This window comes from Brassica rapa, chromosome A09 (assembly GCF_000309985.2).
Source record: "Brassica rapa cultivar Chiifu-401-42 chromosome A09, CAAS_Brap_v3.01, whole genome shotgun sequence".
NCBI classification, from domain to species: domain Eukaryota; kingdom Viridiplantae; phylum Streptophyta; class Magnoliopsida; order Brassicales; family Brassicaceae; genus Brassica; species Brassica rapa.
Window position 1 is genome coordinate 19,031,292 of NC_024803.2, and position 140,094 is coordinate 19,171,385.

The following is a 140,094-nucleotide window of genomic DNA, read 5'->3' on the forward strand; positions in this document are numbered from 1 at the left end:
CAAAGCATGCCTTGTACGAGGGAGGAGACTTTGTGCTTAACCATGAAGATATAAGCTTCTGTTTAAACACGACATCACACCCAGGTTTGGGCATTTGAGTATTATCCGGTTTAGTTCATTTTTTCTAATATTTTTATTCAAAAATGGAAGAATTATTCATGTATAAATAAATTTTGGTCGGTTTCAGTTCAATTCTTTTAGGTTTTAGTTTAGTTGGATAGAAAAACTAAGAATCGGGCAAAACTTGGAATTTTTCAAGTTCAGTACAAATTTAAAATAATATTTGGATAATTTAATTAAAATATTGGATAATTCAGATTGTTTGTATAAAATATTGTGTAACTTTTTTATTTTGCATAAAAATATTAAAGTAATTTTGGATAAATTAATTTTCCAATAACTTAAGTTTTCAAATATTTATAGATATTTTCAAATATAAAAATTTGGTTTCTAAATTATATTTAATACTCTCTCTATTTCAAAAAGATCCATATTTTAGAAAAAAATGTTTCAAAAATATATACTCCCTCTGTACCATTTTAAGTGATGTTTAAGGTTTTTACACAAAAATTAAGAAAATACAAATTTCTATGCAATTTATCTTGGTTACATAAAATTGCATTAAATAAAATCAGTCTAACCAATAAGAAAAACATGTAGTATTTTGTAATTGGTTACAAATTTCAATGGACATTAAATTTTATCTAGAAATGTGAGAACATCACTTATTATGAAACAAAATAAAAATACTTAAACACCACTTAAAATGGTACGGAGGGAGTATACATTTTCAATGCCTAAATTAATTGCAAATTGTAAACTTCAGAAAACATAATGGTGTTTATAAAAAATTTATTGGTTAAAAGTTGTGGGAAATAATTGATAACGGAAAATAATGCATATGTAACTAAAATTTGACATGTTTTTAATAAATGTGAAAAAACTAAAACATACATCTTTCTAAAACATATGGAGTATATTTTATTATTTCAAAACTAAATATACATATCATTTTTAGGTATCTACTCTATTAAAATAGAGTCCTAAATTTATCTATCATTAATGTTGTCATTTAAGTTTTGGACTGTTTTAAGTTTGTTAGAAAGCTGCTTAATTTATGGACCATTTTAAGATTGTTACAATCTAATTATTATATAACACACTGTTATTACTAGGCCTGCGATTTCGGTTTTCCGAAACCGAACCGAACCGATTTTTCGGAAAGTAATTCCGATAATAACCGATAAATTTATCGGTTCGGTTCGGTTCGGAAATCGGTTTTTTCGGAATCATGGAATTTCCGAAATTAACCGATTCTATTTGTAAATGTGAATGAAAATCGGTTAATTCGGTTAATTACGGTTATTTCGGTTAATTTCAATTTCGGAAAAACCGGTTAATTTGTTAAAAATCGGTTAATATGTTAAAATCGGTTATTGGGTAATTTTGGTTCGTCTGTTCAATTCGGTTAATCGGTTAATCTGTTAAAATTTCGGAAAATTAGTCAAACACACAAGAAATTTCATTGTTAAAACTTCAAACCAAATACATCCATTTCCCAAACATCTACAATAGTTCATAAAACATTAAAACCTATTGAATCTAACTCTCTTTGCACGAACACACACATTCAAAAAGGCAAAGAGTTATAAATTCAAGTGGTGGTTTTACCAAAAATAGAGAAAGGGAAACAGGAAAGCTTAAGTCCAAAAACAGAGAACAAGAGCCAAAAAAGGACAGGTCCAACCCTTTTCTGTCCAGTCTCTTCTTCTTCGTTGAAGTAATCATTGTACAACATATCTTCTGCTAGAAGCTTCTCAAACGCAACCCTAAACTTCAACGCAGCACACAGCATCAGATATGTTGAGTTCCACCTTGTAGTACAGTCCAAAGACAAGCTTCCTCTACTAACTTTTCCTGTGAGGACCCTCAACTGAAACGATTGTAGCCGTGGACCAGATGATCTCACATACTTGACTGCGTTCCTGATAGCCACCACACTTTCTTTTACCTCAGCTAAACGTCCCTCACTATCAAGTTTAATATGTGGGCACAGCAGCGCATATGCATCAACGCCCCATTCCTAACTAAAGAATCTGCTCCTACTTGCTTAAATGCTTCCATAAACAGTCGTAGTGCCTTATCATTTCCCTTGGCGTTGTCTACTGTCACTGTGAACACTTTCTTGAGTCCCCAATCTTCAAGACAGTGACTGAGATGTTCAGTTATCGTTTCTCCTTTATGGTCTGTCACTGGTTTAAAGCTAATAATCCTCTTCTGCATAATCCAGTTTCTGTCAATCCAGTGAGCTGTCACAACCATGTAGCTGCAAGAGGTTGTAGGAGCAACCCATATATCTGTGGTTAGAGAGACTCTCTTCTGCTCAGAACTGAACAAGTGCTTCAACGCTTCTTTCTCTTTCAAGAACATCCCAAAAATGTCCTCTGTTGCTGTTCTCCTACAATGAACCGTTTACATAGGCAACACGTTCTTACAGAAACGCCTAAACCCTTCAGATTCCACAAAAGCAAACGGTAACTCATTCAACACAATCATCTCATTGACAGATCTCCTAAACAGGGTACCATCATACTTCACTGCAGTCACTACACCACTACTATCACCACCTAGGATTGTCTGACCCCCACTAGACTTAAAGAGTTCATGCAACTTACAGCGAGATATGTGATTTTTCATGGCACTTGTTCCACTCTTCTTAGAGTCGCAGCCTATATCTTGACCACAATATCGACAGTTAGCTATGCTCGGGTCATCTTCCCTCTGAATAAAGTGTTGCCACACTTCTGCTCTGTGAACTTGTTTCTTCTTTGTAGGTGGAGGCAGTTCGGTACATGATCTCTCTGAAGCCGGCCTTTTCTTTCCACCAGCTTGAGATTCATGTCCTTCTTCAGGTTGATCATCATCAATGTTATCTTCATAAGCAGACATCTACATCAGGGAAAAAAAATTAACAATGAGATACAAAATCAAACCATCATTCAACATTCAACACAAAATTAAGACCATGTTCTACAAAATCGACAGATACTTAAATCAAACCATTATTCAACACTAATCATAAAACTCATATCGATTTTGACTTTAATCCCTAAATGCTAAATATTTCAAAATCGATCTGAAACAGAAACCTAATCTACAAAATCAACAGACAATCCGTGGTAATAGATAGAGAGAAAGTGAGATCGAAAATACCTTAAGTGAAATTCCCCTGAATCCCAAAATCAAAATACAAACCCTAATCCTTCCAACCCAAATCATAAACAGAAAGAAGATGAAGATTGAAGCAGAACTAACCTTTTTAATCGATCGGTTTGAGAGAAATGGATTTGAGTTTAAAGATTAGATAGAGTCATAGAGAGGTTATGTTTTCGATCTGCTTAGTAAAAGGTTAACCGATCATTAAGCTTAAGAGAAGTATTTATACCTAGGTTTAATGATTCTCGGGTTTCCGATCGGTTACTCTTAACCGAACCGAACCGAGGGAATAACCGAACTATATATAAATCTCTGCCGAACGGTTTCCTCCCCGTAACCGAACAATAACCAAAATGTCAAAACATCGGTTCGGTTCGGTTCGGACCGTTCGGTTCGGTTCGGAATCGTAGGCCTAGTTATTACAAATGGAACATGACAACTTCCATTAAACCAACATTTAATCTATTAAAAGTAAACCAATATATTGACACGATTTAATTTAATTCTGGATATACTCTATTATAAGTATAACAAACGAATTATGTTCTATGTAATCTATTAATGTAAACCGACTGTATATATATAATTATATTAGCAATACAATAACTTTCATTTGGACCTCTTTTACTAAAGATGATACTTTGCTTTAAGTTGATTTATAAGTTTCTTCGACATAATATTATCACACAAAGAATATGTATGTGTTTGGTTCCTCTTTTCTTGAGTAGATAGATCTGATACGATCTCTTTTTACACCTTATTTTCGTGCAATATGTTCATTTGCTCTAACTTGATTGAATCTTTGTTATATTTAGAGATACCTGCCATTATGAACACACTATGTCGTTAAATAAACTTCAATCATATATAAACTTCAATCACATAATTTCATAAGTGCCAAACTTAAGAATATAGCTTTTGCAAAATTTCTTTTTTGAAATACAGAATAAGTTAGAAATTACATGTATTTTTAATTATTTCAAATTCGTATATCTAATCTATTAATTTAGAGTCCTACTTTATCTACTATTAACAAATCATAGTAGAACCACTTAAAGCATTAGTTAATATGACATATTTGATTATTTACATTAATAATAAACTAACTATAAATTTGTTTTTTTTTAATTATAACAAAATCTGCTGAGAAAGAATCTAACAAAATCTTACTGAAAAATTTAAATATTTTTGTAAAATAACATATTAATTAATTTCGTAATTAGTAATATAATATTGTTATAAATCAATGTTAACTAAAATTTTATTATAAAACAAGAAAAGAAAAATTGTATAATATTCTTTATAAATTCTATAATTATATTCTGTGTTATATAAAAATAGAAGTGCTAAATGAATTAAATATGACCAAAATTCTATTAAATAGGTAAATTAACAAAAAAAATTTATACAAAAATAAATTTAATAAAATACGTGAAACTTTTATATCTACAATTATATATTATCTTTTTATTTATTTTGAAACTCTCAACAATATATTATTTAAAATGTTTATATAAAAATATAATAGTATATAATAACCTTTAGTTCATATACTATTTAAAAAAACATGTTATTAGAAAACTATTAAATTTTAGTAATTCATTTAAAATATTAATTAAAAATCAAATTTTAATTATATTTTTTTTAATTATAAAGAAATATGTTAAGAAAAAATAGAAAATATTACCAAAAATTCAAATATTTTTTATAAGATAATGTAGAGACGTAGTAACAAAAACAAATTCAAAATTCATGTAATCTTCCAAACTGAAAAATAGTTGTGTAATTTTTAAAGTTTTCTTGACAAAATACAACATTTTGAAAATAAATATTCAAACACAAAATGATATATTTCAAATTTAAAAAAAGATAAAATCATAGATAATAAAGAATAACTTTTTGAAATGCACCAAGAAAAAACAAGGGAAAATTTGGATAAATGCATTCAAATAAGAATATAATTTGAAAACTACACTCTTATTTAAGTTTTTGGAAAAATACACTTATATATATATATTAAATTACTAAATTGCCCAATCTTAATATTTCTAAAAATCTAATATATTGTTAGGGGACATGAAGACCTACAAAATCCGCCTACCACCCATTTTCTCTTTGGAGTTTAATTCGAAGAAATGGCAACGTTATGTAGATTTTTGGGCTATGCGTTTCTAGTTGATGAGTAACCAGTGAAAATGAACCTAGCGTTATCTGATTTGAAGAGGAAGATGGTGAGGGAACGATGAAGTGCTGCACATGCATCACTACTGAAGAAGGATCATAGAGACCTTGCAAGACGGGTTTAAAGAAATAAGTGATGGCAAGTTCTTATCTTCCGTTGCATAGGCAAGGGTGTGTCTCAGTCCGAAGCTTGGTGTTTAGCTTTAAAACTTGCAAAATTTCGGACAGTTTTAGCTTTGGTCGCTTCCCTTTCAAGAGTTTCAGTTTGTTTAGCTGCTGGATACTCTCGTTTTTGGTATGGTCTCACTCTCGTTCAAATTTGTTGATATTTGGAGTGTCTTGGCGGCTTCCATCTAGCTACGCGAAGATGGGCGTATCCGGAAGTGTGTGTGATGAAGTAGTAATCTTGCTTGCTGGGTTATGAAATCCTCGTGTTCCGGTTCTGAGATTTATATATTAGTTTCGAATTAATATCTTAATTATTGAAATATTTTGGGTAAAAAGGTAATTCATAATCAAGAAAGTGTAATTTTAAAAAAGTAAAATAGAAAATGCAATTATCAAATTTCAAATCCTAAATAGGGTATTTTGCAAATTATCCCAAAAAACAAACTATATATGTTGTAAAATTTAAAGAAATCTAATATTTTGATATCTTAATTAAAAATAAAAAGAAAACTCAATATCATAACATCCAAAATATCATATATCAATAAAATTTACTAAAATAATGTGTCATATGCTACTATGTATAAAATCTACTAAAATAATAGGGCTATATTATTTAAACAAAATAGCATTTTTCTTTATAAATCCTGCTAAATACTAAAATAATATGTGTTAAAGTATATTTTTCAAACACAACATGCAAATATAAATTATCTTAAACATATTTTTTTCTATAATATAAATAAATAAAATTTTAAAATGTATTATAGCAAAATGTATAAATTAAAGAAAAAACGTATTTTAAAAGAGATTATCTATTTGATTATTTTATATTATTATTATTGGAACTAACTCGAAAATATATTAGTAAGTAATAAAATTTAATAACAAAGTAAAATTTATGAAACAAATCACTATATGTTAATAATGCCGAATAAGAAATATAAAAATAAAATTATGAGTTACACAATATGTAATAATAAATTGAAATTTATATTTTTTTTTGTCAGCAAACAAAGCAGACTCAATGAAATTTATATATTTAAAACATTTTTAATAATATCAAATATATTTATAAAATAAAAAATTATATGTCAGGTTAAAATCTAGTTTTGATTATATTTTGGATATACGAGTACCGATTTATCTCTTAGTTCTTTCGAGTATTTTAAATCCAAAGATAGGAAAGAACTGATTAGATATTTATGATTATTCAGGTCAGTTTGATGTGATTTTTTTGGTTCAAATAATAACTGTCATTGGTTGTAATGAATTTCTGCAAATAAATTTTGGTCGGTTTCAGTTCAATTCTTTTAGGTTTTAGTTTAGTTGGATAGAAAAACTAAGAATCGGGCAAAACTTGGAATTTTTCAAGTTCAGCACAAATTTAAAATAATGTTTGGATAATTTAATTAAAATATTGGATAATTCAGATTGTTTGTATAAAATATTGTGTAACTTTTTTATTTTGCATAAAAAATATTAAAGTAATGTTGGATAAATTAATTTTCTAATAACTTAAGTTTTCAAATATTTTTAGATATTATCAAATATAAAAATTTGGTTTCTAAATTATATTTAATACTTCCTCTGTTTCAAAAAGATCCATATTTTAGAAAAAAGATGTTTCAAAAAGATATACTCTCTTTGTACCATTTTAAGTGGTGTTTAAGGTTTTTACCCAAAAATTAAGAAAATAAAAATTTCTATGTAATTTATTTTGGTTTCATAAAATTGCATTAAATAAAATCAGTCTAACCAATAAGAAAAACATGTAGTATTTTGTAACTGGTTACAAATTTTAATTGACATTAAATTTTATCTAGAAATGTGAGAACATCACTTATTATGAAACAAAATAAAAATGCTTAAACACCACTTAAAATGGTACGGATGAAGTATGTTTTACATTTTCAATGCATAAATTAATTACAAAGTGTAAACTTAAAAAAACATAATGGTGTTTATAAAAAATTTATTGGTTAAAAGTTGTGGGGAATAGTTGATAATAGAAAATATTGCATAGATAACTAAAATTTGATATGTTTTCTTAGTAAATGTGAAAAAACTAAAACATACATATTTCTGAAACAGATGGAGTATATTTTATTTTTTCAAAACTAAATATACATATCATTTTTAGGTATTTTGATTTGGATATACCGATTTATCACTTAATTCAGTTAGAGTATTTTAAATCCAAAGATAGAAAAGAACTGATTAGATATTTATGATCATTCAGGTCAGTTCCATGTGATTGTTTTGGTTCAAATAATAACTGTCATTCATTGGTTGTAATGAATTTCTGCAAATAAATTTTGTTAGCTCCAAATATTAGTTAAAAATTAAAGAATATCAAGTAAGTTTATCTAAATTTATTTAACATTTAGACCAAAAAGAAAAGTTTTATCTAACCCAGTTTTATACGGGTAAGGCTGTATTTAGGTTTGGTAACGAAAAAAAAACAGATAATTCCAATAAACATTGATCCTAATTCGTTGACAAAAGAAAACGTTCGTCGTTATTCAAGCCAACCAAAGTCAACGAGCGAGCAAAATGTGTAGATGCGGTCAATCTCTTTCACAATGCCACGTGTCATAATCTTAGATGCTTAACACTTTTGCCACGTCAGCAAATAGCAACTCTCAATCTCGTTGTTTGTTGTCGTGGTCAACTTGGATCAGAAAGAAATACAAAAGCACCAGTCGAGCCGAAACGAACCAAATAGGTAGGAAGAAGAAGAAGAAGAAAAAAAAAAAAAACCAATCTCGATGGTGTCTCCGCTTCGTCAAGTTATACAGTACCTTTTCTCATTTTAAAATCTTTGTTTTTTTCCTTTAGTTTTCTTCGTTCTTTGATTGTTGTGTGAAGACGGTTTTGGTGAGTGTGTTTTCATTTTGTAGGGCATTTATCAGTCGTAGACGGCGTAAGAAAATGGCGAGCGGTGGTGGTACCAGTAGCAAGGAGAAGAAAGGTTTCTCCGTAAACCGTAAAGATTACAAGCTTATGGAAGAAGTTGGAAATGGTGCTAGTGCTGTCGTCCATCTTGCAATTTATCTTCCTACTAAAGAAGTCATCGCCATCAAGTGTTTGGATCTCGATCGCTGCAACACCAATCTGGTTCCTTTCTTAAACCCATCAAGTGTTCTGTTTTTTTTATCAAGTTTTTATTTAGGGTTATTAGTTTTCGATGATGGTTTTAATCTCAAATTAATGTATTTGTTTTCGGTAGGATGATATAAGGAGGGAGGCTCAGACCATGAGTTTGATAGACCATCCGAACGTGATAAAGTCGTATTGTTCGTTTGCGGTTGAGCATAAGCTCTGGGTCGTCATGCCTTTCATGGCTCAGGGTTCGTGCTTTCACCTTATGAAGGCAGCATATCCTGATGGATTTGAAGAGCCTGCTATATGTTGTATCCTTAAAGAAACGCTTAAAGCTCTTGATTATCTTCATAGACTCGGCCATATCCATCGAGATGTTAAGTCTGGGAACATACTACTTGATGATACTGGAGAGATTAAGCTAGGCGATTTTGGTGTCTCTGCGTGCCTTTTTGAAAACGGCGATAGGCAACGTTCAAGAAACACATTTGTTGGTACTCCATGCTGGTTGGTTATTATTGTCGGTTTTCTTCAATCCGGTATTATTAAGCTTCACACTTTGCTCTCTACTCGACCATTTATCATTTCTGTTTGTAGGATGGCACCGGAAATCATGCAGCCAGGAAGTGGATACGATTCCAAGTAAGTCCTTATGCTTCTCTGCCTGGTCCCTTTGTAGATAGTGTTGTGATTGGTTGGTTTGGTCTTCTGTACCTTCATTACAGGGCTGATATTTGGTCTTTTGGAATAACTGCGCTGGAGTTGGCTCATGGTCATGCACCTTTCTCTAAATATCCACCCATGAAGGTATTCAATACTTTTCATATTTGTACTTAAGACTTGAGAGCAGATCTTATTCATTTTCTTCCCTTGTAACAGGTACTCTTAATGACGATTCAAAATGCTCCCCCTGGCCTTGATTATGACCGTGATAAGAAGTTTTCAAAGGTACTTTGTGTTAGATTCTTATGTTTATTTTCCGTTTGCAAGACTTGTTCTTAACTAAAACATGTTCAGCTGTGCCCCAGTCTTTTAGAGAAATGGTAGCGTTATGTCTGGTGAAAGATCAAACAAAAAGGCCAACCGCTGAAAAGTTGTTAAAACACTCGTTTTTCAAGAATGCAAAGTCTCCAGAGATTTGTGTGAAAAAGTTATTTGCTGATTTGCCACCTCTCTGGACACGTGTTAAAGATCTTCAGGTTTGCCTTGCTTTTATCTCTTCTCCGAGCTTGCTGTACTCCTCATGTTTTGCTCGAATTCATAAGAGTCGTTGTATGACAGGATAAGGATGCTGAGCTTGCTTTGAAAGGACTTGACCAGGAAGCTATATCAAAGGTTTTGAAATTGTGACTTAAGACTCGAAATTGCACAAATGCTTATTAAAAGGTACCTTTCATGTCAGAGTGAATACCAAAGAGGAGTAAGTACTTGGAACTTCAATATTGAAGATTTGAAAGAACAAGCAGCTTCGGTAAGCTATTATGCTTTCATAATAAACCATTGGTTGCCATCAAATAATCCTGTGGTTACATTCTTTACCTGTTTATTTTTTTGTGTGTGCAACAGCTAGATGATGATGACATCTTAGAAGAGGGTATGGAAGAAGATGATTTTTTTGATAATAAGGCCAGTAACAGAGGACAAGTGCCATCAGAAGACATGAACGGAAAGGAAAAAGTTTCAGATTCTTTCAGTTTAACTGCTTCGCCTGTTGAACCAGCAACGCCAAGTCCAAAGCACGGTGTCCCACAGGCCAAGGCTAAGCCATTGAGAGTCCAGGCTCATGAGAGTGGACCACAGAAAGGCCATGTTTATGCAAGGTTTGCCATTAGCTAATTGTTGTGTTTAGAGATGATTGGATTACAATATTCCACACATCATGTCTACTTTATCTACGCAGGCCGGCTGCATCATCCCGTGTAGAACCTAGCTTTACCGGAGCATTGAGTCTTCCAAAGCGTGCTTCAGAAAACAGTTTCTCAGCTCCTAGCAAATCTTCTGGAGGTGAGCAAGTACATTTGCTGCAATGCAGCTTATTATTGTTTTTTTTATTTGTTGCTTAGAGTGGTGTGTTCTCTCTCTCTCTTGATTAGGATTCCGTGATTCTCTGGCTGACAAGTCAAAGGCTAATGTGGTTCAAACCAAAGGAAGATTCTCAGTAACATCAGAGTACTTAGATCTTGCAAGGGTGGGTTTTATGATCTTTTCCTACTTTAAGATGACTCTCCTTGCCTGAGCTTATTCATACTCCTTTAATCTGTAGGCACGCCCTTTGAGAAAATCTACCAGTGTTGGTTTACTCGAATCTAAAATGGTTAGTTTTTGCTAACGCATTTAGTTGGTTTGCTTTCTGTCTCCTAATCTTACCATTCTTTTTGTTTTTCTTCCGGCAACAGCCCATCAAGGAGTTAATTAGTCGTCCTGCGTCTCCTTCGCCTCCTTCGTCTCCTCCGTTCATCATGCCTCAACTTCAAAATCTGGTCCTTCAAACTTCAAAACAACAGGTGTGAGGAAAAAAAAAACACATTTGCATTGAGACATGAGTTTCTAGTACAGCTCTCAAGTTTTGTTTTTGTCTTAATGTAATTTCAGGAACTTATTATTAATCTACTGAAAAACTTACAAGTTACTGAAGCAACAGATGGTAAGATAGAGACACTTCAAATCTTTTTGTTTTGCTGTAGTGAAGAAGTATGGCTACAGAGTTTAACTCTCCTCCTCTGTTATAGGCTCTCAAAATGGAAAGTTGCCACTTATGCCTGGAGGATCTGACATCAATGGAACTGTGAGTAGATTTGTCAACTTTTTTCTTGGAATTATTGACTTGATTTCTTCACGTAGACCTCTTATGCAGTCCATAATCACAGGTTGTTGAACCAATATCTTCAGAGAGAGAAAGGCTACTGCTTAACAAGATATCTGAGCTTCAGTCTAGGTTCTTCTTCTTCTGTCAATCAAATCTTTCTTTATAGAGATCAATGTGGTGTAGTATTATCTAATTGCTTTATAAAAATTCAATTTTCTTTTAGGATGAAAGAGGTGACTGAAGAACTTGACGAAGAAAAGTCAAAACACGCACAAGTATGTTAACACTCTTTATCTAAAAAATAAATCCTTTTAAACGTCACATTATCCTAATCGCTTAACCGTGATGATCATATCTTGTGTTTGTCAACAGCTGCAGCAACAATTGAAAACACTGCTGAGTTACGCAGAAGCTTATGCAGAAGAGTAAAAGTATGTTTTTGTACACTAAAACACAGAGGGGGACAGATTTGGTTTTGTTTTATGTGAAGAAGCAGACATCGGCCATTTGTTTCTCACCGATGTCTGGAACTTTTGTTTTTATTTTTTGTGCTGTAAATGAAACTTATTACATTTGTATTGTATCCACCAGATTCTTTTACTAATAATTACATGTGAGTGATTCATAAACACATTTGTTCTAAGAGAAAAGCTCAAAACTTGGTTGCTACCATTTCAATTTTTCTTTTCTTTTTTTTTTTTTCCTGTAACAGCCATTTCAATTAGTTTGCTCTTTTTAGTAGCAGACTTAAGATTCATATTCTTATATATTAATTCTTGAAATGTCTTAAATCTTTATGTACAAGTAAAATTATTTTTCTAAGATAAGTATGTATTCTTAAAGAGAACCCGTCCATCTGAATTTTCAAATTTTAATCTAATTTTGAATTTAGTAACTATATATATATATGTAGAGCATAACTATAAAATCGACTTTATATCATTGTTAAAATCTAATAATCACATGAATACAAAATGAAATTTTTTAAAATAATATAAAACTGTCATGAAAACTAATTTAGTTAGATAGATATTAAAAAAATAATATGAAATTTTATGATTTTGTAAAGAAATTTGCAATTTTTTTAAAACTTGAATTTGACAAAATCGGGTTTTAATATTGAATCGGGTCATCGATTTAAGAGAATTTAACCAGTTTTGACTGAGTTTACCAGTTTTGACTGAGTTTACCAGTTTAATTCAAATCCATTTTAGCACAACCCAGTACCAGTTAGAAAAGAGAGTCAAGCTCCGACCAGCCGGTCCGGTCTAGTTTTCAAAACAGTGGTCTAAAGGATTGTAAAATTATTTGTTCACATAATAATATACAAACCATAAACGGATATTATTGCATCAATTGTTTTTTGCTTTCTTTGTTTTCCTTGAGTTTGATTTGCGTTTGTTCACGACAATCCCTTATATATTAAAAATAAGCATTGTAATACATGCATTCACACTATAATAGACACGTGGTAGTCTCACAATGATTTGATAATAAGTATGCTAACGCGTTCAAACTATATTCATAAATGAGTTCACACTATGTACTTTGTGTTTTTTTAATATAAAACTCACATACATGGTTCCAATAAAACTCTGAATTTTTTTTGTTCGAATAAAAATAGATAACGAATCAAAATCCAAACTATATATATTATTATTATTATTTACGGATAAAGTTGAGCAAAATATTCATAAATTTTGATTTGATTCGTTATCTTTTTTGATTTGAACCAAAAAATCTGGATTTCCGTAACTCTACGAAACAAATCAAATACTAAAATACAATATCCAAAAAAGAAGCAAATCATAAATACAAATATTTTTAGGAACATATATCTAATTTGATATGTTATATGAATATATATATACATATATGTAAAGAATTATATATATACGTTATATATATTATACTTTAACTATATCAGTTTTAAAATATTTTTATGAATTAAATTTATTATATTAGGTACTAGAATTTAAAAAGTTAAATAATGTTTTATTTTTGTAATACAATGTTATTATTAAAAGTTTCAATTATTTTTAAAAATTTATTTTATTTACGGATCAAATCGGATATTCTTTAAAATTCTAAAATATTTCGGATATCCGAGTCACCGAATATCTAGGTGGCTAAAGATCGAATCAACACGAATGCTTTCAAATACGCAGATATTCGATATGTGCCTAACCCTACTTACGGATACAATTTATTTTCTTTATATGAAAAATTGACTAATGTCAAGGCCTTTTTTATTTTAAATTAATTTTAATTCTATTTTTCATGTATTATTTTGAACAAAAATGTCATTTAATATTAATTAACAATATCGTTATATATTTGTTAACTATTTTTATATACTTTTTACATACATATACATGTGCACCTTGATGTGAGCACTTTATAACTAAGTATTAACCACAACTGAAGTATCTAATTTTTTTGAAAGTTGAAATATTTTTTCTTAATGCTTCTTTCACTACCGACCAAATTGTAGTGAAATAATTTTTCTTAATTATTTTGTTTTCTTTTTCTTAAACTATTATCTGTTTAGAAACTATAATATGAAACTATTGGTTCAACATGACGACTATCTAAAAATTATAACATGAAAATAACCAAATAATATTAATTTTTGGTTTTACCGAAAAAACCAAAAAAAACAAACATGTTAATCGAATAAAATAAAATGAATATTAATTTAAAATAATAATTATATTTTAGAAGATTTAAAACCAAAAAAAAACTTAAAACCGAACCAGTATCCAGATTAAACAGATTTAATATTTTTTATTAAAAATAACGAAACTAATAATCACATCCCGCGCAAGGCGCGCGGGTTATTACCTAGTATAACATTATAATGGAAACAATATTGCATAAAATAAAAGCTACAGATCTCACTTCATCTACATTCAACTCCTTTAGCTAAATCTAATGTTGTCAAGCCTTCAAGAATCAAATCACTTGTGGTTCCAGGTATCTTCTTCTTAGACCGCCTCCAGCGCACGAAATACACAACCATGTACACAGCAATAATGATCAATACGGAGACCGCACTAGTAGAGAAAGACCACACTGTATCTGGAGATATAACCGACATTGAAACCAAGTAAGAAACATATAAGGGCACTGCAATCCACATGAACCACACATAGACTTCACCAGCTGGTAACAAACAGAACGCCATGAAATCTGCTCCAACGAAAGCCATACTATTCACATTCCGGAGAACATAGAAATATTTATGATTCATCATTATAGTACCAACACTCTTCTTGCTTTCCTCAGCTGCATTTTCTTGGTATACACTGCCTGGTGGCCTGCAAAGCTGTTTGATAAGTAGTTGTGATTATTAGTGCGGCTATCACTAGAAGCGCAGCTCGTGTTCCTTCTGATGTCTGGTTCCTGTACCGTGCTGTCCGTGTGAACCAATGCTCTGTGAAACCAATCGGAGTTCTCAAGACTTCCGACACTTTCTTGGGTTTTGGCAGAGAGTTTCCGGTCTTACCTCCTGATTTTCTAACAATGTTTTCGATGTTTCTGTTCGTTTGATGTTCCCCCTGGTTCTGTAAGATATCTGGAGCTGTTAAACCGATCCGGTTATGACTGTTTAGGTTAACCGCATGACATTTTACCAACAGCTTCACTGCTTTGAATCTGTTGTGATATGCTGCTAGGTGCAAGGCTGTGTTACCGTCTTGGTCACGTTTGTTTTAAAAATTGCATCTCTAGCGATTCAGCGTCTGCTTGACGCAGACTCTGAACCCATCCTAAGAGCAGTTCAAGCTCTTCGTACCTGTCGTTTAAAACCGCGATGTGTAGAGCGGTTTCACCGTTGACGTTAGCATCTCTAATGCAACCAGGACAAGCTAAGAGAAACTCTGTCATGAGATCAGTCTCTCCTCTTCCCACTACTTGATGAAACGGCGTCGTGCCTTTATCCAAAAAACAAACTATTTCATCATTTCATAGTGAGGCCAAAAGAAGGAAAATAAAAATGAAATCAAGTAAAATGGTTGGGAAAGAGTATTATGAGTCAGATATTTGGTTAGTAATAAATACAGAATAGAGATATACGCACCTTCTCTTCCTGGAAGGCGAACAAGGTTAGGATCTACCTTGAGTAAACTTAGAACCAACCGTGTTTGACCTTCTTCTATTGCAAGATGCAATGGACTTAAACCATATGTGTTAAGTTTTCTAGCAAATGATGGCTTTAGATTCATAATCTCCATGGCTAAAGGAAGGTTCCCAGAAGCAGAAGCTACATGAAGAGGAGTGTTGATGAACGGTACTGCATCAATGCTTTCAAGAATGTGTGGATTCTCATGGATAACCTCATACAATTCATCGAGATTTGAGTTACTATCAATCTTGGATCCATTGGAGAAGTGTCAAGAACAAGAAGAAGAAGAAAGAAGAAATGAAAAAATGTGGATTACTTTGATAATTTATGGATTTTTATCGTATGAACAAGTATACAATATGAATATGTGAAATCGTATAAAGAAGTAATTTGTGTTGTCTCATTAGAATAGCATAAGCTCCCTATTTATTCAAATAGAATGTCCTAAGATGATAAGGAGTAGGACTAGTTACATCATTATCCTAAGATATATAGGATTTATCCCTAATAATATGATCCATCGTTTGTTTAATGGAATGGGTTTGATTTGACTTTGGCTTAAGCCAATAAAAGACAAACACTACATGAACTCAGAAAGAGACTACAAAAGTCAGTAGTGTTTGGCAGAGTGTTATCGGTTTATATGCCCATCTTGAAGCCTAATATATAAGGGCTTACTGTGACAGTGGCTTTGAAACTCCAACGAAATCACTGTCACCGGATTTGGCTTATAGGCTTTAGCAACAAGCTGTTGAATTGTTCTTAGGAAATTCCCTGGATTTCATCTCCTTCGTTTTTCCTTGCTGGCCTACTTAAATCCTTAGTTTGGAATAAAGTTGCCCGGTTTGGATTAATTTTTATTACTGGAAGAATCTTTCCAAAAGAAGAACCTATTCATATCGATGCTTGGATCTCTGCTGATGAAATCCTTCTATTCAGTAGAGCTTCTGGAGGTCTGTAAGACAGAGTGAGAATCTGATGCTTTTTTGCCATTAAGCACATGCTGAAAAGGGAATGGATCATGGCAAAAAAAAAAAAAAAAGGAATGGTACAATAGTTTTTTTTGGCTAAGAAACCGGAGAGAAGATACTCGAACCGACTGAGATGGTGAAAAATAAAAGTTGCAGTGGAAGATTGGTCAAAGAAAAAACAAAAGTTATGTTTGGTAATTGAAGAATAATAAAGATAGAGATCTCTACCGAATGAAAATCAATGAAAAGAATTCTCAAATAGCAGAAAATAAAACAATTTTTGCTCTAGAATTATACATAACTTATTCTTTTATAAATTAACATATATTAAAGAAATCTAAGTATGTCATAGTAATAACTATATAATTAATTACATAAATTTTAAAATAAAAAAATTATATTTTAAAAACTGTAAATAATAAATGATACAATATATATATATATATATATATTATATTTGAGTTTAGGATTTACTGATCATGGTTTAAGGTATAACTAGGTGTTTTGCCCGTACACGCGGGCTTAATCATTTTACAAATATTTATTAGATTAACTTTTTTTTAGTTTTTTTTATTAATTTAAAAATAACTTATTATTTATGTTTTCAAAAAAGTAAATCAAACATCAAATTATATATATATATATATGACGAAACAATTAATTAAATTATATATTGTAAATAATTAAAATATATATTATAAAATTTTTAAAAGAAAACAGTCACATATTAAAAATATTGTAAAAAATATCTTTACACAAATTTAGTTGATTAATATTTAATTATGAATTGTTTATATGTTATTATCCTAACTTTTAAAATTGAAAAAAAAATTAAGATAACAACACAATATATAAGAATTATCTTATTTTAAAAAATCGAATATTATAAAATAAAATTCGTTTTTAATTATGTAATTAATTATATATAAAATTCATTAAGGGTTTTAAATTTTATAATTAAAAATATGTTTTAAGATAACAACAAAATATATAAGAATTATCTTTTTTAAAATTAATAATAATATTATTAATAGAAATTCGTTTTTTATTATATAGTTAATTATATATAAATTCATTAAGGGTAATATAGATATTAACCGCTCTAACTTTTAATGTGAGAGCTCTATTGCTAAAATTTACTTCGCAAATAATAGTATAGAGATTTAGGGGTGAGATTGTAGTTAGAGTTTCTGATTTATATTTAGTCTTTTTATTTAATGTGATATTTTGAGATTTTTTCTGCTAATTTCGTTAGAAGTTTATAAAAAAATCTATTTATGGAATTTTTCCAATATCATTTTAAAATTATTATCTTATTATGAGACATTCTATATTTTAATATGGTGATAATATGTTTGTTGCTATTAAATGATAACTTAGGTGAAACGTAGTTCGACTTTCTACAAATATGTCTATGTATCCTTTTCATTGTTTTTGAGTTATTTTCTTTGTTAAACCCATGATATTTTGCTTAAGTAATATTTTATGACGAATTCTAAATAAAACTACAAGGATTCCAAAATTTATAATAAAATGTCAAATCTCATGATTACAAAATCTAATTATATTTATGCAATAACAACATTATTTTGTAATTGTGAGGTGGTCAAAATTTACAAAACATCCTATAACTCTAAAACTATCATAAAATGTTACCTCTCAAACTTTAAACATACAAAAAAATTCAACTTTAAAACAAAGATGGGAGTCATGGGACAAATTTCAATTGTTAGTAAACTTATGCCAAGAAGAGTAGCAAAATCAGTAAGACAAACTATAACATGCGTATACATTAACATGCAAAATTCAATTATTCAACCAAAGAAAATAAGAAATCGTTAATTGTGGGTATTGATACATTTTTATAATTCTTATCCGCAGCGTAGCGCAGATATTTTCCTAGTTGTTCAACAAAATTGAATGTGTGAGAGAAGTCCTACAAGTGGAGTCAGACTTGCGAAGCGAAAGAGTCAACCTAACATGTCTTATGGAAGTAGAAAAATTTAATAAAGAGACGTGATTATGAAAGACTAATATGTTTGCAAATTTAAAATTCATGGTTTGATGGAATTGTAGGGTAAAAATACTAAAAAAGTTTATGTAGCTTTGAGTCTTGGTTTACAAGAGAAGAAAGAGAAAGACAAATAGTACGATCATTGAGAACCCTGAAAAATATGTTGTGAGCCACTACAATTGTAAAATTACAGTTCTAGAGATGTTTGTTTTGTTTGGACTTATTAAGGATAAATATTTTGTGTGTGTGTGTGTATATATCGTTTTCTTATATGTAGCAATCTTAACCGGACTTTAAAAGAAAAAATGGTAACCGGACTTCATCATTTGTATATTTGCTTGTGTCTCAATTCTGATTTAAAAAAAAACAGAATTAACGTATGCGATTCTACTGTGACCGGATATTTAATAGTGTTTATATATAATAGTGTTTCCCTCACTCTTAAGCCATCCACGTCAGAAATTCAGTGATTCTGGACGCGCCACGTGTCCTCCAAAAGTGGTATGCTGCGTTTCATTAATAGAGTTGTGCACGTGTCCTTCTAATCTGGGCTTCGTGTTTACTTTGGTCTTCTGTGCAATTCGTTTGGGTTTATTATCATATATGGCCTTTTGTTGTCTCCACCTTAGATGAAGCGCCACGTTTCAGTTAAACCGTGTTCTTCTTCGTTGCCTCTCCAGAACTTGTGTCGGTTAGGTCTTCGTAATAGCTCTTTCATTTTCTTCCTCAGAGACAAAAACATACCTGTTACGAATAATTATCTTAAAACTCTCCATTAATCTCTCACACATGATTCCTATTCAATGCTATTTCTGGAAAGGTACGATTTCCTTATTAGAATATCATCCTCTCATTCTTCTAAGCTAACCAGTAAACTACCACTGTAAGATATGGCTAAAGTTTCAGTCTTTCTCTCCGATCTGCAGACGGGCCGCTACTCCTCCACTGTTTAAGTCCGGTTGCTCCATTTATGGGAGGCCAGGAATGTCCACCGTGGTGGAGAGCTCATGGGAGTAGTGGATATGCTCCTTCTTGGTTCTCAGGTATCTTATTTAACTCGGCCTTTTGTTCATGAACAGCATTCTTTCACAATTTTTTTACTATTTGAAAAAACGAAGAAAATAATATAAGAGAAAACCAAAATTTATTTTATATATGACAATATTAGTTTGTTTTGTTATTTATATTGTTTGAGGAATAAGTTTAAAGATGTCGGATCGTATAAGGAATATTTCAAAATATTTATTTGCTAGTATTGTGAATATATAAATTTAAATCGTTGGAGGAAAACTAAGATGTGTGTTAACAACCTAATTAAAAATATTATTTTTGGTTAAATAAGTTAAGATCAAGAGACATTAATATTTGTTACTACAAATAATATCACTTAATAAGAAATATCACTAATAATCACCTCATTTAAATTTTTACCATAATTTTTTTGACATCAATTCTTACCATAAATAAGAGGAGAATTTAGTGGTTTTGTTATATATAAATTCATTCGGCTTAAGGATAATGTAGGGATATTAATTATATTATATAGTACTTTTAAATTTTTTAACCAACAAGTAAGTTGGGTTCAACTTTATGCTTATGTTTTAATTGTATTGATTTTCAAGTGATATTAGAATATATGTTGGATATGAATCTCCATTGATATTTAAGAATCTAGATTCATCTCCCAAGATTATAAGTACGATTCGATCTACATGCTAAAATTGAATTAGTATTTCCAAGATAAGAGAGAAAATTATGCTAGATGTTAAATTTATTTGTCCATTTAAAAGCTTATCAATTATAATGAGAATTGTGTATTTCAAGAGGTTAAGCATGACAGGTCTAAGCTCAAAGACAATGCCTCAACTTGCTGATTCTATACATGCTGCAGTTACCCGCATCGTCTAATCTAGTGATTCTGTTCTTTGTTGTTTCATAAGAAATTGGGTTAAAACATATTTCTTGGTTTACATTTCACAAAGACTCATACGATTTTCTTGTTTTTCTTCGTGTTTGTGATTCTATACGTTTTTCTCGTAATATTTCTTGATGGAATTGTAAGCTCAAGAACTTGGAGCTTGATAGGTTGCTGCTGTGGTGGAGTTTTGGTTCGTGTACATGTGTTACACATGGAGAGTAATGTGTGACACATGCTTCGGAGAATAAAAAAGAAACGTCAAGATGCGATGATGTGTGATATTTCCATATGCTTGGTTGACGAAATAAGCATTAAAGGTATGTTATTAAATCACAAATTGGAATATTTGGTGATGCTAAAATATAAGAAATATTATATTAGATAATAGGAAAATATTATTTAATATATATGGTGGCTTTACCTAAAATTAGGGTTAGAGCTTTCATGTTGTAATTCTCAGAGAGAAACACAAAGGGTTTTGGGGTTTCATATCTGAGTGAATTAGTAGACTTGATCAACAGGTGTTGAGTCAAGTAAGTTGAGTTTGTTAGAAATCGATCCGTGTCGAGTTGTGTAATTCGGATCAAACAAATCTGTAAGAGATTGTGTAAAGGATTTCTAATAAAAGATATACGAGTTCTTGGAATTACTTTGTGCCTTGTGTTTTCGCTGTATCTCGATTTTACAATTGGTATCAGAGCGGGACATCTAAACGAAGAAGAGTTCTTCGAACCAAGGTGAGATCCTGAGAAGAGAATATGGCGATTTTGGCAAATAATATGTTATTGCTGAATGATGTGAATTATGGGTACTGGAAAGTGAGAATGAGAGCAAACTTACGTGGAGCTGATGAAGATATCTGGACAGTTGTTCAATCTGGATGGGAAGAACCGTGTGTGATGCAAGAAGATGGCTTGAAGACACTTAAACCGAAGACAAAGTAGACTGCAACAAAGAAAAAACTTTCAAGGTTTAATGCGAAAGCACTGGATACAATCTTCAGTTCTGTAGATGGAAAGCAATTTGAGCTTATACAGGGATGTGAATCAGCTAAGGAGGCTTGGGATATACTACAAAATGCTTTTGAGGGTACTGCGAAAGTTAGGAGGATAAGATTGGATTTGCTTGCATCACAGTTTGAAGACACAAGGATGACTGATGATGAGAAGATAGGAGATTTCAGTGCAAAGCTTAGCTCCATAGCCAATGAATCACAAGTTTTAGGTAAAAAATACGAAGATGCAAAATTGGTGAAGAAGTTTTTGCGATGTTTGCCTACTAAGTTTGCAGCACATAAAGCAGCAATAAACTTGACGATGAACACTGATGAACTCAAGTTTGCTGAGGTAGTAGGGATATTAAAGGCTGAGGAGATGGAACTGGAATCTAAGTTTTCAAAGCCTGCTCAAGACTCTACAGTTACAGTTGATGAAGACATCCAAAGAGCTCAAAAACTTGAAGAATCTATTCACCTGATGATTCAGAAACTTGAAGAAACCATGAATCTCTTGTATAAGATGTCCAACGACAGACTGTCTAGAGAAGAAGAAAAAAATAAAATGCAGGGAGCGGTGTGTTTTAACTGTCATGGTATTGGACATGTCAAAACAGATTGTCCATCATTCAAGAGAAACAAAATCAAGTGCAATGGATGTAATGGTTATGGGCACATAAAATCAGATTGTGTGAACACACAAAAAGATGAAGATGAGGAGAATTTGGAATGATAAAAAACCAGAAAGAAAAGAAGATGCTCTAAATTTCGTGGCTCTTCATAGAGCTATGGGGTCTGAAAAAGACATCATTAAAGGTGAATTTCGTGCGTCGTGTGTGTCACACACCAACTCCGATGTGTCACATAGTGATGCAGAAAGTGATATAGATGTGGATCTTCTAGCTGAGTATCAGGTTCTGTTTGGTCAATTTGCTAAACTCAGTGAAGAAAATATTCAGCTGATCAAAGATACAACAATGCTGAAAGCAAAAGTGAACATTCTAGAGTTGGAAACCAACAATAAATCTTAGACTGGAGTGTCAAAAGAAGAGGAGTCTGATCCACATAGTTCACAGAAGAAAACCTCTAAGCAGGCATACAATCATAAGAGTATGGAGACTAAATATGATCAGACGAAACACCTATTGAATGAGGAACGCGAGAAAAGTCAGCTGCTGTAAAGAGAACTCAGTAAAAATTACAAAAAGTTAAGGATGCTGAACAGAGGATCTGAAAGTTTAGATCATATATTATCAGTTGGACAACCTCCAAAGGTGAATTGGGGCTTAGGATACAAGGGTGCTGCTCCAAAATATCAAGCTATTCCAGTTGATGTTATCAAGTTTGTAAAAGGTATTCCAACTAATCCTGAAAGTAGCTCGAAAGCTGAGAAAAGACATACATCTGCACCTGTGAAAAAAGAACCTAATGCTCAGACAAAACTACACTCTCCAAAGCCTGCAATAACTAGGAGGAATGGTTGTTTGTTTTGTGGGAATCATGGTCATAAGGTTGATTTATGTTATTCTCGAAGACACCAGATTAAGCGAGCTTGGAGGATGAACCTTTGTTATGTGGAACCTAGAAGGTATGGATATGTATGGATAGCTAAGAAGGATCTGTATCCCAAGTTTACGAAAGGTGTCTCACACGAGCATACCAATGTGTCATACATTCGAATGGTTGATCAATATACTGAACTTGAAGAACCAGTTCGATGGCGTAGACGGAGTTGAGGGTTTTGATGGTCCAACAAGTATCATGAAGTTTTTCACAGAGTTTTCCACTTAAGCAGGGGAAATGGTACTTGATTCAGGGGGAGTTTAAGTTAATACTTTGATGGGATGTATGATGCATATTGTGCTTAGAGGTTATTGAGCTTGAGTTGTAAAACTCAGTGAAAAAGGGGGAGAATGTAAGCTCAAGAACTTGGAGCTTGATAGGTTGCTGCTGTGGTGGAGTTTTGGTTCGTGTACATGTGTTACACATGGAGAGTAATGTGTGACACATGCTACGGAGAATAAAAAGGAAACGTCAAGATGCGATGATGTGTGATATTTCCACATGCTTGGTTGACGAAATAAGCATTAAAGGAATGTTATTAGATCACAAATTGGAATATTTGGTGATGCTAAAATATATGAAATATTATATTAGATAATAGGAAAATATTATTTAATATATATGGTGGCTTTACCTAAAATTAGGGTTAGAGCTTTCATGTTGTAATTCTCAGAGAGAAACACAAAGGGTTTTGAGGTTTCATAGCTGAGTGAATTGGTAGACTTGATCAACAGGTGTTGAGTCAAGTAAGTTGAGTTTGTTAGAAATTGATCCGTGTCGAGTTGTGTAATTCGGATCAAACAAATCTGTAAGAGATTAATTGTGTAAAGGATTTCTTATAAAAAATATACGAGTTCTTGGAATTATTTTGTGCCTTGTGTTTTCGCTGTATCTCGATTTTACAGGAATTGTAGGGTAAGAATACTATGAAACTTTTTGGTAAAAATACTAAGAAAATTTATGTAGTTTTGAGTCTTGGTCTACCAGAGAAAAAGAGAAAGACAAAGAGTATGATCACTGAGAACCCTGAAAAATATGTTGGAAGCCACTCCAATTGTAAAACTACAGTTTCTAAATTTAATATCAAAATAACACTTTAACAATTTGACTCGCATGTGACCCACGTTGCGAAATCAGTACATGAAAACCCTAGTTTCGATCCCCATGTGTTTCCAAAATCAGCAATTGTACAACACAGTCCGACACATGGGGCATGTGTTTTTCTGTTGAAGCCAATCCGAGAGACAACGTTCATGGAAGACATGAGAACAGTTCATCAGTGTGGCGGAACCATGTATCGAAGAAGAACCATAGAGATTGTCGAGACAAATCGAACACGGCGACTCTGTTTCCATATTCGTCAAACTCTCATGCTCCTCTCTATCTATCTTCCCTAGCACAACCAACTTCGATAGCACAGCTCTCAAAAACAATCCCTCGTCTGGAGGAGGATCATACATGGCCACAACCCTCTCGTAAGTGATTTCGATGGAGAAGGTCAAGCTAAATCCATTACGTCCAAAACCTAACTCCTCCGCTTCCGATGAGATATCCGCGGCCAAATCTTCGCATAACCAATGGTGGCCAGGAGCAAGATTATCTCGGAGAAGCTCTTGGATGTAACTGTTGCTTAAACTAGAGAGATTGAAATCGATAAGAACTGGTGGGGAGAGCAAAACGAACCGGCCGGTTAGCGTTCACTGACGGGTGGTAAGGTTTTCAAGAACCTCGTGAAAGCAAGTGTTGATCATGATGCGGACATTGTTTGATGTGTATCCTACCGAGGGGGGGACTCTCCTTCTGTCGATACTAACTTCAACTTGTGGAACATTCATGCTTGACGACATAACGCTTAAAGAGAGAATTGATTTTCTAAGCAATTGTGAAATTGTGATTAGTGTATATACATCCCTTATATACTAAAGCGCAAGTCGCCTGGCGAATCAGGTATTGACATGTGGAATTTTTTTAAAAAACAATTAAAAAAATTTAACACTTGCAAAATTTTTTAAATCAATTATTTTTTTTCCTATATTTCAGCAATTCAAATATTCAACTACCTATATTCCTAATTTTTCTCAAAAACCCATCCCACGTTACTCATATATTTTGAAACTGTTTTCTTTTTCTTTTTGGTATAAAACTGTTTCTTCATCTCTAATATAAATTAAATTACTTTCTTCTCTCCATTGTATCTACAAAGCATCGTGGTTTCAAAGGTGAGACTCTAAGTTTTGACACATGGTGATCAAGGTTAATGTTCTCTAAATTGTACTCAGGGCTAAACTTTACATAGAACAAACAATCAGTGCATTTTTTTTTTGGTTTAAAAACATGGGAAATTACCTAAAATGACACATATTTTACTTGTAATGACTAAACTAATGCATATTATTTTATAATTACCAGAATAACTTTCACTGAAGGTCAAAATACACAAATACCCTTGAAATCTTTTTTAAGGTGCTGTCATTTTACATTATTTTCGAAAAATTAGAAGCATTATATCTAAAACAGACCTAAAAAATATTGTTCCTCTCTCGCGTCTCTCCGTTTCGTCTGATACTTTTTTTCTGGCGGCGGTGCTCTTACCTGTGCTGTGAGAAGTCTTCTATGAGTCCTCTTTACTTTTAATCGACTTCTGTAGTTTTAAGGTCTTCGGATGTACTGGAAGGTGATGGAACTTCTCTCAATGGTGATATGGTGTGGTTGAGCGACGGTTGGTTTCTGCCTTGTTACCAGTGAGGTCGAGTTCGTCGTCAGGGCGTGATCTATCCGCCTGTGGACGATGGTGAATCTAACTGTCCGGTGGGGTTTGAGTCCGGCTCGGTGGTTCCACGTCCAGCGGGGCCTCTGTTTTCATCACTTAGTTGAATTTGTCTTTGATTGGCATATCCTGCATCAGTGTTGAAGATCTGGGTGCAGGGACCAGTCGCTTGTTGCAGTTCTAGTCCTTTCTCAGATTGGGTTTCTTAGTTTTATGTGTTCTGCAAATTTAGTATATTTGCATTAACAGTTTCAGTTATTTTAGTCATGATAGTAACTCACTTTGATCAAAAAAAAGATGGTAACTCACTTATTCATTATGTGTTCTACAATTCTAATGTAGAAACAGTTTTCCTTAATCGACTTATAAGGTACACTAATTGTGGTTCTTGTGCTAATATCTTGTTCTTTCTCAGTTCACTTCTGGCTTTTCATATTTTTGGTTTCTTTTAGAAAAAGAATGTTGTCGGCATTGCTAAGTTAGATGTCGTCTCCTAAAATGTGGAAGAAAAGTGAGAATCAGTTCAGGGTGCAAAGACAGAAGAACATACCGCAAGATCTGAACCTCGGAGACTGTGGGTTTATACACTTTGAAGTATATTGACTGTTTAACGGTTTGAACGACGATATTATTCCAGTTGTACATCTGAAGATGGCTGTAGAAATCTATGAGGAGGTTCCTTAAGTTTGCTAAGTAGTATGCATGTTGTTTTAAAAACTGCTTATGTAGTTTTTTTGTTGTTTTTTTTGTATTGGATGTACAAGTATTCCAGTACGCGAGCTGATGTTCTTTAGTCGGATTATTGTATATGCCAACCGGGAGTGTTGTTACTCCCGCTCTTATAATTTCATCAAGAATCTCACACAGATTTTTTTATTTACTTTGACCCTAGTAACACTATTTATAGAAGCATATTTGTAGTGACAAAATAATCGTGGACTAAGTTAAATCCAGACCTTATGCTACAGGTGATGAAAGAAACTTGGACAATGATACGTGAGACAATTCTAAATGTATACATATACAAAAAAAGACGTCAAACGAAAGAACTTAGAGTTGTTGATACTTCATAATTTGATACCTAATTCTGATCTTAATTAACCTAAACTAAACCAAATTCAAAATTAATGTAAACCCGGTTGAAATTGAACATTAAATTAAGTTTGGCTTATATAAACTCAATTTCTGTCAATAAATCTGCCACAACATAAATTAAAAGCCTGCCACCATATAAAATAAAAAGTCTGCCAACACTTTTAAGTCAGACATATAACTCTGCCATCAGAAAATAAGTCTAACAGAAAAAAATAAGTCGGTACAGAAAAAAATAAATTGGCCACAAAAATCTACTATTTATAACAAATATGCTACTTCAGTCGCTAGACATATCTTTAAAAATCTGTTATCTATTTAAATCGGATAATTAACTCTGTTGTGAAAACAAATCTGACGTTTGTAAGAAAATCTGACACCAATATAACAACAGATTTATTTTTCTATACAGATTTTATAAATAGACTTATTACTCGATAGATTTATTTTTTATAACAAAATAAATCTGCCAACGAAAAATTGGTAAGGACATTTTGGTAATATTTTTCTTTTGTTATAACTATGGGTAGGGACAGTTTCGACCATAAAAATATTCTAATAATTTTCAAAAAATATGAGTCATTCTAGTAATAACACAATTAATTTGTGTCATTTTAGTAAACTTCCCTAAAAACAATCAGTGCATTGTTGCATCGTGTCTACACTCTACAGCACATCATCAAAAAGAAAAAGTAAGTGTTCCATTGTTATATATCTTAAGTTTTCCTGCAACAATAATATAAAGTTCACGTTTTTATGAAGGATTACGTTTTACCCATCCATGTGCAACAAAAATTACGTTCTTTACATATTTTCTATAAATGGAGAGAACAGATGTAAAAAGAGATCATAAAGAGATCATGAATTTGAGTGTAACCAAAGAGCTCTGCTGCAGGTTTATGTTTTTTCTATCAATTTTCTTAGAAAAAGTCTTTTCTTTTTCTCTAATACATAATCCTTTCTCTGTATCTGCAAAATTTAGGTTGAAGATGCCACTGGAATATATTGCTATTTTCCAGCTCAATTAATTTCAAAAACTGGAAATTAGTGTACTTGTCTCTCGGAATTTTGGATAAAAAGGTACACAAATTTTGATTTCTAAAATTATGTTTCGTATGAAGTTGATGAGTGTTTGCGTAAATAGTAGTTTGTTTTCTAAAAATATGTTGTAGACTCATGATAACATTAAATGCTTACAAACATATATGAGCCTATCTATATTTTAGAAAATCAGATATTTTGTAAAACAGTTTTAGCATATTTGCTTCAATATTATATATGGTTCTTATGTGTAAAATACTAATTATTTAAATTTAAAATTATAATAAAATAATTAAAAATATAAGATATTTGGTCTGTGCATAGCACGGAAGTAACACTAGTAAATATATATAGGGTAATTGCACTTGATATACACGATATTAAAATTATTTAGGTGATTGGAAACCTACTGTTTCACTTTCCATATATCCCACAAGTACCCCTATAACCTAGTAATCGACATCATCGTTATGCTATAGGTATGGAAAATATCTCTGACACCCTTCTATTTTTTATTAATAAAATACATATTCGACAGAAAAAAAATGGCGATAGAAAAAGGTGACTCAAGATCTAGGTTTTTAGATGGCGGCGCTCGATTGGATTTGGGGATTCTGCAAGGTTTTTTCAGGGGTTAACAAGGATCTTCATCAGGATCATGTCTCTCTTACATTGCGCGAGGAAAGGAAGCGTTCAGGGGACGGGGAAGAGGATGGAAAACGAATCAAGTAGACCGAGTACGAGCTGGAAAAGGATTCGGCGATTTGCGATTCAATTCCAGATAAGGGCCTCTCTTTGGGATTCTATGGAAATTGAAGGAAAGATCGGATCTTTGGGCGATAATGGGTTTCAGAGCGGAAATGGAATGTTGGAGGCAATCATCATTTGAGCAAGGTATACTGAGAACTTTAAGCTTTCCTATCTTGTTATGGATCAGATATCAGACTTGCAAGGAATTGTAAATGGTATTAGATGTGGCTATGCTGGTTTCATGAGGAAGCTACGTGTTTATAGGAGAGCTTGGGAAAGTAGTATCACGAGAAAATACAGATGATTTGAACTCTACTTGGCTATGGAATTTTAGACATTTGTTTCCTCAATTGCAGGATCCTCGTACATTGTTGAGTTTATGTTTAAACCATACACTGCTGAGTTTCATTGATGATTTGAGCTCTTTGAGCATTTTTAATTTCATTAACGAATGGAATAAATGGTGTTTCTCGTTTTGGTTTCTCGTTTTGGCTACAAAATCTATTTCTTTGGTTTCTTGTTTGACTTTAGACAACTGCTGGTGGAGGTGCGTAGAACTTGAAACTATGCTACTATTTTTCTTATTTCCCTGTTGTCGGGTTATGACCCAGGGTTTAATATTGGTTCTGTTGCTGCTCCTCTTCAAGAGCTTAAGAAAAATGAATAAGATTTTCTACTGGTGTCTTGGTGTTCTATCTTTTTGCTTAGCAAATATTTGGCAAAGTTGTATTTTGTTCATAAGGTTGCAGCCTCTCAAAAAGGTTTCGTTAATGAGAGGGTTTTACTTGAGTTAGTACTGGAAGTGGTTGGAGTGTTTTGACTATAGTTGTGGTAGGGAACAAACTTCTATACATCAGTCCTTCGTAAATGGTTTTCTATGTTTGATTTTTTTTTTAAAGAGGAACCTGGTGTAGTAAGTTACGATCAATGGGTGTCCTTATACCCCTCGAACAAATCATCACTGGAAAAGGAAGCTAAGGATAACATGGTCTTTATGGTCTGGTGGGTTAAAAGTATTGAAGTTGTACAAGCACAAAGTATAGGCTTGAGTGGCCAGCTTGCTCTGTTTACTCGTACGGGTGAGGCAATATTGATTTGCTTCTCTATTTGGTTTGCTTCGTTTCGTTTTGTTTCATGTTATTGTTGTTGGCGCTATCTTTTTATAAGATTAAGAGGTGGAATAAAAATGTTTTTGTTGGTATTTGGTACTGGTGATCATGCATTCTGTTGAGAAATGTGTTTATATGGATTTTTTTTGGTATTAACGAGGCTGTTAAAATGTGTTCCTGTGTGTTTGATTTCGTTCAAATTCTGACATAGTTTCTATATTACAAACTTTCGTCTTATTCATCTAATAAGGAGAATTTTAAGGGCTAAGTGTAAATAAGTAACAATTTATATTATTATGGTTGCTGCATTGTGTGTCAAACACGTGGGAATTTGATCTGTTCGAATTATATGAGACAAAATGTCGTTTTTGTCTGACAAGACATGACATGTGTATCTAAGCTGGATATGCCTACTATAGCTCTTTTGGTTTGCATGAACTCCTAATTAACTTCTCTTTCATGTATTTCCAGCCAAATTGGCCATATATATAAGCGCGTCAATGAAGATATTTTTAAACATGCAACGGTCTCTCTACGCGGAGAACACAAGGGGGTGTTAATGGACTTTATTAGTTACCCTTTAGGCCCAATAAAGATAAGGCCGTTCGTTAAAGTCGGTGTTTATGCAAAAAAGAAAGAAAACCAAGCGGGGCCCGATACTTTCCATATAAGTACTGAATTGCCTCTCAAAATAACCATTCCTTTTCTCTTTGGTCACTCTTTTCTCTCTAAAGCTCTTACTCTCTCTCACGAGACGTCGCCGGAACTCTGTTTTTCGAGGGTTAAACGCTGCCGCGTGGAGCTTACTACGTTCTTAGTTCCCCTTCATCAAGTAAGTATCTCCTTGATTTCTCCGTTCATCACCATTATAAGTAAAACGTAAATCGCTTGATTTTCCCTACACTTATTCTTCTTAATTTCGGATTCAATTGATTTAAGTCTCGTTTTTTTTTGTTCTTTGATTTGAATCTGTATCTACAATCATGTTCTTCACTTTATCCATTATGATGATTTCGCAGCATTTTTCCAGTAATTAATCGTTTTGTTATTTTTTTCTCTGTTCTTCATTTTTTAGGACTTCACCGTGCTTCTAATTCGAGGTTTGTTTATCTTCACACTATTTTAAACTACATTAAGTAGCCTTCCCAAAAAAAGTTCTAAAGTTTCCTTTTTTTTTTCTTTTTATTTATGGAGATTATTGTATTTTTTGATATTTCATAAGTTTGTGTTTCGTCGATTCACTGTCTCCTTCAATCTGCCGTGATATTTGATATTTCTCACTCCATCCGTTATGACTTTGCAGCATTTTTCCAATAATTAATTAATTAATTAATCGTTTTGTTTTTCTCTGTTGGGTTTCGGCGTGCTTCTGTTCGTATCTCTGACTTTAATTTGAGATTTTATTTGATTTTATTTTCTACCCTAACTTCTTTTTTTCTGGGTTGGTGGCGTTCACCAAGTTTAAAATTAAACCTAGTTTCAATCTATGAAACCCTAAAATCTGATGCCTTCATTCTCCCTTTGGAGTCTGTTGTATTTTTTCTGGACACTTCATGAGATTGTGTTTAGTCAATTTATTGTTTCTTTTCAATTTGTGATCAAATCAATGAATGCAAGCTTTTTTGTTTTCTCCCTGATTAATGAAAACTCCAGGGCTTTGCACTTCTTTTCTCAGATAATTTTTTTTTTTCCTCAGATAAGTTGCGGCTGGAATCTAAAAGATGGGAGACTCAAGGAACGGTGATACCTACGTCATTGATGTCATGAAGTTCATCACACGTACAAGAGCCTTGTATGCACACTGGAATGAGCACATTGCAGACCTATGGGGATCTGCGGACGCTCTTGCCGTAGCTACACATCCTGCTACTAATGATCTTCGCTACCTGAAGTCCTCTGCTTTACATATTTGGCTTCTTGGGTATGAGTTTTCTGACACTATAATGGTCTTCGCCTCAAAGCAGATCCATTTCTTGTGTGGCAAGAAAATAGCAACTCTGCTTGAAGTTGTGAAACAACCTGCACATGATGAGTTGGGGATAGATGTTGTCATGCATGCAAAGGCTAAAGGTGATGATGGAAATGGGCAGATGGATGCTGTACTCCGTGCCATCCGTGATGGAAAGGAGTCCCAAGTTGTGGGACACATTGCTCGTGAGGCTCCTGAAGGTAAGCTTCTCGAGACGTGGGCTGCGAGGTTAAAGAATGCTGAGTTTCAGTTTGTTGATATCACTGCGGGGTTGTCTGATCTCTTTGCTGCTAAAGACGGAACAGAGATTATTAATGTGAAGAAAGCAGCGTATCTTGCCTCCAGCGTGATGAAAAATGTTGTTGTTCCAAAACTTGAGAAGGTCATTGATGAGGAGCGAGATGTCACCCACTCTCTGCTGATGCGTCTCACGGAGAAAGCGATACTTGATCCGACGAAAGCCGGTGTGAAGCTGAGGCCAGAGTGTGTTGACATATGCTACCCTCCTATATTTCAAAGTCGAGGCAAGTTTGATCTCAAGCCTAGTGCTGTAAGCAATGATGATCTGCTCGCTTACGATCCAGGGAGCATCATTATATGTGGTGTTGGTGCTCGGTACAATAGTTATTGCTCTAACGTGGCCAGGACATACCTAGTAGATGCAACTAATCTCCAGAGCAAGGCTTATGAAGTTCTTCTCGAGGCACATGAGGCTGCTATTAATGCTATGAGGCCAGGAAGAAAGTTAAGCAGTGTCTATCAAGCTGCACTTTCCGTGGTTGAAAAGGAAGCCCCTGAGTTGGTTGACAAGCTGACTAAATCTGCTGGGACTGGTATCGGTCTTGAGTTCCGAGAGTCTGGATTAAACATCAATGCAAGGAATGATAAAGTGTTGAGACCACAGATGGCGTTTAATGTCTCACTTGGTTTCCAGAACATGGAATGTGAGAGCAAGAAGAAGACATTCTCTCTTTTTCTGGCCGACACTGTTATTGTTAAAGATGAGGATCCTGAGATTTTGACGGGCAAGTGCTCCAAACTTGTTAGAGATGTGAGTTACGACAAAGAAGAGAAGCCCTGCAGGAAGAAGGCAAGGACCAGCGGTCCTGAGAGCTACTTCATCAACAAGACATCTCTCAGATCATATAATAATAATCATGTGGTCTCGAAAGACGAGCTGCGGATGCGGAAGCAGCACCAGGCAGAGCTTGCACGCCGGAAGAATGAAGAAACTGTCAGAAGGCTTGCTGGTGACGACAGCTCCGGTTCTACTGCAAAGACTTCAACTGATTCGGTCGCCTACAAGAACGTTAACGATGTGCCTCAACCTCGTGATTTGATGATGATCCAGGTTGATCAGAAGAAGGAGGCTGTATTGTTACCCATCTATGGTGGCATGGTTCCATTCCATGTGTCGACGATAAGAAGAGTCTCGAACCAGCAGGATAGCATCCGTATTATTTTCAGTGTCCCGGGTACAACTTTGAAAAACCAGGGTGCTATATACCTTAAAGAGGTTTCGTTCCGGTCCAAGGATTCAAAGCGTAGCAGTGAAGTGGTTCAGGCGATTAAGACCCTTAGACGGCAAGTCAATGCCCGAGAGTCTGAAAGAATTGAAAGGGGAACACTGGTGAACCAGGAGAAGCTTCAGCTTGCAGGAAACAAGTTCAGACCCCTCAGGCTGTCTGGTCTGTGGATCCGCCCGCAGTTTAGTGGTCGGAAGAGGGTTCCTGGGGCACTCGAAGCTCATGCCAATGGTTTCAGATACTCAACGACTAGGCCTAATGAGAGGGTAGATGTCCTGTTTGCAAACGTAAAACATGCGTTTCTCCAGCCGGCTGAGAAGGAGATGCTCACGATACTGCATTTCCACTTGCACAACCACATCATGGTGGGAAACAAGAAGACAAAGGACATCCAGTTTTACGTGGAGGTGATGGATGCTGTGCAGTCTCTAGGCGGTGGTGGAAGGAGATCATCATCATCATCGGCCTATGACCCAGACGAGATTCACGAAGAGCAGAGGGAGCGCGATAGGAAAAACAAGATCAACGTGGATTTCAATCATTTCGCAACACGTGTCAGTGCTCTTGAGTTTGAACAACCGTTGAGAGAGCTTGGTTTCTCTGGCGTCACGGACAAGGCACGTGTTTTCATCGTCCCGACATCGAGCTGTTTGGTTATGCTCACCGAAGCCCCGTTTTTGGTGGTTAGTCTGAGTGAGGTTGAGATTGTGAATCTCGAGAGAGTCGTGTTTGGGAACACGAGCTTCGACATGGCCATACTCTTCAAGGACTTCAAGAAAGATGTCCTCAAGATCAACGCAATCGACACAACTTCTCTAGAAGGGATAAAGAAGTGGCTTGACGCTATCGATATTAAGTACTACGAGAGCAAAGCGAATCTCATGTGGAGACCGATCCTCAAGAGAATCACGGATGATCCTCAGGGCTTTATAGACGATGGAGGTTGGGAGTTTTTGAACTTGGAAAGAAGCGATTCAGAACCTGAGGAGTCAGACCAAGGCTATGAGCCACCAGATGCAGAGGATGAGTCTGAGTCTGAGTCTGAGTCGGAGGATGAGGATTCTGAGAGCGAGTCAGAGGACCAAGAAGAAGAAGAAGAAGAAGAAGAAGAGGACTACTGAAGAAGATAAATGTAAGAGACTTGGGGACGATTATCAGTTCGATTCCTAGAAAAAATAATGGACTAGAGTATGTTTAGGTTACAATTGTTTTTTGTAATAATCCTTTTTCTTACATTAATTTATATCATCGTTCACAACTATGATTTAGCAAAGAAGAAATATTACAAATATATTCCACTTCTCTAGAAAACCAATCTTGTCTTCCGACAACTAAAGTAATGTGGTCTTTGTTCTCTAAGGGCAACATTATTGGTTCTACTTAATTTTGTCCTTAGAATAAAATAGTATTATTTTTTACTTAGGGACAAATGCATAAGGACTTTTTTAATTTTGTTGATTATTGGTAGGACAAAAAAAGTCCTTAGCATATTTTATATTATTTATTTTAATGTGTGATTAGATATAAAAGATACATTTTAAATAAAACATAAAAGAGAAGTTTAACATTAAATTAAAAAAAAAATTACAACAAACATTTTATTAAATTCAAAAACTTAAAAATTACATGTTATTTGGAAGATGCCTAAATTTAGTCCAAATATTTTCAATCAAATCATTTTTTAAATTATGATGGGCTTGTCTATTGCGAACGTTTGTTCGACGATCCATTGTATTACCGAGTGGCGAAGGCATATTGACGGAAAATCTTTCCTCTTCACTTTCTTCATATCCAGGAACCACATATTGTGTCCTTTCTGCCCGTTCATCCTCGACAATCATATTATGGAGGATGATACATGCTCTCATAATATTTCCTATTTTGTGTTTATCCCATAAATTAGATGGATTTCTGACGACTGCAAATCTAGCTTGCAGGACTCCAAAGGCACGTTCCACATCTTTCCTAACAGCTTCTTGGGTTTTAGCAAATAATGAATGTTTCTCACTTTGTGGTAGACGGATAGATTGAATAAAAGTCGCCCAGTCAGGATAAATCCCATCAGTGAGATAATAGGCCAAATGGTATGGATGACCATTAACATAGAAGTTGACTTGTGGTGCTATTCCGTTAATAACGTCATCAAAAACAGGTGATCGATCAAGAATATTAAGATCGTTCATAGTACCTGGTGCTCCAAAAAACGCGTGCCATATCCAAAGGTCGTAGTCAGCAACCGCCTCCAGCACAATTGTCGGTTTTCCGGTTCCTCGTGAATACATTCCTTTCCAAGCGGCAGGGCAATTCTTCCACTCCCAATGCATACAGTCGATGCTTCCAACCATTCCCGGAAATCCACGTTGTTCCCCAATATAAAGTAGTCTTTGCAGATCCTCCGGAGTAGGAGATCTAAGGTATTCATCACCAAACAAGTGGATGATCGCGTTGGTAAAATGGTGCAAACATTTTCTAGCTGTGGTTTCACCTAGTCGGACATATTCGTCAACGGTGTCAGCCCCACCACCATACGCCAACTGACGAATAGCTGCGGTACATTTTTGGAGCGCGGTTAGGCTAGACCGACCGGTTGCATCTTCTGAAGGTTTAAAATAATCCACTTCTTGCTCGAGACGATGCACAATACGCAAGAACAATGTCTTGTTCATTCGAAACCGTCTCCGAAAAATATTGTGCGGGAATGTGGGAGTCTCGCTAAAATAATCATTCCAAAGCTGGTCCTGGCCTTCTTCCCGGTTTCTCTCAATAAAGATACGTGTTTTTCGCTCTCTCGGTTTGGGAAGAATATCTGGGATTTCTAAGAAATCTTCAAAAATATTTTCAAATGGATCATCATCATCGTCATTTTGGTTATAATGATAATGTGAAGAAGAAGCCATTTTGAATAAAAAAAGAAGGCAATGTTTTTAATATAAGGTTGGAAGCAGAGGAGTTGTAATTTTCTTTTTAGTATAAGAAGGAAGTAGAGAAGTTATAATTTTAACGAGAATATCCGTCACATTTATAGGTTCATGAAGTTACAATCTTGTGATTGTCCATTGTTTGTCTTGTGAACATTTCAACTACTTTTTAGTTACACAACGTGTTTGCCTCATGACATTTTCAACTACTTTTTAGGTTCACTTCTTCTGAATTTAAAACGTGCATAGGAGTTTCCATAACCATAACATCACCAACCCGAAGTCATTACAAAGAAGTCATTACTAAAAGTTCATTACAAAGAAGTTTTAGTTAGGAGTTTCCATAACCATAACATCACCAACCCGAAGTCATTACAAAGAAGTTCCCCATAACCATAACACATTAGACAAATACGATGATGAGACCTATGAAAATAAAGACCATAACCATAACCGGAACGAAGTAATCTAAGCTACACTTTGATTTATTCTTGGCCAACTCACACACCATGTTCTCTAATCTAACGAGCTTCTGCTCAGTAGCCTGGTCATTGAATAATGTCATAGAATCTACCTTCTCGGCTAACTGAAGTGTGTGTCTATCCCTAGCTCGCATCTCCTCCATTACAGCCTCGTCCCACCATTTCCACACATGACACTCTCCATCGTTTGCATTTCTACATGTGTAGTATCTGCGTCCTGGTTCGATGCTAGACGTTGCTATCTTCGGTTCACTCCCACAGTAGCATATCTGTGGAAATCCGAATTCAACCTCCGGCTGCGGAGGGTACACAAACGCATGGGCTTGGTCACGCTGAATGAGAGCTTCCTGTTGGTGAATGAGAGCTTCGTGTAACTGAGCTTGGTCTTGCTGAATGAGAGATTCCACTTCATTGTACTCACTGTCCGTCTCAGCCCCACCAAACGTCTCATCCTGTGAAGGTTGTGAATAGCTGTAATCAAGACCCATTTGTAATCTGAAAAATACAAAAAATTACAAAATAAAAGTTAGAGATGGACATTCATAGTAGCGAAACATACGGGCAAATAAACATCATACAAGCAAGTAAAGAACAAGTTTGCAAGTAAACATAATAGATTCATTGATAAAGGTTTCAGTACAAAGCAACCGGGAGGGCTAAAGCTTTAAAAACATAAACACCGTTCACATTAAAAACATAAAAACAAACTGACAGAAGACACACAAAGGTTGTAGGAGATATTTCTCTAAATATATTTGGCGAGGAGCTTGATTTTGGCTGCTTCTTCAGCCTCAGTGAGTGGTCCGGTTTTTGCTAGGAGAGTGTCTAAGATGGCTAGCTTCTGGAGTTTTTCTTTCCTATCCAAATCCACCTTCCTCAGTTCAAGGACCGTCGTATAGTAATCAACAGACTTCCCATTTGCATTACGTTTAGCTTTTGCAGCCTTTACACCTTCAGGACGTATCTCTTCTTCACCAACACTTGTGGTTGTAGTTTGGGAATCTGATTCAACGGTTTTCCTCTTAGAACTATCAGGAGCTTTAGTGCTGTTGAGGTTGAGCCATTTCTGCTCAAACCTCAACACACACCACGCATGCTCCAGTGTGAATTTGGACCCCTGGTCCGCGAAGAATATTTCATGGGCCACCTTCAGTACATCGTTCTCATGCTGACCACTAGATATCTGTCTCTCAGCAGCCGCAAATGCACCACAAAACTTGGAAGTGTCATTGCTTATTTTGTGCCACCTCTGCTTGTAGTGGACATGCTCGCTGCTTTCAACACTATCTCCACCAGAAAGAGCTGCGAAGAAATAATCTCCAACTCGCTTCCAGAAAGTGCCTGATTTTTGGTTATTCCCTACAATTGAGTCCTTAGAAGTATTTAACCAGGCACTGATCAGCATCTCGTCCTCGGCTGGGGTCCATTTGTGTCTCCTCCCACGCTCTACGGGTGGATGTGCGGGTGGAGTTGGAGCCTCACCCTGTTGAGAACTGAATTGAGGGATCTGTGAAGATCCAGAAGGAAAACTCTCAAAAGGAGAGTTTCCATCATTAACACTATCGTGTTGACTGTAAAGAAGGCCCGTATAACCAGTAGACTGGCTATACGGAATCCTTGGATCCATAGAAAAAAGAAGATAGAAGTGAAAAGAGAATAGAAAAAGGAATGAGACAGAGTTATACCAGAGAAAAGAGAATAGAAAAAGGAATGAGACAGAGTTATACCAGAGAAAAGAGAAAGAAGAAGATGGACATAGAATCGATATTGTGAAAGGAGGATTAAATAGTAGAAAATGGTAATTAAAACTACCATAATGAGCTAACTACACAAGTACATCTCAGTAACTTCACATTACACAACCATAATTACCTAAGTACAATTGCATTAACTACCAAAGAAACTAGCCTTGCAAAGAAACTACACGCTTTGGTCACAATGAAAACGGTCTCAACACTACCAAGAAAGTGTGGCCTTGCAAACAAACTATATGCTTTAACTAGTATACAATCTAAAAGTTTTGGTCGCAAACCAAACAGAGAAAGAAAACGCAACCATAATTATCTAAGTATACTACCATAATGAGCTAACTACACAAGTACATCTCAGTAACTTCACATTACACAACCATAATTACCTAAGTACAATTGCAATAACTACCAAAGAAACTAGCCTTGCAAAGAAACTACACGCTTTGGTCACAATGAAAACGGTCTCAACACTACCAAGAAAGTGTGGCCTTGCAAACAAACTATATGCTTTAACTAGTATACAATCTAAAACCTTTGGTCGCAAACAAAACAGAGAAAGAAAACACAATCTAAAAGCTTTGGTCGCAAACTACATTACATTCGACCTGAAGAGAAAGAAGTTTACCTTAAACTGTGGAGGAAATGGTTGTTTCTCTTTGATCTCCTTGCTAATACAATCCTGGTGATCGAACCTCACCTCACCTAATAACCTCGCAAACATGTAAACAGACATCTCAGTTTCATGAGATAAACAACAATTAATCAAACATCTCAGTTTCATCGATAACAGAACACATACCCTTTCACACATAAATGATACGAATTCCCTAAATCTATTGCAAAGCAAGCAAATCACGGTCTGAATACATGCAAACCTCATCTAAAGTAGATCGCAAACATAGACCAAATACATGCAAATCATAAGGAAGAAGAACACATACCCTTTCACCTTCGAATCGCAGAGAGATGCCTCGGGAGGAGATCCGTAGAGAGGAGACGATTTGGGAGGAGATTCGTCGAGAGGAGACGACGAGGGAGGAGATCCGTCGACGGAAACTACTTGGGAGGAGATTCGTCGACGGGATAACGGTCACGAAGGAGATGCGCCGTTGTCGGCAAAATCGCCCTTTCGATCGCCGGCAGAGAGAACAAGAGAGAGACGAGAAATGTCGAACAAGAGAGAAACGAGAACAAGAGAGAAAACCGTTCAACCATTCCCTTGCCGACACGTAGCACCTAAGGACAAAAAAAAAATATGTTAGCTAAGGACGAAACGGACGCGTCCCTGCGTTTTTTCTGCAATTTTGATTTAAATAAAATCTTTTAATCCCTAAGGACTTAAGCTAACGACCCCGATAATGTTGCTCTAATGGACTTTTGTTTTTTAATTTAAAAATAGAGTAATTGTATAATTGTGTTAGATTTGTGTTCTATAATAATGAATAGCAAATAAATGAATTATTCTAAGCTTTTTTTTTTTGTTCTAAAATATGAAAAATAGCATAATTGAAATATTTTTACTATAAACTCTATTTTAGAATGATAAATAAAATGGAGTTCTTTGACACATGAACCAATTTAAAGCAGTTTGTAAACTTTCCTTGTGTTGCAATTTAATTTACTTTTTGCTTACTCATCTGTTTGTTATTTTCAATCTCTGTTTCATCAGATTCCACTACACGAATCTGATTATATAATTATTTTGTTATTACAAAACAGTTGTCTCTAACCACCATTTCTGAGGAATATACAAATGAAAATTGTATATAAGATATTTAAATATAACATATAGGATATTTCCCATGTTTATAAAATAATTAATTAATATTTACTTTCATTTTATATGATATTTACCTCATTTATTATTTGTATATGAAAAATAGACAAAACTGTTCCAAATAATAATATATTATTATCCTAATTATACAAGAAATTTAATGTACAAAAGTCTGACAGATTTACTTGTTTATTTTTGGTGTATATTGCGTTGTAGTTTTTTTGAGAAATATATTGGGTTGTAGTTACTTTTGAAGTTGAGCTACAACAGTTTTTGGTTCTAAGTAAGTAAGTAGGTAAATCAAATTAATTTTTAAATGCATTTCGCTTATTTGTTTTCTTAAATTGGAAATATAATGTAAAATTTTATAAAAATTTGTTATATAATTTTTGGAAAATATGAATAATCTATAAATTAAAGTGGTATCAATATATACAATTTTAGTTTGGATCATTTGACAATTTTAATTTTAATTTTAATTTTGATTTTAATCTTTGAATTGGTTATTTATTTTAAAGTCAGTTGTTATATCAATAACTTTATCATTATTCCACATCTAACCCCTGAAAAAATTTAGACTGCGGACCGATGCCAAATTGCCAATTTCCTAGTCAATACAAATTACATGACGTGAATGTCCTAGAACTTAGGCATTAGCATTCGGGGAACCAATCGGATTTCGGTTTAGGTTAGATCGAGTTTTTAGTTTTATGAATTTTAGCCCCATTTGGATATTATAAAAAATTTGTTCGGATCCGGTTCAGGTTAGTCAGATTCGCCTCATATTCAGTAACATTTCCAAAAACCGGTTGAATCCAATATAATTTTGGGTTTGGATCTTAATCGAGTTTTCCTTTCCAAAATATTATATTGTACTTAGTTTCCAAAATATCAATTACAAAATATACTTTTGGGTTTGGATCTTAATCGAGTTTTCGTTTCCAATATATCCAAATAAAACAAAGACCAAAAAAATTTGAAATGAGAAATGAAAAATGCTCTCATCCCGGTTTCTTTTTGGTTATAGTGTAATTTTTGACAAATAAAATTTGAGAGTATAAACAACAAATTAGAGAACAAAACTCAAAACTATATGCAAACATATCATATTAGATAAAATCCGAAGCGGAAAACCGAAGATTGGCATGAGTATTTTATGATATTTTGATTTTTTTTCTTTTTCGTATATCTATTCGGGTTTATTTCGGATATACCCATAAGCCAAAATCCATAAAACAAATCCCATTATGTATTCATGTGGGATTCGATTCGGATTTATTTTTATTGCGTCGGATTCAGCTTGGGTTCTTGGATTCGGTTTATTTGTCCACCCTACTAAAATTCTTCAAGATCTCATCAAAACATAGGTTGATGTTTAAATCTGAATTTCTAAGAAACTGATTATTGACCGAACACTCGGGACTCTTACAATCTCTATAAGAAAAACATAGGCTGATGATTGACAACTGAAACAAAAATCTTTCTTAATCTCTCCAGCGATGGCCGCAATTCCGGTTGCAGCATACAAAGAACAATGCCATTCCATCTTCAGATCTAGTCGTAGCCTGCACATGGAAATGTAATGTGTTCCAAGAAACTGAGCATACGTTCTATTGGATAAGCAGTGGCAGAAGTATGTAGCGTAGCATGACCAAAGTAGATAGAACTTAAAGCTAGTTTTACCTGGAAGAAGACAGCCTCTCTATGCTGACACTTGGCGCAACGCACAGCTTTGGTTCGGGGAAGAGTCGGGTCAGAAGCCACGTCCGTTAGGATCTGAGTTTTTTCACTTACAGAGTGATGAACTTCGTTTCTGTGGACGCAGTAATTATCAGCTATTTCCTGCAAGTTAAAGCACTTGCAACGGTGCCAAAAGATGTGAATCCCTAAATCAAAATAATATTAAGAATTGAAAAGTATGAGAGATAGTACAAAATATGAGAATGAGAGAAAAAATCTTGCCAAATTTTGAGAGACCAATGTGCATTTTGTCAATTTTATGATTAGTCACATAATAAAATTATTTAAAGATAATAATATAATAATATTTGCAAAAAAAAAATCTTCTATAGATACCTTCTCTAAGGTAGGCAAAAATGAACCAAGCTGAACAAGCCGAACCCAAACCTAACCAAAACATACACTCCAACCATTCGGTTAAAAAAATTTCAACTCAAATGGTCCAGTTTAGTTTTAAACTGAACCGAATCAAAAAAACGAAGGGTTAATTTGATTAACTAAATATACTAATAATGTTAATATTTAACATATTTAACTGCCTAACCTAAACAGTTAAACATAGTTTTATATATTTTACTTTAAATAAATATAAAACACAACTAACATAAAATAAAAATATAAACCTCGTACACTATCATTGAAATCAAACTCCTATCTATGATACTTATATTCGGTTCAAAAATAATGATATAAAATTATTTGATTCCATCTTCTACTTTTTATTGTGATATCGTTTTCTCGTATAAATATGAAGAAGTTAATAATTTAGTTTCAAATGATGATTTTAATCTTTTAAAAATTATATTTTCGTAACCAAACTAGAACAAAACTAAAAAATACAACTCGATTGAATTGAACAAACATAAACAAAACCGAATTGCACATAAACCAAACCTAAAACAAACCAAACCAAACCAAACTAACTTCGGTTGGCTTCAGTTAAAATTTTCTTAGATTCAAACAAACCAAACCGAACCAAACTCAACCCGCAACCTGAATCTGAATTTAATCGTAACTAGATTTTGACCCGCACAGGCATGCGGGTGAATTTTTTTTAAAAAATATGATGTTATCTGATTTTTATGTCACTATTTAGGGTTGGGCAAAAAACTCGAACTCGAAGAATTGAACCGATCCCAATCCGAATAAGTAGTACTAAATCCGAACCGGAATTGATTAAATATCCGAATTATTCAAAATTTTGGTATTTGAAGAACTGAAATTTAATCTGATCCGAACCGAAATATTTTGGGTATCCAAAATAGATTTATATACTTATATATATTAATTATTTTTAGATTTTATATATATAAAAACATCCAGAATATATATGATACTTTTAAGTTTTCTTAAATGCTTGAAAATATATACAAATAATCAAACGTAAATATCTTAAATAGTTAAAATATACTCAAAACTCCAAAAATACTTAAATAATTATTAATTCTCTATCCAAATATTTAAACCAAACCTATTTAAATTGATTATCCAAATCTGAACCGATTATCCAAATCCGAACCAAATCCTCAAAGATCTGAAATGAAAACGAAATCCCAAATAGACCCGAAAACGAACCCGAACGCCCACCCCTAATCACTATTATATATATATATATATATCCTATATGTGTCATCATAGGTTACAAAATATGTGTTATCATATAATTAATCGTATTTTATACGTACCATCAAATATGTTTTCTTATAATTAATAATATTTTATACGTACAATCATATAAATAACCACATAAATTATATTTTAAAATTTAATGTGAAATATAAAAACCATAATTTAAGTTGGTGTTTGAAATTGAGATTTGTATTGTATTTTTCTTATATATATTGAAAACATCCTACTATATAAAAAGAGCTAAATCATTGCTTCCTAAGCCTATCCACATGTGCACAAATATTCAGGACCAACCAATATGCCAGGTCATCACGAAGTGGGCTTGCAATTAAAATTTTTTTTTAACAATTCGCAGCCCAGTAGACTCATCTCCTAGCCCACTCCCGAGCCACTCTCTCATAAGCATAATCCCGTGTTCTAAATATCCCGTGTTAAATTTTTTAACACACCCATATCTTAGAAATAGTTTAGAAAATATATTTATATAAATGTTTTTTTCTTGAATAATATTTAATTATAATTTTTTGTATCTTTTTAACTTTTATAATAAAAATATTATTTTCAGATAGCAACAAAATATATATAAGAATTATCTTATTTTTAAATTTTTTTAAAATTTTATTATATTATTTTAGAATCAAATATTTAATACTAATATAACATATAAATTTTATATAAGAAAATTCAACAATTCGCAGCCCATTAGACTCATCTCCTAGCCCACTCCCGAGCCACTTTCTCATAAGCATAATTCCGTGTTCTAAATATCCCGTGTTAAATTTTTTAACACACCCATATCTTAGAAATAGTTTAGAAAATATATTTATATAAATGTTTTTTTTCTTGAATAATATTTAATTATAATTTTTTGTATCTTTTTAACTTTTATAATAAAAATATTGTTTTCAGATAGCAATAAAATATATATAAGAATTATCTTATTTTTAAATTTTTTTAAAATTTTATTATATTATTTTAGAATCAAATATTTAATATTAATATAACATATAAATTTTATATAATAAAATTCGTTTTTAATTATATATAAAATTCATTAAGGGTTTTGTTTTAATTAACACATTAGCGAATCAATTAGAAATTAATAATAAATCAATAACCTATCTAAAAGGCTAAAACCTAATAAAATATGACAAATAAGAAAAACTAACTAAATTTTAATATAAAATAGAAATTTAATATTATTAAAATAAAATTCATTTTTAATATATATATATATAATATTAATTAAGTGTATTTTTTAAATTAATAAATTAGTGACTTAGCTAAAAATAAATAATAAATCAATAATTTAACTAAAACCTAATAAAAACATGACAAATAAGCAAATTTACTAAAATTATGGATAATATAAAATATGATTGATTCTTTAATACAAAATTAAAATAAGAGTTTTGTTAAATAAAACATAAGTTTGCCGTATCGGTGTTACAAAAAAACAATCATTAATAGTGTCGTAGGAATTATGTCTTTTCCATTAGCGAATAAAATTGAAGTAGAGTGTTGGAGGATAGCTCAATGTATAGACGAGATTATGGAGATTGATATGGGAGTTGAGGTAACGGACACAATTGTTCTTCCGTAAATAAACGCTCCTGTTAGACATCATGGATAAATGAAAGAGACATATCTGGACTTGGCTTTGTGTTAATGGATGGTGACTTTCCAATGCTGTTTGGAGCAAGGGCCGATATACACGAACCAAAACACCACTGCAAGCGGAAGCTAAAGGTTTACTATGGACAATGCAAGTGATACTGAAGTTTGGACACAGAGAGATGGTCTTTCAATCGACTGTGAACAACTGGTTATACTCATTCAAAAGGAGGAAGATTAGCTTGCGTTGGACTCGGAGCTCGACGAAATATAGGCTGTATCCAAAGAATTTTCTGAACTTTCTATTGCTTATATTCCTAGATCTTTAAAATTCCGTACGAATAGCCTAGCAAAAGGTGTCCGATCACGCGCATCTCGGTTAGCTTTTGTAAACCCTTTTGCACCAAGTTGGCTAGCCCCACAAGCTAGCATGAGGGTGCCAAAAAAAAGAATAAAATTGAAAGTGAAACTAAATATCCCAATGAACAAATTTATCAGAAGTTCATATTTATGTGGATGTCTATATGGGACAAACAATTTTTTTAGACAATTATAGAATATAGTCACGAAAATTAATCCTAAAATATATAATTTTAAAAAACTATTTAAACAAACCATCAAAATTTTCAATATTACACCAAATAAGAATATAAAGACCAACTATATTCTCTTCGTGTATAATGTGTTGTGGTAAGATTCAAAAAAATTAACTTACTTTACAATAAAGAAAAATTAGATTTTTAATTCCAAATTTACAGTAAAAACATAACATTTTATAAAACTAAACAATTGACATAATAGTACAAAAATATGAAAAAAAATCAAAATACTCTCTGCATGTAGCGCGGACAAGGACCTAGTTTTATAATAGTTATTGGAAAATATGGTAGTAAAAATCAAATTTTGAATATATGTTTATTTTTGAATGATTTTTTGATATAAATTAATTTTAAATTATTATTTTGATTTGAATATATATATCAAGTAATATAGACTCATTACTTTTTAATATAATATAATGGACTTCCAATTTTTTAGTAGCATAAGCCTATTATTTTCTTTTTCTAACTTAATTTTATCCCTGTTTCCAAACAATACTATTTTTTAACTACTATCCATATTACCAAACAATTTCAATGTGTACTTCAACTTTAATAATATAGATGCTCATCTTCACCCTCTACTGGTGGTGCTTTTAGTACCCAAACAATTTTTTCAAAAAAAAAAAGTTTTGGAAAGAAAAATCAAAAAAATTAATGAAATTTAGCTGAAAATATGACAAATAACTACTAGATTAATTCATCTGCGAAGCTAACTCTTTCCATAAATGTATACTTAGAGAACTTTCTGGATAAGCCACACAAAAAGAATGACCTGGTAATCACAATTACGGCAAGCGTAGCGGAGGATCTTTTGCTCCTTGTCCTCCTTTGGATACAAAATGTTATTACTGGAAAATGAAAACCAAACAGAAAGAACAAATCAGTTAAGCGAATTGACAACTTAGACCAAGTAAATTAACTTAAAGAAGATTCATTTAGCATTGTGCTTTTACCATTCGCGACAAAATTTCATAGTATAACTTATATCATGACGTCTGAATCTGTTGAAAACGGTTATTGGAAAGATATACATATATATATATTTTAGGATCTAGAACAATCTCCGATATATCCTTTTTTTTTGGTCAACCAAGAAAATAGGATCTCCGATATATCCATTGTTGGACGGGTCAGACTTCCGAGATATTAGGATCTCCATATTGTTGTGAATCAGTCTCAGAGAAAACCTGGCCGGGTCTTTTGGTTAGATGCAGTGTTTTGAAACCCGACCCGGAACCACGGTTGAACCGGTAAACCCGGTGACCCAGAAAAAATCCGGTTTGGGTTTTGTGTAAAACCCAATATTTAAAAACCCGCTAAAACCCAGTAAACTCGAAATTCGATACCGGTTGAACCAATAAATAACTTTTATTTGATTTTTTTAAGTTTTTAATTATGTTTTTAGATTATGTTTTATATTCTAAATTTTCAATTAAGAAATTATGTGATGATTTAAAAAAAGGATAGTTTTTCCCTTTTCAGTTTTATATTTGTGATTTTTAGATTTTGATAAATATTTTGCTATGTCACCTGAAGAAAATGAAATGAACAATGATAGGAAAGCCAAAATTAGTTGATGTGATTTGGTGTTAGTTTATTTTCGTTTTTGACAATTTATTACAATGATGTTTTACTTTTGGTTTATTTTTTATTTGAAATTTAATTTATTATTCACATTAGACATTTAAATATTTATAAATTTATGTCTTGGGTTTTTTAGATGTCATACCTCTTACCTTGTTAGAGAAAATTTTAAATAGTCTAAACTATTTTTTTTAATATTTTGTATGATAAATGAAAATAAAAATATAAAAACTAAAGTAAAGTATTTTCTAAATATTTTTAAACATAAAATATATACATATCCAAACTATTATTTTATGTTTTGAAAAACATTTACAAAATATTAAACTTTAGTTTCTATATTTTTATTTACATAGATGATATATTATTATATAATCAAATTAATTCATTTATTAATCCGCGGTTCACCCGCGGTCGACCCCGTGATCCAGCAATCCAGTAAGTCATCCGGTTCAGTGTCCGGGTCGGATTTAAAAACATTGGTTAGATGAGATCATTGTTTGAATAACAGTCGTAATATAATAGTTTTTTTTTGTCAAAACATAATATCTAATCTAATAAATTAGAGTCCTATTTGAAAATTACCATGACATACTTTTTTTAGACCTATTGAATATATTGTGACTTATCTATTAATTAGCCTTCCTATTATTTCTATATACTATTAACTAACCTTCCTATTATTTCTACATATCTTTCGATTAGTTTTTATTAAATATACTAGAGATTTTTTCCGCGCTTCGCGCGGATTGTGTCTTATAAATTTATTTTATTTATAATATTATTTGTCGGTTTGTTTCTTTTACATTAATTTTTTGTTTTTCCAATGTGAGTTTTTCTTAATTTAAATTTATATGTTTATAGTTTTTCTTTTTTCTGGTTGTAGATGGAGAATTATATTTTTTATTGATAGTTTTTGAATGTGACATAAACTTTTTGAAATTTTAAAATAATGTTATATATAGTACAATTAACACATTAAAGAAGAGAAACATATTTAAGCACATTTTATACAGGTTTTATATACATAATTTTAAACATTATATATGTATATATTATAAGTTTGAAACATGTAAATGCTTTCTAAAGTTAAATACTTGTTCTGAGTTTACATAACTTATCGAAAGTTTTATTTTTTTTAAATTTAAATCACAGAAAAAAATCAAAAAGTCAGTATAAATGGGTTTTCTTGGGCTTTTAAATCAACACTGAAAATTTACATGAATCATATAACAACAGTTTTATAAACAACTCGATAAAATTTGACCGAGCCAAAGATTTTCACACAATATGTTCTTTCTTCTTCAAATTGCGAAGAGCCTATAGGCACAAGAAAAAAATCATAATTTTTGTTTTCACTTATTTAACATTTTTTTTCCTTTACACACGGAATTTATTACACTGCTATAAGCAATTGAGAACTCTATTCATATAAGATTCACATCTATGCATTTTGACAAAGAAGAATTTTAGCCATCTTTAGTTTCAGAATGAATCAACTTCAGTCATATACACTATATTTTCTCTATGATTCAAATCTTACAATTTTAATATATGTGCAGATTTCCATGTGAAAAAACACGCACGCCATCTATCGTTCAACCTATTACTTTTTCCAAAGTAAACACTATAATCCTCGTTTGGTTAGCTCCACAAACTAATCTCTTTGGATCAGTGTAACCTTTCAGAAAATGATAATCTTAACATCTTACAAAGAAAAAACAACAAATATTGACTTATTTATATGAATATATATTATTTTAAATCATTATAGTGGACGAAGAAAGCACCATAATTTGTACAACAAATTTTTTTAGATTCACTTCATCATATTCACCATTTTACCATTTTAATTACATAATTTTATATGAGCTTCTTCACCTTTCCCGGTTATTTTCTCTTTATTTATAACTACAATATAAAGTTATAAACTATATATATATTATAAATTAATAATTTATTTACTCTTAAAGTAACGATTAAAAATAGAACATAATTCAATATAGATATATGATTCTATTAATAAATTAGCAGTTACAAATTTAAAATTTTTAGAAATATCAAAAGTTTTATATTAGTTAATTATCTTCTAAATGACATTTATTTTTAATTCTTTTTGGATGAGAATATTTTGGCTGAGGTGGATAGCCTCAAAAGCCTTGAATTTAGTCCCTTTTATATAGTAGGATGCACTTTATCTCAACCCATTATTTAGTAAATCAATTTAAACCATGTAAATAAGTATCGTTTGGAAAATCAATAGATACGATCATTGAAGTTTATATTCAACAGTAGACCCAAAAAAAAAAGATTTTTTGTTTAGAGTTCATGGTGATAATATATTTGTGAATCATAAAACATTTTATATTAAAAGTTCGTTTCAAATATACATTATGATATTATCTTATATTTGTACATTATAATGACTTATAGAACATGTTTTATTACAGAATGAGTCACATATACATTATGTTACTTTCGTACTGGAAATTCTACGACATTGTATATGGCATAGTGTATATACAGAGTTTCATTGTATATCAAAATCAAGCTTTAAGAAGTAGTGTATCTATTGGTGAGAAGATTCCACATCGAAAATATGAAAGGGATTTTGAGTAATATATAAGGGACTTGGGTCAATCCACTAATTGCCAATTGGTTTTAAGTTGGAAGCACAAGAAACTTATCATGGTATCAGAGCGGGCCCAATACCATGACCCATTAATCTGGCCCGGACAGTGACCCGATCATCTCATTAGCTGATGGCCCATAGAAGGCTCAGTTCCGCCGAAATCGCTAGAAAATAAAGCATGATTTCAGAGGGGGTATGATGGATTCTGCGAGATTAATGGTTATACGCACCATTATCTCGAGGGAGGGTATTGGAGAGAAGATCCCACATCGGAAATATGAAAGGGACTTGAGTAATATATAAGGGACTTGGGCCAATCCACTAATTGCCAATTGGTTTTAAGTTGGAAGCCCAAGAAACTTATCAGTATCAAAGAAATATTAGGTTGTAACTGTAGAAAATTTACTTTAGAAATTAGTCTGTAGAATTTTTTGATTTAGCTTTAAGGGAAGTAGAAAAGCCTCATTTATAATATAACCTTGAAATATACCAATTTTTAAAACATTTTTAAAATATAAAGACATTTAGTAGCATAAATTAAAATCAGAAAGTAAAAAACAAAAAAATATAGCTACATAAATCAGAATGAACATCCAAAATTTTATATCCCTATTTGGAATCATGCCCTAAACTGAATTTGAAATTTACTGGGTTCTTAACATTGTCATTTGAAACAAACCAATGATCAAAATGACTAAATCCAAACCAAAATAAAAATTCATAAATAACCTAACAGTCACTATTACTATATTCTTGAACTGAAAACCAAAAACTACATTCAAACCGAAACCAAACTGAAAACAAAATACACTCTAGAAGCGAACTGAAACCAAACGTTCATGCCTAAAAATGTTAGTAGACGAATATACATACTAATAAATTTGGCAATAAAAAAATAATTTCGTGCTTCCAAGCTTAACTATCCTAGTAGTTATTGAATTAAAGTTTAACTTTAAAAAGAAATTAATCAATTAGAGCATTTTCAGCTTAAGATTATTCATGAGGTATCTAAGAACATTAATTAAGTTCAAAATATTATATATTTATTGTCGGGTATCTCAAAGTTTTAGAATCAGCCTAGTAGTTGCTGGAAAATATATGCAATCACATTATATATTAATAATTTCGATAACTGAATCGGCTTTATATCTACTGAAAGTCTGAAATAGTCTAACATAAAATTTCCATTAAAAAATTATACATTTTTCATCTTAATTTGTTCATGTATAAGAGATTACAAATTAAATGAAAATATAAATATCACTTTTATGTGTATCTCAAAATGTGCTTTAAGTTTACGCAGCTTACTTCTCTAACATAGCAGCTTACTTCTCAAAAATTTCAGAAACGAAGAATGAGGCACTTATAGGACTCCCATCTGCATAAGAAATCACAACGGTCATATTCTCTATTCATCCATATAAGGCACCGGGGCCAGATGGCTTCTTCACTAGTTTCTTTCAATCCAATTATGACACAGTGGGACCTGCCATGATAAGAGAGATTCAGAACTTCTTCGTACACGGATCACTGCCACAAGCTATTAATTCTACACATATCAGGCTGATTCTTAAAATCTCAAGCCCTAAACTGGTTTTCGAGTACATGCTTATTGCCTTGTGCAATGTGTATTACAAGGTAATTTCAAAATTACTATCTTTACGTTTGAAACCGCTACTACAATGCACTATATCGGAGAATCAGTCAGTTTTATACCAGGCCGTGCGATCTCATATAATGTACTCATTACACATGAGATCCTCCACTATCTCAAGACCACAAAGGCCAAGAAAAGATGCTCCATGACAGTTAAATCTGATATGAGTAAAGCATATGACATATTAGAGTGGAGTTTCATTAAATGTGTCTTATCAACGCTGGGTTTCCATGACACTTTTGTTACCTGGATATTAGAGTGTGTAACAACGGTGTCATCCTCCTTCTTAATCAATGATTCTGTTCTTGGAAAGGTGATCCCACAGAGAGGCATCGGGCAGGGTGATCCTCTCTCGCCATACATATTTATCATGTGCAATGAAGTTTTATCAGGTTTATGTACAAAAGCTCAACAAGATGGAAGACTACCAGAGGTTAAAGTTCCAAAAAACAGTCAGAATTACTGTTTGCAAAACCCATTTATTTTACATTTTTGATTTTATAATTGGCACAAAGTTAATGTTGATTAACTAATAAATAAAAATTGGCACTATTATTATTATGGTAAAATAGTTATTAATGTGATGTATTGTTAAGATAATATAATTAATAAAATTGTTAAACTGAGTGAAATATGGAAAGATAATTAATGTAATTGTATTAATGAAATTATTAAAAAGACATTATACTTCTTTTTTTATACTACTATCCATGTTTCCAAACAATTTTCATTTACACTTTTTATCCATGTTTTCAAACAGTACCAAAAGGTACTTCAGATTTAATATAGGGGTAGGCATCTGGATACCCGTTTGGGTTTGGATCATGTATTTTGAATTTTTGGGTATTTTGGTATAGAGGTGTAGAACCCGTTCGGATATTTTTACATTTCTGGTCGGGTTCGGGTATTTTAAGTTCGGGTTAGGTTGTTTTGAATCGGTTCGGATATTTAGATTATGAAGAAAACAAATTAAATTCTTCATTGTTTAAGTTTTTTGTATTTAAAATACATACTTTTAACTTAACGGTTTTCTAACTTATAATATATTAAACTATTAATAGGTTTGAAGATAAAACTTTAAAAATATAAACACTAATTTAGTTGTTATCTTAAAACTTTGGATGCAACTTTTGTTAGTATAAGAAACATGAGCTTAATATATATTGTAATTGAGTAGCAAATGATGTTGTCTATAATTATATGTATATTATCTACTTTTAAGCCATATGGAGAATCAATTTTAATATTTGAAATAAAATTAGAGAATTAAACTAGAAATAAAGGGTCAAATATTCATATGTTCGGTTATATCGGATATCCATTTGAGTTTAGATACTATCCGTTCTGGTTTGGATATCCAATCTCTCCTAACTCAATACTCGTTCGGGTATTTTGCAACTTCGGTTTGGATTTCGGTTCGGGTTTTCGGATCGAGTTCGGATACGGATTCAGATATCGGATAAAATGTCCACCCCTATTTAATAATATAGATATCAACACAAGTATATATAAAATTTAACTAGGTGTTTTGCCCGCACATACATGCATAATCATCTTACGAATACTTATTATTTTATGTCTTATTAATCTAAAAATAGGCATTATAAAACCCTAATTAGTGAACATGTTGAAGGAAAAAAATTATGGTGAATTCTTTGTTCCTAAAAATTTATACCAGTTATGTTGAAATTTTAGTCAAATTATTGAAAGGTAGATCCCACTTTTTTCTTCTAAATTCCCCATGGAGGAATGAATTTATAAGAAAAAATTTCCCTATTCAATTTTGATAACGAACAAATTGAACAAAAATTCATATTTTTTTTATTTTTTCAATTCCTCAAATGAAATTTTATTTTTTATTTTGTTCATTTTTTTCATTTTTGTAGTGGTCACCAACTAAAGCTATAGTGTTTCACGAATTAAACTTAAACTAGTTTAAAGTAAAAGCAAGAAAATTTGTTATGAACTCAGTCACAAGTTAAATTATTATTTATGATTTTAAATAGTTAAACATCAAATTATTTATATATGTCAAAAAAAAACATTCTTTAAACTATGTACTTATTATTGTGTTAAAAGTTTTAAAACACTCATAAATTAGAAATAGTTTAGAAAATATCTTTATATAAATATTTTTGTTTGACTAATATTTAATTATAAACTGTTTTAAATTTTAGTTTTTAACTTTATAATAAAAAATATTATTTTCAGATAGCAACACAATATATATATATATATAAGAATTCTCTTAATTTTTAAATATATTTTCACAATTTTATTATATTAATTTATAATTAATTATTTAATATAACATTTAAATTTAATATTATGAAAATAAAATGTGTGTTTTATTATATATAAGATTCATTACGGGTTTTGTGAAAATTAATAAATACTAAGTTAAAAACTAATAATAAATGAGTGACCTATATAAAAGCTTAAAATCTAATAAAAAATATGACAAATAAGAAAATAAAAATTTTAATATAACATATAGATTTAAATATTATTAAATTAATTTAGTTTTTATTATATATAAAATTCATTACAGATATTTTATTTAATTAATAAATTAGTGATTCAGCTAAACATTATTAATAAATCAATGACTAAGCTAAAATCTAATAAAACCATCCCAAATAAGCAAAATTGACTAAAATCATGGAAAACATGAAAAATTAACAAAATCAAAATAATTATATATCTAATTACATATTTTATATTTTTTTAAATTAATAAATTAGTGATTCAGCTAAAAATTATTAATAAATAAATGACTAAGCTAAAATCTAATAAAAACATGACAAATAAGCAAAATTGACTAAAATCAAGGAAAACATGACAAATAAGCAAAATCAAAATAGTTATATATCTAATTACATATTTTATAGTTATATTATTTAAATTAATAAATTATGAACTCAATTAAAAACTATTAATAAATTAATGACTCAATTTAAACATAATTAAAACATGACAAATAAACAAAATTATCTAAAATCTTGAAAATCATGATAAATAAGATAAATCACTTTATAAATAATATTATAGATACGAGGTTTTCGAATCTATCCCCAATATGGTAAACTATAACTTGAGATTACGATATTCTTTATCATCACATAAAACACCTGATATTTGGGCCACCGACTTTGCAAATTACTGTACAACTCTAAACGTCACCGACTCTACAAGAACGTGATCCCCAAGGCTAGAGATTAGGGCTTTTCTTTCTATATAAATAAGGCCAAGACATCAGCTTCCTTCATCACTTTCGCTTCCAATAAAACTCTTGCCAATAAAATCTTCGCTCTCTTTAAAATAATAACCATGGCTTCTCGGTTGCTTGGTCCACCAGAGCTCCGAGACTCCAAGCCCCTCCTCCAAAAACCCATCACAGCTTCTGGTCCACGCAACCCATTCATAGACCTGATGGTCGAAAACTTCAACTATTCAATCAAATTGAAGGATCCCTCTTCTCCTCAGAAGGGCCTAACCGAGAATGGAGCGGGCACGTACCTCTCTGCAGGCAATCCTTGCCTCGACTTCTTCTTCCACGTTGTTCCCAGCACGCCCAAGAAATCTCTGGAGGAGCGGCTCCAACTCGCTTGGGACCATGACCCTCTAACAACTCTCAAACTTATATGTAACCTACGTGGAGTCCGTGGTACAGGAAAGTCGGACAAGGAAGGGTTTTACACGGCGGCGCTATGGCTGCATGGTTCCCATCCCAAAACCCTAGCTTGTAACCTAGAGTCTCTCTCCAAGTTTGGCTATTTTAAGGACTTTGCAGAGATTCTTTACCGGATTCTTAAAGGATCCAAGATCCGTGACACCCAGAAGTCTGAACGGATGCAAGGGAAAAGCTGTAGAGGAAGAGGAAGAAGAGTTCATGGTAGCCGCAAAAGGAAGATGGCAGCAACGAGAGAGCTGAGGGTAGCGACGGCAGAGATGAAGAACCAAGCTGATAAAGCTATAGCGAGTATAAACCGTAAGCTGGAGAAGATCTCTATGGGTAAAGAGGCGTTTACAAGATACTCCCACGACGCCGAGTACCGCTTCCTCCACGAACGCGTCTCCGATCTATTTTCAGACCTCCTGAGGAGAGATGTCGAGTTCCTGACGTCCGGCGAGACGAACAAGATCTCTCTAGCAGCTAAATGGTGTCCGTCTATAGACTCTTCCTTTGACAAAGCAACTCTTCTCTGCGAGGGCATCGCTAGAAAGCTCTTCCCGCGTGAGACCTTCCCTGAATACGAAGGCGTCGAGGAAGTCTCACTACGCTGCAGCTCCCGGAGGTTTACATGGGAGCGAAAGCGTGGGGGTCTCTTCCGTACAACCGTGTAGCATCAGTGGCTATGAAGTCGTACAAGGAGATATTCCTGAGCCACGACGAAGAGAGGTTTAAGAAGTATCTGGAAGATGCCAAGTCAGGGAAGACGAAGATAGCAGCCGGAGCTTTGTTGCCACACGAGATAATCGGTGACTTGGAAGGCGGAGACGGTGGACAAGTCGCTGAGCTTCAGTGGAAACGGATGGTTGATGATATGAGGACGAAAGGTTGGTTGACCAACTGCATAGCAATCTCGGACGTTTCGGGATCGATGGAGGGTACTCCCATGGAAGTATCCGTCGCTCTGGGTCTTGTCGTCTCTGAGCTAGCGGAGGAGCCGTGGAGAGGGAAGCTGATTACTTTCAGCGGGACTCCAGAGTTGCATTTGGTGGAAGGAGACGACCTGAGATCCAAGACACAGTTCGTGAGGGACATGGACTGGGGAGCCAACACTGACTTTCAGAAAGTGTTTGATCTGATCTTGAAAGTGGCTGTTGAAGGCACGTTGAAGCCGGAGGAGATGATCAGGAGGGTGTTTGTGTTCAGCGACATGGAGTTTGACGAAGCCTCGTCCTCGTCTCATTCCCGTTATAACAGAAGTGAAACGAGTAGCTGGGAAACTAACTATCAGGTGATCGTGAGCAAGTACAAAGAGAAAGGGTACGGAGGAGTTGTGCCGGAGATAGTGTTTTGGAACCTTAGGGACTCGAAGTCGACGCCGGTTGCGAGAAGCGATAAAGGTGTGGCGTTGGTGAGTGGGTTTTCCAAGAACTTGATCAAAATGTTTTTGGATAATGACGGAGATATTGATCCCATGACCATCATGCACGCTGTTATATCTGGACCAGAGTACAATGAGCTTGTCGTGATCGACTGAAAGATTGAAGTTTGGGTTTTCTTTAATTTTGTATCCAGAAGTTTGTACTTTTTATTATATGTTTTATGGAAAATATATAAGAAAATGCGTTAATACTTTGTTCATCATTTTCTATGCTTTTTTTTAAGCTATTACGAGGTGCTTGTTGGCTTTGTTTTACTATCTAAAGTCGCTTTGTTTTTTTTTCCATTTTATGATTATTGTTTTTATGTATTCTTCTTCAGTTCTTTATTCTTCAAGGTGTTAAAACTCTTTTCACCGAAACTATGGAAAGATTTGGTCTGTTGTGTCATGTGTGTCTGTTAATGTAAACCTCATATGCTTATCAGCTTATGTTTAAAATTAGAAATCTGAACTTGGAAACTTGATTAACGGAGTTTGTTCTTAATCAATGTTTAATGGAAACTTCTTTGGTTCAAGCAACCAGACATCATTCCACTCCTTATCTCTGCAATCTTCACTTCTTTTCACATAGAGACTTTTTGTTCTCAAAGTTGAAACAACTCTGTAATGGAGAAATTAACTATACTTTTAAAAGTTGTGTAGTAAACTCAAAACTTTAGATGATGTTTGTGTGTTCTATTGATCAATTTATCAGTTTTGAGCTATAGTAGATTCTGCATTGCAAATTTTAAACGTTGGTGTTAGTTTGATGGTAATGCAAGGGAACGCAGGAACATGTCAGTGAGAAATTCAGTGGCAGGAGCTTGACAGGCCGAAGAATTCTGCTCCTCTGATCCAATAGCTCATCAGTCAAATTGGTACACTTCAGAATCCTCTGTCTAATGGGCTATATATGGGCTTTACATTCGAAGTATTAAGGCCCATAAGGGTGCTTTGTATTTATGGGCTTTAGGTTTCGAAAAAAAGAAGATACTTTATTTTGAAAATGACAACGGCTAAAAGCTGGAAGATTGGGAGGGAAATCGGAGAAGCCGTGGTGAAGGCGTCTAGTAACCCTAACCGGAGATGGTACGGACCTCACATGGCCGCATCGGTTCGTGCAATCTCTGAACGTATACCGCTTGTCGATTTTGTACTCGAGATCAGAGACGCTCGTGTACGTCTCCTTCTTCATCTCATTGTCTTCTAAGTGTTCGATTAATTGCCTCAGAGAACCAAGCTAAGTTTTTTCTTTTTTCTTTTTTCTTTTTGTAGACACCCTTGTCTTCTGAGTATGAGTTGTTGAGAAAGTTTTCACCTTTTTCTTCAAAACGGATCGTTGTGCTGAACAAGATGGAGCTTGCAGATCCTTTGGAGTTGAAGAAGTGGATGGCTTACTTTCAAGGGAGAAACTTTCTCTCGTATGCAGTTAACTCACATAACAAAGAGTGTGTCAAGAATGTAACTCTCTTTTGATTTCATAATCTTCAGTTCCGTTGTTCTCAATGGCTAAGAGAAACTTAAAAAGAAGACTTTTTTTGTTTTCAGTTTCTCAACTTCTTGCAGAGTCAAGTTAGGGAATTGCACAAATCAGGTCATTCTGGTCATACTACTACAACTATGATGCTTCTTGGGGTTCCTAACGTAGGAAAATCCGCTCTCGCCAATTCTCTTCATCAGATCGGGAGGATTAGTGCTGCAGGTAAGCATATGATCCTCGCTTATCTCTCATATGATCGTCGCTTCTTGATCTAATATTTTCATTTGCAGAGAAAGGGAAGCTAAAGCATACAACAGTTAGTTCACAGCCTGGAGATACTAAAGACATTATGAGCTTGAAGGTTTGTTCCCTTCTTTACTCAGTTTCTTTGTATGCTTATTATGTTCTTGGCTCAGTTTATATGTCCTTGTAAGGCTACTACTTGCCTTCCTGTTTGTTTGAGGTGTGCATGCTGCTACTAGTTTAAATCTGAGGGTTTATTTGCCTCAGATCGGTAGCCATCCTAACGTCTATGTTCTAGACACGCCTGGAGTTTTTCCTCCTAAGCTGCTTGATGCTGAGATATGCTCGAAGTTGGCATTAACAGGTCTGATCAGCACTTAACAAACATGATATCTCGCCTACTAGAAATTTTGATGTATGTTCACTCTAAGAGATAGTATGGAAAACTTACAGGTTTGTTCTTTTTCCCGCAATGTAGGAGCTATTCCGGATGATATAATTGGGGAGACAGAACTAGCACGGTTTTGTCTGACCCTACTAAACTCGAGCAATGAATACAAGAAATGGGCAAAACTGTGCAAATCCCAGGATGTTACAGGAAGTTTATCCAATGAAAGCTCCACTTCTAGTGCCCAACGTAAGAGGCAGTACCCAACAGATCATACACAGGTACCATAACAAGACAAAAGCATTGTTTGGTACTCGGTTGTCTTTCATTTGTGGAATGCATCATTGTTTTATCGATTGCAGGATTTTATAGTTTACGATGTACGGAGGGTTCTGTACGAGACAATTTCAGTATTTAACGGAAACTTAGATGATATCAGCATGGGAGAACTTGTAGAGACGCAATTTGCTGCGTTAAGAACAGTACTTAGGGTTACAGAAGAGGCAAGTGAGTTTGCTGATCTCAGAGTTGCTTCTAAGATATTGAATCTTTATAGAACTGGTAGACTTGGGCATTACACCCTGGAACATGCTTCTTGTTGAGCCAGATCTTAACACGAGCATTTATAAGATTTATGTGATTGTGATGATATATCTTCTTGTTGGTTAGTTGTTATTAACGGTCAAAAGATCGCTCTTGATTGTACTTCCATTCGCAGAAGTTTTCTTTTGTGGGTCCACCTCTTTTTGATCAGAAAGGTTCGGTTTTCGTTATGGCCGTCTCCGTCTGTTATTTGTTTCGTAAAAAGCTGCTTCTGATCATGTGTTACAAAGACTGGTGGACGAACAGAGAGTGGAATCAATTGATTTGGAAGCGAAAGCATGTTCGTTTTGTATGGAAACATCATTAAGATGCCTGAATGTTTACATATGTTTCATCAAGGTTGTATCTTTGATCATCGTTGTATGTGTTCTTGTGCTTTTAAATTTTGTTTTTCTCCTTCTACGTGTTCTTATTGAATTTCTAAAACTCTTTAAGACCGAAAATTATCATTTTGAAAATAGTACCAGAACCTCGAGAAAAATGAAGAACTTTCTTGATATCTTTTCACTTTCTTAGTTCTTAGTTCTTACATACGTTCATATAAATCCTAATTATCTAGGTACATAGGTTAGTTCATAAGAATCAATAAACGAAAAGACAGTTCGTAATGGCTGACTTCTAGGGCGATTGAAAAGACGATTTTACCGTTATTTTTTAGATTCTTTCTGAAGATTTTAGAGCGATTATTCTTCATATCGATCTGATATTGGGGTGGTTTGTACATAATTGTACCCATGATTCCTCTATCTCTGTAGTGGGGAGTTTTCTTCACCATGATGAAACAGTTATCGAAAGTTTTTGGCGAGAGATAGGGCTTTATATATTTTGATAAGTATTCAATTTTGGTCTACAAACTTTTTACTCAAATTCTCTGCACTTATCGATTTGATTGTGCTCTTGCGATCATGGGGGAAAATTTTAGAAGGGCTATTTCAAGATTTGAATCCTAGAATTGATGATGCTCTAGTGGCTTTATCTGCGGCGGTTTGTTCTGAGGTTCGGAGGGTGAACCAGTTCTCGATGATGGGTAGACCTTCTATGCAAACGAAGCAAAACATATGAGCGCTTATGACTTCCTTTCTGAAAATGTGGGGTCTTGCTGGCCTCATCTCAGGGCGTATTGTTGATAGGAGGAAGTTCCAATTTGTGTTCCCCAAGGAGGAGATGCTTTCATAGGTGTTAACAAGGGGTCCTTGAGCCTTTAATGATCAGATGCTGATCATATCTCGATGGAGTGTGGGAATGGATGATCAGGATCTCAATCATATTCCGTTTTGGGTGCATATTATGGGAATTCCATTGGAGTATCTCAACGAACCGGTCATTCGTAACATTGGTGATAGGATGGGAAAGGTCATGTCAGTGGATTTTAATCCAGACGTGAATGCGGCAGTTGAGTTTGTGCATGTGCGTCTCAACTGGAATGTTGAAAAATTCCCTTAAGTTCCAGAGGAACTTTCAGTTCTCTCGTGGAATCAATATGTTGCTGAAGTTTAGGTACGAGCATTTAAGGAAATTTTGTGATCAATGTGGTATGATTACACATGATTCTGGTGAGTGTCTGCCTGTTGTAGGAGACCAGATGGAGAATGATAATGGGGGTGGTGATCCTCATATTGGAGATGATGCTGAAGAAGAAGCTGGTAATCCAGACCCTGTTGACATGGAGGTCCCTATGCAGGGATTCTTCAGAATATCAATTATGTAACCTCTCATTGACATAATCAGTTCCTATCTCAGGCTGGTAAGGAGGTGTTAATAAAATCTGTTCTTCAAGCTAAGCCGGTGTATCCAATGAGTTGCTTTCTTCTTCCAAAAACTACGTGTGATGAAATCAATGCAATCTTATCAGAAATTTGGTGGGGTAAAGGAGATGAAAGAAGGAAAATCTCATGGGTTTCTTGGAATAGGTTATGTCTACTGAAAAAGGAGGGAGGTGTGGATTTCCAAGATTTGTACAGTTTTAATATAGCGTTGCTTGAAAAAAAGCATGGCGGATCTGGAAAAATCCAAACTCTCTTATTAGTACATTATACAAAGGAAGATACCATCATTCGTCGACTTTTTTATAGTCTTCGAATCTTAAGCATGCCTCTTATGGCTATAAGTCTATTCAAGTAGGAAAAGATCTATTTCAACAGGGTCTCTGTAAAATGATTGGTGATGGAAGAAATACCAATGTGTGGCTTGATCATTGGTTACTGATGATCCCTCCTTGTAAAGTAATACATGTTTCTTATAATCAAAACATGAGGGTGGAAGAGTTTATTGATAAAGACACTTGTTCTTGGAATGTGTTGAAACTGGAACAATTGCTGCAGCCATTGAAAGTTGCTTAGGCTCTAAAGATAAATCTATCTAGATTTGCTACTGAATATAAGTTGATTTAGCCATTCACGAAGGATATGAGGTATACAGTCAATTCAGGCTATTGGGCAGCTACTCATTTATACCATGACGGCGATGAAATCATTAGACCTGAAGATTTTTTTGGATATTAAGCGTAACATTTGGAGACTTAATATTCTTCCAAAGATCAAACATTTCTTATGGAGGGTTGTTTCAGGGGCTCTTCCTACTTATTCAAAGTTATGTACGAGGGGAATTAACATTGATCCTACTTGTCACAGATGTTGTCCGGAGGATGAGACAATTAATCATGTCTTGTTTGTGTGTCCTCATTCAACGGCTGTGTGGAGATGCTCGGGTATTCTCCCTTCCTATGTTTTCGTCAAATTTGGAAGATAATTTAACGACATTATTTGGGTTTTTGGAGTCTTTGTCAGAGTATGAGAGTAACATATTGTTTGTGTTTTGGATTCTTTGGGTAATATGGAAGTCAAGAAATGAGTATCTTTTCGACAAGAGGAATGTACATCCTATTGAAGATGTTCATCGTGCTATTGATGCTAATATGGAATGGCATAGAAATGATATTCATACTACTTTACTACCAAGAAGACATCCTGTAAAATCTTATAAATGGGATCCTCCACCAAGAGATTGGGTCAAGTGTAATTTTGATTACAGCTCTAGTTCTGGAAACTCTCAAGCTGATATTGGGTGGATTTTAAGGGATGATAAAGGAAGATTCTTGGGAGCGGGATGTGTTCAAGTACAAAAGATGCAGACATCGCTAGAAGAGGAAGCTTTAGCATTTCTTTTAGTAGCAAATGTGGATTAGGGGTTGGAGAAGGGTATGGTTTGAAAGTGATAATCAGGAGTTATGTACGATTATAAACCAAGTGAAGGATCATGTGGATTTGGGGAATATTTTGTGTGATATTCGTTATTGGATGGAGCTTCTACCAGAAAGTTCGTTGGATTATGTGAATAGGGAAAAGAATCAAGCTGCTGATGCTCTTTCTAAACAAGCTCTGCAACAAAGTAGTTATACTGTTTTTTTTCATATTCCCCCTGTTTGGTTGATTAATTTCTTGTATTATCCTTTTACGATATAGTTTAATAAAGATTTTGTGGTTAAACAATCCTAATTATCTACAAAATGTAACTTCTCTTTATTAATTTTTGTTTTTTTGAATTATTTACTGAATCTATATGTAACTACTCTTTGTTAGGGGGTATTTAATTAGTGATTTAAAATAAATTATTAATGTTTTGTAATCTATCAAATCTTAAAATTTTATAGTTTAAGTTGATGGGATTCTAAAATTTATGCAGAATGCATTGGATTTGGAGTTCAATTATTTATTCATGAGACTTCATAAAAAATAATTTAAAATCAATCCAAAATACAAAATTTTAAATAATCCATATAAGTTGAATAACACTAGATTTTTTTTTTAAATGGATTTACATCATTCATTGAATAACACTAGATTTTAAAATATAATTTATAATCATTATTCGAATAACAATGAATTGTGTTTAGATTTAAACTCTATTAAAATACATGAATGAAACTGTATATTACTGTTACCCTTAAAATATTATTTTTATTGTTCAAAATAAATAAATAAATAACTATTAAGATGACTAGGTCCTCTCGAAAAGTGTGGTGATAGTAGGATTTTGTTGTACTAAACCAATTAAGCAAATAAAGAGTAGTTTAAACCAAATATATTATAGTTCAATCTATAATTATATTCCCCAAATAAAATAATATTTGATTATAAAGTATGGGAATAATGTTTTAATTTTTTTTGTAATAGATTTACTAATTTTATATATATTACCTGCTACATATAATATACATTTAATAGAATTTAACTGTGTCTATTATAGTTACTTAATATTTCCTAAGCAAATGTTTACCATATATTTAACATTTTTTTAATATAAATCTGGGATGGGTTTAATATGTTGTGTTTAGTATTGGAATAGTGTGAGAATATAATAATTCTCTGTTTAGCATAAGTATATTATGATTGGATGTTTACATTTATTATAACTTCTAATTGATAAGAGTAGAAAGAAGCTGGGCAAAATGTATTATCATTATATTATTTACATAACGTATTTCTTTATAAGAATGTGTTATAAACATACAAAAATTCATTATATTATTTACATTACGTGTTTCTTTTGAATGAAATAAAAGAACATTGAACCTTTTGCATTGCTGTCAACCACATAGCAGCCTGTGGAAAACGCATCAGTATCATCCAAGCGATGATACATAAGTTAACCAAAATCATTTTGATGCATGTTCAACTATAGTATATGTCAAACATTTTATGCTTTGTATATGAGTATCGCAACAAATAATCAGAGCAGAATCAAACATAGAAAAAAGCAATAACATGAGTTCAACCAAAAAGAGTTTTTAAAAAAGACATTCAATTGTTGCAAAGAGGAAGTTTAAAATTGAAAAGGAAGAAAGCATAAACGTCTAGAAACCATAAGTACTACCATTTAAATTATTATAGCCACATCCTAGCCACATTTGGCTCGCTTAGGATTCTCTGCTTCATCATTTTCAGCAGCTCTTTTGACCTTCTCAACATTAGAGTCCATGGAAGGATCATCTTCAGCACCTCCATCATCCAAAGTTTTCTGGGCGGCTGTGACAATCACATCTTCCTCCAACTCGCCTTCAACTTCTGGAGCTTCCGACTGGAGCACCTTTGTCACAGTCAAAGTCTGGGTCTTGCCATCCAAATTGTGACTTGATACCTTCACAATGAACTTGCGAGTCTGTCCTATGGTATCAGACAGCGCTTGAGGAACTGGAACCATGTGATCATCTCCTACACTCTCATTGGCCTAACATACATTTAATCAATTGTCACTACACATTTATAAATAACTTGTAAGAATTCAGTTTCAAAAAGACAAAGTTGATCAGGTCTGTGATTACCTCGAAATAGCTCTCAACCAATTCAGCTGCCTTCTTTCCAGTCAACTCTTGACCAGCATCACCAAGGAGAACAAAAAAAGCCTGGTCACTCTCATCGTACACAGAAATATTGGCTAGAAACCTGTGTCATGAGCATATTTATAATGAATACAGAGAAAGGATGAGTATAGGCGAATTTGGTTCACTTACTGTGGAACACCGACAATAGTGCTTTTCCCACACTTCTTACACATAAGGGTGGTAGGCCCTTTGGTTGCCTTAGTGTGGCACACACCGCATCCTATGTAATACCAGCTTGAACCGTGCACAACATCAGCAACTGTCGCTGTATACTCAAACCAAGCAACCTGCAAAATGTTTGAAAATTAAATGAGAAACAAAGTCTATCATAGTTAAAATCTGATCAAATAGTAATAAACTACCTTGGCAGCTGCTTGCTTCATATAGGAAAAGAGTTCGCCTATGGTCACAGTTTCAGTTTTAGTGACAACGTCTGCATCAACTCTGTTCGCGACATCCGAGTTTGAGATCAACCTGAAGATAGTGTCAAAGAATTAGCACTATAATGAAAAATAAGGAAGGATATGTATATACAGTATGCTTACCAATTGAGATACTCTCGGGTTGCTTGGACCTCACTGTCCATAAATACCCGTGATGAAGTCATGGAAGATAGAGTTAGGGCACCTATACCAGTTCCAACGATGTAATACAGATCAAAATTCTTGGCTAAATGAGATGAAGAGGCTACGCTCATCTATAATTTAAGATACCCATGCCATATTAAGTTACTCACAACTAATTCTTCACAGACTTAACAAATGATCAAACCGTTAAACTACAAATCCTATCGATTACAGCTATATCCATCAAAGCTAAACTAACCAGATAAGAATCACTAACCATCCAATGTATCTTCTTAAACAATAAACAAAAGTTATATACAAACCTCCAAAACGTTTCGGGTTCAGCGTGGTCACTAAAATAACTTTTGCAGTTCCTCCAGTTGCTTTTAATTTTTCACAGAAGTCCAAAGCAGCTTTGTCCCATAGGTATAGCTTCATCACGGGGCCACTACAACATCCAGACACGCGTGCTAAGAGAAACAATATATGAAAATGGAAGAAGATATATATTAGCTTACTCATGTGTTTGAACATGAAGCAAAACGCGGCGGTTGAAGCTATCTCGGATTCATCCAGCACGAGACTCTCATGGGGAACCTCACCATTCACAAGTTTGATGTGGCCTACATAGTCTGCAAAAGACACCAATCAAAATCAAGACTTTATATACTATATTCGCAGCAATCACACATATAAGAATGGACAACCCAAAACAAAACTAAAGGTCATCCTATACAAATGGTGATGGTGTAGAATGATGGTGAGAAATTACCATAGAGATCTCCTTTCAAGTCACAGGCAGCCTCGAATTCTTCATATCCATAGAACCGGAAACGGTCATCAGGGAAACACACTGGACTGTTATCCAGAACAGACAGAGCAGATGTCGATGAGAAGGTGAGAGTGACACTCGGCTCAGCTACTCGGTACAGAGTCTTATTCTTAGACCCAAAAAAATTGTTGAGTCTGTAAATGCCACCCGCTTTCATGTGTGGCAAATAAGTATCGATCCTTGCAGATGGGATGAAGCCCTGGATAACAGTTCCCTATTAACAACATTGAAGAGTTATATTAGAAAAGCAGGACAGGAAATCTTTAGAAAGATGACAAATATATTAAAGATACCCATCAGTCGATATAAACTCAGAAAATTCTAACAAATATCGATCGTAAAAGGTAGAGCTAATGATTACAAAATGCGAGACAGTAAAAGAATTAGCTTATGTGGTTAAACTATCAAGCACAAACATTCGATTATAAATTAAATGCATCAATATAGAGTAGGCATAGACATATAAGTTTGAATCTAAAATGATATATTAGCATGTAGTCTAAACAATTTGTTAACTTATAACATAAAAAAAAACTCGATTTATACCTCTTCGTCAATGAGAAGCATCTCGAGTCCGAGAAGAATTTTCTTCAGAACATTCCGAGCTTCCCAAAAGTGGATCAACCGAAACCTAACCTCGCCTTCATGAGGACCGAATTTCACATCTTTGAAGAACATCACTTCCACAACGTTGGCGGAGACAATGGCTTTACCCCTGACGTCAGAAGAAACAGCGGACTTGCCTCTAACGCCGGAGGATACACTTGTCTTTGCCCTTTCAACTGTCGGACCTGCAGAATAAATACGATCGTTTTCATCGTCAGAGAAAACACAAATCATCAGTTTTTTGTAATAATATAACGAAAGACACAGGCTCACTTACCATCAGGTTTCTTCGAGTTAGATACGCCGGTGGAGACGCCGGGAGAGTCACATGTCGTGTCGATGGGCTTGCTCAGACCGGGAGAAGAGGCAGACGCATCGCCTTTGGATTTCTTCGAATGGGGATCGCCAACCGAGAGGCCGGAAGGCTCACTGTGTTTCTTCGAACTCGCATCTCCGGACAACGTAAATTTTCCGGTCGAACTCATCGCGATATCCAAGTTTGATCGAAATAAATCTCGGATTAAGAGTTTTGTAAATGAGATCAGAACGCAAAAGGATTAGAGAATCTATAAATCAGATTAAATATACAAAGGATTTGGGGGACGTATTGATTGATCGTGGATCAGATCGCGAAACGGAAACGAAGAGAGGAAAACAAAAGGTCTCACGATTCGATCTAACTAAACGGGATCTGGAGAAAAGAGAAAGGGAAACGTCGAGCTCTCGCATCTCAGATCTCGACGGCGTGAAGAAGAAGCCATAGCAATAGAGGTGGGCTTGATGGGCCAACACATTAACGTTCTTTCGCTTCAACAAAAAATCGTAGCCCAACATCACATATCCGATATGACGTGTCAAAAAAAGAACTACTGATTGGTTGATTAAACTGTCCGACGTGGACAACGTTTCTGATCAGTATATCGCCCTTTTAATACTTGTTTGATTATTTTTATTGTTTGAATATGAAACTACCCCAGAAATATATTTACAACTTCGTTCAAAAGTGACCAACGTAATTCACAATTAATCACACATAATTAGTTTCCATATATACATAGAAACATAACCTTGTAGCTTCATTCAATTAATCACATACTAGATTCTGACCCGCCCTTTGAAAGGGTGGGTATATGTTTTATTTTAATTTTTATATTGGTAGTTTTTTTTATAATCATAATTGTGTTTTTTTTTGTAATCAAAATCTATGTTATAAAATAATAGAAATTTAAAAGAAAATCTTATAAAGAAACCGACTAATTATATACAGCAATTAGGTACCTGCTGTCAAATTATATTGTGCATCCAGCATGAAAAATATGATTACTTAGCTTTAGTTGTTGTATATATTAGTCGAGCATACATCAGTCATTTATTTATTTTTGCATGCTCAAATAGACTGTTTATTTTACCCAAAAAACATCGACTATTTTTTGTTTTTACAAAACGTCGACTATTATGTGTATGAGAAATGAGTCATTGAAATATTGGAATTTGTTGTATCAACCGATTTTTTATTAAATGTCCTTAATAGATTTGAAATTGATAGAAACTTTGGTTTAGCCAAACCACTTAATTACACATAAAAGATAAGATAAAAGATACAGAGGAGGCACGTGGGGCAAAAATATAGATGCAGTTATATTTTAAGTTGGACATAACTTCCATCAATTGGTCATGTTCCTGTTTTAATAGTATTGATAATTAGTTTCCATAAATATATAAATTATATAAAGTCAAATGTGAGAGATGAACAAACAAATGGGTTGCCATAAACAGTTTACATAAGTATTCACAATTTCACCTATATAACTTCCATTTAAATATACATGACTTCTAAGCTCAAACAAAAGAGACATGGAGCGCATGTGGAGTTTGGCGATCATGACGAAGATAGTTATGTTGGTCATGATGGTTCTAAGACTGCTTACCTTTACAATGCTAGCATCCATGTATCTGGATCTGGTCAAAAAAGGCAACGTTAACTATCCACTTAAAATCTTCAAATTGACGTTGACTATGTGTGAGAACATCTACTCTTTCTTGGGTCTTTGTGTATATTTATGTTTATGGCTTTATATATAGGGAAATTGATAATGTTTATATGGTTCCCCCAATGAATGATGGACTGTTACTGCTGTACATAAATTTAAGACACTAAACATAAATATACACATAGACCAACCAACGTTTTAAGTAGATAGTTGCCTTCTTTGACCAATTACAGATTCACGGATGCTACCATTGTAATGGTAAGCAGTTTTAAAACCATCACCACCATAATTGTATCGTCATGATCACCAAACTTCACATTCTCTCCATGGCTCTCTCATTTCTTTGGGCTTAGAAGTCATGTGTATTCTAATGGAAGTTATATAGGTGAAATTGTGTACACCGTTTTTGGCAACCCATTTGTTTGTGTATTTCTCACATTTGACTCTCTATAATTCATATGTTTATAGAAATTGAAGTATGAATGATTAATTGAACGAAGCAATAACATGGGTAATTTAAGTTATTGATCGGGTAATTTCATATATAAACAAACTAAAAATAATCTTTTATAAGTATAACTGTAATGAAAATTAATAAAGGGTAATTACATATGGATTCAGTAAATAATTCATAATATTACGTCAATTCCGATTTTGTTGTTTTGGTAATATCTATATTGATTCAATAAAGAGAAATGTTGGTCAATATATTCTGTTTTTTTTATTGAGTCAATATAAATATTAACAAAACAGGATTTGCGTAATATTACACGAATTATCTTAATCCATATGTAACTATCCTTTATTAATATTTCTTACAATTACTCTTATAAAAGATTATTTTTATTTTGTTTGTATATGAAATTATCCAAGAAGTACCTTCAAATTGCATATGTTGTAGCTTCAATCAATTAATCACTCATAATTCAGTTTCTATAAACAAGAATTGTAGCTAGTCAAATGCGAGAAATATACAAACAAATAGATTGCCATAAACAGTGTACACCATTTGACCTATATAACTTCCATTGGACCATTGGAATACACATGACATCTAAACCCAAAGAAACGAGAGAGACATGGAGAGCATGTGGATTTTGGTGATCATGACGATGAAACTTATGGTGGTGATGGTTTTAAGACTGCTTACCGTTACAATGGTAGCATCCATGAATCTGTAATTGGTCAAAGAAGGAAACTACCTGGTTAAAACTTTCAAATTGACGTTCTCTAACTATGTGTACCCTCATGTACTCTTGATTGGGTTTATGTGTATATTTATGCTTATGGCTCTGTATATAATGAAATTGATAAAGTTTGTAATTTTTAAATACAAAATGTTGGGGTTACGGAGCCAGACGGAATAAAGCAAATGAAGGTGTATCAAATGCCTTTTCATCATGTAGACTCTTTTCTAGAAAAAAAAAAAAAGAAAGATCAAAAGCCTATTGCAAATTCTTTCAAAATTTTATGCAAAGAGATGTTCAGATGAACAATTTATATGTCACATATCATTGTCTTATTTTACTTGTTTTTGGTTAAAACGCAGGAATTTTGAAGTTATAAATGTTAACTAGAAACGCGAGAATTTTGAAACCATATGACTTGAGTTTAAATAAAACTTGGGAAAATTTGAAACCATAAAGTTTATAGAGTTTAAAATAAAATGCGGGAAATTTGAAATTATAAAATTTATACAATCTATACTATATTAAAAGGGTTATATGAGCTCCATACAGCATGTCCACGTCATCATAAAAAATCAACCAATGAAAAACAAGCTTTTTGCCACGTCACCTCAGCTTATTAGAAAATGAAAAAAAATTGGATTCTTTCTGTGGAGTCATCTTATTTCGTTTTGGCCCATATTGATTGTACTGTTTCAGAACTGATCGGCACTTCCATAGGATATTAGGGCGATCCATATCCTATCAATCAATATATTCTCCACTCTCATCTCTATGGATTCTTTTCAACTCCCTTTTTTTTCTTTTTTTTTTCATTAATTTTAACCCTAAAACGGGGATCTGAAACAGTACAATCGTCCGGTATACCAGAGAAACGTCGGCTCTAGCTTACAAGGCTTCAACCTCAGTCACAAACAAACAATCTAATAGCAGAGAGGATAATGGTATGAGCAAAAGAAAGCTCGAGAAACTGAGTTCCGACCCCGAATTGAACACCAGCAGTCGGCATTCCGGTGGGCCGCCACTTCACGCTGGGGGGTCCACAACCAGCGCAAGATCCGTCGACAGTTCACCATCATGCTTGATCACCTTCGGAGGAGCCCCGCAGCCGCAAAACGCCGGGATCTGAAGACCCGACTCCAAACCCTAACCGCTTCGAGATCGTCCGTATCGCCATCGTCACACAGGTCTGAGAAATCCGCGCACTACCCCCTTCGTCGTTCCGTTGGAGAGAAGAGACCACGCCTGAAAGGAGAGCAACCAGAAGAACTGCCATCCCCTTTGATGGTCCCGTTGTCGGCGGTCTCTCTTCACAATAGCTCTAGATCCCGATGATCAACTTGTGGTACCGGCTTCTACTCCCTCATCCTCAAAACAGAGCGTGTCAGCCAGAAGATCCGACGAACCACAGGACCGTCGAGCTAACATTGAGGCCCGCCACTACAGAGACCTACCCGGATCTCGGAGAAAAAGGAGGAGTGCCTCCAAATAACGCCAAAACGAAACTGTTCCGACAACGTAGAACGAGATCCGAAAGAGAAAGAGGGGTGGGAGACCGCCGACGAACCAAAAAAGTCGCAGGAAAGCTGAAACTATGACAATGAGATCCACCGGAAAGTCTCCAGTCGTCCTGTATTTTAAAGCCATCTCAGCCGAATCAGAACTACTGCTTTCCAGTGCGTCCTGTGACCTATGTTGTTCTCCCATACCAAAAGATCATCATCCACCAGCGTATTGCCTTCCGGTTCGTACTAGGTTCGTAAGTGAATTTTTTTTGTCTTCTTTTTTCCACACGTTTGAAACGCTCCCATCATACAACACATGAATAACAACCACTTCTTATGCAGATAGCTCTGTCACTGTCTGTTTAACTCTGTAGGATGATGCCGGGCAACATTCAGTTGATTTTTTAAAGAGAATTTATGTTCTTTGACACATGCACATGTTGAGTTTAATGAGTTTGGTGGAAGCTCAATGTTAGCAAAGATGAATTCTACTGGACACCGGCAAATTATATTAAAGAACTTGAGGAAACTATGCTTCAGATTAACATAGATGAATTCAAGTTACTTCTCTTTATATCCATTTTCTGGGTAAAATCTGGTTTGAGTTATTGAAAAGTCTTTATACTAATGAGAATTTTGCAGCGTCAGGTTATTTATGTTGTGGTGAGGTTACGAAGGGAATCTCTAAGAGTATCTGTTATAAGGAAGAATCATGTTCCTATAAAAGGGCCGTATTATCTGTTGTAGAGAAGACTTTGGACATGGTATATCAGAAGAGTTCATCCCTTAGCAAGGTAGTTTAGTTACCATGTTCATATCGATTTATTTACAGAATTATGGTTCCCATTTATATTATTGTTTCTGTTTGAAGATCAAGTCGCACGTGTTTGCAACAGCGTAGTTATAACATATACCATCATTGATCCCATTGCTTGGCTTGCAAAGTTAAAGGTGTGCTCTAGATATTTATATAGTAATAGTTGAACTATAAAAACAATGTTAAGACTCATATCTCACTCTAATTATTATTCTTTTGCAGCCCTTATCAATTTTATCTTGAACCACCAACTTTTATTGGAAACACGTACGGTATGTTACAAGCTGCTGATACATTTTATTTGATTTCATTAGTTCACATATTAGGACGAAACAGGCTTGAGATTAACGTACTGTGTGACATGCATCTTTGTGAAACAGCCTGAGAGGCTTTTCTAAAGGAATTAGTTAGGTGTCTGTAGTGAAGCTTTCGCTACAAGTTGTAGCCTACAATTAGGCCTGGAGCTGCTCCAACGGCTCCTGATATGCGAGTTAGACTATCTCAGATAGAGACTGACTTCCTAACCAGGTCGGTTATTTTCCTTTACTGTTTAAACCATCATGGAATCCATTTGGTTATCTTATCATTTTCGTGTGATTCCTTCTTTGCAGAGATTAATGAAGGGTCAAAACAATAAGGATGATTCTAAGGGTTCACGATGATTTTTTTATTTTTTTAAAGTTTTAACTTTTAAAGCGATATGTATTCATTTCTTATGATTACATAATTGAGCTTATAAGGTCTATCATACACTCTGATGCCAAATTACAAATATCATCTGGTTTATGAAAATTAAGCTTACCAGTTTTAGGAAGATACAAGTATTGTTTTATATATGAAAATATTTTTGGGTTCGCACAAAAGTAAGCTCAAAGGTTTTGTTACTCTTTAACATGTTTCTCCCAAGAAACATAGGATCGGAGCTCTTTGCGTTTGCATCATCATGATTTCCTCCCCTCTACCACATGTAATGTTATAGAGAACAATTGAATTAAGTAAAAAAAAAACAAATATAATTTGAAACCAACTAAAATATTATTTATACATCCGTCACGTTTTATATACACATTTCTCTGAAATACTTTTTTGGCATGAATTACTATATTTTCCAGAATAGAAATCGAGAAATACAGTGTTCTTCTCACATAATGACATTATTTTATAAGAAACATAAGCTAATTCTTCAATATAAAATAGTCTTAATAGAAAGACAATCCTCTCACATAATTCTACTTAAGTTTTTGTCACAAAAATAGTCTAAAAAAATGACCAAAATAGCTTTTTTTATTTTGAAAATTTTAATATTTATTTTTCATTATTTTAAATTTGAAACTTATCCCCAAAACTCCACCATTTAACTCTAACTCTAAATCTACATTAATTAATCCTAGGGTAAAAATGTGTGTTTTACCATTTAATAAAACTTATTTTGATCATTTTCTTCATTGAGACCTATTTTGTGATAAAAACTTAAAAACAACTATTTTAGAGAAATTCTCTTAATAGAATATTAAATTTGAACTAATATCTCAATAGTATATTCCGTTAGTAATGTGTTCTACAAATATAAATTTAATATAGTCTTATGTTTTAATATAATAGATATAACTGAAAATTACCTCAAATCAAAAAGCATACTAGAATCAATATAAGGATGTACATGGTACGTAGTAGGAGAGGAATATTTTTAAAAATAAAAACCTACTAATAATTATATCACAATAATAAACAAACTACAAAGACAAGGGCTAAAACAAAAACAAAACAAAACAAAAATATAGCTAAACATATAAAAAGCCTAGAGGAAACACATAAACGAAAAAACGAAAAAAAAAAACTAAAAACCAAAGATAATTAAATACTTAGGAAAAACAACTGAAAACTATGAACCTCCAAAACTGAGAAATTAAAAAAAAAAAGATATTGTAGCCCTAAGACACAATTGAAAAGTATGTAAAAAAAGAAAAGTTTAATGAATTTTTTTTTATCATAGTTTCACATTCGAGTGGTTAACTATATAAGATGAAAAACAAATACTTTCATTATTGCACATTGAATAACGAAAATAAAAATAATTCTGATAACGATCATTAATCCCAAATTATGAAAGATTAGAGATCCATATTACTTGATATCTCTTAAAAAAATCATAGTGCAAGATAATTAGTCATAACTCCAGAAACATTTTTAGCAAAAAAAAACTCCAGAAACATAATTTAAAGTTTCAAATGAAAATTAAGAAAACAAATACAGGAAATAGATACCACGTAGAAAGTCAACAAATATCAACGACTAAGAAAAAATAACACCAAACTCAGTGTGTTAATGATGCAAATCATTTTTTATTTAAAGAATTGTAAGTACATTTTACGATAGCAAAATATGTCGTATAAACTACATTGTGTTAGCAAATCATATTCCAAATTCATAAGAACCAAAGGAAAATATTGAAATTTATAAAACCAGTAAATATTTATAAAGAATATAAATCAAACAAAACAATCCACATAATAGTATAAATGATAAATTAGCAAATTTAAAATATATAACCGCGCGTAGCGCGGTAAAATCCCTAGTTTAAGTAAATACAACAAAGTGTCAAAGCTATAAAGTTATATTTGTTTTTAAATAAAACAAATTTTCACATAATCAAAACTACTCTTATTAATTTCATGTTTTTATAATTATTTACTGAATCCATATATGTAACTACTCTTTATTAATTTCCTACCCAGAAATATCTTTACAACTTCCATAGCCTTGTAGTTTCGTTCAATTAATCACACATAATTAGTTTCCATAAATATATAAATTATATAAATTCAAATGTGAGATTGGTGGCTTCACACTCGGATGATGGAGGTTTTTGTGTGTTGTATCGACTCAAAAATCAATAACCTAGAGGAGTAACCCTGTTTGTAGTTCGGAGCTTCACGTAATGGAAGGTTTCCCTTCTGGTGATCGAGATCAAAGTTCTTGAGCTGAACAAAGAAGGCAAGAATACTTGGATTCTAAAAAAATATTATAAAGCTGAAAAGTTATGTTTTCAATCAACGTTTTATATTTGCTTTCTAAACCTACATTGAGTAAAACAGTAATTATATCTTTAACTATGAAAACCAAAATAAAAACCCAATAGATTTACACTTATCTAATCCTAATTTAACTTGGTTTGTTACTTAAGGTTGTAAACCGAGTAATGGTAGCAATGGATCGACTCTTTTGTCAAGCCGGCCTTTCCCTATTGCACAAGTCGAACCAAAGCCCCTAGGCTCATCTTCATGGTCTTAGCTCGTAATTTAGCTATTGGCCCCCAATTGTAAACACAAGTGGATCTTTAACTTGGTCGATAAACTCCATTTATCCCGTGGAAAGCCCATTTCGTCCATCTTCCCGTTCCAAGTTTCTCTCGACGCATCTATGATGTTTTTTGCTCTCATTTGGTCGAACAAAATGTCCTTCCATAGTCATTTCCAGCTCTAGCGTTCAGAAACAGTTTTTCGTAAAACACGTGGTGGGAAACGAACCTTTTTAATGAATAAAAAAAAGCTATGAGGAAAACAGAAACATCAGCCTTGGTGAAATTCACAGAACCAAGTAAATTCAACAAGCAAAGAAAATAAAACAACTCAACTTATATCTGAAAGGCTGTGACTTTCCTACAAGGACACCTCCTGGCAATTTTCTATGTCAGACACAGAATCTGAAGCAGTGGACTTCTTGTTGGGTTTCCGTTTCTCCTTGTGAGTTTTATTAAAATCTCTATCAGCTTTGGCAACGATCTTCGAGACAGTGAAACCAGAGTCTTCGAAAGTGTGCGCTCGTTGTGGAACCAATGAGTCACGGAGGAAGACATCAATCCCTTCGTGAGTCCATACACCTAATACCGCGTTTCCTTTGAGCCCTATAGCAAACCAACCGAGACCCGAAACAGCAATATCCACTGAACTTGCGTCCCAACTGCTCCCACTCACTCGGAACTCCTTCCTCACCCATTTCCCCATCTCTTCCACCCTCTTCTCCCCAATCGGCGGCTTCATCAAGAATCATAATGCAAAAAAGGTTAAGATTTGGTCAATATAATGATACCAAAACGACCCCTCAAGTTTTTAACTACTTCAAGTTATGTTTTACAGAAAAGAAAAGTTGTAATCTACATATATGGTGTTCAATCAAGAAATATATTTGTTGTATCCTCAAGAACAAAGGTTTTTACCTGCAATCGAGAACCGAAGTGTTCCTCAAGTGTTTTGTATGCATTCTCCTTCTTCCCCATGTGAAGGGGAACAGAAGAAGACGCCCATACTGTTACATACATAGAATCTACGGAAGACTCATCAATGTCAAGTCTCATTAGCCCACCGATATGAACCGTATAACCTTCCTGCAAATTAACACTCATACTCAACAACAACAAAACAACAAGGAACTATTGTTAGCCAGGAGAATGTTATTGAGGCAAACCTTGATCCTGTAAGTCCTAGGCTTAAGCTCCTTGCTGATCTGAACAAGTTTCTGCTCCTCTCTGGTGAGCCTAGTCGTGATCTGATGCGGATTCAGCAACCCTGGAGTATCAAAGAGCTTCGCCTCAAAAGGCAAAACACCTTCCACCCTGACGATCCCCAACGTCGTTCCCGGCACCGGAGCCTCCGTCAAGTGCCAAACTTTCCCGCCAAACACCTTCCCGACGGCGTTGATGAGAGTGCTCTTCCCGGCGTTCTGGGACCCAACAGCCCAGACCTGTCCCCTCTTCCCAGCCATGGCCGCCACGTCTTCCACCATATCCTTGATCCCCCAGTTCTTCACAGGGCTAACGAAATGCAGCTTCGTGATCTTGCTTAACCCTCCCTCGCGGGCTCTTTGTCTCACCCATTGCTCAAACCTCGTCGGAGACAAGGAGCTCGGTAGTAAATCGATCTTAGTCACCACGACGACGACTCTAGGGACGTTACCTGACCTCCCTTCTTTCCACGCTGTGTTGTTCTCGTCGATGGTTCTCGACACGAGCCTCGCGACTCTCTTTGGGAAAGACCCGTCGAAATCCGAAGCGTCGACGACCATCAGAACGACGGTTCGAGCCCCGGAAGCTGATCCTAATCGTCTTCCCACCGTATGATCGAAATCGAAATCCGGAAGTAGATTCTCCACCGTTGGATCTTTAACTCTCCCGTAGTGTCTGAGTGAATGACACCTCGCGCAGACCAAGGGTCTTCCTGTTTCATCGTCATCTTTAAGGTTTATCTCGGAACTGTTTGGTTCAACGAGAAGCCCATGTTTGATTGAATTGGTGAACTCGGGCTCTTGTGAGATTGGTACGAGGTTACGAAGATCCGAACCGCCGTTCTGTTTCTCGATCGACGGTCGGATGAAGAAACCTGGATGTTTGGGATTCGAGTTCTGCAGATGAACTCCGCAGCCTGGGCAAACGGAGACGGTGGGGGAAGTGGCTTCGCTGTAGTTCCCATCTCGGGTAAGGGGCGGAACATTAGATGAAGAGTAACGCGGAGAGAGAAGGAGAAATGGTGATTTCGATCTATTGGAAGTCCATGTGGAAGATTTGAAGGAGGAGAGAGAAAGAGCGAATAAAGGTTTAAGCTTTGATGAAGAAAGCTCTCTTGCTGCTTTCGCAAGCATTTCTCTCCGGCGTGATCGTGGACGGAGATATTATTGGGATTTAGGGTTTTTGAGCAGACAAGGAAGACAAGACAGACGAGTGTGTTTTGTTTGGGGTAATTGCAAAAGAGTTGGGCTTATTATTGGTGAGATAGCCAATTTTGGAGATAAAATTAAGAATATAGCATATGATTTGATATTATTATATTTCATAGCATTTTGTTCTTTTTCTTTCGGTTTTTTCTTTTCTTTAAACTAGTTGCTGGTAATAACTAATAACATCCAAAAAGCATATGTCATTTAAATAAAAAATAAATAAAAATGTTATTAGAGTAGTGGGGGTTATGGCATCAACGTTGATTATGGTGATCGAATATAAATAGAATAAACCATGCTAAATGGTATAGTTTATGTAAATGAAATTATAAAATGATTTAAATATATTAATATACTATACATATCTAAAATTAATAACCCAACTTCAACCCAAATATTTCAAAAACTAAATCCAAAACACTAATCACTAAATCCTAGAAGAAAATATAAACTTTAGTCCAAATATCAAAATATGCATAAAGTACATAATATTAAGGTGATGATTGTTTTATTGGTTTTTAGATTTTGGTTTTTGGTTTTTAGTTTCTAGTTTTTGGTTTTTAGCTTTTGGTTTCTAATTTTGGATTTTCAAGTAGATTTTAGATTTTTGAAAAACTTGAATGGTGATTTTAGATTTTAGTTTTTGGTTTTTAATTTTAAAAATAATAAAATGAAATTTTTATTACTAGTTAAATGATTATTATGGAAGAAAAAAGATACTATTATCAAAACACTCTCCAAACTTATTAAATAAAATAGGAAATGTAGCTTATATCTACCAACAATATTTTTTATGTTGACTAACTTCAAGTAATTATATTTATTTTATTGATAAGTATAGGAGTTATTTTGTTTACATTAGTTTATTATTAAATTAAAATAACATTCAAATATTCTAATAGTTTTAGTACAATAAAGCTTTACTATGATTAGCATAGATGTAATTTACTATGTGAAATATAAAAAAAATGTGACCATTAGTTTTTTATTGGGCAATTGTCAATAATAGCACATTTTGAAGTTTATGTCCCAAAAATAGCACTAGAAGGAGAAAATCACAAAAATGACATTCATTAAAGGGTAAAATATTTCTAATACCCTTGGTTTAAAATTAAATAAACAAACAAAAATAAATAAAAATAAATAAAATAAAAATAAAAAAAACGTAAAAAGAAATTTTTTTATAGTTTCAGATTATATGTTTTCAGATTCGAAATTTTTATAATTTTTTTTTGAAATTTTTTTTTTCGAATTTTTTTTAATTTTATTTTTCATATTTTCTTTTTATAATTTAAAAATACTTTTTAAAACTGTTTTTAAAATTTTTATTTTTTATTTTAGTATTTATTTTTTATAAAATTTTAAACCTTAATTCCAAAACCTCACCCCTTAACTCTAGACCCTAAGGTTTGGATTAATTAACTCAAGGGGTATAAATGTATATTTACCTCTTTAATGAAACCTATTTTTGTGACTTTGAGCCTTGAGTGCTACTTTGGGAACAAAAACTTGGTTTGATGTTATCCTAGTCTTTTTCTCTTTTTTATTTGATAAAATATTATTCTTAAATAACACAGTTTAGTTTTACTAAAATTATAACAATATTTGAAGAATATTTTATCAAATAAAATATTGTTATAGTTAAAGAATATTCTTAAAATTATAACAATATTCTTAAAACTATAACAATATTTGAATAACAATATTTGAAGAATATTTTATTAAATTAAAATCCACTGAATTTTAGGTATTATATAGATGTGCTCATGGATTATTATTATTAGCAATCAAGAATGCAGTGTCTTACGTATTATCCATATCATAGTTACTACAATTCCTTACGTTAGTTATATTTGTAATAATGCATAAATGTAAAAAAAAAGTTTCGAGGCAAATTTTTTTTTAAAAAAACTGGTTTTTGGTTTTTGTTTAGAAATTGACAGTTATTTTAAAAACTAGTTTCCCTAGATTTTAGGAAAACTATTTCACAAAAAAAGCTTCATTGGGTTAAAAATAGTTTTTGGAAAAACAAAAACCAAATACTATTCTAAAAATTAGAAACAATCAACAGTATTAGCAAAATATAATAATAACAAACAAAATAACATAGTACATATTGTTTAAATTTTTAAATATTTATGATTGCAGGGAGTGAGGTAGTGTTTACCCCAACATCAATCCAAACCTACAACAAACTAAACCTAAAATACTAATCACTAAACCCTAAAAAGAAATATAAACTCTAATCCAAATATTAAAATATGCAGATCCAAATAAAATAGTAACAACAAAATAGTATAGTACATATTGTTCAAGTAGAATAGTACAACTGAAAACTTACAGTATATACGAGAGTGGTAGCGGTTACGGCGGAAGAAGTGGAGCTGGCATCAAGAAGATTGTGGTTGTTTTGAAAGATCTAATGGCAAAACTATAAAATCAAAAATTACAGATCTGGTTAATAACTAAAAGAAATGATGATGATAGAAAAAGAGGTGGTGATTAAAAACACAATAAATATTAAGCACAGTGTGAAATTGGTGATAGCGTATTATAACGGTGACGGAGGTTAAGGCCGTGGAAATGAAAGAGTGGTGGTAGTTGATAATCAAAGAAGAAGAAAAGTATTTTTTTTTCATTAATCGGTAACTAAGAAAAGTAATATAATATATATTTCATAAATTTTTGCCAAATTTAAAGTTTCATCTTTTTATTTGCATTTTAGTTCTTATAACTAATTCCACATTATATTTATAATTTTTAAGTATTTACTCATTTATTATTTTAACTAGGAGCATAGTCTCCGCGCAAGCGCGGGGTCGTTGATGTTATTGTTGCTCAATACCAAAAATCTATGGGTGATGTTGTGTTATGTTTTGGTTTTCGATTTGATAAGATTTGTATTTTTAGTTAACAAAAGAACATCAAGAGGGGGCCAAATAAGCTTTGGAAAACTGTGGATGTTCAGGACACCACAATGATGCTATTTTTCTAATGTTTCCATGTGATCGTGTCTTGATGGAATTAGATAACAACATTTTGACCTGCCAGAATCTTATCATAGCTTTATTAATAATAAAAATTCAAAGTACAAACTCTTTCCCTGTGAGCTATAGTTTGCAGGATAAATAAAAACACAACCATGTTTCAAACAACAAAACACATGATAGAAAATTCAACATTCACTCACGACTGCGTTTGCGGCTTTTTCTAACATTCTCAAATCCTCGTATTTTTAACATTATCTTCAAGGAAATCATGTAGACACAAATCATCAATCACAGGAGCTAGGATCAGAAACTTACAAATATTTGTTCGCATGCTGTATTACAAATAAAGTAAAGGATGGCACCCCCAAGGTTCTTCTTTTCTTATAGCAACATATATAAGATTCTGAAAGTAGTCGGTATTGGTAAAGATCATAACCTAACCAAGGAAGAAAAAACAAAAGAAGGATTATATCATAATCGGGGAATAATATAATAGAAAGTGAGAGAAGATACAAACTGATATGAAGTAACATGGAGCTTAACAGGATTAAAGTAACGCGTGACAATATTCTAATAATTTAACAAAAAATATAATGCTTTAGGTGTAAACACAATCAAGAATAAGACATACCTCACCATGAGCTATATTAACTATAAGCGGAGTAAAGCTTTGCCCAGTTTTCTCTGCAACCAAATCAAAACAAAAACTCAAAGATTCTAACTCACTGTACAAACAAGAACCCTTCTACCAATATTTCTCTGTGTCTACTGACGTAGTTCACATGATTACAACATAAAGCTGAATGAAAAGTAACAACGTTTTCAAATCATACCTATGTATTATCATCTAAATCATCAAAATTCAATAGAAAGTTTGAAGCTTTGATATCAATAAGCATCAGATTAGTAGAAAGTTGTAAACTCACCCATGGAGCCAAGCCGAGATTTTTTCGATGACCCGGAATTAGATGATGTCGTACCTCCGGCTGCAGCTGCTTGCTCTCTCCTCTCCTTAGCAGACCAGCTGCTCCCGGCGGGCGCATGGCCTCTAGGAATAAAGTCAGGAAGCTAATAAGGAACCTGAAAAATAACCAATCAGGCTTACCATTTTTCATATTCAACTTAAGATCAAACTACCAACATATTATAAATTAACCCAAAACTCATGTATAGATCTTTTATGTTTTTAAAAGAACTTATCAAACGTGCCTCATGTTAGTTGATGTGGCCAGCTCCACGGGTATAATGGAAGCTACATACATTGTCGAGGGCCCCCTCCGACGTCCTTTACCCCACCTTCGCCTCCACTACCACCAACACCTTCAAGTCCGCCAACATGCTACGTCTTGTTAGCCCAGAACATTTCCTGTTTAAAATTTAGGTTTCACAGAGATAAAATTTTGATTGGCCTTAGTCCTTTCATTATATCCGTGGAACCCTTTCACAATTCTGGTATCAAGTAACAGTCACAAAAAAAAAATTAAGATCAACCTAAGAAAAGGTACGGAATGGCCTACTAATCTAAATTGTGATATACATATATGTAATTTCCACAAATTCTTAAGAAATCAACGATTAAACGCTTATAAATCATGAATCATATCTAAGGGAAAGTGCAATAATCAGAATGAAACTTGGGGTTCAAAGAACGAAATAAATAAAAAGAAAAAGAGGACACAAAATCCAGAAAGTGAAAATATCAGAGAGATTACGCTGAAACCCCACATTCAAGAATCGCTAGCAGAGGAGTGAACATTCTCCATTGATCCCATATCTTGTGTTCTCCTCACTTTCGATGTAGAATTCTCCCTGAACTATAAAATTGAATACACAAAAAAAACTTAAATTAGAGGCTTGGTTTTACAATATGAATAAAGGATATAGACTGAAGATTTTCTCAAAAAGAAAAGATATCTCAAGGAAAAAAAAACTTAAATTAGATTTGCAGAAGGAATGAAATCTATAGAAGTTGAGGAAGATTAGAACCAGAGGCGGACCCACGTTGTAGAAAGGGGTGTCAACTCACACATGTTAAATATAAAACTTTGATTTTTACTATGTGTTCAATAGTAGACTGCAGCTCAAGTGGTTACGTTGTTTATCCTCTGACACCCATTACCCGAGTTCGAGGTGTGTCCTGTGCCCTATTTTCTCTCTTTAATTTTAAGTAAAATATTTCTTGTCGTAGGCCCATATAAATTATGACCCAGGTTAAATATTTTTCTGGGTCCGCCACTGATTAGAACGACATAAATATTGTTCGTGCTCCAAGGAGAAAAAGCCAGAGACGAAATGGTGGAATTATTGAGATTTTCTCAAAAAAAAAAAAACCGAGAGAACTACGAAAAATCAAGGATTTTTTGCCTCTGAAAAATGGTAATAGCTGCAGTAAATTATGCGTCCTTTCGATTTTTTTGTGTATCTTAAAACGTTTTGTTTTCTGTTTCGATTTTTCTTTCTCATGGCATTAAAAGTAGCAATTAGTGGTGAAATAATTACTGCTTCTATTTTTTATTTGTAGATAGGGCCCACTTGATGACGTGGATAGCCTCAGGAATGAGAGAGAGAGAGAGAGAGAGAGAGAGGTAACTATTTGTGTTCTTAATTTTGAGTTTGGTTTCTACTTATGTTAACAAAAATCGGTTCTTCATTATTCACAGGACACTTTACATTCGATTACATGATGGAGGGTATTGGGCAGCTGATGGATCATATAATGGTGGGGAAACAAGATGCTGCAGAGTTGATTTTGAAAACCCAAATTTGAAGATGTTGTTAGATATGTTGTCGAGTGGGGGATTTCCAGAGAATATGAATAAGCTCTCCTACTTCCCATCTGGTATTGTTGATCAGAACAAGAAGGATTTATGCTCTGATATTGATGTTGCGGAGATGTTAACCTTCTCATCTGAGCTGGAAAGCATTAATCTCTATGTTGTAAGGGCTGATGATCCCTTTTTAGACGATGTTCTAGTTGGAGGAGATGAAGAAGAAGAAGAACCAGAGAGTGATGGTGAATGGGCAGATTTTTACAAAGATGATTATGATGATGAAGGCGGTAAGATAGAGTTTTTTGTGGGGCAAACATTTGTTTCAAAGGAAAAGTGTAGAGAAACAATAGAAAAATTTGTAGTGAAAGAGAAGGTTGACATCCATTTTCAGAGATCCGAAAGGAAGAAAGTAGGAGTGGTTTGTGTGGCTGAGAACTGTCAATGGAGGTTGTATGCTTCTATCAATAGTAGGTCTGATAATATGGTGGTCAGATCTTACATAGGAAACCATAGTTTTTATCATAGTAGAACCACTTCTTTTGGAATTTTCAAATCTTTATAGAACTATCTCTACTTTGTAATTTCATGTCTAAACTTTATTTTCATGTTTGTGTGCATTCTAATGACTTAATGTGACCAAAAAGACAGTAACAACTTCTCTATGAACAATTGAACATCACCAACAATGAAAGATAATAGCTTGACCAAATTTAACCAAGCCTCACTGTATTTATTCTCTCTTGGTCTCTATCTATATCTCTCCGAAACTCCAACGAAGAAGACGATGACGTCGACTATGACTCTCGTCGTTCTTCTTTCTGTATCGAGAATATGCTGAAACCTTCTTACTTTATAAGGGATCCAATTATTAATGGTTGCACCTGCCTCTCACGTGCTTTTTATATCAACCTTTAATGAAACCTTGTTCACTAAAGTGTTTGCCACACTTAGTCAAAACGTTTCACTCTTCATGCTTCTTCTTCTAGTTCCATCAAATTGATCATCTCACAGGCCATGCGTTTTCAGTTTCGAAATTTCGTTTTCAGTCATGAGAAAAGTTTCCACTATATGACGACGACGTCTGCGGTAAGATTGTATTGCATGTTCCACAGTAGCATCAATATGAATACCCAGATCGATGCATCCCCTGTATAACGCCCCGACCCGTCCACGGCTAATGGGCCACCCACGCCCGCTCTCTCGGCCCGTGGGCCCCATTTCGTCTGACGGTCGGTCCGTTAATTTTCCAAAGGCTCGAAATCATTGTTTACTGACCCTGCAATCACCACCCGACCTTTTCCCATGCTTTGGCCTCACTCGCACGCTATCGCGAATCACTTCCCGATAGGTCACCCATCCTTCCACTACTCCAGCTCAAGCACGCTTAACTCTGGAGTTCTTTCAGGATGTGTTCCGGAAAAGGTAAGTCAACTTTGGTGACATAGGTAGCCAAATCAATTCTCTTAAGCCTTTTTCACATATCACAACTCGGGATGTTACAATTCACCCCCTCTCAAAGAACGCAACGTCCTCGTTGCGCCCCCGACAGGTCTCAAGACGCCTCTCAGGTCGGAACTGAGACGGCTAACCAGCTCTGATACCACTTATAATTCTGCAAGAATGGAAGAGGGAAAAGAGGGGTGAGTATTAATACTCAGTGAAGCGATTCTAGACCAGTCTCCCCCATGAGCTTTTATACTGCTCAATGCGAAACGAGAACCGACTAGTCGCTACACACAATTCTTAACCAACTATTAAAGTTCATTTCACAAAAACAAGCAGTGCAATGAACTCAGTCATCGCTCAATTCACACAATTCGGTTTATTTATTTAAGACTCCATTCATCCTATAACTCTAGGACCTACACAGCTCAAGCGGACCAACCCTCCCCTTTCTTGCTGCGTTCCTGTGAGGTCGCCTGCCCTGGTACACCCGGCATCCGGTTCCCTTGGATGTAGTCCATACTCCTTGCAGTGTATTACGACCCCTTCCCGCCAAGACTCGGCGTGACTCAATCTTACCGGCGCCTCTATTCTTACTTGCCGTTTTTGAACGCTTCGGCCGCCGCGTTTTCCCATACTCCCCACCAGTCCCTCGGTGGTTCGTATTCCGTTTCTATTCATTTCCCATACTCCCCACCCGTTCCTCGGTGGTTCGTATTTCAATCATTTAACCTCTCCTTTTTCCTTATCATTTCCTTTTCCTTAAACCCTTAGACTCTTTCTTACTTTCCTTTTTAGACGCCACCCGTTCTCGGTGTCACACTCAATCCATTCAACAATCATTCATAGGTTTTCTATCATTCATCTAACAGACCGGTTAACAGTTCTCTTAAGATCCTACGTTCATTTCTTTATAACCATCCTAGCTCTCAATCACGACCACAGGTCTTCAACCAATCAAACAATCAGTCAAACATCAACACACCAGTTTATTTAGAATCTTAAATCAGTACGAGAGTTCTAATGCAATATGATCTATCAACCTAACAACAAACATGATCTAATCAATCCTAGCAACCCATTCAACAATATAAAAGAACATGGAACAGATCTGGGTAGAACACCTCACCTTAGCCTAGATCTGGTTCTGGATCTGAGATGAGAGGCGAGAGAGGTGAGAGTTGAGAACACGGACACCACACGACCACCACCACCACTCGCGGTTGCTCACGGCGAGGAGAGAGAAAGTCGTCCGAGAGAGAGAGAAAGAGGCGCGGCGAGGAGAGAGAGAGAGAAGAGCCGCGGCGAAGAGAGAAAAAGAAGAGGCGGCGCGGAAGGGAGAGAGGCGACGGCTAGGGCTTCTGATCTCCGGGAGTTCTCTGCAGGGCTTCGCTTCTAGGTTTCTGATGAGAGGCTAGAAGGGTGGGAGCTTGCTTTTATAAGGGAGGCAAGGAAACCCTAGGGGTTTTAACCCTAATGGGCCGCAGAGCGGGCCTTTACCCAAAACTTTTTGGGTTTGGATTTTGGGGTGTTACAATTCTCCCCCTGTTAATCGGAATTCGCCCCGAATTCCAATCTTCAGGCTTTAAACCTTAACATTCCAAAACCCAAAGGGAATTTTTTTCAAACACAAACAAGGGAAGCACACAAAGATATCTTACTTGCTCAAGATCATTTAAAACCAACAATGAATTGAATAAATGAAATGGAGTAGGACTACAATAATTAGATTGGTCTCAAGGTATCGCCAAAATCCGCGAATACCCTTATAACAAGAAAGAAAAAGCTAAAACCAAAGAAGAAAAACCATGTCCTACTCCTACTAGCTGACTCTGGAATCACAGCTAGCCACTTCGAACTGGAGACTTCTGCTCCCCGTCCGGCTTAGGACCAGCCACACGGCCACTCCCCGTCGGCGACGCCGGCTCCTCTTCCCAGTCTGAGTCCTCTGATGGATCCTCTTCCACCTCTACGTCCTCCTCAGAGCTCGAGATAGCGACGACCCGACGAGTAAGTGTCCGTTCAGCCTCCATTGCCTGACCGGCCATCCGGTTCACCAAGGCGAATTCCCATGGTTCCAACACACCAATCAGCTTGCCCTGAATCTCCTCGCGGAGTCCTGCCGTATACCACCGGCACCAATCCTCCGCTGTCTTGGGCTTGCATCTTTTGGCTGACTCCAGGAATTCCTCTGTGTACTCCCGGACTGAGCGCGGTCCTTGCCTGGCCTGCGTCAATGTTCCACACTGACAAATTCCGGGTCTTCTCCTCAGACTCTCTGCATCAATGCTCGGAATCTTCCTTGGGCGTCCCCACTTCCTTGTTGGTACACTGTCCTCCATCCGAATCGGTCCCAGACCTTCCCTGGTCGGCCCCGTCTTCCTGGGGCGCCCTCGGCCCCTTGTGGGCGGCGTCATGTCCACTTCCGGTGCAAACTGGAAAGTACCCTGACCCTGGTACAATCGCCTGTACTCGGCTGCCCGCTGGAAATGGGGCATCAGAATCCGACGCCTCACGGTCGTCTCCTGGATGGGGGCGTTCGGCGGCTCCACGAACTCCACTTCCTCTTCGTCTGGGAAGAGTGCAGGTACCACATCGCCCCAAGCGTCACGGTAGGGCTTGCGGGCGTAAGCCCTTGTCCCCTTTGGTCCATAGCGCATGCGTCTTTCTCCGAGCTCGTGATGCACTGGTGAAGACATCCTGCAGCGTAAAAACAAAGACCTGATCAGAACATAGTAGTAGTCATGCATAGATGGCAGTTTTCAATCAATTCTCAAACTAGCGCTGCTTAAACAGACAATATCCTTGGTGTGGTTCTTATCATCCCTTTTTGCCCCCAAGATGATCCTTTTTACAGTCACCCCTTTTTCCCTAAGAAGATCTCATATCCTTATTAGCATTCTGCATTCTGTTCCATGATGACTCTCCATCATCCTTTTTACCCCAAGATGATCCTCCATCATCCTTTTTACCCCAAGATGATCCTCCATCGTCCTTTTTACCCCAAGATGATCCTCAGCCTAGTCACCCTAATCTGGAATCAGTTTCCTCCTACTGTGCATCCGACCGTCCCTTGGCCGCTCCGATGTTGCTCCGTCCTCGTCGGCGGCCCACGCCCTGGTGGTGGGGCCCACGCCCATGTTTTTTTTTTTTTTTTTTTTTTTTTTTTTACAGGGAACAAGCTTCACTGTGATATATGAATGCCAGAAGTCCATTTCTTTGCAGGGTTTAATCCTTCCATGAAGCTGCGCACGCCTCGGCCTTGCGTCCGTCTCTCCTTCCCAGGCCTCCCCGGCCCGGTGTGGGGCGGTGTCGTCCGCGAGACGCTTCCCTCCAGCTCGAATGTCCGGCTTTCCATTACCCCTTTGACTTGGCGTGCTAGGCGACTAATCCCTCTGTATACTTGCCTTACAACTCCTTGTTCCCATTCTGAACCTCTGAAACTCCACTACACCGCTGTACGAAGACTTTTTGTTAACCCGATCTCGGCCGGAAACTCTGAGCTGTTCGAATTCTCCTTCAACATTAGCTATGACGGTCGAACAGAACCATAAGGGAAATGGGCAATGGTGAGAAATGCTGATCCCTTAAGTTAGTATTAAGGGACCTTAACCTGGCTCTGATACCAATTGAAACACCCGTCCCTCCCCATTTCCAACCGGGGTTCCAGGGCGTGGGGTTTAGGACACACATGTCTACTTTTCCGACATCTCCGTGTGTCCCGTTTCTGGTCCCATGAGTTTCAGGGGCATTTCCTTCCTTACCGTCGGCATTTCCACTTATAGTTCTGCAAGAATGGAAGAGGGAAAAGAGGGGTGAGTATTAATACTCAGTGAAGCGATTCTAGACCAGTCTCCCCCATGAGCTTTTATACTGCTCAATGCGAAACGAGAACCGACTAGTCGCTACACACAATTCTTAACCAACTATTAAAGTTCATTTCACAAAAACAAGCAGTGCAATGAACTCAGTCATCGCTCAATTCACACAATTCGGTTTATTTATTTAAGACTCCATTCATCCTATAACTCTAGGACCTACACAGCTCAAGCGGACCAACCCTCCCCTTTCTTGCTGCGTTCCTGTGAGGTCGTCTGCCCTGGTACACCCGGCATCCGGTTCCCTTGGATGTAGTCCATACCCCTTGCAGTGTATTACGACCCCTTCCCGCCAAGACTCGGCGTGACTCAATCTTACCGGCGCTTCTATTCTTACTTGCCGTTTTTGAACGCTACGGCCGCCGCGTTTTCCCATACTCCCCACCAGTCCCTTGGTGGTTCGTATTCCGTTTCTATTCATTTCCCATACTCCCCACCCGTTCCTCGGTGGTTCGTATTTCAATCATTTAACCTCTCCTTTTTCCTTATCATTTCCTTTTCCTTAAACCCTTAGACTCTTTCTTACTTTCCTTTTTAGACGCCACCCGTTCTCGGTGTCACACTCAATCCATTCAACAATCATTCATAGGTTTTCTATCATTCATCTAACAGACCGGTTAACAGTTCTCTTAAGATCCTACGTTCATTTCTTTATAACCATCCTAGCTCTCAATCACGACCACAGGTCTTCAACCAATCAAACAATCAGTCAAACATCAACACACCAGTTTATTTAGAATCTTAAATCAGTACGAGAGTTCTAATGCAATATGATCTATCAACCTAACAACAAACAGGATCTAATCAATCCTAGCAACCCATTCAACAATATAAAAGAACATGGAACAGATATGGGTAGAACACCTCACCTTAGCCTAGATCTGGTTCTGGATCTGAGATGAGAGGCGAGAGAGGTGAGAGTTGAGAACACGGACACCACACGACCACCACCACCACTCGCGGTTGCTCACGGCGAGGAGAGAGAAAGTCGTCCGAGAGAGAGAGAAAGAGGCGCGGCGAGGAGAGAGAGAGAGAAGAGCCGCGGCGAAGAGAGAAAAAGAAGAGGCGGCGCGGAAGGGAGAGAGGCGACGGCTAGGGCTTCTGATCTCCGGGAGTTCTCTGCAGGGCTTCGCTTCTAGGTTTCTGATGAGAGGCTAGAAGGGTGGGAGCTTGCTTTTATAAGGGAGGCAAGGAAACCCTAGGGGTTTTAACCCTAATGGGCCGCAGAGCGGGCCTTTACCCAAAACTTTTTGGGTTTGGGTTTTGGGGTGTTACACCCTGGGACCTGTTAACTCAAACACCCTCCCCATTGGAGACCACTTATCAAACTGAAAGAACTTAGAAGAACTCTAGAATCGATTTTGGGGATTTTTAGAAAAAAATAAACAAGAGATGAAAAAGCTGTGACATTTTCGTACTAAATGAAACGTAGCGTTTTGTACTTAACGACAAACTACGGTTTTTAACGACATTGTTAGACGGATAGGCTAATTCATTAAATTGAGGGGTTTTTATCCAAACAGAACTTACTTAAGGAGTTTTTATGTTAAAAATCCAACCTTCCAATAGAAAATCTTTTTGGAGATGTTCTTGATGGTGGAAGCAAAATAATATATTACCTAAAAGTTTGAGTAAACTTATATATGACTTCCTAAATTTCGATAACTCGTGAATTATAACTTAAAAACTCCCATTAAGCAGAGACAATGTTCAAAACCATCTCTCACTCTCAGTGTTTCTCTCTTCTTCTCAAAACCATCTCTCTTTTCTCTAAAAGTTAAAAACCAAATCGAAATTAAAACTCCCTACGACAGAAAAGATCCCAAAGCAAAAGACAACAGAAGCATCATCAAGCTTCCAAGCATTACACAGGGGAAAACAAAAGACTTTACGAGTTTCAGACAAACATCTTTACACGCCTGTAGTGAGCAGAGATATATGTATAATAAACTTGTAGCTGCTACTGTTGTTGTCGAGGAACAGCACGGGAACGAACAGGTGTCTTTGAGGGGCTCACCCTGTGAATCAAAAAACACGTCAACGATGGGATTCGTAACCAAGTAACAAGAAAGTGTTTGAGAAAACTGGTTTGTTCTTGGGGACCTTATCGGTAAAGAACCAAGAAGCACGCCACTGCAATTGAGAGCAGTTATTGCACTTTCAGCCTGCCAAAGAGAGAAAAGAAGGATACTTTGAAACTTAATCTATGGATATAATCGTAAAGATCAACAGTGCTTTACCATGACAAACTCAACGAAACCGATTCTAGTTGGATGATGATAATCACCCAGAAGCCTCAGACGTAACACCTCTCCACACACAGCCTCAAAGAAGAGTTTTATGTCCGTTTGAGTGACCTGTCCAACTCATCAAAGTTCAGCTACTTTATGTTTCATTATAGCGCCATGAAGGAAACAAAATCACCTTCTTGTCGATGTTAGTGCAATAGATAGTTCTCGCACACTTCTCACGCTCATCTTCAGTCTAATAACCAAAAACAGGACAAGTGCTGAGTCATAAAAAGCACATAAGTTTGCACTCAGACTGTGATGAAACACAAGACAAAAAAAGTGTCTCACCCTTGGCAAGAGTGTCGGGTTAACAGGTGCAATAGCAGTTTTGGACGGCATAACCTTCACAGGATAGAATCCCAGTATCGTCCCAGACAGATTCAGCGCAGCTCTTGCACCCACTATAATTCCCCAAATCGTCAAACCCATTAAACCAACATTTACACACACTTTGCAAAAAAAAAATATAATGAGGCTAAATGATACCTTCATCAGTGAACTCGATGAAAGCAAACCTAAGTACTGAGTTTGGGTCACCACAAATGCGACAGTCAACAACCTAAACAATCAAAAAAAAAAAAAAAAACAGTTAAAGACAAAGAACACACCGCAAACAAAGATGAATTTGTAGAAGAGACTTAGAGACATGTCCAAAGCCGATGAACAAACCAGCAAGCTGCTCCTCAGGAACCTAAACCGAAAAAATAAAAATAAGATAGTATAATAAGTGAGAATATAGTAAGCCTGGGGAAGAACCATTGAAGAAAGGGTGGAAGCTTTTAGAAACCTGTTGGTCAATATCAGACACATAGACAGTTCTTCGAATGACGTCTTCACGCTGAGCCATACTTGTTCGAGGATTAATCCTCCGTTTCCCTTGTGGTGCTCCGAACCACTTCTTCTGTTTCAAATAACAGAAACAAAAACGACACTCAAAATCAAATAATTTCACAAAAGACGAAGAGTCGCTAAAAGCATCAAAGGTACAAGCTTTAGCTTAACAAACAACCAAGATACAAGAGACACGTGTCTTATTACCCGTCGAAAGCCGCCGTCTTCGTTGACGGGGAAATATCCGGCTGCACCAAGAAAAGAGTCAGCGACGGTGAAGAAACCACCGTTAGCTCCTTGCTTAGTCAGTGAGGGAGGAACAAACTCTTTAGCCATGGGGTTTAGCTTAGTTAAAAGCTCATTGAGCTCTCTTATCTCACGCTTGAAGCTCTCTCCACCGTCGGATCCCTCCACGTGGGATCTGATCTCACCGTGGACTCCATTTTCACCCTGATCTTCGTTGGAAGAGGCTCCTGATCCTCGTCTGGTGACGGAAGACGGCGGCGACGGGGAGATCGCACCGACCTCTGTATTAGCTCCGACGTTCTCAACGACCGCCATGATCAGATAATCGGAAATTAAAGAAAGAAAGATCGGATTTTTCAGGGAACCCACGATCAAGTAACACGAAATGCGAAGGGAACAGTAGCAAAAAGGGCTTCTACTTCTATAAGAAGGAGCCACCAAGAGAGAGAGAAGACAGGAAGGAAGAGGACAAGAGAGTAGAAATAAAACTCAAAAGAGAATTATTAATCGTACAGTAAAACGATATAAATTTAACATTCATTCCAAAAAAAAAAAAACTCAATAAATTAATATTGTGGGACTTTAAATTTTTATTAATTTATAAAATATTAATTTACAAAATTTCTTTTTTTTTAGATTTTTTTTATTTTGGAATATTTTATTAATAAAATAAAAAAATATTTAATTTTACCTTATATAAATTATTTAAATTTTGAAATTTGACTTTTATATTATTTTATTATCTTATTTGGTATATATTTTTATGTTTTATAGAATTGTTATGTGGTTTTGGATATAATCTTACAAAATATTATTAAAATATAGTAAAATATTAAAGAAATAGAAATATTTTCATTATGAATAGAAAACCAACAATATAATATTTAGTTTATACTTATATAAAATATATATAGAGATAGATTATTAATTTATGATTTAGTGGAACTATATATCTACATGAGAGTTATAAAAATATTACTATCTTATTATTTCATCGATTTGTGTCATATTTTACACCGGTCCAAATAGAGATCAGTGAAATTTATTATTTTATCGAGTATTAATTTATAGAAATTCTACTGTAATTAGTTTTTAATTCGGTTCGCTGAGTAAAAGAAATAATATTTTGCAGCTATTAAAGCTGAAATTTGATTTTGTTTTCACCGTTGTTAAAAGGTCAAAAAACGATCAAATAAAGTAGAGTTCACTTCGTACACAGAGAACAAGATCAACCTATTACGGCTTTTCCAAGTCTACTCTATTTTTTCTTCTTTTTTATCAGCACTCTATTTCTATTTTTTATTTTAAAATAAAGTTTAAAGTAAAAAATATGTTTACATTATATATAGAATAAATTATTTACTTTTTGTTCATTACTTTATTTTTCATTCTAAAATATAGTACCATTCAAATATAACTCAACCATATTATAGAATTATTTTAGTTTAAAATAAAAATAAAATAAACCATTGAGGATAATCTTAGAAAGCTTATATTGCTCATTTTTAATGATTTTTTTTGCTTAATATATATACACCTATTACTGTCTTCTTTGTCCTTTTCTGGTTTTTTTTTTAAACTTGCCTTTTTTTGCTTTTTGCAAGAGGAAGCTATAGATCAGATCATACATATCCTGAATCCACAATTCTGTATTATTGAAAAATAACCATCCTAATATATATATTGATGCCCTCTATCAAATTTTATAAAATGTTCTAAATACACACATATACATATATATATATATACATGATAACAATTATGCAAAATTTGAGTGTGAGATATTTATAAAACAACCAGATTTTAACGGCATTGCTTATAATAAACGAAATCACTTTGATATGATTTGATATAAGTAATTAATATTTTTTCATGCTTGTAATTCCACTCTTGTAAACAAATCAAATTAGTAGTTGGGTATTATGATTATATGGTAGATCCCCTGTTCGAAAACTCGCTAGGCGTTATGCGTGCGGTCGGGTAGCGCCTAGCGCCGAATCAATTAAGCGGGAATTATACGGGGATTAATCGGGGAGTAGTTTTAGGGTTTTTAAATAGGTTTTGAGGATATATATTAGATATGCGCATAAATACCATTGTTATTATTTAGTCCAGTGGAAACTTGCCTTTGTTTACCACTGATAGCCCAGGGTTCGAAGCCCGTTTTGCTGTTTTAAAAAAAAAATTAGGTTTAATGACCTTTAAATGACCAAAACAACCCTGTCTTCAACCTTTTACCTCTGCGATTTTTTTTCCACCTACAGCCGTTTTCATTTTTTTTTTTCGATTTCAATGATTTTTGTTGTTATTTTAGTAGAGTTTCATCAAAATAAATCAAATCTATAACGTAGATGTGATTGCAGACTTAAAATCTAGAAAAAATGCGAGTTAATTTAGTTTTCCGATTTTTTTTTCCGAGTATCGTTAAACGCCACGGCTCCCCACCGTTTCACGCAAATCCGGCGATTAACCGGCCGCCGAGACCGCGTTTTCGAACAGATCATATGGTAAAATAACATATGGCACAAAAGGGAACACACAGTTATACAGTATCTTCTCTTAAAGAATAGTCAATGGACATTGACATAATACTATATGTACCATTCTTTGAATATTTGTTTTACATAATTTGGTTTTAAAAATAGAGATAATTGGCTCCCATAGCTTTAGATGTGATCATAATTAGAAAAACAACGAATTAAACCAATCGATGTGATTCTTCTGTTTTTCTACAAAAGACGTGATATTAGACAAGTGAGCCAACTCAATTATTCGAATTTGATAGCATCTATTTTTTTTTTGCTAAATAATATTTATATTATCAACTAATTTAAAATATTATATTTATATCCTCACTATTAAAAATGTTCGAGACATAATAATAAAGTTTAATATGTTATAATGATAGATAACCGATAACCAATTACCACATACAATTGATCTATGTTCCAGTGTAAAGCAACATGAGAATTAACACCTACATTATAAGTAACAACTGATACCTATGTTAACATCTACTATATTTTTTAAATGATACATCAACTATTAACAACCTACAATAATGATTATAACATGCTAATTTTGTTGTTTTACTCTTTAATTTAAATTAGTAACTAACTTATCTATTACATGATCAATAATATTAGATTAATAACTAATACTAAATTATAAATATTTATATTATGTTATTGATTTATTTAACGCGCCACATATAACACTTAACTTGCTAATCAAATAAGTATTTTAACATCTCTATAGTATATAGTGTTAACAATTTTGACCTTTATCATATTTCTATAAATATATGGTAATACGTGTGTTCTAACTATGATTCACTAGAAATACAGATACAAGAAAATTACTAACCTTCAAAATCAATGGAATCACTATCATGAAATTCACTGGTTTCATCTTGGTTTGCTGTTAGATGATTTTTGAATTTTGTCGTACTTTTAGAAAATTGACATCCAAAATTTTATGTATTATCAAAAAATGAAGAACCAATGAAGATATCAATGAGAGAGAAAAAGAGAAGAAGAAAAAGAAACAAAGAGAATCAAAAGAAGAAAAAAAATGGGGATAGAAGGAAAGAAACAAAACTAATGAGGAAAAAACGAAAGAGAAAAAAAAATGTATGAGACAAAAAAAAGGAGTGAAAGTAAGAAAAAAAAGAACGATAGAGGAAAGGAGAAATTGCAGAGGAGAGATAGTGTCAGATGAGAAAAAGAATTGTACGAAGAAGAAATAGAGTGTAAGAGCACGATTATCACTCCTTTTTAGAATCTCTAAAGCGGTGGGGGGCCAGGTTTTAGAAAAAAACCGTATACAAAGTGGGCAGAATAAGAGACGTCTGCTGTGTGTATTTTTTACTGTTCACAGACTTCACCGACATGTAGTGGTCCGCGATTGGTCCGCTTTTTTTTTTTTTTAATTAGAAAAAACTAAAAAATAAAAATAAGAAATTCTTTATAGGGTATATGAGATAAAGATGTTCTAAAAAGTACTTTTCTATTTTATGCAATAACATAGTACCTAACTGTTTTTTTCATCATGATGTGGGGATAGAATCGTCCGCTCAAGCCATAATGAACATGACACAAGCCACTAACGTCAGTGGATGTTTAATTCACCAATTTGGGCTTCCATTATGTAAGAAGGGTTTTTCTTCCATTCGCCAATCCTCCGCTCAAACCACAATAGATATAACACACGTTATTAACGTTATTCGATGTGTAATTCGCCAATTTGGACGTTTATGTAATTTTTTTATTTTGTGTGACAAAGTAAAGTAACATGAATATATATAATGTTTTTTAAATTTCATATATATTTGTATAAATACTTTTCCAACTAATAGTTTTACATTTAAGTCAATTTCTTAAGTTACAAACTTTTGTTATATTTTTAAAATTACAAGTTTTTAGATTGGATGTTACCGAATTGTGTAACTATTTTCTAAAGAGTAAACTTCTATTTGATAAGATCCATTGGTGTAGACATAATTTTTACCAACTCCAAACAATCTAGTTCAAAATAGTTTGCTTCGGTGAAAATGATCATACGATCCATTACTTAGATTAAAACATCAAACTCTGAATGTATAAAGATAGACAAGTTGATGAGAGTTATTTTGTAAACAAAAAGAAAAAGATTTCTCAGTTCCAAAAGCTTAAAATATGTTTAATCAATCTAACTTATAGATTTTATAATTGACCATCAATTGCATTAAAATGCTATACACTGTATTTTTTTCTTACAGTCACTGTAACTTTTGTTAATGTCACTGAATATATCTATTCTATATTTGAAAAGTATTTTGCTATTCCACAACTATATTGTATTAGCAAATCCGTGTACATAACTAGTTACTCATTGAAAGGCAAAGACTCCGATGTAAATTGTGAAAGTATCCTAATAGATAAACTTGAAATAAACTACAACTTTACTTGGGGACAAAGAAGTAAGCAATGACAATGACATTACGTAGTCATTTTTTTTTTGTCACTGTACATTACGTAGTCATAATTATCCAGTTTAAGATAAATACACAACTCATCGATATTCACATTTCTTAGAACAAATTAAAGTAAATAATAGAAACTACCGTGCAGTCTTACTAATAAACCACTATATCCATAAATCATCAGTTCCAACACGAAAGCTCTTTTTTCCTTTCTTAGAACTATAATAATAAAATAAGAGGATGAACGATCTATTTCCCCACAAGAACTATCGTATAGTATCAGATCTCTATTAAATTATGACTTCGTGTTAAAATGCTATGAATTTAAAGTTCTCAACTTATTTCTCTCTAAATTATAAGTTGTAAATTGATTTCTCCCCAAATCTATAGTTCAGAATATAATTATCTATAGACCATAGTTTTAATCAGTTTACTATTAACCCATCAATTTTATACTAATTAAACCCAAAAAAAGCCTTATTTTTAATTTTCTTATTTTTTAAAACTGATTAATCAAAAAATTGAGTTAAAATTGCCAAAAAATTGTTTGTCTAATAAAAAATTATGGGAATCACTTTTTTTTTTGTGTGAATCAGTTTTTTTTTAAATAAAAAATTAGTTTGAGATTTTCATTGGTTTAATTGGTCGGTTAACCTATTAAAACTATAGTCTATGGACAATTAAGTTTTGAGCTATCGGTTTAGGAAGAAATCAATTTACAACTTATAATTTGGAGAGAAATAAATTTACAACTTTAAATTCATGGAGTTTTAGCATGAGGTCATAGTTTGGTAGGGATCTGATGCTATAAGATAGTTCTCGTTGGGAAATAGATAATAGCGATGCTGTTATATGTATAACAGTAGGGGTGTTAATTCGGACTGGTCCGGCCTAAATCCGATAAACTCGTAAATATTTGAATCTGGTCCAGTCTGGAAATATTTTAGGCCTAAAATTTAAAGTTCGGTCCGACCTTTACAGGACTATAGAGTATTTCAGACTTTTTTGGGCTTTTCGAAAAGTAATTTGTCATTGTTTTTAATAAATATGGATTTTTATGAAAAAAAAAACATTTTCAGTTTTTTTTTAATATAAAGTAAGTTTAAACTTTTCTTCTTTATAAATTTTTTTTACTTTTCCGTAAGCTTTAAAAACATATTAAAAACTAATTAAATTTAATAAATTTTAAATAATCATATATAAATGAAAACTAAATATATAAGAGAACAATAATTATGATAAACATGGTCAAACGTTTCATACTTTGTAGTTTGAAATAAAAACAATATTGTATATGAAAGAAGAAAGTACATTTACAAAATTTAAAATGTGACACTTATAATGATCAAACAATAAAGTGTATTAACAATTTTTATATTTGCTTTATTAGAGTTTGAATAAAAAGTAGTAAAATAATATGACAATACTAATAATGGTTTCGATTGCAATAAATGTAATTTTAATAAAATAAATGGTATTGAATAATGTAAATTGGTGAAAAAATATTTTGCGATTTTGTTAGATAAATAATTAAAATAGTGTAATTTTTTGAAATATTTTATAAATTTACTGTTTTAAAAATAATGTGATATTCATAGAAACAAAATTTAATTTTTTTGCTCTTAAGTGTTATTTTTTTTGGAAATATACAGTTTGGTGTTATCATAGGATATTTTTCTTATGATTTTATGTTTGATATTTTTCTTTGTTTTGGTTCGTTATTTGTTTTTTTTTTACGTTGGTTCATTATTTTTTTTTAATTAAAATATTTAAATTAGTTATAAATATGATATATAATAAATATAATCAAAATATAATTAATGTTTAGTTAAGCTGATAAATAATGTTTTGGTTATATTATTATATGAATTAATACAATTTAAATTAACATATTTGAATCATTATTAATGTAATATGAAAAATATTTAAATCACTGTTTGAATAAGATAACAAAAATACATAAATGTATAAGTGACATTTGTAATACGGTATAGTGACCAGAATTTTATGTCACACGTAAGTAACAGTTTCGTCATAATATTGTGATCAGTTAAATTGTGGTTCTTTTTCACAAATAGAAACACTATTGTGACCGAGTAAGAGGCGTAACAACTTCTGCATATACAAAGGAGGTGGAGCTGAGAGTCTGAGAGATAAGGGTTTATTGAATTGGTCAAGTCAGAGTTCAAAGGAGGTGGAGCTGAGACATAAGGGTTTATTGAATTGGTCAAGTCAGAATTCAGAAGGGTTATATATTAATTCAAGAGGCAGAAAATAAAAGGGGTTCATTGAGGGAACATAAAAGCTTCAAAAAGCAGGGACCATAGTATACAAATGTCTAAATCTGGCGTGCTGAGTTTATGGCAGTGAAAGTCACTGTAAAAGGGACTGCCCTAAGAGAAAGAAAGGTGATTGGGGATCACATATGTGAAATTCAGAAATCTTGTGGTGAAGCTTCCAAAGCATGTAACAACGAGCATACAAGAAATCAAGGATGAGTGGGTTCTATATTTGGGGCGTACATTCTTTACAATCCCGAGCAAGGAGTTACTGCCGAACCTGAAATAAAGTGCTAATGGGCACACTGAATTGTTAAGGGAATGGGGAGTATTACCATCGATAATGAAGATGGGACTGTTGTCACATTGAAGAATGTGAGGTACATGACATATATGGGGAGAAATCTCATTTCGTATGGTCAGCTCGAGCAACCAGGGTGCCAGTAATCAGCTGGAGACTTTTTGGTTCAGTTGTAAAAAGGTAATAACAAGCAAGTATCAACAGGGCATCTATTATCTATAAGGAAAGGTTAAATGTTCCTCAAGTCAATATAGCAAAGGGCCTAGTAGACCTAGAAAAACGAAGGCATTCTAAACTTACACATATGAGTCAATCATCGATGGAAGCTTTAGAAAGAAAAGATTATCTGAGCAAGGATGAAATAATGGGTATAAGGTTCTCCAAAGCGTGAGCGACGGAGAAGTTTCATAAGCAAATCTTCTCGACTGCTAGAACAAGACAAAGGAAATATTAGGCTATGTTTATTCAGATTTGTGAGAAAGTTCTAATGTGACACAAAGCCTATCAGGATATCAATATTTTTTGACATTGATAGATGATTTTTCCAAACAGGTTTGATCTACTTTCTCAAAACAAATGACGAGTCATTTTAGAAAATTGTTGACTATAAGGTACTAGTTGAGAATCAGATTGGGAAAAGGTTGAGGTGTCGAACAACGGATAACAAGTTGGAGTTCTGTAACAAGCAGTTTGATCATCTATGTAGAGAAACATGCGTAAAGCGGCACAAAGCATCTATATAATTCCCTGATCGTCCATGGCTAATGGGACACCCACGCCCGCTCACTCAGTCCGTGGATCACATCCCATCCGGTGAACGGTGCGTTAATTTTACAAAGGCTCAAAAATATTTTACTGATCCTGCAATTACCACATGACATTTCTATGTGCTTTGGCCTCACTCACACAATATCATCAATCACTTCTCAATAGGCCATCTATCCTTTCACTACTCCAGTTCAAGCACGTGTAAACATGGATTTCTAAACGGATGTATGATGAAAAAGGTAAGTGCACTTTGGTGACATAAGTAGTCAAATCAATTCTCATAAGCCTTTACATATACCACAAACCGGGATGTTACAATTGACCCTCTCTCAAAGAACGCATCACCCTCGTTGCGCCCAAGATCGTTACTCGTGTTAGTGTGAGCCCTAACTGACCACACTTGTCTGGGTTCGGCTCTGATACCTCTTGTAATGCCCCGACCGCCCATGGATAATGGGTCACCCACGTCCGCTCATTCGGTATGTGGGATCCATCACATTCGATGGATGGCACATTAATTTTTCCAAAGGCTCGAAATCATTTTACTGACCCTACAATAACCACATTACCTTTTCCCATGTTTTAGCCTCACTCACACAGTATCGCGGATTATTTCTCGATAGGTCACCCATCCTTTTACTACTACAACTCAAGCACGCTTAACCCTGGAGTTCTAAACGGATGTGTGACGGAAAAGGTAAGTGCACTTTAGTGACATAGGTAGCCAAATAAATCCTCTTAAGCCTTTCCATATACCAAAAATCAGAATGTTACGATCTCGTTATACATTGCAGTAAAATGGGATTTCAGAAAGAATGAACATGTAAGTTATGGACAATGTGAGATGTATGCTTTCAGAAACATGATCAGAAGGTGAGTTTTGGGCATAAGCTGCTTCCACGGCAGTGTACATCATCAACATGTCACCAGCCAGAGTTCTTGATATGGAAGTTCCAAAAGCAGTTTGGACAGGAGGTAAACCAGAGTATGATCACCTTGGAAGGTTTGGCTGTATATCCTTTGTTCACACCATAAGATATAAGATCAGTCATCAGGCATAAAAGGAATCTTCTTAAGTTATGCTCAAGGTACAAAGGGTTATTGTAAAAACCCGATCCTGGTCTTTCGACTCAACTGTACCCGCAACCTTACTTTATAACATTCTTGCTTGTTTGATTCATTTTAAGTCTATATTTATTAAGTCATATTCATTATATGAGATTCATAAACAATCGACCAGATATACATATAAAGCACAAAGTAAATCGTTTTGTATAAATAATCAATGAGATTCAATACATAAGTCAATGTGCTCTATAGGCTATCATAAGTTTATTCCTAACACGATCTACCCACACACCATACAGCTACTCGCTGATAGAGTCTTCACGGCTCCTTGTCTTTACCACGATCAGCCTCAGTTCCCGAAACCATAGACCACAGTCATTAATCATAATCCTATATCCTAACGGTTTAATTCTAACAATGCATGGTTTGGTTCTTAGAATATGAATAAGTTCTATCAAGACAATCATATAAAAATCGGCCAAGCCCAGACCAAGTCCAAGCCAAGCCCAAACGATCTCAATCCAACCCTAGCCGGATCGTCCATAGTCCCATCCAACTGTTCGATTAAGGTCTAGGTTCGATAGGCCATTCTGATAAGTCCGGCCCAAAGGCTCATGAACCTTCTTACCTGATATGGTCCAAGTCCTGGATCCATACAACCGAGTACAGCCCATGCCATTCGGATTGCCTTGCAACCGACCAGACCTTGTGACCATGTACCACGGTTAAATGAACCATAAACACGTCCGGCTTGTCAATCCACATACTCGCCCAAATGGATCGGCCAAGGCCTAGATCAATTAGTACCGTTTGGAACTCGCACCCCTTGGATGGATCCCAACCGTTTAGCCAAACCGCCTTATCTTTTCCGGTCGAACCATGCCACATCCGGCCAAGGCTTAGGATCGCGGCTGGATGTATACGGCCTAAGCCTAGGGACACAACCCTTCGGACTATCCTTCACACTCATTCGAACATACACAGAAACAAGAAGACGAAGAATGAATTGAAACATATTAGAGAAGAACAGATGTAACCTTGTTCCGATCAGACCATAGACCCGACCATTAAGGCCGCAGGCTTAGTTTGATGGATCACCAGTCTATCACATACCTTGGAGCCACGCTTTAGGGTTCCCACTTTTTTATCCTTGCTGTTTCCTTCCATCTCAAGATGGTATCTCTTCCTCGAATGATTGGTCTCGCCGGAAAGTAAACACCACCACAAACCGTCTTGTTCTTGGCTGGTTTCTCTCTCTCTCTTTCTCTCTCTTTCTATTTCTCTCTCACGATATGTCTCTGATTTTTTACTCTGAAAACTGATGTTCATAATCGACAGAGAACCCTTTATTTATAGAAGTCAGGGTCGGCCATTGCCTTGGGCGAACAGGCACAACCTGATGGGCGAACGGGCCGGACTTGGTTGAATGGTTGCAACCTGAACCATTCCTACCCCATTGCCTACCCCTTACTGGGTCGACCTGAGGCCCAAACTGTTACCCATACTCTTAAACTTGGCTCGTGGCTTAGCCCAAGACCTCACCGGCCCATAGCCAACTGGCCCGCCACCAGTTCGGACCTTGACTAACTGCCTGAGACCCGAACACTCCGTCTAGCTGAGTTGAGCTGGCTCCCAGCTGAGTGAGCTAGCAGTCCATCTGGCTGAGCTGACTTAACTTGGAACGATCTAGACTGAGCTTGACCGAACTTCATTCAGCTTGATCGTGCTTCCCGTCTGCATCGCCCAGCTACCATACAACTCGTCCAGCTTCCTTATCTTCATTTCCATCTACGGTTGGTTAAGTCTCAGCATCCTGACGTACTTAACCTTCTATTTTGGCCATGGAACTTGCCGTAAAGTCTTAAGGCCGGCTGATACGTTTTCTTGAACCATGGTCCATCCCAACGATCCTATCTAGAATCGGGGATGCAACAGTTATCGAGTGTGGCTGCTAGATGAACACAAGGTGATTATCAGTAAGGATGTTGTATTTCAAAAGGATTTTTTGTTCATAGATTTAGAAAAAGGAGACAATAGTCTACAGGAAACAGAGGTTACAAAGGCTAAGAAGAAGATTACATTCAGAAGAAATTTGGAGAAAGTCTTCTTAAAACTAGGGAAAGTTCTACTTCAAGTGGAGGAGTAAACTAACATATGAATCGGGGGAAGAAGATGTGTAAGTCTTATCAGATCTGGCACCAGACCAAACAAAAATCCATAAAACAATGGATGAAGCTCATAGCTAAGACCAATTTTGATGAGATAATAAAAGATTATATATTGGGAAATATCCTAGGATAACACTAAAAAAATTTATATCACAAATATAGACTCTAAGAATCAAAATGACCAAAATGTTACACTAAAGAGGTAAATATATACTTGTACTCCTAGGGTTAACTAATCCAAACCTTAGGGTTTAGAGTTAAAAGGGTATGGATTTGGGTTTAAGGTTTAAAATTTTATAAAATAGAAAATAAATATTAAAAATTTGAAAAATAGTTTCAAAAAATATTTTCGAATTACAAAAAGAAATTTTTTTTAAAAAACAAAAAAAATATTTTAGAAAAAAAAATTCAAAAACAAAAATTATAAAAAAGTTCGAATTTGGAAACATATAATCTAAAACTATACAATTTATTTTTTTATATTTTTTTTATTATTTTTTATTATTTTTTATATATCTAGGGTATTAATGTTCTTTTACCTATTAAATAAATTATTTTGGTCATTTTCTCCATTGTAGTCTATTTTTGTGACCAAAACTTAAAAATTGTCTATTTATGAGAATTGCCCTTATATATTTGGCATAATTTCATTTTCAATAAAACACCAAAAAAACACCTTCCCAACAAAATTTGGTATTTTGTGAATAGTGTTACACCAAATTTGGTGTAACACTATTCTTCACACCAAATATAAAATAATATATTTTAGTACTTTTCATTTTATTACGTAGATTATTATTATTAGTTGGTTATAATTTATAGTCAAAATAAATGTAACATAATATTGTTTTATTTTTATTTTAATATTACTGTACATCGCAGAAAACAAATATTACTATACATCAAAAATTATTTATTTTTATATTTTTAATTAAAAATATAACTAAATGAATATTATTCACATTAATAAAGTACAATAATAAGAAAAATGAACCAAAAATAAAGCTGAAGCAGATAATTATTACATTTTACATGTTTACATTCGATAAACTTTTGTGAATATTTATTTTTTATTTTTATTTTTTATTATTTTTTATTTTTTTATATTTTTTATATATCTTGGGTATTAATGTTCTTTTATCTATTAAATAAAATATTTTGGTCATTTTTTTCATTGTGGTCTATTTTTGTGACCAAAACTTAATAATTTTCTATTTATGAAAATTGCCCTTATATATTTGGCATAATTTCATTTTCAATAAAACACCAAAAAAACATCTTCCCAACAAAATTTGGTATTTTGTGAATAGTGTTACACCAAATTTGGTGTAACACTATTCTTCACACCAAATATAAAATAATATATTTTAATACTTTTCATTTTATTACGTAGATTATTATTATTAATTGGTTATAATTTATAGTCAAAATAAATGTAACATAATATTGTTTTATTTTTATTTTAATATTACTGTACATCGCAGAAAACAAATATTACTATACATCAAAAATTATTTATTTTTATATTTTTAATTAAAAATATAACTAAATGAATATTATTCACATTAATAAAGTACAATAATAAGAAAAATGAACCGAAAATAAAGCTAAAGCAGATAATTATTACATTTTACATGTTTACATTCGATAAACTTTTGTGAATATTTGAGTGTTTCTTTGTTGCTGGGGTTCATGTCCTCACTTCCGCCTGATCTTTCAGCTGTGGCTAGTTGTCAGCGTTAACAGGGGCTTCTTGAGGGTTCTGCAATGAAGGTGATGAAATTTCTTCTCCAAAGGAAAACTCAAATATTCACAATTAGTTTTGACATTTACTTCTTTTGAGCTTCTCAAACCAGTACTATGATATCACTTGTTGATGATACACCTTTGAATCACACAGTCGACTCAAACTCTCTCTCTCTCTCTCTCTCTCTCTCTCTCTCTCTCTCTCTCTCTCTCTCTCTCTCTCTCTCTCTCTATTCAAAACACAAGAAAAAATATCAAACAACAAGGATACAAAAGCGATTATAGAGTTTCCAAATGTGGGTCAACCTCTCTTCTGGGTCAGTACTTGGTAATCCATTATGATATTTTTTTTGTACACTGAGTTATCAAGCTTTCATCACTCGTCTGTTAGCTCAACGGTCAACAACATCAAGTAAAGAAGACACCCAAGAACTTATATGACACCGTCTTACTTTCTGTACTAGGCGTATTTCATTTCACCTAAACCTAATAGCTCTACTCCACCTTTGAACATATCATAGCCCAATAAACTCAACCCAAGTCTATCGCTTTCGGTTCAAATTCCAAATCTATTTCCTGATGAATCTTGAACCAACTTCTCACAGTATGGAATAAAATTTAATATTTATTTCACCAATTCCAAAAAAAATTAAAGGAAGTTATTTTATTGCAATTTTGATCATGAATGAATGGAATAGATGTACTCATTTTTTCTCTCTATTCCAGTCATCTTATTCTTTTCCTTTATATTTCACCAATTCTATTTTATATATACCATTACAGTCAATATGATTTGAGATTTATCGAAGATCTGTACACAATTAAAAATTATAATGCAAATTTGTTGCCACTTGTTTGGTGTGCATGTTCAAGAATAAAATTGCAAAACAAAACTATCATTTTCTAGAAAATCCTTTACTATTATTAATATTTCTTTTATTTTTGTATCCCAATCATGGGTTAACTAGGTCGTTGTATTGGTACGATCTTATCTTGAAGTTAATATAAAATTTAGGGAAATCGCTTTAAAACCTTCAAAGTAGCATTCACTAACAAATTAAACTTTAACGTTATTTAAGTAATACTAGATTTTGATCCGCACTTTGTGCGGATATTTTTTATTTTATGAATGTATACTTTTGATTTATAATATTTTTTAATTAACATTAAATTATAAAGTTATATTAGTATTTACGAAATTAGTTAAGTGTTATTTTATAAAAATATTTAGAAGGTTGGTAGGATTTTGTTAGATTCTTCCTCAGCAGAATTTGTTATACTTAAAAATAAATTTATATTTATATTTGTTTTATTATTAATATAAATAATAAAATATGTTATTTAGTTTCTAGATGGTCCTAGTATGACTTTTTAACAGTAGATAAAAAAATAGGACTTTGTTTTAATAGATTAGATATTAAACTTTCAAACTGGCACATCCGTGCGATATATTTATATTTTCAAATTAAATATGTTATAAAAAAATATATTTAATATCAATTTTAGGTATATAAATTTTATTTTAAAAATTTTTATTTGTTGAAATTTCTTTGATGATATTGTACAAATCATATATTAATGAAGTATTTTTGTTTATTTATTTAAAATTCAACATCAATATTAATAGTTTAATTTTAAACATTAGTTTTATATGAATTAATAAAAAAATTTATTAGCTTCTTTGTTTAGAAATTTTTATTCTCGAAATTTTTTTATGTGAATAAATTATTTTTTTTAAAAACAATTTTAAAATATTATTTATTTAATATATTATATTTCAGTTTAATGTTTTTATTTTTACTAAAATATCAAACATAAAATGTTACAACCAATAAAATATTATTTATTTTGTTTTATCTAAAAATTTAATTTGATAATTTAAAAAAAAAAATTAGACTATACTATTTAATTTCAAATTAGTTACTGAAATATATAAAATATGATCTATATTAAATATGATAAACAGTCAAATGATAATTACCTAATGACAATATATTTATCTTTTTTTAGAAATGTTATTGTTTAGATGTATATTTTTTTGTTAGTAGAATATTATATATGAGTAATTTTATGATGTTTAGTTATATTTCTAATGAATAGTCTAACATAGACTTGTGTATGGTAGATAAAAAATTGGACTCTATTTTAATAGAGCAGATATTAAACTTTCAAACTGGCTTTTGTATCATAAAAAACTTTTAACGTAGTTTTTGTTCTTAAAGTAGAAATTGTGACTTGATGACCTGTAAACAAGGTGACATGTAAGTTTTCTTAAAATACTTTTAATTATTTACTTAATAAAATAAATTAATAATAAACAAAATAGGAAACATAAATAAAAATTAGAAAGCTATAGGAAATTTTAAAATTGAAAAAAGTTCTTAATTTTTTAAAATATTTTTAGAAATTAAATTTCACAATAAAAAAGTTTTTTATTAAATCATATAAAAGATCTGATTTATTATTTTTATAAAATAATTCCGAACATATCAACATTATCAATAACATCTTTCGTCATATCACGACTAAGGCTGAGAATGGGAAGCGTATAAAAAGGTGGGTGATACACATGTGGGGCCCACTTCTTTTGTCCAATCACCAACAAAACTTGTAAAAATAAATATGACGGGTGAAACACTAGTGGTCAACCGAGAAGTTTTTAAGAGAGAGAGAAAAAGAGAAACTGAGAGATTTCCGGCCGACGGCGAGGCTCTCTGAGCCACCGTCGGTCCGGTTGTGGAGTTCTTTCTTTCTTTTCTAGTTTCTGGGTTTTGTTCGGGGTCTCTTGATCTACCTAGGTTTCGGCGTCGCACCTCTCTATGGTGGTCGTCCGACTTGTTTCTGGGAAGGGGTGGCTTTTTCAGCACTTTCTTCGCCGGCTTTGGGTACCGGGAGGCGGTGGCTCTTTCAGCATCGCCATCGTCGGCTTCAGCTTCCGGGAGGCGGTGGCTTCCGCAGCATCGCTGGCGCCGGCGTTTGGGTTTTTTTTTAGGGTTTTTATTTCTCCTCATTTAGATCTACGAGTTTGAGCTTACTTGGTTTTCGCTTCTCGATCTGAATCTGTTGCCGCTTATATGTCGGAGATGATGAATCGATTGTAGGCTTTAATATCTGTTGGTAATTCGTAGATCCGTCCGTTTTTTGGTTTGAAGTTGATGCGATTGATGGATTTGAGTATCTCGAGGTCTGGTTTGAATGGTTGAGGCCTGGTTTCGACTCTGCTGTCGACGGTGGCCGTCGAGTCGTCGTGACGCGGTCGCTGGTACCGGAGGAAGAAAGGAGGCGTGCGGCCTCGCGTGAAGAGAGGCGCCTAGCCTGTTAGGGTTTTGGGTTGGTGGTGTGGGCCTCTGGCCCAATTTATTTCTCTTGTTGGTATGCCTATGTTTTGGGCTTCGGATTGTTGTAAGACTTGGGCCTTGCCCATTCTGGATTTAATCCTTTTAATAAACTTTAGTTGGGAAAAAAAAAAACACTAGTGGTTCTATTTTATCTTGTCTTTTAACTAAATTGATGGAGGGACCGTCATTATCAGAGGAGATGAGTGGATTGAGTGGAACATGATATGGGTTTATTTATTAAAGACCAAAGATATAAGAAAAAAATAATTCTATAAATAGACTACTCTTCACTTCTATCACTACAAAGCTTATTTTTTAAAGTCTCTTCTGCAAAGTTTGTAAGATTTATCCTCCATAGTTTATGATGTATATTCTTATTCTATCATTTATGTGTATTTGTAATTAGTTATAATTATATAAAAGAACATTAGTTGCATATTTCTTGGTAACAAAAGTTCTATAATAATATTTATAATATTAAAACAGAGATATTTAAGTAAGTTAATTATAATTACATGGTAAATGACTATTAATGTTTATTCATTACTACATTGCTAGTATAATATAATCAACCATATAATAACATTATATTTAATATTTTTTGGTGATTCTAATTTAAAATTTGATAAATGTATCTATCGTTGTATTACTTTATAATCTGAGCATTACAAATAAATAATTTATTGATATTTGATTAACAAAATGTGATTTCTACATATTAATAAAATTACTAATAAGATATTGTTTAAAAGGATATTTGGAATTTGGAAAAAATGAGGATTTTTTTGGGTGAATTTTCAAGATATAATATTGAAGTGAAAAAGAGTAGTATTAGCTACAATCAATCTGCATAATTTAATTAGGATTTCAAATTTTATAAGTGATGATTTTGCCAAAATTATGGCACAAATCGAGACTGATACGAATAAGATGGAAACACTAAATACAGTTGATGGCAATTAATGGCGAATATAAGAGACTTCAAATGCACTATGGACCAATAAAAATATTCTATAATATTTTTTTATCAATACTTTATTTTTTGGGCTAAAATCAATATTGTATTTAAGTTTATGTTATTTTTTTAATAAAATAATATGTACTTGTTGCGTTTAATTTTTTTTTTTTGCTTTAAAACTGTAACTGAAAAAAAATAAAAAAAATTTATCTTTTAAATTATAATTTGAACCACCATTTATCCACTTTCACAATTCAAACAAATATTTTAGACCGCTTAATCCGCTAGATCCGCACTTGTACCGCCAGATCCGTTAGATCCGCTCTTGTTTTACTAGATCCGCTAAATCCGCAACGCTTGATCCGCTTTTCCCATTCGAAGCTTAAGAGTAACATTTTTCTTCATATCATCAATGACAATAGCGTCATAAACCATTATTATCCATGTCAGAAATTGCACTGTTTCGAACATATCAACATATCAGCATTTCAAATATATCAAAACTAAATGATTTAAAAATTAGAAAATGTTGCTTTTAATGGTGATATGACAAAAAGTGTTAATGTTAATGGTCATATGTTCACAATTATTTTTGAAAATAAAATTTAGAGCTCTTATATGATTGTGTTTTTTTTAAAGAATTCTTATTTTATATGATCTTTTCAAACGAATGAACTTTATGACATATGAATAAAAATTGTTATGACACCATCATCATTGGTGGTATGAAGAAAAATGTTACTCTTAATTGTGACATGACAAACAATGTTATTGTTAATGGTGATATGCTCAAAATTATTTATTAGAGATTTTTATTTTTTAAAAAAAGAACTAAAATATTTTTATTTGTTTAGAAAATTGCATTTAAAAATGTTTTTTTTTTATTTTAAGAAAGTTTCTGTAAAAACGATTTTAAAATTTTATGTAGTTTTTCTAATTTTTTATTTGTTTCCTATTTTATTTCTTATTAATTATTTTATCAGTCAAATAAATAAAAAATAATCAAAAAGAAAAACTGACATGTCACTTTATTTAAAGGTCATGTTAGATTTTTAACTTAATGAATAAGTAAAGTAAGTTAGAGGTTTTTTACGATAAAAAGTCAATTTGAAAGTTTAATATGCTCGTTAAATAATTTCAAACTTTAAAACGTAAATAAATGCTATTCTGAAGATTATTATGCGATTTTCTGTTAAAGTTTTATGTTGAAAAGAATTTGGTAGAAAAAAGTAAGGAGCAGAAATAACAACAAAAAAATAAAAATCCATCTTCTAATCCGGCCCATAATTAATAAGCCCATTTAAAATTGATGAACTGCATTTGTTGAAAAATATTTGTCCTTTTCTTTTTCTCCGCAAAGAAAGCGGAATCGAGAGTCACTGCAGGTACCTGTCGGGATCGGTTTTCTATCGGTAATCTTCAAATAGCTATCCTCGTTAAGCAGCTAATTGGTTTTTGACGTTTAGAAGAGACGATTTAGGTTTATAAATTTTCCAACTTTAGACCGATTCTGGGTAAATTGGTGAACAAATCGGAGAATTTGGCGTTAGGGTTTTCTTGTAATCGCGATTATGAAACCACACGATGATTGGGTCGATGGATCTTGGACTGTAGATTGTGTTTGCGGTGTGAATTTTGATGATGGTAAAGAGATGGTGAACTGTGATGAATGTGGGGTTTGGGTTCACACATGGTGCTCTCGTTATGCTAAAGGAGACGATCTATTTGCCTGTCATAAGTGCAAGATCAAAAACACCAAAGGGTTCATGCTCAAGGAGGTCCCAATTGAAGAAAGGGTTCATGTTCAAGGAGTTCCTGGTGGAGACTTGTCTCTGTTTGAAAACTTTTCGTCTGTTTCGTCACGTCAGCTGTGGAAATGTTCTGGTTACGTGCCTAAGAAGTTTAGGTTTCAGTATAGAGAGTTTGCTTGTTGGGATGATCATGAGAAGGGAAATGCATGTGAAACTGAGGACCCAGAAGATGGTTCTGCTCCTATGAATGAAGGCAGAATAAGAAATTTTGTTTCTACACAAATGGAGATGAAATGTTTTCAGAGTGATGATATAAACAAAGAGACTTATTTTTCTGAAGATCGGGTAAAGAAGAAGGTTAAAGTTGCGGACAAAGAGGAAGAAGATGATCATACGAACGATTTGGTGGGCAATACCCTGAAAATGTTGTAGGAAGTATTCGACTTTGATGCAACAGGAGTCCTCACAACAAAAAGTTGTTATCCAAGTTTAAGCTTTTGAATGTTTTCGTGTCAATGTTTAGGTTACTTTTGAATTTTTTTTTGTGACAATGACTCCATGCTTATGTTTATAACTTTATATTCAGATTTAACCCTTGAAGGGTTTCTTAAAGCATCTCTATTGGTATTTTATAATTTCTAAAATAAAGTAAGTCTATTTTAATGGATTTGAAAATCCGAATTAAATCTAGTGTTATTGGTTCTATGATTTTCAAATTTATATTAAAATCATGTGTTATTAGTTTAATGATTCATAAATTCTATATCAAATCAAGTGTTATTCAATCGTACGGATATACTAATATATTTAATTTTATAATGAATTTAAATGGATTTTTTAGGATTTTTTAGGATTTTTTATTTAAAAATACAAAGACTCAAATCCGAGGAAAAATCTTAGAATTTGCATATTTTACTTGGATTTATAAATATTACATAGATTTCTAAATCAATCAATTCCTTAAGGAGGTGTTATTGGTTTATATATTTTGATTGATTTAGAACTCCATACAGTATTTATAAATTCAAGTAAACTATACAAATTTTCAAATTCTCCCGGATTAGTATTTACAAATCTGGAGGTTTTCCCTCGGATTCGAACCTTTGTATTTTTAACAAAGAAATCCATGCAAATCCATTCAAATACATTATGAAATCAAATCTATCAGTAAATCCATATGATTGAACAACACGTGATTTGAATTAGAATTTATTAATCATTAAATGAATAACACATGATTTCAATACATATTTTAAAATCACAAAACCAATAACACTAGATTTAGTTGGATTTTCAAATCCATCAATTAAAGTGGAATGTAGAGGAAATTATAGAGTCTCCAAAAAACATGTTATGATTATGAAAGCCTTGGTCATGTTAATTGTTTTAGAATCCTGTGTCAATGGTTAGGCTTCTAACGTAGCGCTAGTTTAGATTCTAGCCATTGCAAGTCAAATTTAACCACAAGCGGTTCATAGATTTCATTTGTATAATAGTAGAAACTCCATTAGGTATAAATTAATAAATTCACCGAAAACTATGACACAATTCGCGAAATATAAGATACTTTTATCTCAACATAAATATAATTTAATAATTGAAGTTTATATAAATATGAATAATATATTGTATATTTGATTTTTTATTCACGGTACAGTTTTTTTTTTATCAATATCTCAAAATGTTTGATGTTATATTTCATTTTATGCTTAAAATTTATTTACAGTATATATTTTCTATGCACCAAATAATCAAATAAGAATAACATATAATGTGTACCATTTATTTACTGTTAAATAAAATATTCATCTTATTTTTACATAAAAAATATTTTAAAAGATATAAATCTATAAAACTTCTGTAAATCAATAAATTTGTAACTTAATAAAATATCCAAATCCTAAAATTATTAATTTTTTGAATTGTCATAGGGATTAATTGTGTCAATGTATGGGGGTGTTTATAAAACATGCAATAAAAGGTGAATTTTCATATTGAGTTACTGCTCGAACCTTTAACATATTTTATACAGAATTTTCATATTTCAGGCTAGGCATGGACATTCGGGGTCCCAATCGAGTTTCGGTTTTATCCATTCGGGTTTTGGTTTTTCGGGTTTATCAAAACCAACCCCATTCGGTTTATATAAAAGTTCAGTTCGGGACCGGTTCGGGTTCTATCGGGTTCGAGTTTTATCGGGTTCGGGTCAAGGTTAGTAACTCTTCAAAGAACCGGTATAATCCATTGTACTTTCGGGTTCGGGTCCCAATCGGTTATTCGGTTTTAAAATACTTGATTTGTACCTATTTTATAACTAAAACGTAAATGAAATCGGTTTTTGGGATTTAAAATACATGATTTGTACATATTTTAATAGCCAAACTATAAGTAAAATCGATTCAAAAATAAGAAAAAACATCAAACGTTATCATTCAAAATCAAGCGAAAGATAAACATAGTTATTGATAAAAAGAAAACCAGATAAATGAAATCATAAAACAAAAACTAAGTTCTTATGAAATGAGAAACATTTTTTTTTTTTGGTCAAAGAAATGAGAAACATTATTCAATGAAAACAAAACCAAAATCTAAAAACTTTAGGCTTCAACCGCCACATTCTACCATCAACCTTCATGATTATTTTAAAAGTTCAATAATATCTTAAAGTATTTTGCATACATATTAAGAATTAAGATCATATTTGGTAGAAGTTCTTTTTGTCATTTTAAATGGTTTGGGTTTTATCGGATATCTATTTAGGTTCGGGTTCGGTTCGGATAATACCCATAACCCAAAATACCAAAAAAAACAGGATCCATTCGGTATATATGTCGGGTTCGGATCGGTTCAGATTCATTTTTATCGGATCAGGTTCGGTTCGGATTTTCGGGTTCGGTTTATTTGCCCAGCCCTATTTCAGGCTATCCCACATTTTCTGGGACATAATGAGAATGCTGACTTTTTAGCTATAATGGATAGGTCTTTTCATAGGACTCTTTATTTTGTTGGTTATTTTATTTCGGTTAGTTTGGTTACCAAACCACTTCAAACTTGAGTAATAAAATATCATTTTAATGTTAATATAAAAAAGTTTTACGATGATCCAATATTCTCGACACATAAGCCAACTTTTATGGGCATATTATAACATCTTCGTTTCGAGGACTGAGCTGGAACAGTCCAAAGACGAGTTATGGTTAGACTAATCAGACAAGATGGTTTGAATTGTCATCCGAGATCAGTTAGACAATTACGTAATGACATATATATACGTTTTGGTGGGAACGATTACTGAGCCAAACACATACTAATAGACCAAAGAAAATGGTTGGATCAGTTACTTGGCGGTCACTAATCATTTACCCGAGCAGTTATTAATCAGTTACCCAGCAGTTATTAACATCGGTTACTAGCCTACTTGAGCAGTTATGTGGCGGTTATTGAACTGATAAGGGAGCAGTTATGGGCAGTTGACTGAGGCGGAATTGTTACTGGATTGATTAACGTTTACTGACTGGCTTAACTGCTATGACAAATTACTGAATTCTAGACCCGTCACCTAGCGGTTATGGGCAGTTGGCCAAATTAAGCGAGATATTAGCCTGCTTGGGTGGGAGCAGTTGGGAATGGTTATGGTGTAATCCATAAACCGTCCATAGTTTCTTTTAACACTCTTTTCGTAGGAAAACACACAGAGAAGAGTTTCTGGAGAGAAACCGAGCTGAGATAAAAAGAACATGAAAAACAAAAAGAAAAGAAGAATTGATCGAAAACACGAGACAAAGGACCGATGGGCATCGCAGTCCGTGGAGACGACTAGCTGAAAGTCGAGCGATGGATGATCTGGTATAGTTTGAGTCATTTATGGGTGTGATACTGATGGAGAGATGAATCCCGAGGAATAACTGCATCAATGTCGGTTACAATTGATGGTGAACGAGTATGTATCAAGAATATTGAGCATCGATCGGGTATGTAGCAAACTAGAGTGATCTTCAGATGTATATAGATTTATCGAGATCAATGAACTGATCAGGAAAGAGTGAAAGAATTTTCGAGAAGGGTTATATGTGTCTCAACCGATATACTTCTAGCAATCGGATGACCGATCTGGAAGACGAGCAAACAGCTATTCCGAAGAACTGGAGATCACGATGAAATGTAATGATGAACCTTACGGTTGGCAGTTAGAGCTGAGGATGATTAATATACCTTGGTTTTACTAGTTTTAACCATGGTATAAATCCATTTATAGAGTCTTTATGTATGGAGATTATGGAGCAATTTGGAGCTTAAGTGAAGAAAACATGAAGTTTTGAAGTCGGAGTCGATATTTTGAAGTAGTGTCGATCAATACTCCTTGTGTATTGGTCGATTTTTAGCAAAACCTGGCTCAAGTTTCAAGAATTGTATTTTGATCCAGAAGTTTTCGTATTTGCAAAGAAATTTCTAGACGTGTTTAACATATATTTGCCTACTCGGTGATTGTCCTGTGCTTATGCACAGATATACATAATTAGAAAGTAAATATATTTTGATAATTAATTAATAATTTAGTTGGACTAAAAATAAAATTAATAATTTAGTTTCAATCTGAAATTATTTTAAAATTCATAATAATAATCTTTAACAAATAATTATTTCTTAGTTAGACAAGTGATTTTGGATATGTAATATATATTCAGAGTGGTTATTTCTTTGGTATATAGTAGGTATATTAGATAGCATCAATTTCTAAGAGTTCAGACATAATATTTTTTGTTCTAAATAATTTAAAATTTTGATTAATTTTGTTATTTGAATTTAGAACGATTTTTCTCTTAGACATGTAAATATATTTTATTAATATTATATATAACATTATATGTATTATTTTCAAAATCAAATAAAAAATAAGTTAAATTGTTGATCGATTTAAAATTAAATAAATGGATATAACAATAATATTTTGAAATCTCATGTATATATTTTTTAAAAAAAAATTGTAATAGACAGTTAATATTTTTTTTAGTTATTAGTATGTTTTGAAGTATCCGTATTTTATATGTATTAAATAATTAAAATATTACTGCAAAAATAATATGTTGTATTTGTAAAATATTTTTGTAGATAGTTTTTAGTTTTGCTGTAATTATAAAATATTTAGTCAATTAAAGATTATACAAAAATGAATAAAACATCGCAATCATACAAATTATAAATTGGTAGGGGTATTGCCCCCGTGCAAGCGCGGGGTTGTGGATATAGTTCTTGCATAGGGAAATTTTTTTTCTTATAAATTCATTCTTCCATGGGAAATTTAGAAGAAAAAAGTGGGATCTACCTTTCAATAATTTGACTAAAATTTCAACATAATTGGTATAAATTTTGAGGAACAAATTTTTTTCCTTCAACATGTTCACCAATTAGAGTTTTATAATGCCGATTTTTAGATTAATAAGACATAAAATAATAAGTATTCGTAAGATGGTTATACCCGTATGTGCGGACAAAAAACCTGGTTAATAAGTATTTGTAAGAAAATTATGCGCGTATATGCGAAAAAAAACACATTGTTGATTCTAATAATAAGATCTTTTTTTATCTGTAAACTTAGCCAATTAATGAACAACTTTAAATTTGTGTGTAGTTTTACTTTTATCGCCTTTATCATATTTTAGTGTGTTTCCGCATTGTCCTTCTCAGTCCGTAACACAAAAAGCCTTACCTAGAGTAAGAACTCTGATAGAATCAGAGGCAATGAGATGGACATGCTAAATATGAAGATCTTGAGGTAAAAGAGACTTATCTTTGAATCAGATTCTAAGAAACTCATCAAAGACATCAATAGTGAAGGAAGCTCTTTCTTATTTGAATTATGCTCTTAAGTTGTATTATATTGGGTCGTCACAATATTATATTGACAGCCCAGTGTATGCATAAGATTTTGTTAATGAGAAGTGATGTTGAGACAAAAGAGATGAAGCACATTTGTTTTATTTGTTAAACAGATTGAATTAACATTCATGAGAATCTAGGGGAAATAAAATGAAACTGCAACACAGGTGGACATTCTTGTTTCGGTCATGACATCTGCTAAACTGCAGTCTTAGGTTTTGGAAGCTTTGAACAAGTCAATACAGCTCTCAGTAGCAAGTGCTCTGTCCCAAAACTTTTCATAATACTCAGCATATATAAAGCTTCTGTAAACAGCAGGAGACTCTTCTTCCTCATTAATCAGCTCTTGTTGTGGGCCAACCACAGCGTCTAAAGAAGGACAGTAGAATGTCGGTATCGATATCCGCTCCTTGTCGCTGTTCACGACCGCTCTGTGTAGCACACTCTTGTATTTGTCATTGCTGATAACCTGAGAGGAGAACCAACCACATAAACTTTACACAAGGATGGTGAAGAAACCTATGAAATTTTCAATTTGTTTTCTCCTAAGTACCTGCATTTGGTCACCCATGTTAACAATAAAAGTGTTGGGAACAGGATGAACAGCGATCCAGTTACCATCTTTAAAGACTTGCAAACCAGACACTTCATCTTGAAGAAGAACAGTGATCAAGTTTGGATCTTTATGTCCGGGAAGTCCGAAAGTTAGATCGGGTTGAGGACAGGGTGGATAGTAGTTTAAGGCCATGTGTTGGCCGTGCTTGCCTAATGTATTGCTTACACTGTCTTTCGCAAGGCCTAAGCTCTCTGAGATTGCCTCGAGAAGTACGAGGACCAAGGCTCTAACGCTTGTGGCATATTCAGCTGTGACTTCTCTGAATGAGACTGGACTCGAAGGCCATTCGCTGATGAAATCTTCGATAGGAAGGCAATGGAGTCGGAGGAAATCTCTCCAGTTAGAGAATTTCTCTGAGCCAACGTTGAAACTTGTGGAGAGTCTCGTCGTCTTCTTTGTATCCGCAGAGTAATGCTTAACTCTTTCGCTCTCTGGCTGCCGGAAAAACTCCCTTGCCACTGTCATCATTCTTTCTATTGTTTTCTCTGGCACCCCATGGTTCTTGATCTAGAAAAATGAAACAATCAACATTTTAACTCAACGAAACAGTGTGTCTTCTATTACAACAACAAATATCAGAATGTCTTGTAATAGAGCATAGTAAATTGGAGAAAATTTTTAATGCAGTAAAATAGAGCAAGTTCGAGTTAAAATGAAGCATAGTGAATTAAGCATGGAGTTGCCTGGAAGAAGCCATAAGAAGCGCATGCATGAGCAACTTGGTAGATAACGTCGGCTCGATTGGGTCCATGGAGTTCCTGGAGATCGATCATAGGGATGGAATCACCGGATGTTTCAATCTCGGACAGATTTGGACGGTCAGATATTGGTCGGACATAGTTTGAAGGAACGTGATCAACGGAGGAGGCGATGTCAGATACGAGAAGCTTGGATGTTGCAGAAGCTTCCATGGTTGGGGAAGTGATTGTGCTGTGAATCTGAAGTGAGTTATAGAGATAGAGAGAGATGTTATCATATAATATATCCCACATGTCATATATATATATGAATAGAAAGTATGTATGACATGCACGGCACGCTGTTTAACAGGACCTGAATTGTATTTGATATTGTGAACCATTCAAGGCTTCAACATATTTTAAATATTGAAATTCTTGACACGTTTTGTTGACTGACAGAATTAAGCGTTACTTTTATTTGACAACAAAAAAAAATCTTTCAATTAACACATCTCCAATGTATATGTTTATATTTTCTTTTCTAAAATAGAGCATCATTATAGAAAAATTTGGTCCAATGTATGACTATATAACAAAATTCTTCTAATTTAGAGAAAAGTATAGAAAGTGCTACTTGCTCTCTATATTTAGAGATATAAATAATATTTTTTATATTTTTTTCTTAAAATAAAGATTTTCTATATTTTTTTTCTTAAAATAAAAAATTTTCATATTTTTTTCTTAAAATAAAAGATTTATTTTTAGATGCATACTTTAAAGTAAATCCATCATGTGATGATGTGTGAAATTCTTTGTTACAGCTATGTGTCATGTTACTAACTGCCATATAAGGTGATTCATCTTTTTAGGAGCACTAGCTTTCCAAGTGAAGCTTAGTGATACTAAGTTCCGAATATATGACCTCATTCCAATGTTTCAAAATATTTTTAGTAACATAATATCCCGACTTAATAGTATATTGCCCTTCGTAAAACTCAATCAATAGGTATTTCGATGTATAGTGCGGCTTATGGCCGAACTCCCAATTAAAGGAATGTTTTCTGTCCCAACAAAATTCTTTAGGCTCTCCACATCTCATTCTTTCAAATCATCTCTAATAAAATCACTAATAGGGATTCTAGAATGAATAACCAAAGCATTTAGCCTGGCCGGCCTTGCAGGTGTCGTCAAAATCCATGGATTCTCCAATGATTTAGCCTCATAACTTTAATGAATTTTCTGTCTAATCCCCAATTCTTAAGCGGTCTCCCTGCTGAAATGCTCATCCATGCATATGAGAGAGCATATGTAGAACTTTCTAACGGAGTCGAGCTAAGCCTATAATACGTGCCACGCAAACCCATAGCAAGCATAAATTTAGGAAATTGTACTAGTCTTTATTATTGTTCTGCCAACAATGTTAGGTTGAATTCATGGATCATACAAAATCCAATACCTCTCTCGTCTCTTGGAATTATTTTTTTCCCATTCAGCCCAATGAAAGCCCTTTTAGGAAGGTTAGAGCTTCGTCACAAATGAGCAATGACACATGCTAGTTCTCACAAATGTCTAAAGGAAGAAAGAATCTGGACATAACATATGTCGGTAGTGCTAGCGCAATTGATTTAATTAGAAAATCAGTTCCTCATTTTGATAACCATTGTGCCGACCATCTATTAACTCTGTTTTGCAACATGTCCTTTAAGAAGGCAAACATCTTACATTTTGAGCCACTTATATCTACGGGTATTCCCAAGTAAGAACTCATTCCACCTTCTCTGGATCCAAAAAGAGTATTTAATCGTTTGCTTTGAATTTCCAGAAACTCTCTTACCAAAGAGTAGAGATGATTTATCAAAGTTGATACATTTCTCGTAAGCTTTTCCACATATCCTTACTATTTTCATAACTTCTTCACATTCGCATGGCCCCCCCTTACATAAGAAAAAACTATCATCAGCAAAACAAAATGAGGGTTAGCGGGTGACACACGCATCCTCGTTATCTTCCCTTAATTCTCTGCATGATCAAGAAGGCTAACAAGTGCTTCCGTGCATAAAATAAATATGAAAGGAGACAAAGAATCCCCTTGGCGTAGTTCCCTCTCTGGGACAATATTACCTTTGGGCTAGCCATTCATAATGAACTTGTATTTGACCGATGAAATTCACCATATATCCATTCAATCCAGAAAGCCGAGAAACTTATTTTCTCCCTTACATCTCTTATGAAAGCCCATTCCATCATATCATCATACGCCTTGCTTATGTCAGTTTTGATTGACATTCTCTTATTACTCCCTTGTGGTGTTATCTGAAGTGCATGAAACATCTCTTGAGCGATCATAATGTTGTACGTAATTTTTCTTCCAGCAAAAAGGCATAACCTTTTTGAGTCTCTGGCATTAGACCTTCGAAACTATCTTATATCTCACATTACACAAACTAATTGGCTGAAATTGGGTCATCTAAGTAAGTTTATCTTTCTTTAGAATGCGACAAAATTTTGTATCATTCAAACCTTGATCCATAATGCCATCAAAGAGAAATAACCATATGGGTTAAGTTGCCCTTCACAATATTTTTTTTAAAAATGTATTGAACCGAGGTGTCATCCAATCTGGTCTCTAGAGATTTTTAAGGATGCATTGCAAAAAGAGCTAGCTTAACTTCCTATTCTATAGCCAGAGATGTAAGATCATAATTTATTGTCTGATGATAGTATGAGTAACATCTACTAAAGCTGCATATATCTCTTCTAGATTGGACAATTCAAAAATGCGTTTGAAATAACTAGTAGCAATTCAACCTATCTCTTTCTCGTAACCCAATAATTATACTTTTTGTTTCTAAAACATTTTCTCAGCCTTAAGAGCATCAGACAATTCCTTAACAGCCTCTACTATCTCTTCAGTTGTGACGTCGTCATTTGAATACAAAGATTCCACTTTCTCCTTAAGTTCTTCCACTTGTTTTTCCGAAGTTACATCAAAGATTCCACATTTTTTCTTCTTAACATGAAGTCCAAGAAAATAGCTGAGTTTTCCCACCATACTCATTTTCAATTCTGGTCATTGTCTTGACGAACATATCAATCAGGCTTTTCTTTGTTTCTCCAAAGATAATGTCTTCGATATAGATCTGGACAATGAGAATGTTTGAATCCTCATTTAGGATAAACAAAGTTTTATCGACACACCCTCTTTTAAATCCATTTGTGAGGAGCACCTTTCCACAGTAGAATGGTGTTGTAGAAAGAAAAAACAGGACTCTATAGGAGATGGCCAGAGCCATGCTGAACGAGAACAACGCTCTTACAAGATTTTAGGCTGAAGTAATCAATAATGCTTGATATATCATCAACAGGTATATGTGAGGCCCTGGAGATATATGACTCCATATGAAATATGAAAAGGAAAATCACCTAATCTGAGCTATCTTCATGTCTTTGGTTGTATCTCCTACATTATGAATGATAAAGATCAACTCGGAAATTTTGATTCCAAGTATGATGAAGGGATCTTCCTATGATACTCCACCAACAACATGACCTATCGAGTATATAACAAAAGGACACACTTCTTGGGAGAAACAGTTATTTCTTTGATGATCATAATAGTCTTCTATTGGAACCTGGTGAACCTTCTCAAGATGAGAGTGATGCAGCTAACGATGTATCTCAAAGAAAGACAGTAAGTAGTGATGAGGACTGTGTAAAGGAAGACACAGAAAAAGATGAGAAAAATCAGACTCAAAGGCATCAAAATCATTCACTAGATGACGTTATTGGTAATCTAAATGATGCAAGGAAAACTCGCAACAAGAAGAATGATTTCAAGGTGATGGTTAAACTGGCTTGCTTCATCTCCTTGATAGAATCACTTGATGATGAATTTTGGACAAATTCGATGCATGAAGAACTTGAACAATTTACCGCCTAGAAATTTGGGATTCGTTTTAAAACAAGAAGGAGTTAATGTCGTTGCCATTATGTGGATCTTCAAGAACAAGATAGACGAAGAAGTAATGTTGTAAGGAATTAGTCTCGCCTTGTTGCTCAAGGTTACTCACAGATTGAAGAGATTGACTTTGATGAAACTTTTTCTCATGTTGCACGACTTGAACCAATTCAGTTATTGTTTGGGATCACTTGTAAACCGAGAATCAACATGTATCAAATGGATGTCAAAAGTGACTTTCTGAATGGGGATTTTCCAATTTGGTTATTATTCAATACAAAATTTCTCAAATCCCAGTTGATCATTGGGATTGTCCAATCAATAATATCTTATCTAAATTATTTGTACCATGACTCAATATATGAATCTTCTGATGATTTTCTCGAAGCTTTTTCTCGAGTTTATGTTTGTGGCTTGTTCCTCTGTGTATGTTTTCTTCATTTTTTCGACTTGATCTTTCACGACTCTGTTTTTAATTTTTTTTTCTTGAGATAGTTCTTGTGAAAGTATGACATTAAATTTTTTGAGATTTTCTTATCGTGCTTCATCCTTATCTTTAGATGAGTGCTGTTCCATTTCCAGGATGTTGATGTGAGCTTTTATCATTTCTTTGTCTTTCAGTATTTTGAGATTTTCATGATTTATCTTAACCAGTTGATGACATAGTTCTTGATACTTCTTCTTTACATCACTTTCATTTTCAGATTCGGGATCAGTGGCAGAAACATAATCTCTTCCTTTTTGAATCAATGTGAAATGATTAATATTATCCATCTTCTTCCCAAGATCTAAACTTGTAAACGATATCGAGAATCTTAGAGGTTGTCTGATCTGATAACAAATGAAATACCGAGAACCTGGATAATCAAAGGACTTAGAGATAAGAGTTTCATTTTTAAAGAATACCTTTATTAGAAATCATTTGAACAAATATAACATTCTTGTTCAATCAAACTTACGTGACTAAACACAACTTTTGCATCACGATTGACCAATTTCTAAATACCCAAGATCTCTTAATGCAACAGCAGTTGCTTCTCTCACAAGTCTTTCACTCACCAATAACCCTAACTCGAGATTCTCTCGTTTGAGTGTGCTTCTCTTTCTTGTCAAAACGGCTAATCTAATCACATTTCGGTCTCCTTCTCTTTATAGTCAAGCATTTACAAATCTCGAATATCCCCTTTCCATATTCTTCGCAGCCACATCATCATTTCACGATCACAATCTTCCTGCTTCATTAAGCTCAATATTCTTGAGCTTACATTAACCTTATATTTCCCCAATTTGGTGAAATGATATCCCATCGAATCATGCACACCTATCCGACTGATGGGTAAACTTTGGATAATTGTCACATCATCATCCACCACCAAAGACTCAATCGGCCATGTATTATTTGTTTGTGATTGTGGATCAATTAATTAATCTACTGTTAAAAGTGATTATTGGCTAACATTATTAACAGATTTAGAGTTTGCTTGTCTCATAGGAATGCTTGAGATCTATAGATCATTTTATTTAGAAATTGATGTATTCGTGCTTACCATGTTTTTTAACAAATTAAATTTATTTATTAATTAGATTCTAAAAAATTATACAAATACATATACAACAATGAAAACCAACAAATAAAATAACAAAAACATGAAAGACCATAAGTTTTTTGCGAATTTGAAATCTTTCTCACATTTTGAGTATTACTCTTTGTTGTATTACATTAGCCTCATTTTAATTTAGATCTATAATATTCTTTGGTTTAAAATTCAATGTATAGATTCAACTGTAAGAAATAATGATTGAAATGACCAATTTTCAACGATTGTAAGGATATACTAGATTTCCACCCGCACAACCGTGCGGGTATATATTTTCACATTTATATATATAGATATTTGTTTTACATAATTATTATGTATTTTTAATGTTACTCACATATTTAAATATTTGTATAATTATGCCAAATATAATAATTTTATAGTTTTCATGCTGTAAATTAAAATCATCACATATATATATGTTACTTATTATATATTTGTCTTATTGAATTTGCGTTTGATTACTAAACTAAATTTTTTAATGCATGAAAACATATATGAAAACAATTTTGTATTTAATTTATTTATAATCATGATCCGTAATTCAAATCGCTAGATTTTTTAGTAATTTCTAATGTTTATTAACTTTATATAATAAATTGCTGTATATTAAAAAGTTTAAGATAAGTTAAATTTTTATACATGTATTATATAGTTTACTAATATTAACCCGTTCTACCTACATATTATATTTTGAGCATAAATATTTTATATTTATGAAAATAAAATATGTTAACTTATCAATTTAAAATAATTTTATCATATTTTTTTCAATATAACATTTTTATTTTAAAATGATAGATATTATTATAAAATTGATAAAATAGGATATAGTTTTATTCTTTTAGTAACATTTCATTACTAATTACAAAATTAGTTGAAAATATTTATATTTAATTTATGACAATTAAGATCTTATTATAATCTTTTTCATGAGATTTGTTAGAATTTTAATTTTTTTTTTTAAATAAAAGATATAAAAGATATTATGATTAAAGTAGTTCAAAATATTATGTATATTAGCATTAGTGATATACATTTAATATAAAATTTAAATGATGGTCCAAATAAAAATATCATTCATAAAAAAATCATGATTTTTATTTTATTAGAAAACAAATTTGAAAAATTAAAATAAATATAAATATTTATTTCTAACAAAATCTTTAAAAATTATTAGTAAATGTATTTGTAAGATTAATTAATTTCATTTTATTTAAATTTTCGTTTATAAACCAAAACTATATTCAATTTTAATTTCTAATTATATTTTATGATAATTTAAATTAAAGCTAACTAATTTTTGAAAGTAAATTTAAGAAGATTCTAAGAAGATTTTAAAAAGATTTTGTTAGAACATTTTAAATAGATTCATTTGTATTTCAAATAAAAAGATAAAGATATTAAAAGATATAATAATGAACTTATGTAAAATATGATATTTTCTAGGAATAGTCCAAACTTAAAAAATCACACATGAAAAGAAGTCATGACTTCTGTTTTAATATATAAGATGCATACAACAAAGATACTTTTATATTGTCGCTTCCTCGATGATGCATTCCATGATTTCAAACAAATATTTTCATACCAAAATAGCATATCAACATATAAGTTCTGAAAAAATGGTTGGCTGACATAAAATTTATTCCTCTTGTCTCTACATATTCTTCTTCATATTGAATCGTTATATTTTGTAACAAATCTGTGACGATTTATTTGAAACTTTTTGCTAGTCATCACACTTTCATGATAACCAATGTAAAATAACACAAACTAACAATACATGTTAGAATTGGCAAAGATTTAGCAAAAACCGCTGGAAGATAACTGACATAATAATCAGAGATGATGTTTCGATAGATGAAGGAAAAATGTTAAAGAAACATAGTTCCATGCTTTTGTTTTGGTGATACACTTATAATCTTTCTCTTTCTCTGATAATATTCTGCGAAATTATAAAATTGAAAAAGAAATTAAAGAAGGGACGGAGCTACCGACAAATATCGGTGACACTAAGAACAATAAAAGGATAATGCGCTTTGGTGTTGATATTGTTAATCCATGATCTTCAAGCTAATCTTGTGGTGATTAACAATTGGTACTTGAATAATAATCGAATTCAACTTAGGATCTACTTGTGTACTCTGTTTGCCTTGGTTCTTTAGTCCAAGTTAGGGTTTAAGAAACGGTTCAGCTCGGGTAGGGAGTTGTTCTCGTTTCGATGTGGTGAAAAATACAGCGATATCTCAGATCGGATTGTGTAGGATCCAATTTAGTGTTCCTGGGTGTTATTAGATCTCGTCGTTTGTATGTTGGGTTAAAATTGATTGTGGTTGTAATCCCATGTTCATCCTTTTGGTAAATGAAAGTTGAGGTTTGAACAAAAAAAAGAACGATAAATGGATTTGAAAAGTGCAAAGAGGAGGTTGATGAAATCGTCGCTCCCGGAGAGAAAAAAATTGTTTTCTTACCCTGTTATGTATTCATTACAAACCTAAAATCAATTATTTTATTATGAATTTATAATATTTAAGTGTAAACTATAAACAGTGAAAGAAAATATACATTTATTAAAAATGAAAATTCAAAATATGTATACTCATGAAAAGAAGAAATGATTTTCCTGAAGTTAAAAGAAAAATACTTGAAAATATAGACATTATTTCAGGTTTATGATATTATTTGAATTTTTTCGCTATTTTCTTGTTTCTTTTTTCTTGCATTTTACGTATAATTTTTATAAGGGTTAATTTGCTATATAACCAAATTCTCAATGAAAATTATGAATATGTCAATGATTTTGACATAATTAACTCACTAACATTTAACACTTATTTCATCCAGTTATACTCTTATCCTTTGTAAGTACCCATTAAAAAAAAAGAGAGACTGAATGACATTGTATGGAAAAAAATGAAACACAACTATTTGCTATCACCTTGCGTAATGCAACACACACGTCATATACTTATGTACCGCATATTTATGCATTGTAGAGAGTAAATGGATGGTTAATAGTGAATGGTGCTATCTTATATAAGGAATGACATGAATTCATGCTATATGCGATCATATTGATTGTGCTTTAAACAAGATGGAATGCACAACCGCATGGTGAAAGTTTATTAATGTTCTTTTCCATATAACGGAAGTAGTATAGTACTTCAACTCCACCCAACCTCTAAATACTAATCCCTAGCCTAACCCCTAAATACTAAACCTCAATTCCCAATTACTAAATCTAAACCCTACGCTAAATCCTAAACCCAAATATAATCTATACAATATATTGAAATATGTTATTTTTATGTATTATATATAATATGGATCCTCTACAAATAGTATAGAAGATGTTGTTTATTCCATTTACATTATGTGAGCACCAATATAAAATAATATGAGAATAAGAAGAGATCTCGTTTCAAATTCCGATTGAACCTATTTCAGATGTAAAGAAATTTGTCAATAATCTTATTGCTTAAATTTTTTTTCAGAGTTAAAAAAACAGAGAACAAAGGTTGAAGAAGTTGAGCCGGTAGATGTTAGAGGTGTTTTGGTTTATTAAATGTTTGAATTGAAAGTTATACAATGGAATTTCCTTTTTTATAATTTTATCATTGAATTGTGTAATAAATGAATTAATATAACTAAAAAAATTAATTTATAATATTTATTAAATAAAAATTATAAAATTGATACGGTATGTATTATTTTTGAAAAATGACATTAACTGAATTAAAAAGTAAATCGGAATTTACCTATCATATTAAATAAATAATAATTTATCGCCGTTGACGAAAACAAATATTGTGGACTTATATTTAATGTATACAGGTTACATCATTCGGTTTGGGCCCATTTTATTAAACCGGGCTTAATTTAGGGTAAGGCCCAAGCAGTAGTTTACGCCTCTCAATATTTAAGGTCACGCTGCGCTGTTCTAAGGGTTTCGTTCTCTACGAAGGAAGGAAGAAGAAGATAAGAGGTTGAAGAAGATGCCAGGCCCAGTCATTGAAGAAGTTAACACTGAGGAGCAGTTGATGGATGCCATCAAAGAGCAAATGAAGCTCCAGGTTCGTTTTCTTCTCGTTCTCTCTATTGAGGAGCTGTTTCAATTTCTCGTGATTTGACGATTGATTTTTGGTGGAGTAGAATGACGATGATGTCGTTGTGGAGGATGTGAAAGATGGAGAGGAGGAAGATGATATTGATGACGACGAAGACGATAACGTTGATGGTATATTCCTTTTTTCTAGATTTGATTCTCTTTGTTGTGTGTATTAGTGATTGAATCTGTTCTGTTTCTAGTTTGTGAGTGATAGAATCTTTGTTAGTCTCTTCATTACTGCTTCACAAGGCTTGCTGGTTATGCGATACATTTCTTTGGACTTACAATGATAAAGAGTTTGGCTTATGTTGTTGTGTGTGAAGGAGCTGGTGAGAATGAGAGCTCAAAGCAAAGTAGAAGCGAGAAGAAAAGCCGCAAAGCAATGCTGAAACTTGGAATGAAACCTGTCACTGATGTTAGCAGAGTCACAATCAAGAGATCAAAGAACGTAAGAACACACGCCTTTATTGACATTTTTCAAATATTTCTTGAACATCAATGTTTTTGATTCTGTGTATACCTCAGGTTTTGTTTGTCATCTCGAAGCCAGATGTGTTCAAGAGTCCCAACTCTGAGACCTATGTGATATTCGGTGAGGCCAAGATTGATGATATGAGCTCTCAGCTGCAAGCCCAAGCTGCTCAGAGGTTCAAGATGCCTGATGTTGGATCTATGATCCCCAACGCTGATGCCTCCGAAGCAGTCACTGTTGCACAAGAGGAGGAAGATGATGATGATGTTGATGAGACTGGTGTTGAAGCTAAGGACATTGATCTTGTGATGACTCAAGCTGGTGTCTCAAAGGCCAAAGCCGTTAAGGCTCTTAAGACTAATGATGGAGATATCGTTTCCGCCATTATGGAACTCACTACATAGGTTGAGTTTCAAGAACCCGCATTGGTCCTCTTTTGTAGTTCACTTGCATTTCCGAAGCATTTTCTTGAACATTATTTGTATTTCCCCACTTTTAAGGCTTATTTTTTCCTTCTATGAGCCATAAACATATTTCCTTCAAAGTCTATAATTGACACATCTTATCTTACGCTGTGGACAGTTTAATGGTAGAGAGTTATGCTCTTAAAATTCAAGAATTTGAATGACAGAACAAAGATTGTATCAGAAAGTTGATGCACTATTTAGCATTCAAAGCCAGATTCACATACACAGAGATGACTCACTGCAATCTAGTCTACATACACTTTTCCTAGCCAAACTTCTCTAGCTCAGTAACGTAGCATAGTTGGTTCAGTTTCTCATATCAAAATGTGAAAAAAATTATGTAGTTTTAGGTAAAACTTTTTTTTTCACAGAGCTAAAAATATTAATATTAAGAAAGTTGTTACTTTAAAAAAAATATCATATATCAACTATTTTCTTTTTTTAAATACATAATTTAATTGGTCACAATATCTAAAAAGTACAAAAGTTGTATTCAAATGTGAAAAAATACTTCTAAAACTATTTATACTATGAAAAATATGAGTATTAAACATGTATTATTTTAAGACTTATTATTGGATTCACCCTGTGAACCTTTAGGTTCACAAACCAATAGAATTGTGTTATTTCATATTCGATATCTTTAAAAAAAATAAAATATTGTCAAGTTATGTTATGTTTTTAAAATAATAGGTAAAATAAATAAATAAAAAATAATAGTAATTACAAAATATTTTTTTTTTAAATATATCTTTAACGTTGTCAGCAAAACACTAAACCCTAAATCCTAAATCTTTAACCCTTGGGTAAACCGTAAACCTTTGGATAAATCCAAAACACTAAACACTAAACCCTAAACCTTAAATCATAAAACCTAAACCCTTGGGTGTTTTAGTGTTTAGTGTTTTTGATTTAGAGTTTAGGATTTATCCAAGGGTTTAAGGTTTACGTTTAAAGTTTAAAATTTAGGGTTTATGGATTAGGTGGGATTTACCCAATGGTTTATTAAATATTTAATAAAAAACTCCTCCTTATTTTTGAGTTTTCTCCTTTTCCCATCTATACTATCTATACTATTAAAACATAATTCATACTAGGATTCTGTCCTTGATTTTTAATTTATTTACAAAGTCATGTCATTCATTAGTTTTAGAAAATTATTATTAATTAAAATTAATCAGCAAATAAATATATTTAAGGAATATTCCAAAGCGTTATGAAAATTATTCAGACCATTTATGTTACATAACATTACATGTATTAATAATATATGATATGTTTTCTATTTCGTTTTTCTTTAATGATACATGTATTACGGATATTAACTATATAATTGAATTCTAACAAAAATTTACGAAATATATATCACCAACTAATATAAGATTTTTTATTATTTACATGTTCATTTCCTATATATACAAGTCATAATTTGTTTTTAATATATACAAAATAAGTTAACACAGTTCAAAATTTTCAAAAATTTAGATAATATTATGAAACTTAAAATAAAATGAATTGTACCAGAATAAATTTTACCTGATATATTTTAAATGAAATGTAATTCTTTCTAAATTGATATTACATAAATATTCTTAATATATGCACTTACAAAACTATAATTTTACATAAATCCTGATTAATAAATTTTAATTATTTTAAATTAATATTTAAAAACAGAAAAATAATGTTGAGTAAAGGACAATTGGTCAATGTATTTGAAAACTGTATTTTTTAGTTCGTGTATTGAATGTGAATTAATTAAGTGTTGGTGTATGTATCTACACAGCTCATGTGTACATGTACTGATCGAGATCGTTAGACTCTGTTGACTTATGAATTAACCGATTTCTCTAGAGTACATATATATCCAGGTTGTAGTACAGGTTTTGTTTTCCAATGGACAAACTCCCACCTTATTCATCGGTTCAACAGTTAGAGAAAGATTTAGAATGGTTTACTTGCTTGAAACTGAAGAACATGAAGAACAAGAAAGAGAAGAAAAAAATTGATTTCCTTGATTTTTACAATGGTGGCTAAAAGATTATTAGTAGGTTTATTTTTCTAGAGCAACCAAAACAATTGAAGTTACTATTCACGGAGTTACTGTGTTTATTTTTGAAGTCTCTTGAACTCTTTTGAACCCTCTTCTCTTGTTATTTATCACTTCATGTCGACATTGTGTACACTCCACATTAAATCTTTGATTTTTCTTACAACAGTAATTTTGTTTTACACATCATAAAATGTTGCAATACAAATTAGAAGAAAAAAAAGAACTTCTCATGTTTTATTCTATTAGTATTTAGTTTTGCGTCAAGTTTTCAGTCGTTTTTAAGCAGCTACATGACACTGCATGCATTGACGTTATCGTCATTAAACATATTGCTAACCCTGTCGTCTCCACGACTACCTGCAGGGATATTACCATGTTGTTCCGTACCATTGTAACCGTGTCTGTAATAGTTATAACTCTCTTTAAACTCTTTTGAGGGATCAACAAAATAGTTTTGAGTAGATGTGAAGTAAAGTGGAGGCTCAGGGTATGGCCAAAACTCAGCTCTCTTCCCGGCTCGTCTCACGGCTTTGAGCACTTTGTTTCTGTCGACGTATCCCACCACTCTCACTCTTCCCATCTCTCTCTCCACCTCTACTGAATCAACTCCTGTGATTTCAACCAATTTCATTAAATATAACCTTGTCTTTAACAAGAGAGCTTATTAACTGATTATGTACAGTGTAACATCAATTAATGAATATCTGATAAATTAATAAAATTTAATTCTGGATTAATTTCTTGATCCAAATAAACACAACATAAATTAATATTTCTCTAAATTCAATGAGTTCATATTTTTATAAATTAATATAAAATATCATGGAGTGGTTTTATGTTTTTTTTTTTTTAATGGGTGGCTTTATGCTTGTGGGTTTATTTTGTTACCTCGGAGTTTTGAGATTGCCTTCCTAACGATCCTGACACAACCAGTGCAACACATCCTGACCTTGAGATCAACCGTCTACGCGAAGGACCAACACAAAGCTTTAGGTTTCGTATGAGAAACTTTGGATGTATACATGAAAACTAGAATTTCTGTCAAACGGATTAACAGAATATATAGAAACCAAGTAGGGCATAGGAATTGTCATTTAATGGAGCACATTTAACAAAAGTAAGCTAATCCGTTCTGCATATACTCAAATAAAACAAATTCATCGAAAGCTAAACAAATTAAATTCCACCAAACACCGTGGACAAATAGAAAGCTAGGCCATTGTATTGGGACGGTCAGCATGTGGTTCAAATGTTCATCGGTGGTCTCGCCTTTTATGTGTCCTATTGGTTCTACAATTATTACTGAAATAGTACAACAATTCTAGCCAGAACCAACCATTGTTATATGTTTATTTACGATATATACCACCATATGGCAAAAGTATCATTATAATCTATATTTTTTATTTCATCATTATCATTCTGGAAAGTATTTTGATTCTAACACCGTAAAAATTTTCTAAAGGAAGCCAAAACGAATTTAAAAAGGAAAAAAAAAGCCAGTGCCTCTTATTGCGATTGCGTTAGAGGCAACAATGGGCTTGATTTCAAAGAGAAAAAAATAACCTGCAAAGAAAGTGGGCGTTTCTTAGACATCCTGAAGTAGCTGATATGTGTGGTGGGTCTTGTATTAGACTTAGGACGGCGTCGGAAAGAGAAAAATCTTGCTACAATAGAGACAATGGACCCGAGACTCTTTGCTATAAAAGTAGACATCTACGATTGATTATTGTTTCTGGAATATACCATAGAATATCGGATTCAATATATACGTGAGGGTAAATATATAGATAACTAGAGATATGAATGCTTGGGAGGTAGGAGAAGCTGAGACACATTTCGACATGAGTAAACAAGAGACTAACTAAATTACGGAAAGAATATGTAGAAATTGAGATGGAGATGTTATGTAAAGCAAAGTAACCAGCTTTTTATTGTTACATCTCGTGATCTCTCGAACACACGTCGACGCTATTGCTAACTCGTGTTCTTTTAACTTCTTTTCATAAAATAATCTTGTTAAGTTGTTTTAATAAGCAGGGATCGGCCTTATGACGAGGAAAAGTATATGTACACGTTCATATATAATAACGAACTTAAAATACAGTATTGATAAGAAAAAAATTTTAAATACAATGAAAAAAACTATTCCCAGAGTTAAAGAAAAGTGCTAGGTGCTAGGTGACGATGACTCAACGTCTAACACCTAAAACCGTCTAAAACGATTAATCGGACGTTACTATTAGTTAAATAGTTTAGGCGTTTAAAAAATATAATAATAAACTAAAAATATATAATATTTTATATTAAATATCATTATCTAAAAATGATAAAATTCATAGTATTTTATTTACATAAGATTCTATATTATAATATATAAATTACTATAATTTATAAATAACAAATCATAATTAGTTTTATTATAATATTAGATTTGTTTAGATTTTTTTTTTGGTGTAGATGTTAAGTTTTATATACCAAAGTTTTAAGTTTTTGAGAACAGTATAAAGAATACTAGTAGCAAAAAAGACTAAAAACCTAAACACCAAAAAGAAAGAAGAAGCAACATTGGAGGATCAAAAGACATAACATTAATACATAAACACAAAACACTAGCAGACGGATAGCCTGGCCGATACTGCATCATTGCCAAATGGGTTCGGAGCCTTTGATAAAATATGAGACCACGCTCGGTAGAAGTTGGCTAGCCCAAAGCGCTACTCCAAAAGATTGACACCAACCATACACAGCTTTTCAAAGACCGGCTGAAGGAATCACAAGCCACCAACCACCACCGGTAGAGGAGCCTGAGACCCGAGCTAAGAATCTCCACTTGTATCAAGCACACTAGAGCGCCAATCTGGCTTGACGTCCCAAGACCACCAAAATCACACTTATTATGCTCGGCTTCGGATTTATAATGCGAGCAGATGCAAGAAGACATGGAGCAATGAGAGCCACCTGAGCCGCTCGCCCAAACCTACAATATAGAGATAGATCAGCCCTCCATTGGTGATCAAGCGACCTGACAATGGAGCTGGGATGACCAATCAGCACACAAGTCTCCTTCAAGGAAATAGAGCTTTGAGACTCAAACGGAGGTCTGAAGCCTTGCCTCGCGCTCACACCGAGAACTGATGGGAGCTCTATAAAGCCTCGTCGGAGAGAAAGCAATGGAGGAGACCGTTGAGAACCCCAAAGAAATGGAAAGGAGGAGGCATCACACTGAGCAGATGCGATGTAACAGCACAAGAGCGGTGAGAAACGTGAAGAGAAAGCAGTAGTGACTACCGGAGAGTTCGAGGCGCAGGTCATAGACGACCCAGCCCAGAAACAATCCGACGACCGCACACGACAACCACCGCAGACCGGCAACCACACAGAAACCTAAACCACAACAGACACACCTTAAGAAAGAGCCCCAAAGTACAACTTGACTTGGCCGGATGGAGAAGGAGGTGCCTCACTGGACCCCAAGCAAATACAGAACTCCGACGACACCGTACCTGATAAAAACCTCCCAAGGAATACACTCTGAAATTGGTAAAGGATAAGCCTTGCACCGAATGAGCTAGAAAGAAACAAACGATCAAGGGATGTGGATCGAAAGGTGACACAAGAGGGGTGGAAAGTCTCTTGATACTACCCTATAATGGCTTCCTCTAGATATGATACACTAGATTAGACAAAGTTAGACTGAAGGAATACACTAAACTTGCTGAGAAACCTTCCAAGGAATACACTCTGAAATTGGTAAGGGATAAGTCTTGCACCGAATGAGCCCGAAAGCAACAAACGATCAATGGACGTGGGTCGAAAGGTCACACAGAAGTTGCGGATGGCTTCTGATTTACCCTATAACAATCTCCCTTGGATATTACGCACCAAGTTTGATTGAGTTAGATTGAAGGATATTAAACACCAACAATCATACAAGTTTTGACCAATGGATATGACACACCATGATCAAAAACAGGTTTGAGAATCACTCTCAATGTTTCCAAAAATATAAACTCAACTCTTATTTTATTTCATGAAGATTACAACTTATTTATAGGATACTAAACTTGGTGAGAAAGTTAAATACTTATTACATGGGAAATGCTAAATTCAGTGTATGGAGGAGAGAAAATGTTCTTGAAACAAGCATTCCTTACATGCAAGCGAGAGAAGCCTTCCATGCAATGAAACACCAAATTTTCGTAACTCCTCTTGGGCAGCAAATAAACCACTTGTTTATGAATCTTTTTGGGCTTGTAACTTGATAAAAATGGGCTGGACATGCAACCTAGTATCATGGGTCAATTTCTGAATGTCTTTCATGTCCATAGCTTCATATATCAGCCCATGATCACATCACTACCACTTCCACTCCACTCCAAAACGATAGCTTGAAGGCAAGACCACCGGATCTGAAAAGAAGGAGCCTTACAACCACGTTAACGCGCTCCCACCGCCGGCAGAGGACCAGATCGAGAGAAAATGAAAACCTCATCCAATCGCCGCCGCCGAACCCTTAAAACCGACTCCGTTCACTCACATCCCACCCACATCACACCCCGCCGCGCCTACACACCAGACCAGGATCTACCAACCGCAGACAGAACGAACCACGCCGGAGGACCAAACCAGAACACCGAGCAAGACGACATAGAAGAGGAATATGAGAGAAACAGAGCAAAATACAAAGAGGAATAGGATTTGAGAGGGCTCCCGGCAACCACGCGTGCCACCACCGGTTGCCGGAGCTGGTGGAGACGTCAAAGAGGGAGGAATTCTGAGGATAGAGGATGGAGAAAGATTTCGAGGAGAGAGAAAAATAGTGTAAACATTTTGTTTAGATTTTAGATGGTTTACAAGATAATCGCCACAGTTTTGGAGGACCTTACAAGATAATCACCACAGTTTTGGAGGACCTAGCACCTAGATACTGTCTAAAGCGATTTTTAAAACACTATGTAAACTCTGACACAAGATTTAAGGTCAGTAACGCTAAACCAAATGAAGAAAACAAAATGAACAACATAAATGAAGTGTAAGGCTTGTATTGAATAACACATACAAGCCTATATGGTCAATCTCAATTCTTAAATGAACATAAAATCATTTGAAAATAGTAACTAAGAAAACGTTCTGATCAGAAACGTCGATTAAAATAAATACCATTAAAAAAAATCAAATTTGGCAAAGTAAATGGAAACGCTAATCACAACTTAAAATGATTAAAACAAGGAGAAGAGCATAGGAGACATAATCAAGACTCACCAAGCAAAAACATTTTACTTATGTCTATGTTCTTTTTTTCGGGTCAAAAGCTATGAAAACAATTTTCCCTCTCCCCCCCCCCCCACCTTCATTTTCCTCTAAATTCTAATTCACTTTGTCGACATTTTTCCTAAAGCTAGATTCTTACATATTTACTCATTAAGTCATTCAATTCTTTATCTTTATCTTTATGGATCAAATCTAATTTATTTCTCGTATAACCATTATCGTTACTGTGGACATACCACTTAGGCAAAGGGTTGGCCAAGATCGGAAGTCTCTTGAGACCTGATCCAGCTCGTATGCCCCTTTAAGTATATTGGTATTCCTGCTACTCCCTTAGTCATAACTAATTTTTATTATATAGGCTCAGTCCGGAGACGTTTTGTGTAAAATAGGAGTAGGAAACCATAATGCTTAAATAATAGGTAGTATAGCAATGTAAAGTGTGATCCGAAGATTGTATTTAAAAATGATAGGTTTTGAGGTGCAAGGCATTCCAACAGTTTGGTTGAATCTTGCCATTGATGTCTTGCAGCCTATAGGCTTATGCTCCTCGTACCTCGATTAACTTATAGGGACCCTCCCATTTGGGCGCAAGCTTCCCTGCTGGTTTGTCTTTCTTATTTTCGAAGACTCGTCGAAGAACCCGGTCTCCTTGCTGGAAAGTCCTGGTTGTGACTCTTTTGTTGTAGCTTTTGGCGATGTCTTGATGGTAGGACCAGTTTCTTAGCCTTGTTATCTCTCTCTTTTCATCGAGCAGGTTGAGGCTCAGGCCCATCAGCTCATCGTTTTCTTCCTGAGAGAGAGGTTCTGATAAGGTCATTTACGTGCACCTCCGTTGGTATAATAGCCTCTGTGCCGTAGACCAATGAGTAGGGAGTTTCCTATGTGGCCGTTTTGGACGTGGTACTATAAGCCCATATAACTCTGTGTAATTCTTCTACCCATCTCCCATGAGCATCTTCCAGGCATTTGTTTATCATGTTTACCACCGTCTTGTTGGTAGATTCCGCTTGTTCATTGGACTGAGGATATCTTGGTGTGGCGAAGGTAAGCTTTATGCCCTAGTTCTTTCAAATATCTTTGAAGTTATGGCTCGTAACTGGGGTCCATTATCGGTAATGATCTCTTGCGGGACCCCAAAGCGGGTGATCACGTTAGTCCACATGAATTTTTGGATGTGGAGATCAGTTATCTTGCTCAATGCTTCGGCTTCCACCCATTTGGAGAAGTAGTCGGTAACTATCAGGAGGATGACTTTCTGCCCCGGAGCTATTGGGAATTTTTCTACTATATCCATGCCCCATTTCCTGAAAGGCCAGGGAGAGCTCACAGAGTTGAGGTATTCTGGGGGAAGCTTGGAAACCGGAGCATGCCTTTGGCACGATATCTGGCATGTTTGTTGCGTCTTCCGCCATGGTGGGCCAATAGTAGCCACTCTTCTGGCTCTTAATACCAGGCTTCGGCCGCTCGAATGAGAACCGCACTCTCCCTCATGCAATTCTTCGAGTATTATGGTGGCCTCTCCCGGTGTGATGCATCGCAGGTAACGGCCGGAGAAGGATCTTCTGAACAATTTCTCCTGGGAAATACAATATATCTTGCTGTGTGCTTCTTGATCCTTCTATTTTCGTTGTGATCCTCAAGGAGGATATCTGTTTCCAGGTATTTGACTATTTGGGTCATCCAAGTTACTCCTTCTGTGATGGCCAACATTTCCTCAGGCTCCACTTCTTTCTCCGTTGCTGGACACTAAAGCACCAGCATGGGAATACTCATCTGGCTTTTAGTTTCGAGGGCAGACCCTAGATTAGCCACATGGTCGGCCTGGGAATTCTGCTCACTGGGGATATGTGTAAGCTTACAGCTTTGAAAACTTTTGACTAGGCACTTGGCGATCGAAATGTATTTGATCATACTAGCATCCTTGGCCTGATATTCTCCCTGCACCTGGCTGATTATTAGTTGTGAGTCGCTGAAGACCTGGATGTTCTCGGCCCCCCATTTTTTTGGCGAGCGTTAGACAAGACTTCATATTCGCTTTCGTTGTTGGTTGCCTTGAAATTGCATCTTCCGGCCCTCGAGGTTGTATTCCATGCAGTGGAGGTGAGTACTATTAAAACTCCTGCTCCTTTGATATTACTGTATCCGTGTACGTGTAGAATCCATTCTCCAGTCTTTCCTCCCTCATTTCGGAGGTTGATCTCCTGTTCTAGGGCTGGAAGCATAGTGGGAGAAAATTCTACTACGAAGTCTGCTAGGACCTGTGATTTGATAGCCGTAGCTGGCCTAAACACTAAATCATATTCTCCCAGTTTCATTGCCCATTTGGCCAGACGTCCTGACACTTCGGGTTTGTGGAGGACTTGTTTTATAGGGAACGACGTTACAACTACAATTTTATGAGCCTGGAAGTGTTAGGGTATATTTGTGTAGGATCTTTGTGAGTACTCCAGAACAATAGAAGAGCAGGAAGATGAGCAAGAATAGAGAGTAAAGAGATGTTTTATTGATTGAATGAGCAAGAACTACAACGTTTTGGTGTATAAACCCTAGTTCTAGCCGTCTAGCTATAATCTCTTTAGTCTCTGAATGTCGATCCCTTATTCTAGGGTATGAGGTCCCCTTATATAGTCACATAGACGTCGGTTAGGTAGGTTAAACACTTTCATATTCATAAATAAGGAAGAATCCCTTTAATTAGAAAACTTCCATTTTACCCGGAGGCAGGGATGGTAGCATGGGTCGAAACCAGGGTTCCTCTCAGCAGGAACATGGAGGTCGGTGTTCTGCCCGAGGCCTGGAGGATTTTTATACATGAGTATTTTTTCCCTACAGTTTTCTCCTTATTTCTCGATTTCGTCATAGTTGTCGGGGAATAACATGTGCACTTGAGTCAATCGGAGTTTCTCTATTTCAGCAGGCACCCTTGGCAGGACATCGCTCCAGTGATTCTTTTTTTTCCATGTTTTTCTTAGGCCCGAACCGTGTTTGAACCTGGAGTAGAGTTGATTTCCCTGAGGTAGACTGGAGTCTAGTAGGTGTTCCCAGGTTCTGGACCTGTCTGAAAGTGATCTAGCAAGGTTCGAGACCCTGGTCTTG

At 34.0% G+C, this 140,094-nt stretch overlaps 16 protein-coding genes, 3 long non-coding RNA genes and 1 pseudogene across 31 annotated transcripts in view; 8 read left to right on the plus strand and 12 right to left on the minus strand.

Moving 5' to 3' along the window:
• Positions 1-1,654: 1,654 nt before the first annotated feature.
• On the minus strand, positions 1,655-2,949 carry LOC103833965 (zinc finger BED domain-containing protein RICESLEEPER 3-like). Its single transcript, XM_009110010.2, has 3 exons — positions 2,510-2,949; positions 2,129-2,458; positions 1,655-2,030 (listed from the first exon to the last, which is right to left on the minus strand). The coding sequence occupies exons 1-3, from the start codon at positions 2,947-2,949 to the stop codon at positions 1,655-1,657; spliced, it is 1,146 nt and encodes a 381-aa protein (XP_009108258.2).
• A 2,125-nt stretch (positions 2,950-5,074) lies between these two features.
• LOC103833932 (serine/threonine-protein kinase BLUS1) lies at positions 5,075-12,156 on the plus strand. 2 transcript variants are annotated; one of them, XM_009109980.3, is made up of 19 exons: positions 5,082-8,365; positions 8,469-8,685; positions 8,798-9,177; positions 9,268-9,312; positions 9,396-9,477; positions 9,550-9,618; positions 9,699-9,869; positions 9,952-10,005; positions 10,073-10,141; positions 10,237-10,490; positions 10,571-10,674; positions 10,764-10,858; positions 10,934-10,984; positions 11,067-11,174; positions 11,263-11,314; positions 11,400-11,455; positions 11,538-11,605; positions 11,700-11,751; positions 11,849-12,156. In XM_009109980.3, the coding sequence occupies exons 1-19, from the start codon at positions 8,337-8,339 to the stop codon at positions 11,903-11,905; spliced, it is 2,013 nt and encodes a 670-aa protein (XP_009108228.1). In that variant the 5' UTR covers positions 5,082-8,336; the 3' UTR covers positions 11,906-12,156. The 2 variants fall into 2 exon arrangements, with proteins under 2 accessions (XP_033136351.1, XP_009108228.1); XM_033280460.1 differs by having other exon boundaries at positions 5,075-8,365; positions 8,798-9,312.
• A 1,983-nt stretch (positions 12,157-14,139) lies between these two features.
• On the minus strand, positions 14,140-17,251 carry LOC103833966 (ankyrin repeat-containing protein BDA1). The gene is given in 5 exon segments (XM_009110011.2): positions 14,140-14,795; positions 14,797-15,189; positions 15,191-15,411; positions 15,558-15,830; positions 15,833-17,251. Coding segments are annotated over 5 exon segments (1,332 nt in total). The 5' UTR covers positions 15,861-17,251; the 3' UTR covers positions 14,140-14,378.
• Positions 17,252-17,527: 276 nt separating this feature from the next.
• On the plus strand, positions 17,528-20,753 carry LOC117128029. The gene is made up of 2 exons (XR_004451122.1): positions 17,528-19,407; positions 19,514-20,753. It is a non-coding gene; the product is annotated as an uncharacterized LOC117128029 (long non-coding RNA).
• Positions 19,756-27,690, minus strand: LOC103833967 (probable E3 ubiquitin-protein ligase XERICO). The gene is made up of 2 exons (XM_033279425.1): positions 26,943-27,690; positions 19,756-26,910 (listed from the first exon to the last, which is right to left on the minus strand). Exon 2 carries the CDS (start codon positions 24,520-24,522, stop codon positions 24,241-24,243), a length of 282 nt encoding a protein of 93 aa, XP_033135316.1. The 5' UTR covers positions 24,523-26,910; positions 26,943-27,690; the 3' UTR covers positions 19,756-24,240.
• LOC103833934 (FACT complex subunit SPT16) lies at positions 27,690-34,901 on the plus strand. 3 transcript variants are annotated; one of them, XM_033279420.1, is made up of 5 exons: positions 27,690-27,816; positions 27,904-28,001; positions 28,501-28,856; positions 30,293-30,653; positions 31,518-34,901. In XM_033279420.1, exon 5 carries the CDS (start codon positions 31,543-31,545, stop codon positions 34,435-34,437), a length of 2,895 nt encoding a protein of 964 aa, XP_033135311.1. In that variant the 5' UTR covers positions 27,690-27,816; positions 27,904-28,001; positions 28,501-28,856; positions 30,293-30,653; positions 31,518-31,542; the 3' UTR covers positions 34,438-34,901. The 3 variants fall into 3 exon arrangements, 2 of the variants coding, with proteins under 2 accessions (XP_033135311.1, XP_033135312.1); XM_033279421.1 differs by lacking the exons at positions 27,690-27,816; positions 27,904-28,001 and adding an exon at positions 30,897-30,921 and having other exon boundaries at positions 28,024-28,856; XR_004451121.1 differs by lacking the exons at positions 27,690-27,816; positions 27,904-28,001; positions 30,293-30,653; positions 31,518-34,901 and adding an exon at positions 29,612-29,996 and having other exon boundaries at positions 28,038-28,856.
• A 37-nt stretch (positions 34,902-34,938) lies between these two features.
• LOC117127731 (putative nuclease HARBI1) lies at positions 34,939-36,213 on the minus strand. Its single transcript, XM_033278378.1, has one exon. The coding sequence runs from the start codon at positions 36,211-36,213 to the stop codon at positions 34,939-34,941; it is 1,275 nt and encodes a 424-aa protein (XP_033134269.1).
• A 1,248-nt stretch (positions 36,214-37,461) lies between these two features.
• LOC117127732 (glutathione S-transferase T3-like) lies at positions 37,462-38,343 on the minus strand. The gene has a single exon (XM_033278380.1). The coding sequence runs from the start codon at positions 38,341-38,343 to the stop codon at positions 37,462-37,464; it is 882 nt and encodes a 293-aa protein (XP_033134271.1).
• Positions 38,344-39,936: 1,593 nt separating this feature from the next.
• LOC103833935 (DNA-directed RNA polymerases II, IV and V subunit 9A-like) lies at positions 39,937-48,291 on the minus strand. Of its 3 annotated transcripts, XM_033279423.1 has the most exons (5): positions 46,783-48,275; positions 46,602-46,677; positions 42,321-42,371; positions 41,928-42,086; positions 39,937-41,809 (listed from the first exon to the last, which is right to left on the minus strand). In XM_033279423.1, exons 1-5 carry the CDS (start codon positions 46,860-46,862, stop codon positions 41,729-41,731), a joined length of 447 nt encoding a protein of 148 aa, XP_033135314.1. In that variant the 5' UTR covers positions 46,863-48,275; the 3' UTR covers positions 39,937-41,728. The 3 variants fall into 3 exon arrangements, with proteins under 3 accessions (XP_033135314.1, XP_033135313.1, XP_009108231.2); XM_033279422.1 differs by having other exon boundaries at positions 39,937-42,086; positions 46,783-48,291; XM_009109983.3 differs by lacking the exon at positions 42,321-42,371 and having other exon boundaries at positions 46,783-48,274.
• Positions 48,292-54,578: 6,287 nt separating this feature from the next.
• On the plus strand, positions 54,579-57,007 carry LOC103833936 (annotated as a pseudogene).
• Positions 57,008-57,264: 257 nt separating this feature from the next.
• On the plus strand, positions 57,265-59,905 carry LOC103833937 (DAR GTPase 2, mitochondrial). Its single transcript, XM_009109984.3, has 7 exons — positions 57,265-57,972; positions 58,071-58,256; positions 58,344-58,497; positions 58,566-58,636; positions 58,786-58,882; positions 58,997-59,187; positions 59,269-59,905. Exons 1-7 carry the CDS (start codon positions 57,802-57,804, stop codon positions 59,506-59,508), a joined length of 1,110 nt encoding a protein of 369 aa, XP_009108232.1. The 5' UTR covers positions 57,265-57,801; the 3' UTR covers positions 59,509-59,905.
• A 4,281-nt stretch (positions 59,906-64,186) lies between these two features.
• On the minus strand, positions 64,187-70,457 carry LOC108869384. The gene is made up of 8 exons (XM_033279512.1): positions 66,834-70,457; positions 66,228-66,501; positions 65,779-66,087; positions 65,435-65,516; positions 65,252-65,363; positions 65,019-65,176; positions 64,830-64,950; positions 64,187-64,735 (listed from the first exon to the last, which is right to left on the minus strand). The coding sequence occupies exons 1-8, from the start codon at positions 67,125-67,127 to the stop codon at positions 64,406-64,408; spliced, it is 1,680 nt and encodes a 559-aa protein (XP_033135403.1). The 5' UTR covers positions 67,128-70,457; the 3' UTR covers positions 64,187-64,405.
• Positions 70,458-70,783: 326 nt separating this feature from the next.
• On the plus strand, positions 70,784-73,247 carry LOC103833939. 5 transcript variants are annotated; one of them, XR_004451206.1, is made up of 7 exons: positions 70,784-71,826; positions 71,919-72,136; positions 72,219-72,370; positions 72,448-72,527; positions 72,616-72,665; positions 72,774-72,921; positions 73,005-73,247. It is a non-coding gene; the product is annotated as an uncharacterized LOC103833939 (long non-coding RNA). The 5 variants fall into 5 exon arrangements; XR_004451205.1 differs by having other exon boundaries at positions 72,225-72,370; XR_001955517.2 differs by having other exon boundaries at positions 70,784-71,830; positions 71,919-72,370.
• Positions 73,248-75,896: 2,649 nt separating this feature from the next.
• On the minus strand, positions 75,897-78,537 carry LOC103838922 (GTP-binding protein BRASSINAZOLE INSENSITIVE PALE GREEN 2, chloroplastic). The gene is made up of 3 exons (XM_009115374.3): positions 76,858-78,537; positions 76,610-76,777; positions 75,897-76,427 (listed from the first exon to the last, which is right to left on the minus strand). The coding sequence occupies exons 1-3, from the start codon at positions 78,025-78,027 to the stop codon at positions 76,053-76,055; spliced, it is 1,713 nt and encodes a 570-aa protein (XP_009113622.1). The 5' UTR covers positions 78,028-78,537; the 3' UTR covers positions 75,897-76,052.
• A 2,610-nt stretch (positions 78,538-81,147) lies between these two features.
• On the minus strand, positions 81,148-82,176 carry LOC103838921. Its single transcript, XR_001956493.2, has 3 exons — positions 82,019-82,176; positions 81,724-81,776; positions 81,148-81,528 (listed from the first exon to the last, which is right to left on the minus strand). It is a non-coding gene; the product is annotated as an uncharacterized LOC103838921 (long non-coding RNA).
• An 8,677-nt stretch (positions 82,177-90,853) lies between these two features.
• LOC103838920 (polyadenylate-binding protein-interacting protein 12) lies at positions 90,854-93,076 on the minus strand. 3 transcript variants are annotated; one of them, XR_004451118.1, is made up of 10 exons: positions 92,514-93,069; positions 92,263-92,376; positions 92,122-92,166; positions 91,962-92,034; positions 91,764-91,876; positions 91,609-91,668; positions 91,425-91,541; positions 91,288-91,349; positions 91,039-91,202; positions 90,854-91,003 (listed from the first exon to the last, which is right to left on the minus strand). XR_004451118.1 is itself a non-coding variant. In XM_009115372.3 (9 exons), the coding sequence occupies exons 1-9, from the start codon at positions 92,865-92,867 to the stop codon at positions 91,145-91,147; spliced, it is 993 nt and encodes a 330-aa protein (XP_009113620.1). In that variant the 5' UTR covers positions 92,868-93,076; the 3' UTR covers positions 90,854-91,144. The 3 variants fall into 3 exon arrangements, 2 of the variants coding, with proteins under 2 accessions (XP_009113620.1, XP_009113619.1); XM_009115372.3 differs by having other exon boundaries at positions 90,854-91,202; positions 92,263-92,373; positions 92,514-93,076; XM_009115371.3 differs by having other exon boundaries at positions 90,854-91,202; positions 92,514-93,068.
• Positions 93,077-100,471: 7,395 nt separating this feature from the next.
• On the plus strand, positions 100,472-114,423 carry LOC103838919 (inactive histone-lysine N-methyltransferase 2E). Its single transcript, XM_033279400.1, has 2 exons — positions 100,472-100,482; positions 108,518-114,423. Exon 2 carries the CDS (start codon positions 111,713-111,715, stop codon positions 112,322-112,324), a length of 612 nt encoding a protein of 203 aa, XP_033135291.1. The 5' UTR covers positions 100,472-100,482; positions 108,518-111,712; the 3' UTR covers positions 112,325-114,423.
• Positions 114,424-117,837: 3,414 nt separating this feature from the next.
• On the minus strand, positions 117,838-121,001 carry LOC103838917 (protein DMR6-LIKE OXYGENASE 2). Its single transcript, XM_009115369.3, has 3 exons — positions 119,069-121,001; positions 118,323-118,892; positions 117,838-118,238 (listed from the first exon to the last, which is right to left on the minus strand). Exons 1-3 carry the CDS (start codon positions 119,375-119,377, stop codon positions 117,981-117,983), a joined length of 1,137 nt encoding a protein of 378 aa, XP_009113617.1. The 5' UTR covers positions 119,378-121,001; the 3' UTR covers positions 117,838-117,980.
• A 7,463-nt stretch (positions 121,002-128,464) lies between these two features.
• Positions 128,465-129,774, plus strand: LOC103838916 (nascent polypeptide-associated complex subunit alpha-like protein 4). Its single transcript, XM_009115368.3, has 4 exons — positions 128,465-128,697; positions 128,777-128,861; positions 129,056-129,180; positions 129,258-129,774. The coding sequence occupies exons 1-4, from the start codon at positions 128,620-128,622 to the stop codon at positions 129,606-129,608; spliced, it is 639 nt and encodes a 212-aa protein (XP_009113616.1). The 5' UTR covers positions 128,465-128,619; the 3' UTR covers positions 129,609-129,774.
• LOC103838915 (heavy metal-associated isoprenylated plant protein 44) overlaps positions 129,717-140,094 on the minus strand; it is a 12,528-nt gene continuing 2,150 nt past the window's right edge. Inside the window, exons 1-4 of one of the 2 annotated variants that reach the window (XM_033279194.1) lie at positions 136,641-140,094; positions 133,291-136,608; positions 132,613-132,688; positions 129,717-132,333 (exon numbers count right to left, since the gene is read on the minus strand). The exon at positions 136,641-140,094 is cut by the window's right edge and continues 2,150 nt beyond it. In XM_033279194.1, the coding sequence (XP_033135085.1) occupies positions 132,011-132,333; positions 132,613-132,688; positions 133,291-133,440 (549 nt within the window). In that variant the 5' untranslated portion in view covers positions 133,441-136,608; positions 136,641-140,094 and the 3' untranslated portion in view covers positions 129,717-132,010. Of the gene's footprint in view, positions 132,334-132,612; positions 132,689-133,290 lie in introns of both variants that reach the window. The other variant, XM_009115367.3, reaches the window with a different exon arrangement.

What these genes read in the sequence shown, in the direction of transcription:
- LOC103838916 (XM_009115368.3), top strand. Translation starts at nt 128,620, where the DNA reads ATGCCAGGCCCAGTCATTGAAGAAGTTAACACTGAGGAGCAGTTGATG. An exon ending in AAGAGCAAATGAAGCTCCAG is followed by an intron (nt 128,698 to 128,776) that starts GTTCGTTTTCTT and finishes TTGGTGGAGTAG; the next exon opens with AATGACGATGATGTCGTTGT. An exon ending in CGAAGACGATAACGTTGATG is followed by an intron (nt 128,862 to 129,055) that starts GTATATTCCTTT and finishes TTGTGTGTGAAG; the next exon opens with GAGCTGGTGAGAATGAGAGC.
- LOC103833932 (XM_033280460.1), top strand. Translation starts at nt 8,337, where the DNA reads ATGGTGTCTCCGCTTCGTCAAGTTATACA. An exon ending in CCGCTTCGTCAAGTTATACA is followed by an intron (nt 8,366 to 8,468) that starts GTACCTTTTCTC and finishes TTCATTTTGTAG; the next exon opens with GGCATTTATCAGTCGTAGAC. An exon ending in GTGATAAGAAGTTTTCAAAG is followed by an intron (nt 9,619 to 9,698) that starts GTACTTTGTGTT and finishes GCTGTGCCCCAG; the next exon opens with TCTTTTAGAGAAATGGTAGC.
- LOC103838919 (XM_033279400.1), top strand. Translation starts at nt 111,713, where the DNA reads ATGAAACCACACGATGATTGGGTCGATGGATCTTGGACTGTAGATTGT.
- LOC117127731 (XM_033278378.1), bottom strand. Translation starts at nt 36,213, where the DNA reads ATGGCTTCTTCTTCACATTATCATTATAACCAAAATGACGATGATGAT.
- LOC103838922 (XM_009115374.3), bottom strand. Translation starts at nt 78,027, where the DNA reads ATGCTTGCGAAAGCAGCAAGAGAGCTTTCTTCATCAAAGCTTAAACCT. An exon ending in CTAGGACTTACAGGATCAAG is followed by an intron (nt 76,778 to 76,857) that starts GTTTGCCTCAAT and finishes GTTAATTTGCAG; the next exon opens with GAAGGTTATACGGTTCATAT. An exon ending in ACTTCGGTTCTCGATTGCAG is followed by an intron (nt 76,428 to 76,609) that starts GTAAAAACCTTT and finishes TTCTTGATGAAG; the next exon opens with CCGCCGATTGGGGAGAAGAG.
- LOC103838917 (XM_009115369.3), bottom strand. Translation starts at nt 119,377, where the DNA reads ATGTGGGATATATTATATGATAACATCTCTCTCTATCTCTATAACTCA. An exon ending in CTTCTTATGGCTTCTTCCAG is followed by an intron (nt 118,893 to 119,068) that starts GCAACTCCATGC and finishes TCATTTTTCTAG; the next exon opens with ATCAAGAACCATGGGGTGCC. An exon ending in ACATGGGTGACCAAATGCAG is followed by an intron (nt 118,239 to 118,322) that starts GTACTTAGGAGA and finishes TTCTCCTCTCAG; the next exon opens with GTTATCAGCAATGACAAATA.
- LOC108869384 (XM_033279512.1), bottom strand. Translation starts at nt 67,127, where the DNA reads ATGATTTGTGTTTTCTCTGACGATGAAAACGATCGTATTTATTCTGCA. An exon ending in TGAAGCAAGCAGCTGCCAAG is followed by an intron (nt 65,177 to 65,251) that starts GTAGTTTATTAC and finishes AACATTTTGCAG; the next exon opens with GTTGCTTGGTTTGAGTATAC. An exon ending in TGGTTGAGAGCTATTTCGAG is followed by an intron (nt 64,736 to 64,829) that starts GTAATCACAGAC and finishes AATGTATGTTAG; the next exon opens with GCCAATGAGAGTGTAGGAGA.
- LOC103838920 (XM_009115371.3), bottom strand. Translation starts at nt 92,867, where the DNA reads ATGGCGGTCGTTGAGAACGTCGGAGCTAATACAGAGGTCGGTGCGATC. An exon ending in ACCCGACACTCTTGCCAAGG is followed by an intron (nt 91,669 to 91,763) that starts GTGAGACACTTT and finishes TTTGGTTATTAG; the next exon opens with ACTGAAGATGAGCGTGAGAA. An exon ending in GCACTAACATCGACAAGAAG is followed by an intron (nt 91,542 to 91,608) that starts GTGATTTTGTTT and finishes TGAGTTGGACAG; the next exon opens with GTCACTCAAACGGACATAAA.
- LOC103833935 (XM_033279422.1), bottom strand. Translation starts at nt 46,862, where the DNA reads ATGTATATCTTTCCAATAACCGTTTTCAACAGATTCAGACGTCATGAT. An exon ending in GCCGTAATTGTGATTACCAG is followed by an intron (nt 42,372 to 46,601) that starts GTCATTCTTTTT and finishes TGTTTTGGTTAG; the next exon opens with GTTTGGGTTCGGCTTGTTCA. An exon ending in TTTTGCCTACCTTAGAGAAG is followed by an intron (nt 42,087 to 42,320) that starts GTATCTATAGAA and finishes TTTAACTTGCAG; the next exon opens with GAAATAGCTGATAATTACTG.
- LOC103833967 (XM_033279425.1), bottom strand. Translation starts at nt 24,522, where the DNA reads ATGTATGATCCTCCTCCAGACGAGGGATTGTTTTTGAGAGCTGTGCTA.
- LOC117127732 (XM_033278380.1), bottom strand. Translation starts at nt 38,343, where the DNA reads ATGGATCCAAGGATTCCGTATAGCCAGTCTACTGGTTATACGGGCCTT.
- LOC103833937 (XM_009109984.3), top strand. Translation starts at nt 57,802, where the DNA reads ATGACAACGGCTAAAAGCTGGAAGATTGGGAGGGAAATCGGAGAAGCC. An exon ending in CGGGAGGATTAGTGCTGCAG is followed by an intron (nt 58,498 to 58,565) that starts GTAAGCATATGA and finishes TTTCATTTGCAG; the next exon opens with AGAAAGGGAAGCTAAAGCAT. An exon ending in CTCGAAGTTGGCATTAACAG is followed by an intron (nt 58,883 to 58,996) that starts GTCTGATCAGCA and finishes CCCGCAATGTAG; the next exon opens with GAGCTATTCCGGATGATATA.
- LOC103833965 (XM_009110010.2), bottom strand. Translation starts at nt 2,949, where the DNA reads ATGTCTGCTTATGAAGATAACATTGATGATGATCAACCTGAAGAAGGA. An exon ending in GCTTTTGTGGAATCTGAAGG is followed by an intron (nt 2,459 to 2,509) that starts GTTTAGGCGTTT and finishes GGTTCATTGTAG; the next exon opens with GAGAACAGCAACAGAGGACA. An exon ending in AATGATAAGGCACTACGACT is followed by an intron (nt 2,031 to 2,128) that starts GTTTATGGAAGC and finishes TAAACTTGATAG; the next exon opens with TGAGGGACGTTTAGCTGAGG.
- LOC103833934 (XM_033279420.1), top strand. Translation starts at nt 31,543, where the DNA reads ATGGGAGACTCAAGGAACGGTGATACCTACGTCATTGATGTCATGAAG.